The sequence below is a fragment of the Sciurus vulgaris genome (genome assembly GCF_902686455.1).
Source record: "Sciurus vulgaris genome assembly, chromosome: 11".
NCBI classification, from domain to species: Eukaryota; Metazoa; Chordata; class Mammalia; order Rodentia; family Sciuridae; genus Sciurus; species Sciurus vulgaris.
This window is the reverse complement of record NC_136472.1, coordinates 67862118-68006296: the sequence shown is the minus strand read 5'-3', so window position 1 is coordinate 68006296 and position 144179 is coordinate 67862118. Positions and strand designations below refer to the sequence as shown.

Below are 144179 nucleotides of genomic sequence, written 5' to 3'. Positions count from 1 at the left end.
TAGTGAATCATCCCACACATAGTGAATCATCTATCAACATGTATAACTACCTCCTCTGAACACTGAACACCAACCAACAAAATCATGGTTGAAGACCCCTGTTCTCATGTTTCACAAACATGAACTTTGTAAAACATTTCTTCATATTTTCACTTATCAACACACTCAAACCTCTTTTACCATTTTCTTTCTCATCTGTTTTGTAACTCACCAGTATTGTACCCAACTTTTGCCTCTGCACCTAGATGCTTCAATACTATAAAGGAAATCCACAAAGCTGTGGAGTTTAGTGTCATTTAAATTATGTTTCAGTTCTCTCACTCTAAAATGTGCATAATAAAAATAAATGCATTTTTCAGCAACTTAGCAAGACCCTGTCTTAATAAAAAGGTGGGGGATGTGGCTCAGTGGTGAAGTGTCTTTGGGTTCAACACTTGGTAAGAAAAACGACAAGATTCCCTAATTATGCTGTGAATTCACTATAAATTCTCTCTAAATCCTGGATGTGCTACCCAAATGGCATTGGATTTCCACCAACACAATTATTTAACTTCTCTGTGCCTTGGTTTCTTAATAAGGATGGTGAAGATAATAACAATGACCACTCAGTAAAATGATCTCCAAAAGCACATATTTATATAAATAACAATATATATTTAGAATTGTGACAGGAAAATAGTGGGCCCTCAACAAATGCTGGCTCTTGAGATGTAATTATTCTTCACTTACTATTTTGATTCATATGAAATTATGTATTTATTCTTAGAAGGGAAATCTATTAAAAATTACAATTTCCCTGCAAATTCTACTTAGAAAAATTCTTAAAAGAACACTCATCCTTACAACTCTTACCTGAAGACAAAAATGAAGCCCCCATCTCCAGGTTTGAGTGTCCACCAAATAAGGCAGACCTGACCTCCTCAGAGACTTCCTCCCCTGTGGCAGTAGGCTCTGTTCCATTGATAAATCTCCTCCACCCTGTAGGCTTTCTCTTTGCTTTAAAACAAACCAATTCATTTCTTGCTGCTGTATGCTTACTCCAATCCTTTCTCTCTTTGTTTCAGGAAAATTGGGAAATTTTCTATTTTTTAACAACGATCTACTTCCCCTGTGAATATAGGGAAATTCCTTTCTTCAGGGTAGGTCAGTGATTGCCTAAAAATTAATGAGTTATTCCAAGGATAAAATGTGCTTTCACAAACCTTTCAGAGCCCAAGTATTTCAGAGAATTATCTTCCTTCTCAAATTTTGACCATACTCCCCCAAGAAATAGTATTTCTACAATCATTTTCACCCTAGATTCTCTTCTACATTTCTTCGAACATATTCTTTCCGTTTTATGAATACCACAGAAACTTAATACTTTTGCATAATAAGAAAGTGACTAAATAAATGTTAACCCCTAAGAATATGTACTTCCTATTCCCAAGTACCAAATCACACCAAACTATACTATGCCTCTTATAAACATGTATCATGATTTCTCTACCTACAGATCTTCATTTCCTATTTAATAAAACTGCTTTATCTCACATAGTAGACCACAGAATGAATAACAAAAATCATTACTCCCAGAAAATCCTCAAATGATTGTTTTTCCTTTGCAGTCTCCCACCAAAAGCCACTTTCCTGATTAAAATACATGATAGCAGTGGCTTTGGGACATTGAGTCCTCTGTGGAAAAGATAGTAACTATGGTTGCCCTATACTGGGCTACAATGAAGGTCAGTTGTCTCATCAGGCTTTGGAGGGCTCCGAGGTCCCTTGGTTATACACAGGAGAGTCATAAACATGGAGGGAAAAAAAGGATACAAAGATGCATAGACTCTGGGACATGAAAGCAGACTCATAACACTGTAAGCTTCCCACAACTGATATGTGGCTACTGCTCATCCATTTCTATTTTGGAAAATAGAGTCTCTAGAGACAGGTTGCTGGTGCATGACTTTATGGGAGTGCAAATGAGATGTTTATTACATTGAGAATGCTGTTAGAAAATCAGGACATCAGATACAGCCTACAGTTAAGAGAAAGACATAGCAACCTTTGTCAGATTAGCAGCATCGAATTCTAACACAGGCCTAGGAAAGAATAATGAAACCAAGATCTTAAAATTCAGGATGTTTGAAGGTTTCCATTTTAATTCTACTTTGTACTCATACCACCTTATAGGAAGACAATTTTCACATGTCCATTCACTTCATGATTCTTTTTCCTATATCCGGTGTGCTCCTGTGCGCTCAACGCTCACAGTGCAGCTGCAGTTTCTGCAGTTAGTGTGGAACTAGATGCTCTCTGGATTTTTAACTTCTGATATTTTCTGATCTACTACAGTAGTTACATGATACCGTAGCAGTCATATATGTCAGAGATTGCTTTCTTCCTGTTACAAATGCATCTAAATACACTTTTACATGCTGGAGAGACTGTAATTTTCATTCATGGAAAGTTATTGATTTAAATAAGTATGTCTTACGATCATTGATCCCATTTTTCTTATGGATTTACAGATGCTTCTTTGATATTTAACCATACATTTTGTTAGTGCAAATATTACCAATAACTTCTCCTAATTGACCATCACTGAGTTTCTTCTATGATAACTTTTGTTGAAAATAAACCCTCTATTTAGATTTAAAGTCATTCAAAATTTATGCATTCATTTTGCATGGGACTTACATTGTTTGATTTTTAGTTCCTTTCTTTACAGTTTTAACTTTAACACCTTAAGATTATATTCATCTGTGGTACTCTTTTTATATGATAAATATGAAGTTGTACTCATTTGTAATACAATAAGCCCATTTGCAGAATCACCTAAGCCATACTTGTGATATATATACATAGATATATTCACATTCAATATGCAAATTAGTCAGTCTCTACATTCTCCTGCTGATTTTAAAACTCCAATTACTTTATATTGTATTCATACATGTTCCATTTATTATCTTGCCTTTTAATATGAATTAGAATTTGATGTTGAATATTTTTATATTCCTCACATGTACATACATAATCATGGTATATAACTTTTGTAATATGAGTAGTTCTATCAATAAATTTAGTCAGTATCTTCATATTGACATTCTGAAATCTTATACATCTAAGACATTTCCTTTGATAGTCATTCACTAAAATAATACATCCTTTGGTGAGATAAACACCTTTATTTTATTTTAATTTATTAGAATCAATCAGAACAAAATATTTTCCTAGTGTGATTTGCTTTGAATCATCACATTTTATGAGCACTTTATTTGCAAATATTGAGAGATATTCATTTTGTCATTGGTTAATGATCATGTTATAATGCATTGAGTAAATAACCTAATAACTGTAAATTTTTGAACTTTTAATATATTCAAATCATTCCTTGTGTTCCCCAAAAGCAATACGCTTTGTTGAATGCTCATTTGTGGGTAAAATAAATGTTGTGCCATTCCTTATTATTGGATTCTCCAGGTGTTTAACAGATTATTTTAGTTTCTATTGTTTTTCATATCTTTAATATCATTACTTGTTAATTTGTTTAAAGAATTATTGACAGAGAAGTGCTAAAATACAAGCAAGATACTTTGCATTGTATATTCTGCCTTGGAGTTTTATCACTATGAGTTACATGTATATTTTTTTAATTAAAAATCATAAATTTACATAGGGCAATGTTGTTTGATCCATTCTGTTCTTTTTTTTTCCCTACCCCCCACCACTCCCACCGCTCTATTCCCTCTGTACAGTCCTTCCTTCCTCCATTCTTACCACCCTCCTTATCCCTAACCCTAAACCTAACCCTAACTCTAACACTAACCCCTCCGACCCCCCCCTTATATGTCCTCATCCGCTTATCAGCGAGATCATTCGTCCTTTAGTTTTTTGAGATTGGCTTATCTCACTTAGCATGATATTCTCCAATTTCATCCATTTGCCTGAAAATGCCATAATTTTATCATTCTTCATGGCTGAGTAATATTCCATTGTATATATATATGCCACAGTTGCTTTATCCATTCATCAAATGAAGGGCATCTAGGTTGGTTCCACAATCTGGCTATAGTGAATTGAGCAGCTATGAATATTGATGTGGCTGTATCTCTGTAGTATGCTGATTTTAAGTCCTTTGGGTATAGGCCAAGGAGTGGGATAGCTGGGTCAAATGCTGGTTCCATTCCAACCTTTCTGAGGAATCTCCATACTGCTTTCCAGAGTGGCTGCACTAATATGCAACCCCACCAGCAATGTATGACTGTACCTTTTTCCCCACATCCTCTCCAACACCTATTGTTGCTTATGTTCTTGATAATCGCCATTCTAATTGGGGTGAGATGAAATCTTAGGGTAGTTTTGATTTGCATTTCTCTTACTACTAGAGATGTTGAACATTTTTTCATATATCTGTTGATTGCTTGTACATCTTCTGTGAAGTGTCTGTTCATTTCCTTAGCCCATTTGTTGATTGGATTATTTGTATTCTTGGTGTAGAGTTTTTTGAGTACTTTATACATTCGGGATATTAGCGCTCTATCTGAAGTATGAGTGGCAAAGATATTCTCCCACTCTATAGGCTCTGTCTTCACATTACTGATAGTTTCCCTTGCTGAGAGAAAGTTTGAATCTATCCCAGTTGTTGATTCTTGCTTTTATTTCTTGTGCTATGGGAATCCTGTTAAGGAAGTCTGATCCTAAGCCAACAAGTTGAAGGTTTGGACCTACTTTTTCTTCTATAAGATGCAGGGTCTCTGGTCTGATTCCAAGGTCCTTGATCCATTTTGAGTTGAGTTTTGTGCAGAGTGAGAGATAGGGGTTTAATTTCATTCTGTTGCATATGGTTTTCCAGTTTTCCCAGCACCATTTGTTGAAGAGGCTATCTTTTCTCCATTGCATATTTTTGGCACTTTTGTCTAGTATGAGAACATTGTATTTATTTGAGTTTGTGTCCATGTCCTCTACTCTGTACCATTGATCTACCTGTCTATTTTGGTACCAATACCATGCCGTTTTTGTTACTATTGCTTTGTAATAGAGTTGAAGATCTGGTATTGTGATACCCCCTGCTTCGCTCTTTCTACTGAGGATTGCTTTAGCTATTCTGGGTTTCTTATTCTTCCAGATGAATTTCATAATTGCTTGCTGTATTTCTGTAAGGTACATCATTGGGATTTTAATTGGAATTGCATTGAATCTATATAGCACTTTTGGTAGTATGGCCATTTTGACAATATTAATTCTTCCTATCCGTGAACATGGGAGATCTTTCCATCTTCTAAGGTTTTCTTTAATTTCTTTCGTAAGTATTCTGTAGTTCTCATTGTAGAGGTCTTTCACCTCTTTTGTGAGATTGATTCCCAAGTATTTTATTTTTTTTGATGCTATTGTGAATGGGGTAGTTTTCCGAATTTCTCTTTCTGAAGATTCATCACTTACGTATAAAAATGCATTGGATTTATGAGCATTGATCTTGTAACCTGCTACTTTACTGAATTCACTTATGAGTTCTAAGAGTTTTCTGGTGGAATTTCCAGGTTCCTCTAAATATATAATCATGCATCAGCCAACAGGGATAGTTTGAGTTCCTCTTTTCCAATTCGTATTCCTTTAATTTCTTTGGTTTGTCTAATTGCTCTGGCTAGAGTCTCAAGAACAATGTTGAATAGAAGTGGTGAAAGAGGGCATCCCTGCCTTGTTCCAGTTTTTAGGGGGAATGCTTTCAGTTTTTCACCATTTAGAATGATATTGGCCATGGGCTTAGCATAGATGGCCTTCACAATGTTAAGGAATGATCCCACTACCCCAATTTTTTGTAGTGTTTTGAGCATGAAGGGATGCTGTATTTTTTTGAATGCTTTTTCTGCTTCTTTTGAAATAATCATGTGATTCTTAACTTTAAGTCTGTTGATATGGTGAATAACATTTATTGATTTCTGGATGTTGAACCAACCTTGCATCCCTGGGATAAAACCCACTTGATTGTGGTGCACTATCTTTTTAATATATTTTTGTATGCAATTTGCTAAAATTTTGTTGCGAATTTTTGCGTTGATATTCATTAAGGATATTGGTCTGAAATTTTCTTTCCTCAATGTATCTCTGTCTGGGTAGGTATCAGGGTGATATTGGCTTCATAGAATGAGTTTGGGAGGGTTCCCTCCTCTTCTATTTTATGGAATACTTTGGGAAGTATTGGAATGAGCTCTTCTTTAAAGGTTTTGTAGAACTTGGCTGAGAACCCATCTGGTCCCGGACTTTTCTTTCTTGGTAGGCTTTTTATGACCTCTTCTATTTCATTGCTTGAAATTGATTTATTTAAGTTGTGTATGTCCTCCTCGTTCAGTTTAGGTAATTCATAGGTCTCTAGAAACTTGTTGATGTCTTCGAGGTTTTCTGTTATGTTGGAATATAGATTTTCAAAATAGCTTCTAATTATGTTTTGTATTTCAATCGTGTCTGTTGTGGTATTTCCTTGTTCATTCCAAATTTTAGTAATTTGAGTTTTCTCCCTCTTTCTCTTTGTTAGTGTGGCTAAGGGTTTATCAATTTTGTTTATTTTTTCAAAGAACCAACTATTTATTTTGTTAATTTTTCCGATTGTTTCTTTTGTTTCAATTTCATTGATTTGGGCTCTGATTTTAACTATTTCCTGTCTTCTACTACTTTTGGTGTTGGTCTGCTCTTCTTTCTCTAGGGCTTTGAGCTGTGATGTTATGTCGTTTATTTGTTGATTTCTACTTCTTTTGTTAAATGCATCCCATGAAATAAATCTTCCTCTAAGTACTGCTTTCATAGTGTCCCAGAGATTTTGATATGATGTGTCTCTGTTCTCATTTAATTCTAAGAATTTTTTAATTTCCCTCCTGATGTCTTCTGTTATCCATTCATCATATAATAGTGTATTATTTAGTCTCCAAGTATTGGAGAAGTTTCTCTTTTTTATTCTGTCATTTATTTCTAATTTCAATCCATTATGATCTCATAGAGTACAAGGTAGTATCTCTATCTTCTTGTATTTGCTAACAGTAGCTTTGTGGCATAAAACATGGTCTATTTTAGAGAAGGATCCATGTGCTGCTGAGAAGGAAGTGTATTCGTTCTTTGTTGGATGGTATATTCTATATAAGTTGGTTAAGTCTAAATTGTTGATTGTGTTATTGAGATCTATGGTTTCTTTATGCAATTTTTGTTTGGACAATCTATCCAGCGGTGAGAGAGGTGTGTTCAAATCACCTAGTATTATTGTGTTGTGGTCTATTTGATTTCTGGAATTGAGAAGGATTTGTTTGACGTACATGGATGAGCCAATGTTCGGGGCATAGATATTTATGATTGTTATGTCTTGCTGATTTATGCTTCCCTTAAGCAGTATGTAATGTCCTTCTTTATCCTTTATGACTAGTTTTGGCTTGAAGTCCACATTATCTGAAATGGGGATGGATACTCCAGCTTTTTTGCTGTGTCTGTGTGCATGGTATGTTTTTTTCCATCCTTTCACCTTTAGTCTATGGGTATCTCTTTCTATGAGATGAGTCTCTTGCAGGCACCATATTGTTTGATTTTTCTTTTTAATCCAATCTGCCAGTCTATTCCTTTTGATTGACGAGTTCAGGCCATTAACATTCATGGTTATTATTGTGATATGATTTGTATTCCTAGTCATTGGACTCTTTTTTTGTTTTTTGACATGATTTGGTTTCTCCTTTATTTGGCTATTCCTTTAGGCTAGTTCCTCCCGTTGCTGATTTACATCATTGTTTTTCATCTCTTCCTCATGGAATATTTTGCTGAGAATGTTCTGTAATGCTGGCTTTGTTTTTGTAAATTCCTTTAGCTTTTGTTTATCATGGAAGGATCTTATCTCATCGTCAAATCTGAAAGTAAGTTTTGCTGGGTATAAAATTCTTGGTTGGCATCCATTTTCTTTCAGGGCTTGGTAAATGTTGTTTCAGGCCCTTCTACCTTTTAGGGTCTGGATTGAAAAATCTGCTGATATTCTTATTGGTTTCCCCCTGAACGTAATCTGATTCTTTTCTCTTGCGGCCTTTAAAATTTTGTCTTTATTTTGTATGTTAGGTATTTTCATAATAATGTGCCTTGGTGTAGGTCTGTTGTAATTTTGCATATTTGGAGTCCTATAAGTCTCTTGTACCTGGTTTTCCATTTCATTCTTCAGATTTGGAAAATTTTCTGATATTATTTTATTGAATAGATTGTTCATTCCTTTGGTTTGTTTCTCTAAGCCTTCCTCAATCCCAATAATTCTTAAATTTGGCCTCTTCATGATATCCCATAATTCTTGTAGATTCTGTTCATGATTTCTTACCATCTTTCTGTTTGGTCAACCTTGTTTTCAAGATTAAATATTTTTTCTTCAATATCTGAGGTTCTGTCTTCCAGGTGATCTATCCTATTGGTTATGCTTTCTATGGAGTTTTTAATTTGGTTTATTGTTTCCTTCATTTCAAGGATTTCTGTTTGGTTTTTTTTCAGTATCTCTAACTCTTTATTGAAATGTTCTTTTGCTTCCCTTATTTGCTCTTTTAACTGTTGATTGGTGTGTTCATTTAATGCCTGCATTCGTTCTTTCATCTCCTCATTTTCTTCCCTGATTGTTTAAATTATGTACATTCTGAACTCCCTTTCTGACATTTCTTCTTCTGTGCTGTCATTGGGTTTTATTGATATAGTATCTAGGTTTGTTTCAGACATTTTCTTCCCTTGTTTTCTCATATTGGTCAGATGTCAGTGGGACTCTGTGATATTGTAGATTTCCTCTATTGGCTCATAGTTTCCCTGTAGATTTCCATTGTATCACCTACCAGCCTTCAGTTGCCTGAAGTCTTGGATTAACTTGATAATGTAGTGCTTCTGAAGAACACTGCCCCTAGCCCGCTACTGGTGCCAGGGAGAGAGACCTGGAGAGGTCTCTTGCTGCCCAGCCCTGGTCCCAGAGGCTGCTTGCAGGTCGGAGGTCTCCACTGGCTTGGGGACTTGTGGCTGGCTCTGTGTAGACAGGCTCTCACTGGGCGGTCTGCCCCGAGAAGCTAGCCTAGAGAGGCACTTCCCGTCGGAGGGGGCTGGGCTGCTTGGGGAAGTCCCTGGCGCCCTGTGCTGGTCACTGAAGCAACCTGCGGGTGGGCTGGAGCTGGCAGCAGGGCGGGCCGGAGCTGGCCGTGCTGCTTCTTTGCAGAAAGGCTCTCACTGGGGGGCCTGCTCCGCGAGGCTGGAGAATCTGTCCCTGTGGGAGTAGCTTACCGCCAGAGTGCACAGAGCTGCCTGGGGGAGACTCTATCTGCCCTGTCCTACTCTAATAAGCCACTCGAATCTGGGCCTGCCGCCCAGCTGAGCTTCACTGGGCTGGGGGGACTCACCCCATGGTTCTATTTTAGTCCGAGTCTCTCGATGCCTCCCCTTCTTGAATCCTGGGTTCTGGAGCGACTGGAGATGCAGTCACCCTCTAGTCCGCCATCTTGGATCACCCTGTGGAGAAAGCCTGCAGCTGGAGTGGGGCAAGGCTGCCTGGAGAGGTCTCTGGCTGCCCAGCCCTGGTCCCAGAAGCTGCTTGCGGGTCGGAGGTCTCCACTGGCTTGGGGACTTGTGGCTGGCTCTGCGTCGAGAGGCTCTCACTGGGCAGTCTGCCCTGAGAAGCTAGCCTAGAGAGGGCTTCTTGCCAGAGGGGGCTGGGCTGCTTGGGGAAGTCCCTGGCGCCCTGTGTTGGTCTCTGAAGCAACCTGCGGGCAGGCCGGAGCTGGCAGCCGGGAGGGCCGGAGCTGGCAGCCGGGAGGGCCGAAGCTGGCCGTGCTGTTTCTGTGCAGAAAGGCTCTTACTGGGGGGCCTGCTCCAGGAGGCTGGAGAATCTCGAGTTACATGTATTTTGAAAAAGTATTATTAGATACACAGCTTTAGGATTATTTTGTTTGCTTGTCATTAAACATTCTTATCATTGTATAATGTCTCTTTTTATTTCTTAATCATCTCAACGTATCATTTAATACTCATAGTAACTTCATCTCTTATGATTAGTATTTGTTGGTTATTACATTTTCTCTTTATCCTGTCAGTGTGTTTTATATTGTCTTTCTTGCTTTTTTAAAAACTAATTTTGCTTTTTCTTTCAGTCTAACAATCTACAGTGGTCCTACCTTATGCAAGATTTTGCTTTCAGAAATCTTGGTTGTGTGTGGTCAACTGTGGTCCAAAAGTATTTAATGGGAAATTCCAGAAATAAACTCTTCGTAACCATTAAATTTGTGTCTGAGTAGTGTGATGGAATCTCATTTAATCCTGCTCCATACTATCTGGAAGCAGAATTATCCCTTTTTCCAGCATATCCATGCTCTATCACTGTCTGCCCAGTAGTCACTTAGCGGTTTTCTCCATCATCAGATTAACTGTGACAGTATCACAGTACTTGCAGACATGTAACCTTACTATACTTGATATCCCCAATTGAGTATATTGCTATCATTTTATGAGTTGTTCATTTTTCCTGTATCCAATCTGTAAAGTCAACATTATCATAGGTGTGCTGGTATAGGAGAAAGCATAGCATTCATAGGATTCAGTACTACCTGTGCTAGGCATTAGTAGGGGATCTTGGGATGTATTTTGTATAGATAGGAGGACTATTGTATATCTTGGAATTGAAATGCTTAGTCTATTTTTAGTATAATTATTAGCATGGTTTGGTTAAATTCTACTACCTTGAAATTTGTTTTCATTTAGGTTACTATTTATTCTGTTCTTACATTTTTAAATTAACAAAATAGTCTTAATATCTCATTCTGAACCTTCTCTGTTGGATTTCATAATTCTGTATTTCACACCATCTTTATTTTAGAGGTTGCTTTAAAATCACTAAAAACAGATCTTTTATAAGTCCAAAATTACTAAATATTCAATTATGGGAGTCATTTATGAAACATTTCAATATGTTTACAATCTTAGAACAGTAAAAGCCCTTGTCTTATTTCTGTGTGCTGTTTTAAGTTTGATTTTTATTCTAATTAGCTATATATAAGAATATAGTGCATTTTAACACATCATACATAAATGGAGTAGAACTTCTCACTCTTCTAGTTGTATACAATATAGAGTCACACCAGATGTGTAATCATATATGCAGATAGGGTAATAAAGTCTGATTTATTTTACTATCCTTCCTACAACCCTACCCTCTCCCCTCCTTTCTCTACCCTCTGTCTAACCCAAAGTAGACTCCACCCCTTATTGTGAATTAGCATCCCCATATCAGAGAAAACATTTGGCCTGTAGTTTTTCAGGATTGACTTATTTCATTTAGCATGACATTCTCTAGCTCCATCCATTTACCTGCCAAAGCCATAATTCCATTTTTCTTTAAGACTGAGTAATATTCCACTGTGTCTACTGCACCATATTTTCTTTATCCCTTCATCTGTTGAAGGGCATCTAGTTTGGAGTATAGAGGACTATTAGGTCAATGAAACTATTCTGGGTGATATTACAATGGATACATGCCATTATCCATTTGTCAAAGTACACAGAATGTTCAACTCCAGCAGTGTTCCTTATGTAGACCCTGGACTTAGGCTGATAATTTTTCCATTTGGTGCATCTTTCAACCTACCATGTACCACTGTGCCATGGGGTATTGTTAGTGGAGGAAATTTGGTGTGCTTTAATGTAGTGGTTATTAAGAGAATTTTCTGTATTTTCTATAAACCTAATGCTACTCTAAAATACTATCAATATATATAACTAGAAAATAAAAACTTACAAAGCTAAATGTGTTATATATAGGGTCTCATTGGTGGAAGAATAAAAAGTTCTGATCTCTGAAGCAAGGTCACAAAGAAAGCTAAAACCAAGCCTAAGACTTAATGGCAAGAGTAAACAAGCTTCAGAGAAAGCCAAACTCCCAGTATCTGCAGGTCATCTATTGTAAGGTTATGATCTTGTTTGAAAAGAAGAGATCCTTGTATATGTAAGAGGTACATTTGACATTCATGGGAAACAGAAAATAAATCGTATTCACCTTCCCATAAAAAGCTTTGCTATCTTCCTTTCCCTCTGTCACTGAAAAAAACCTAGACTGTCCCAACATCCCACAACCCACTATACTGAACATTGTATTAATCATATTGTGGTAGTCTGAATGGATTTGTAAGAATAGGTGGCATTGGTACCATCAGTAAAATACATGTTTTCCTCCTGAGGAGGGAGAAAACAAACCTATAACAATTCAGGTGTTCATAATGTAGGTAAATTCTGTAGATTACATATTGCCGAGGAGTATTCTGGACAATCACCTAATTAAAAAAATAGAAAAGAAAAGAAAAATGAATGCATATTTCACCCTCTATCAAGAAGAGGAAAACAAAATTTTTGCTATTTGAGTTGATTAGGAAACATTTTTATACTTAAAAATTTATTTAAATGATCTAAGTGATATAAAATGCTGAATGTGATCCAGATAGGAAAGGTTGTTCAAGCAGGTTCAGGGTGTTGTAAGTGCAACATTCCTACCAAATGATATGACCTAGAATATTCTATAGTATTAGATAGACATATTAATGATTGGAAAAAGTTCCATATAACAGAAATGGCATGCCCCAGATGGTGAATCATAATGCAGAAATCAAGAATTCTGGAACATGGACATGTATTTATAGTGGAAATCATACACATTTTAAAAGGAACTGATAGTATGTTACTTGTTGAGGTATTAAAGTATATTGTCAACATGAAACACAAATGAATAATACAGGAAGAATTACTGATGGCTTTTTGACATGTGTCATAAACTGTAAGCCTTAAACACCTGCACAAGATAAAAAACAGTATAATACAAATAGACCCTTAACTATGCCTGGTAGGCATAGATAATCTGCCCAAGTGGTAGCTCTGATTCCTATATCATCCCATTAACTCACATTTATAGTCATATAGAGGATCTGATAAAAGCAGATGATAAAGAAAACTCTGAAGGTTGATTCATGGAGTAGTTAGCTTGATTTGTGCATGAAAACCTAAAATGCATGCTCATTCTTTGATTCAGAATGATCTTGGATATTGAAAGTCTTCCCCATGGCAAAACTTTCAGCAATGAACCAGGTCATCAATTTAGTGTGAAATTAAGGGACCACTGGCTGTAATAGGCAGTGGCTTGTGGAGAGTGACAAATATTGGACCAGCAAGTCAGACTTGGGAGGAAAAAAATGGGAAAGTTAAGAGATATTTGATTAGATGGATACAAAAGATTTATGGGAGTTAAGAGCAAAGTGTAAATACCTTGTTACATTTTGTTGCCAACCAGAAGGCATTCTACGAAAGAGAAGATAATGTAGAAGAATAGACAACCACTGTAGAAAAACAGAATGAAAATGTGATGCCCTCCAGATACTGTTAGTAAATGGACTGGTGTTTGTATAATACACTTATAATGGTATAGCCACAATGACAAAGGTGGAGACTGCAAATTGTTGTTGGAGCTCTACTTCGATACAGTGGTCCAGTTACATCTGTGGGTGAATGCCAGCTTGACCCCGACCTGGTATAATTCCATAGGGAGACAAATGGGCCACTTAGTGGTAATCAGAGGATTATACTGGGCTACTTCCAGCTGAATAAGTCATTGATCCTTCTGACAGTTATAGAGATTTGGGATGTTTGCCTTTTCTGCTACAATGAGGTATTCAGTGACTGATGTAAGATCATAAGACTTTGCCCCCCTTATCACAATTTGGGACTACTGTAAATTGCATCCAAGCTTCGGAACTCTCTGTAAAATCAGCTGAGAACTTGAATTAGACTGCATAATGATTCATCTCCCTAAGTTTTCTTTTTCCACTTCTTAATACTGATATTAATTCAAGCCTTGATTTTTAATTAATCTTCTCCTCCAATCTCCCCATCCAAATTTGTTTTCCAATCAATAAGGAGTACAAGTAACAACAACAAAATACAGAACAATCACAAAAAATGCAAAATTTTAAAATGTAAATAGTAAAACAAACATATAATTAGAGATGAATACAAAATTAAGGGGGGTAGTCAGGAAAACGCAAAGAATAAGAAGAGTACACTCAGATCAAATTTGTCTTTGGATAAATTACAGATCAAAGAGAAGAAAGATAATTAGGCAGCAAAGGAAGCAAACATTTCTTGGCACTCAGCTCTAAATAGGAGGTATAAGAGTGCATTCATAAACATGTTGTATCTCTTAGCAAAATGAATCACTAAAGTAGAATTCATTATAATGTCACTATTATCCTATCAAGAACATAAGGTCCTGATGATAAGTCCTGCTCTTCTATGTAACAAAACACTGTGGGGTAAATAATATTTTCCTGATGTTCTACTTAAAAGAATAAATGATAGGCATTCAACTTATTAATCATTTTTACAATATATTTAAACAAAATTTTCTAATTTAAAAGAAGGAAAGAAAATAGGTTTATTAAATTTTACTCTGCTAAAGACTTAGGACGTCAGATTGGTCTGTGTTTCTGAATGAATGCATACCTGTGTACTTAGGGGAAACAGATTAAGACTAATCCCTTTATAAATGAGCAGAAGATAAATGGAAATATTTATTGAAATATGCACACATTCATCCATGTGTGAAGGCATTTCCAAACTTTACATGTAAACTGGAATTTTTTTTTAACCTACTCTGGAAGTAGTCAGTGACATTTTTTCAAAGAATGTAGTCATGAACTGAAGTTTAGATAAGCCTTCTGACCCTTTTTTATCTGGAAAAGAGGGAGAAAATCGGGCTGGAAATAATGTTATAGAAATTAGCAAAATGGTAATAATTAAATCATTTTGAGAAGATAGAATCGCGAGCAAATTTGTGAAGTATTGAAATGAAAGGACTTAGGATAGAACTTTGGGCTGTACCAACATTTAAATAAAATTAGTAGAACCAAAGAGGAAGGAAGGAAACTACCTAAGTGATTTGTTGATTATTCAAGAACTTGAGGATTATCACAGATACCAATCTGCGTTTAGAATTAATGCCATTCAACCTAAAGCAATAATTCTTTTCACTTTCTTTGCAGAGGAACTTCTGCAAAGAACACAGTAAATGTCTTGTATCTATATTCATCTTTCTTACGCTGCCTGAAATCAACTGTGAATGTCCTTCACCATACCATTCTTGTAATTTGCTAATGTCTCTACATTACATGAAGTACCTCTCAGCTACATAAGGGAAAGAAACTTACTGAAAAATTGTCAAGACCAATGATAAATACCATGTGCATAAATGCCTTAAATTTCTCAGAGACTTCAATGATAAATGGCATACTAATGTATAGACACAGGATGAACAATTTGAAGACTGTGCCATTTGTGTGTTTGTATCCAGAATACACGACATGATTCCTTCACAGATAGGAATGTATCACTACTGATTTTGAAAGAAGAAGGAAGAAAAGTAGCAAGGAAAAAGGGGTGAAAGGGAGGGATGAATAAAAATTTTGTGACATGTACAACAGCTTCTTTAGAGTTCTGCTATGGTAGGACTTAGAAATGTCTATTATAATTAGTCATTCTGATGATGTTACTGAATTTGCAAAGAAAAGGTTTCAATGGAATCTACAGAAGATCAACAGGTAAAGACATGATAAAGGGGTGCTTAAATATGAACACATTTTTCTTTCTATAAAAGCAAAAGAAAAACTTTCCTTTATGAAAAGGAGTACCACAAGGATTTGTAAAAGATAGAGTGGGAATTGGCATAGGAACCTGTCAGCATTTCAGAGGACATTAGTTTTTTTATAAGTAAGGACAGAAGAAAAGGAACTCAGTTTAAAGGAATAAATCTTTTGCATATCAATGTCTTTGCATTTATCCTATGGGGAATGGAATAAAAGTGGAGAGAGTGAGGAGATTTCTGCAACTGTAGAAATAATTGCAGGTATATTACGTGTGCACAAACCCAGAAGGACCACTTGAAAACTCCACTAGCTCCCTCAAGGCTTCAACTAGAGACGAGGAAATCCCCATACCATGTTTATAACTCTGTCCTCTTCTCCACACACTTGCTAGAGAACATTAGAATCAGTGGCCAGGGGCATTCGTGTACAATCAATCTCAGGAAACTTATACTGTGTCTCAAAATGCTACAGAACTTGCTCTATGAGTTTTATTGGAGGATGGACACACAGACATGGTCTCAGATAGATGTAGAGAGAAGAAAATGTGTCCATTTGCAGAGACAAAAGAAAAGTGTGAAAAACCATCTCAGGAATGTCCACAGGTTCATACTGGCAGATAACCCAGGCATCGAAGGGATTAGAGTTCATGACATAACTGTGTTCTGTTACACAGAGCACACAACACAAAAACTCAAGGGAACGAGACTGGAATTCATGGAGGAGAAAAAATGATGAATGATAACTGACAGTAATATGAAGAAGAAGCTGATAATGCTCTGCAGGTACCTGGTAAAGAAAAGAATACAGCCATCTCACAACAAGTAGGGAGTAAACCTCCCTATCCATAAGATAATCTCACAGTTTTTTTTTTTTTTTTGTTTTTTGTTTTTTTTTTTTTTTTTTACCAGTATTTCCTATTACAACAGCTCCATTAAACTAATGAGGTGTCCACACCCCACCTACGTGTATCCGTCAGGTAGTGCTCACACATTGCCTTTTTATTTTTCAATAAGTCAGACACTGTGCTTGCTGTAGGACAATTGCTATACAACTGATTATCTTTGCAGAAGAAGAAAAGTTACTCCTCTTAGAAAAGTAATTTATACAATGTCATAGAATTGAGAAATGCAACTTGTGGAGATCACAGGACGGAGTTAATTGACTAGTGTCTCTGAAATGTATGATGAACTCATTCTTTCACTGGAGGTTCAGCACCATTAACCACATCTGATTCTGAATTCCTGGCTTATTGTTCATATTGAATATAAAAATAAGTGATTCATGAGCCTGTTGTCATAATGCAACTTTTTGGAAAGTCTTGGGGATAAAGAAGAAAGAACCTAGCTTCCTTTTTCATAAAATCATAAATATTTCTCAAATGTATAACTTAAGAAATCCTTGATTCAAGATACATAATTTTAAAGTGCTCTTTTGGAGATTTTTTTTTTTTCTCGAGACAGGGTCTTTTTAAGTTGCCAAGGTTGGTTTTGAACGTGCAATCCTCAGGTTTCAGCTTCCAAAATTGCTGGGATTACAGGCATGTGCCATGATGTTTGGATAAGAAATTTCATAAAAGATATCAGAGCACAAGATTTGAAAAAAATTCAGTCATCAGAGAAGATAAGTCCTTATTTTTTATGATATTCCATAGCCCTCCTCTGAATCATTTCTATTGTCCCAACGACCTTTGTCTGTCTTCCTTGTCTAGTATATTGACTCCTTTTAAGAATCTAATTTTTATCCCTTTATTTTCTATTAATTATACCTGAGAAAATGAAATGATGTAAAACTTCCAGAAGATGTAAACATATATATATATTATATATATATGAATACATTATGCTTCTGAATTTTAACTATTTCCACCACTAGTCTCTTTCACAGAGTACTTTAAAGGTAATATTCAGGTCAGAGTCTAAGAATTTGCTAGATCAAATGACTATTCCTACCTTAAAGGCAATTGGTAATAGAATACTAGAGGAGAAGCTGATGTGGGAAGTTCAGGGACTCACAAAACTCTGATTAAAATGCAAACTTCCAACCAAAATAAATGTCTATATTTTTTTCTTCTTTCTTACTTTCTTATTGGTTTGTGTGTTCACAGTGTATGGCCAGGAAATAACAGACAGGTGAGTAGTTTTAATCCCATACTCAGGTGACTTTGCTGGTTCTAATGCAATGGACTGCTATGCATGTAACATCTTATTTTGGCACAGTGCACATGGATGCCCTTTCTGAAAACAGTGATATGTCTCTATGGAGCTGTTTTTTCTCCTCAATAATAGGTGGATGATATGATCTTAGAGTTCAATCAAAATCAGAGAGACATAATAAAGTGACTGTGGATAAAAACAGAGAGTGCAGTAACACTGAATGAGAAACTTCTGATGTTCACATCTCGAGGATCAAGAGCACGATGTTCTTATCCAATGTGACAGTCTTCATGCCTCCTGTCTTGACACTAATTGGGATCCCAGGCCTAGAGTCTGTGCAGTGCTGGATTGGAATCCCATTCTGTGCCATGTATATCATGGCCATGATTGGAAATTCTTTGCTTCTGTTTATCATCAAAACAGAGCCTAGCCTCCATGAACCTATGTACATTTTTATAGGCATGTTAGGAGTCACAGATATTGTCATTGATACCAGCATTATGCCCAAGATGCTTGGAATCTTCTGGTTTCATGTGTCAGAAATCTATTTTGACTCTTGCTTGTTTCAAATGTGGCTCCTCCATACATTTCAGTGTATAGAGTCAGGCATCCTGCTAGCCATGGCTCTGGACCGGTATGTGGCCATCTGTTATCCACTAAGACATGCCACCATCTTTACCTACAAGCTGGTTGTTCAACTAGGAACTGTTGTAATACTCAGGGCCGCCATTCTTTCAGCCCCATGCATTTTCTGATAAAGTATCGGCTTCAATTTTATCACACCACAATCATCTCCCACACCTACTGTGAACATATGGCCGTTGTGAAACTAGCTGCAGAAAATATTAAGGTCAACAAAATCTATGGTTTGTTTGTGGCCTTCACTGTTATAGGGTTTGACCTCACATTCATCACTTTTTCCTACAGCCAGATATTTGTCACAGTTTTTCAGTTGCCCCAGAAGGAGGCTAGACTTAGGGCCTTCAATACCTGCATAGCTCACATCTTTGTCTTTCTCCAGTTTTACCTCCTGGCTTTTTTTTCTTTCTTCACACATAGGTTTGGTTCTCACATCCCCACATATATCCATATTCTCTTTTCTAGCATGTACCTGCTGGTCCCTCCATTTCTAAACCCACTGGTCTATGGTGTAAAGACCAAGCAGATCCGTACGAATGTGGTAAAACTGTGCTGTTCATCAAATCCCGATTGATTAATACCTGCCTCCTTTACTTTTGGTTCAATAGTAATTAACTATCAAAACAAAACAACAAAAGTACCATATTGTTTGAGATACATGAGTTCCCCAGTTAATTTGTTTATAAACAGATTTCCTTAATTCTAGTCAATGAGGTTGTGAATCCTACTTAAGGAGTGAGATTGAGACTTGGAAAAAGACAACATAGTGAATATTTAAAATATTTAAATATTTTTAAAAAATTTTAGTCCCTTCTTTAGTTTTTATTCTAAGGTTTTCTTTTATAATGATTTATGAATTGTGTATCTGTTATGAAATTTAAATGCATCCAAGGATTCCTGCCCTCATTTTTTTTTATTGTAAACAAATGGGATACATGTTGTTTCTGTTTGTACATGGAGTCAAGGCATACCATTTGTGTAATCATGAATTTACATAGGGTAATGTTGTTTGATTCATTCTGTTATTTTTTCTTTCCCCTCCACCCCTCCCACCCCTCTTTTCCCTCTATACAGTCCTCCCTTCCTCCATCCTTGCCACCCTCCTTAACCCTAACCCTAAACCTAACCCTAACCCTAACGCTAACACCTCCACCCCCCATTATATGTCATCATCCGCATATCAGCGAGATCATTCGTCCTTTAATATTTTGAGATTGGCTTATCTCACTTAGCATGATATTCTAATTTCATCCAATTTCATCCATTTGCTGGCAAATGCCAAATTTTATCATTCTTTATGGCGGAGTAATATTCCGTTATATATATGCCACAGTTTCTTTATCCATTCATCAACTGAAGGGCATCTAGTTTGGTTCTACAAACTGGCTATAGTGAATTGAGCAGCAATGAACATTGATGTGGCTGTATCTCTGTAGTATGCTGATTTTAAGTCCTTTGGGTATAGGCCAAGGAGTGGGATAGCTGGATCAAATGCTGGTTCCATTCAAGATTCTGAGGGCATAGAACAGAAGACACTGAGAGAAATCCACATACTTAGAGCCACCTGAAACTTTACAAAGATGCCAAAAACATATGTCAGAGAAAATAAATTCTTTTAACATATGGTGCTGGAAAAACTGGATATTTATATGCAGAAGAATGAAACACGGACCATTTCTTTCACCCTGAATCAAAGTTATTCAATGACTTGGGAATTAGATCAGAAAGTTTACAACTGCTAGAAGAAACTCCATCACATTGATACAGGCAGGTATCACCTTCCTTAACAAGACTTCTAACATTCAAGAAATAAAACCAACAATCAACAAGTGGGATGCCTTCAAGTTAAAAAAGCCCTGAACAACAAAGGAAATGATAAAGAATGTGAAGAGAGATCATAAAAATGGGAGAAAATTTTTGCCAACTACACTGGCAAAGGGTATTAATATTCAGATTATATAAAGAACTCAAAAAACTTATCAGCAAAACAATAACGGAAACAACACAATTAATGAATGGGCAAAAGAACCAAATAGACATTTCTCAAAAGAATAAACACAAATGACCAACAAACATATTTTTAAGATGTTCAACATCTCTAGCAATAAGAAAAATGAAAAAAAAAAAAAAACCTACAAAAGGATTTCAGATTGCTGAGCCTGCCCGCCCACACACCAAGGTCAGAAGCTGGTGCTGAGCCCCCCCCCACCCCCGCCCGCTGAGGAACCCAGTGCTGAGACCTTCAGCCCATCCCCACACTGAGAACAGAGGCCCATAGCTCAGCCTGCCCACCTGCCCCCCTACTGCTGAGGGACACTGCACCTGCCTCCATGCTGACTCATCACACCCTTGCTGGGGCTCCCCAGCTTCTTTGTAGGCTGGTGCAGACATTTTGAATGTTAATGGCTTGAACTCATCAATAAAAAGACATAGACAGGCAGACTGTATTAAAAAGAAAGACCCAACAATATGCTGCCTTCAAGAGACTCATCCCATAGAAAAAGACATCTACAGACTAAAGGTGAAAGGATGGGAAAAAACATACCATGTATATGGACTCAGTAAAAAAGCAGTCTTTTTATTATACTGGAGGTCTCTGTCCTCATATCAGAAAAAGTGGACTTCAAACCTAAGTTAGTCAGAAGGGATAAAGAAGGACATGTCATACTGCTATAGGGAAGCATAAAACAGCAAGATATAACAATTATAAATATTTATGCCCCAAACAATGGAGCGTCTGTGTATATCAAACAAATCCTTCTCAATTTTAAGAATCAAATAGACCAAAACACATTAATAGTGGGGGACTTTAACACACTACTCTCACCACTTGATATCTCCTCTCAACAAAAACTGAACAAAGAAAGTATAGAACTAAATAATACAATCAATGATATAGACTTAATGGATATTTACAGAGCATTTCATCCATCATCGAGCGAATATACTTTTCTCGGCAGCTCATGGATCCTTCTCCAAAATAGACCATATGCTATGACACAAGGAAGCCATTAGTAAATAAAAAAAAAAAAAAAATAGAGATCCTACCCTGTATCCTATCAGATCATAATGGAATGCAATTAGAAATGAATGGTAAAACAACAAAAACTACTCATACATCTGGACACTAAATAATATGCTATTGAATGATGCAGTGAGAACAGAAGACATCAGGAAAGAAGAAAAAAAATTCTTAGAGGTAAATGAGAACAATGACATAACATATCAAAATCTCCAGGACACTCTGAAAGCAGTACTAAGAGGAAAGTTCATTGCATTGAGCTCGTACATTAAAAAAATAAAAAGTCAACAACTAAATGACCTAACATTGCATCTTAAAGAGTTAGAACAGATAAACACCAAAAATAGTAGAACACAGGAAATAATTAAAATCAGAGTTGAAATCAATGCAATTGAAACTACAGAAGCAATTCAAAAAATTGACAAAACAAAAAGTTGGTTATTTGAAAAAGTAAACAAAATTGATAAACCCTAGTCACACTAATGAAGAGAAGGAGAGAGAAAACTCAAATTACTAGAATTCATGATGAAAAAGGAAAGATCATGACAGACACCATTGAAATACATAACATAATTAGAAGCTATGTTGAAAATCCATACTCCAACAAAATAGAAAATATCGAAGACATTGACAAATTTTTAGAGACATATGATCCTCCCAAACTGAATCAGGAAGATGTGTACAATCTAAACAGATCAATTTCAAGCACTGAAATAGAAGAAGCCATCGAAAGCCTATCAACCAAGAAAAGCCCAGGATCAGATGGATTCTTAGCTGAATTCTATAAGACCTTTAAAGAAGAACTGATACCAATTATCCTCAAAGTATTTCAGGAAATAGAAAAGAGGAAATCCTTCCAAATTCATTCTATGAGGCCAGTATCACTCTGATACCAAAACCAGACAAAGACACATCAAGGAAAGAAAACTTTAGGCCAATATCCCTGATGAACATAGATGCAAAAATCCTTAACAAAATACCGGCAAATCACATACAAAATATATAAAAAGATAATGCACCATGATCAAGTGGGGTTTATCCCAGGAATGCAGGGTTGGTTCAACATCCGGAAGTCAATAAATGTAATTCATCACATCAACAGACTTAAAGTTAAGAATCACATGATTATTTCAATAGATGCTGAGAAAGCACTTGATAAAACACAGTACCGCTTCATGCTTAAAACACTAGAAAAAATAGGTATAATGGGAATATACCTCAACATTGTAAAGGCTATCTATGCTAAGCCCACAGTCAACATCATTATTAATGGACAAAAACTGAAAGCATTCCCTCTAAAAACTGGAACAAGACAGGGATGCCCTCTTTCACCACTTCTATTCAACATCGTCCTTGAAACTCTAGCCAGAGCAATTAGACAGACCGAAGAAATTAAAGGGATACAAATAGGAAAAGAAGAACTAAAGTTGTCACTATTTGCTGGTGACATGATCCTATATTTAGAAGATCCAAAAATTCCACTAGAAAACTTCTAGGACTAATAAATGAATTCAGCAAAGTAGCAGGATATAAAATCAATACACATAAATCTAATGCATTTCTCTTCATAAGTGATGAATCCTCTGAAAGAGAAATTAGGAAAACTCCATTCACAGTAGCCTCAGAAAAAATAAATAAATAAAATACTTGGGAATTAATCTAACAAAAGAGGTGAAAGACCTCTACAATGAAATCTACAGAACATTAAAGAAAGAAATTGAAGAAAACCTTTGAAGATGGAAAGATCTCCCATGTTCTTGGATAGGCAGAATTAACATTGTCAAAATGGCCATTCTACCAAAGGTGCTATACAGAGTCAATGCAATTCCAATTAAAATCCCTATGACTTTCTTCATAGAAATAGAGAAAGCAATCATGAAGTTCATCTAGAAGAACAAGAGATCTTGAATAGCCAAAACAATGCTGAGTAGAAAAAGTGAAACAGGAGGTATCACAATACCAGACAGTAAACTATACTACAGAGCTTTAGTAACAAAAACAGCATGGTCTTGGCACCAAAATAGACAGGCCGACCAATGGTACAGAATAGAAGACACAGAGACAAAACCAAACATACAGTAACCTCATACTAGACAAAGGAGCCAAAAACATACAATGGAGAAAAGATAGCCTGTTCAACAAATGGTGCTGGAAAAACTGGAAATCCATATGCAGTAAAATGAAATTAAACCCCTATCTCTCACCTTGCACAAAACTCAACTCAAAATGGATCAAGGACAAAGGAATTAGACCAGAGACCCTGCACCTAATAAAGACAAAGTAGGCCCAAATCCTCATCATGTTGTCTTAGGATCAGACTTCCTCCAAAAGACTCCCAAAGCATAAGAAAGCAAGCAGGAATCAATAAGTGGGATGGACTCAAACTAAAAAGCTTTCTCTTAGCAAAGGATACAATCAAGAATGTGAAGAGAGAGCCTACAGAGTGGGAGAAAATCTTTTCCACACACTCTTCAAATAGAGCACACATCTCCAAAATTTATAAAGAACTTACAAAACTTCACACCAAAAGTACAAAGAACCCAATCAATAAATGGCCTAGGAACTGGGCAGACATTTTATAGAAGAAGACATATAGGCAATTAATAAATATATGAAAAAGTGCTCAACATCTCTAGTAATTAGAGAAATGCAAATTAAAACAACTCTAAGATTTCATCTTACTCCATTTAGAATGGCTTTATCAAGAACACAAACAATAATAGATGTTGGTGTGGATGTGGGGAAAAAGACACACTTTTACATTGCTGGTGGGAGTTGCAAATTGGTGCAGCCACTCTGGAAAACAGTGTGGAGAATCCTCAGAAAACTTGGAATGGACCCACCTTTTGACCCAGTTATCCCACTCCTTAGTTTATACCCAGAGGATTTAAAATCAGCATACTACAGTACACAGTCACATCAATGTTTATAGCAGCTCAGTTCACAATAGCTAGATTGTGGAACCAACATAGATGCCCTTCAACAGAAGAATGGATAAAGAAACTGTGGTATATATACACAATGGTATATGATTCACCATAGAGAAGAATAATATTATGGCATTTGCAAATAAATGGATGGAATTAGAGACTATCATGCTAAGTGAAATAAGCCAATCCCAAAAAACCAAAGGCCGAATATTTTCCCTGATAAGTTGGGAATGATATATAATGGGGGAGGGGATGTGGGGAAGGAGAGAAGAATTGGGAATCTTTAGATTATGTAGAAGGAAATGAGAGGGAAGGGGTATAAAAATGGTGGAATGAGACAGACATCATTACCCTATGTACATGTATGATTATACAAATCATATGAATCTACATCGTGTACAGCCATAGAAATGAAATTATGTACCAAATTTGTGTACAATGAATCAAAATGCAGTCTGTAAAAAATTAAAAGATAAATTAAAAGAAGAATTAAAAAGAAAGATTTCATCTCACTCTAGTTAGAATGGTAATTATCAAGAACAAAATAATAATGCTGGTGTGGATGTGGATAAAAAGATACACTCATACATTGTTGACAGGACTATAAAATAATGCAACCATTCTTGAAAGCAGTATGGGGATTCCTCACAAAACTAGCAATGGGACCATCATATGACCCAGACCTCCCACATTTGATTTATTCTAAAGAACTAAATCGACATACTATACTATTCCAAAGTGCACAGAAATATAAGTCACAATAGCCAAATTATGGAACCAGCCCAGATGTTCATCAATGGATGAAGAAAATGTGTCATATATACACAATGAAGTTTTACTCAGCCATAAATAAGAACTTAATTATCGCATTTGTGGGTAAATGGATGGAAATTGAGACCATCATGTTAAGTGAAATAAAAATAAACCAGATTCAGAAAAGCAGGGTTGAATGTTTTCTCTCATGTTGATGCAAGAGAAAAATAAGTAAAGAAGAGGGGAGAGGGATATAAAGGTAAAGGTTAGATCAGTGGAGGGGAAGAAGGAGATGGAGAGGGAGGGACAAGGGAAGGAAACAGGAGGAAACGTGGAAGGTTTAAAACATCATGCTGTATTTATATAAATATAAACACAGAGAATTACACCATTATGTATCAGTAGTAGAAAGCACTAATTGGAAATAAATAAACAAATGAGTGAAAGGCAGATCAGTAAGAATAGGGGGAGAAAAGAGAAAAGAAAGGGGGTTTATGGGTACTGAAACAGAGTAATCAAAATTCCATGCAGTTGTAATTCTGTCAAAATGAACCCAATTACTATCATGATTATAATGTGCTCATAAAAATGAAAGATTTCAATAAAATGGTTGGTAACTTTTTAGTTTTGTCCATGTTCCATGACATTTTCTGCTTTTGAGAGAACCAAAATTTCAAGAGGTTGTTTTACAGAGAAGTAAGAACATCTAGAATTAGAACCAAGTACTGGCTAAGTGAATAACCTTTGATAAAAATCAAGGGCAGTTGGCTGTGATACATACATTACTTATTAACCAATCATGTCCTTTAGTCATCAATTATTAAGATAGCGATAGGAAAAATATTAAGGTTAAGTCACTTTGCCTCAACCAGATAACAGACTCCTGGAAGATGCCAGAAACTGTGAAATAGAGAAAAGTGCAGAGAACTATTTCTCCAAAGACTTAATTTCTGGTACAACGCTCCACTCTTCTGGAGAGGTTTCTCAATCTTCTCCTTGGCCTGTTGTGAAGGATATCAGTAAGGTCATTCTAAGTCCTAGTAAACCCTTAGCAGACAGACTGGAAGCAAAGTCAGAAGACCTGCCCACTCACCTGTTACCCTGACATTGTGTCTGTTTCTGAACCCAGGGTTTTGACATCTTACCTGCATCTGGGTTTGTTTGTTGAGTTCCTTGCCTGGATCTCCACTTCAGAGAGCAGGGTGCTGGTGGAAGATGTGACATCTTCTATATTGCCTGTTATCCAACATGTTTATAATGTGTATTAACCTCATTTCAGAATTTCCTGAACAATATGCACTTTTTTCCTTCAAATCACCCCTCTCTCTGATTGAATCTCATTTGCTGGCAACAGCAGACACATAGTCATCTGAACCAGAAATCTCAGTTTTATCATTCATTCCTCTCCTTTGAAAGTTACATTTCCTACCAAGTCATTAAATCTTATTAGAGTCAATTATCTGACATCCACAAAACATAGTTTATCTCATCTCTATACTCAAGCTATGGTATTCATTAACTTCCACACAATCCATTCATGGTAGGGCTTCCTCATTACTTTGTTCTGCTTTTCATAAATTCCTTGTGAAATCCATTTGCTTCACCTTATCAGAGTCATACTTCCAATATTATTTAAATATTACCATTAAAAATAATTTTCTAAAGGACACCTGGCCAGACTGACTGAGCCTCGTCTCCAGGATCCTCAGGCCGATAGATCACTCCCTGCCTCTGGGGCCCTCACATCGACTGACTGCTCCCTGCCAGGACCCCCAGACCAACTGACTGTGCCCTATCACCAGGACCCCAGATCAACGATTGCACCAGCCTCCAGGATCCGGCAACCACACAAACCCGCCGACCTCGAGGAACCCTGCCTGACCAACCGCACCCCACCTCTGGGACCGCCAGCTGACCACGTCCACACCCTGTGCTGCAGCCCCCATTTGCCAACACATTTGGAAGCCAGAGTGACCATCTTGGATAATCCTGGAAGCCGTAGCTCTGATCTTCAGGTGGGGCAAGTTCCATCCTGAGACGCCTGTGGAGACTTGAAGCTCATTGTCAGGTACCTCATGCATCAGGGTACTGAACACTGGGAGGTTTCATTACTATATGACTGTTATACTGTAGATTTTCTTTTTTCTCCTTATTGAAATATTTTAAGATTTTATTTCTTTACTTTTCTTTCTTTTTCCTTTTTGTACCTGTTCCCTGAGAGTGTCTTTCCCTTTTTGCATGCTAACATCCAATTTCTTTTGATTACACTCTACACTTTCTATTATCTAGATCTTCTTTCTTTTCTTGTCCCATCAACTGCTACACTCTGTATCCCTCTGCATCCTCTTTGTCCTCCATTAGAAACTACAGACCTTATTGCAAATTTGTGTGTTTTACTGAAGATAAGATTTGAACTCCTTCTGTTAATTATGACAATATTGTTATTGTCCTCATAGGGGCTATTTGGTCTAGGATTGCATACTGTCTGAATTGGGCACTGCTAATATGATCCCCTTAAAGAAAAGGTTTCAGAAACCTATAGGGCCACTATAAGACTATAGGGGGAAATCTGCAATACCCCAGATCTGCACTGCTAGAGGGGAAGATACATGAACAACATGAAAAAAAAAAGGAGAGAAAATGATCCAAACAATCTAGATCTGTATTAATAGAATCCAATGACAGTATGGTAGAAGAAATGTCAGAAAAGGACTTCAGATTATACATGATTAAGATGATTCGCAAAGCAATGGATGAGATAAGAGAGCAAAGCAGGCAATGAGGATAACACCAATAAGCCGTTGAAAGAGCAACTGCAGGAAGCAGAGATCATTTCAACAAAGCAATAGAGATTCTCAAAAAATAAAAAAAAATCTTGAAGGAAACAATAAACCAAATTAAAAAACTCACATGGAAAGCATCACTAAAGACTAGACCACTTGGAAGACAGAACCTCAGACATGAAGACAAAATACTTTAATCTTGAAAATAAAGTTGCTCAATAGAGAAGATGGTAAGAATCATGAACAGAATCTCCACGAACTATGGGACATCATGAAAAGACCAAATTTTAAGAATTATTGGGATTGAGGAAGGCACAGAGATACAAACCAAAGGAATGAAGAAACCAATTCATGAAATAATCTCAGAAAATTCCCAAACCTGAAGAATGAAATGGAAAATCAAATACAAGAGGCTTACAGAACACCAAATGCACAAAATCACAACAGATCCACACCAAGGCACATTAGAATGAAAATGCCTAACATTCAAAATAAAGATAGGATTTTGAAGGCTGCGAGAGAAAAGTATCAGATTACATATAGGGGGAAACCAATATGGATATCAGCCAACTTCTCAACCCAGGACTCTAAAAGGTAGAAGGGCCTGGAACAACATATTTCAAAGCTCTCAAAGAACATTGGTTTGCCAACGAAGAATCCTATACCCAGCAAACTAACCTTCAGATTTGTAGATGAAATAAAATCCTTCCATGATAAACAAAAGTTTAAAAGAATTTACAAATAGAAAGCCTGCACTACAGAATGTTCTCAACAAAATATTCCATGAGGAGGAAATGAAAACAACAATGGAGGTCAGCAAAGGTAGGAACATACCTTAGAGAAAAACCACTCAAAGGAGCAGAACCAAGCCAAGATAAAACCAAAATAAGCCAAATGATTGGGGATACAATCATATCTCAATAATAACCCTGAATGTTAATGGCCTAAACTCATCAATCAAAAGACATAGACTGGCAGAATGGATTAAAAAGAAGACCCAACAATATGTTGCCTTCAAGAGACTCATCTCATAGAAAAAGACATCCACAGACTAAAGGTGAAGGATGGGAAAACACCTACCATGCACACTGGACTCCAGTAAAAAGTGGGGGTTTCCATCCTATAACAGATAAAGTGGACTTCAAGCCACAGTTAGTCAGAAGGGGATAAAGAAGGACATTTCATACTGCTTAAGAGAACCAGGAATCAGGAAGACATATATAGTAAATATTTATGCCCAAACAATGGTGCATCCCTGTACATCAAACAAATCGCTTCTCAATTTCAGGAATCACATAGACCACAACAACAATAATTCTGGGAGACTTTAACACACCCACTGTCACCACTAGCTAGATCTTCCAACAAAAACCAACCAAAGAAACCATAGAACTCAATAACACAATCAAAACCTAGACTTAATAGACATAATGGAATATTCCATCCATCAATGAGCGAATTCACTTTCTTCTCAGCAGCATGGAAACTTCTCAAAAATAGACCATATGTTATGCCACAAAGCAGCCCTTAGGAAATGCAAAAAATAGAGATACTGTCTTGTGTTCTATCAGATCATAATGGACTGAGAATAGAAATCAATGACAAAATAAAAAACAGAAATTACTCCAACACCTGGAGACTAAATAATAGGCTATTGAATGAAACATTGATAACAGAAAACATCAGGGAGGAGATAAAAAAAAAAAAAAAAAACTCTTAGAGGTCAATGAGAATGACAATACAACAAATCAAAATCTCTGGGACACTATGAAAGCGTACTAAGAGGAAAATTCATTGCATGGAGTGCCTTCAAAGAAGAAAAAGTGAACAACTAAATGACCTAACATTACAGCTCAAAGCCCTAGAAAAAGAAGAACAGAAATAACATCAAAAGTAGTAGAAGACAGGAAATAATTACAATCAGAGCTGAAATCATGAAATTGAAACAATTCAAAAAATTGACAAAACAAAAAGTTGGCTCTTTGAAAAAGTAAACAAATAGACAAAACCCTTAGCCACACTAACAAGAGAAGGAAAGAGAAAACTCAAATTACTAAACTTCATGATGCAAAAGGAAGTATCACAACAGACACCACTGAGATACATAACATGAGAAGCTATTTTGAAAATCTGTATTCCAACAGAGTAGAAACTACTGAAGACATTGACAAATTTCTAGAGACATATGCTCCTCCCAAACTGAACCAGGAAGAGATACACAATTTAAACAGATTAATTCAAGCAATGAAAGAGGAAGAAGCCATTAAAAATCTACCATCCAAGAAAAGCCAAGGATGAGATGGATTCTCAGCCGAGTTCTACAAGACCTTCAAAGAAGAACTCATTCCAATTCTTCACATAGTGTTCCAGGAAATAGAAAAGGAGGGTACCCTACCAAACTCATTCTATGAAGCTAATATCACCCTTATACCCAAACCATGCAAAGACACATCAAGGATAGAAAATTTTAGACCAATATCCTTGATGAATATAGATGCAAAGATCCTTAACAAAATATTGGCAAACCGTTTCCAAAAACATATTAAGAAAATCGTGCACCATGATTAAGTGGGGTTCATCCATCATGTCAATAGACTTAAGGATAAGAATCATTTGGTTATTTCAATTGATGCAGAAAAAGCATTCGACAAAATACAACACCCCTTCATGCTCAAAACACTACAAAAAATAGGGATAGTAGGAACATACCTGAACATTGTAAAGACTATTTCTGCTAAGCACATGGCCAACATCATTCTTTATTTTTTTTTTTTCCCAGAGTTTTTATTTCCAACTTAATACAGTGCATTTATCATATATATATATATATATATATATATATATATATAATTTTAACAAAGGGGATACATGTTGTTTGTCTGTTTGTACATGGGTTAAAGGCATACCATTGTATAATCATAAATTTACATATGGTAATGTTGTTTGATTCATTCTATTATTTTTTCCCTTCCCCCCACCCTCCCACCCTTCTATTCCCTCTAAACAGTCCTTTCTTCCTCCATTCTTGCCCCCCTCCCTAACCCTAACCCTAAACCTAACACTAACTCCTCCCACCCTCCCCCTTATGTGTCATCAACCACTTATCTGCGAGATCATTCGTCCTTTAGTTTTTTGAGATTGGCTTATCTCACTTAGCACGATGGTCTCAAATATCATCCATTTGCCTGCAAATGCCATAATTTAATCATTCTTTATGGCAGAGTGATATTCCATTGTATATATATACCACAGTTTCTTTATCCACTCATCAATTGAAGGACATCTAGGTTGGTTCCACAGTCTGGCTATTGTGAATTGAGCAGCTATGAACATTGATGTGGCTGTATCTCTGTAGTATGCTGATTTTAAGTCCTTTGGGTATAGACCAAGGAGTGGGATAGCTGGGTCAAATGGTGGTTCCATTCCAAGTTTTCTAAGGAATCTCCACACTGCTTTCCAGAGTGGCTGCACTCATTTGCAGCCCCACCAGCAATGTATGAGTGTAGCTTTCTCCCCACATCCTCGCCAACACTTGTTTCTTGTATTTTTGATAATCGCCATTCTAATTGGGGTGAGATGGAATCTTAGGGTGGTTTTGATTTGTATTTCTCTTATTACTAGAGATGTTGAACATTTTTTCATATGTTTGTTGATTGCTTGTAGATCTTCTTCTGTGAAGTGTCTGTTCATTTCCTTAGCCCATTTGTCAATTGGATTATTTGTATTCTTGGTGTAGAGTTTTTTGAGTTCTATATAGATTCTGGAGATTAGTGCTCTATCTGAAGTATGATTGTCAAAGATATTCTCCCACTCTATAGGCTCTTTCTTCACATTGCTGATAGTTTCCTTTGCTGAGAGAAAGCTTTTTAGTTTGAATCTATCCCAGTTATTGATTCTTGCTTTTATTTCTTGTGCTTTGGGAGTCCTGTTAAGGAAATCTGGTCCTAGGCCGACATGTTGAAGATCTGGACCTACTTTTTCTTCTACAATCTGCAGAGTCTCTGGTCTGATTCTAAGGTTTAATCCATTTTGAGTTGAGCTTTGTGCAGGGTGAGAGATATAGGTTTAGTTTCATTCTGTTGCATATGGATTTCCAATTCTCCCAGCACCATTTGTTGAAGAGGCTATCTTTTCTCCATTGCATAATTTTGGCACTTTTGTCTAGTATTAGAAAGTTGTATTTATTTAGGTTTGTGTCCATGTCCTCTATTCTGTACCATTGATCTACCTGTCTATTTTGGTACCAATACCATGCCGTCTTTGTTACTATTGCTTTGTAATAAAGTTCAAGTCGGGTATTGGATACCACCTGCTTCATTTATCCTGCGAAGGATTGCTTTAGCTATTCTGGGTTTCTTCTTCTTCCAGATGAATTACATGATTGCTTTCTCTATTTCTGTAAGGTACATCATTGGTATTTTAATTGGAATCGCATTGAATCTGTATAGAACTTTTGGTAGTATGGCCATTTTGACAATATTAATTTGGCCTATCCAAGAACATGGGAGATCTTTCCATCTTCTAAGGTTTTCTTTAATTTCTTTCTTTAGTGTTCTGTAGTTCTCATTGTAGAGGTCTTTCACCTCTTTTGTGAGATTGATTCCCAAGTATTTTATTTTTTTTTGATGCTATCGTGAATGGGGTCGTTTTCATAATTTCTCTTTCTGAGGATTCATCACTTATGTATAAAAATGTGTTGGATTTATGAGCATTGATCTTGTAACCTGCTACTTTACTGAATTCACTTATGAGTTCTAAAAGTTTTCTCGTGGAATTTCCTGGTTCCTCTAAGTATATAATCATATCATCCGCAAGTAGGGGTAGTTTGAGTTCTTCTTTTCCTATTCGTATTCCTTTAATTTCTTTGGTCTGTCTAATTGTTCTGGCTAGCGTTTCAAGTATGATGTTGAATAGGAGTGGTGAAAGAGGGCATCCCTGCCTTTTTCCAGTTTTTAGGGGGAATGCTTTCAGTTTTACACCATTTAGAATGATATTAGCTATGGGCTTAGCATAGATGGCCTTTATAATGTTAAAGAATATTCCCACTATCCCTATTTTTTCTAGTGTTTTGAGCATGAAGAGGTGCTATATTTTATCAAATGCTTTTTCTGCATCTATTGAAATAATCATGTGATTCTTGACTTTAAGTCTATTGATATGGTGAATTACATTTATTGATTTCCGGATGTTGAACCAACTTTGCATCCCTGGGATAAAACCCACTTGATCATGGTACACTATCTTTTTAATATGTTTTTGTATGCGATTTGCTAAAATTTTGTTGAGAATTTTTGCATCAATGTTCATTATTGATATTGGTCTGAAATTTTCTTCCTCGATCTGTCTCTGTCTGGGTAGGTATCAGGGTAATATGGGCTTCATAGAATGAGTTTGGGAGGATTCCCTCCTCTTCTATTTCATGGAATACTTTGAGAAGTATTGGAATGAGCTCTTCTTTAAAAGTTTTGTAGAACTTGGCTGAGAACCCATCTGGTCCTGGACTTTTCTTTGTTGGAAGGCTTTTTATGATCTCTTCTACTTCATTACTTGAAATTGGTCTATTTAAATTGTGTATGTCCTCCTCTTTCAATTTAGGCAAATCATATGTCTCTAGAAACCTGTTGATGTCTTCGAAATTTTCTATTTTGTTGGAATATAGATTTTCAAAATAGCCTCTAATTATGTTTTGTATTTCAATCGTGACTGTTGTGATATTTCCTTGTTCAATCTGAATTTTAGTGATTTGGGTTTTCTCTCGTCTTCTCTTTGCTAGAGTGGCTAAGGGTTTATCAATTTTGTTTATTTTTTCAAAGAACCAACTATTTTATCAATTTTTTGTATTGTTTCTTTTGTTTCAATTTCGTTGATTTCAGCTCTGAGTTTAACTATTTCCTGTCTTCCACTACTTTTGGTTTTGGTCTGTTCTTCTTTTTCCAGGGCTTTGAGCTGCAGTGTTAGGTCGTTTATTTGTTGATTTTTACTTCTTTTATTGAATGTGCTCCATGAAATAAATTTTCCTCTAAGTACTGCTTTCATAGTGTCCCAAAGATTTTTATATGATGTTTCTTTGTTCTCATTTACCTCTAAGAATTTTTAAATTTCCTTCCTAATATCTTCTGTTATCCATTCATCATGTAATAGCATATTGTTCAATCTCTAGGTGTTGGAGTAGGTTCTGTTTTTTACTCATTCATTTATTTCTAATTTCAATCCATTATGATCTGATAGAATACAAGGTAGTGTCTCTATCTTCTTGTATTTGCTTACATTACCTTTGTGGCATAATATATGGTCTATTTTCGAGAAGGATCCATGTGCTGCTGAGAAGAAAGTGTATTAGCTCTTGGTTGGATGGTATATTCTATAAATGTCCGTTAAGTCTAAATTATTGATTGTGTTATTGAGATCTATGGTTTCTTTGTTCAATTTTTGTTTGGAAGATCTGTCCAGTGGTGAGAGAGGTGTGTTAAAATCACCTTATATTATTGTGTTATGGTCTATTTGGTTTTCTGAAATTGAGAAGCATTTGTTTGACATACATGGATGAGCCACTGTTTGGGGCATAGATGTTTATGATTGTTATGTCTTGCTGATTTATGGTTCCCTTAAGCAATATGTAATGTCCTTCTTTGTCCCTTCTGACTTTGACTTGAAGTCCACATTATCTGAAATGAGGATGGATACTCCAGCTTTTTTGCTGAGTCCATGTGCATGGTATGTTTTTCCCCATCCTTTCACCTTTAGTCTATGGGTATCTCTTTCTATGAGGTGAGTCTCTTGCAGGCAACATACTGTTGGATCTTTCTTTTTGATCCAATCTGCCAGTCTATGTCTTTTGATTGATGAGTTTAGGCCATTAATATTCAGGGTTATTATTGAGATATGATTTGTATTCCCAGTCAATTGGCTCATTTTATTTATTTATTTTGACACGACTTGGTTCCTCCTTTATTTGACAATTCTTTAGGATATTCCTCCCATTGCTGATTTGCTTCTTTGTTTTCATCTCTTCCTCATGGAATATTTTGCTGAGAATGTTGTATAATGCTGGGCTTCTTTTTGTAAGTTCTTTTAGCTTTTGTTTATCATGGAAGGATTTTATTTCATCATCAAATTTGAAGGTAAGTTTTGCTGGGTATAAGATTCTTGGTTGGCATCCATTTTCTTTCAGGGCTTGGTAAATGTTGTTCCAGGCCCTTCTAGCTTTTAGGGTCTGGATTGAAAAATCTGCTGATCTCCGTATTGGTTTCCCCCTGAATGTAATTTGATTCCTCTCTCTTGCAGCCTTTAAAATTCTGTCTTTATTTTGTATGTTAGGTATTTTCATTATAATGTGCCTTGATGTCGGTCTGTTGTATTTTGTATATTTGGAGTCCTATAAGCCTCTTGTACCTGGTTTCATTTCATTCTTCAGATTGGGAAATTTTCTGATGGTATTTCATTGACTAGATTGTTCATTCCTTTGGTCTGTTTCTCTAAGCCTTCCTCAATCCCGATAATTCTTAAATTTGGCCTTTCATGATATCCCATAGTTCTTGGAGATTCTGTTCATGATTTCTTACATCTTCTCTGTTTGGTCCACTTGTTTTCAAGGTTAAATATTTGTCTTCCATATCTGAGGTTCTGTCTTCCAGGTGTTCTATTCTATTGGTTATGCTTTCTATGGAGTTCTTAATTTGGTTTATTGTTTCCTTCATTTCTAGGATTTCTGTTTGGTTTTTTTTCAGTATCTCTAACTCTTTATTGAAATGATCTTTTGCTTCCTGTATTTGCTCTTTTAACTGTTGATTGGTGCGATCATTCAGTGCCGCATTTGCTCTTGCATCTCGTCATTTGCTTCCCTGATCAATTTTAATTATGTACATTCTGAACTCTCTGTCATTTCTTCTGCCATGCTGTCGTTGGGTTTTCATTGATGTAACATCTAGATTTGTTTGCAGCATTTCTTTCCTTGTTTTCTCATATTGTTCAGGTATCCAGTTGACTGTTGTGATATTGTAGATTCCTCTATTGACTTATAATGTCCCTGAAGATTTCTAGTATATCCCCTCTTAGCCTTCAGTAGCCTGAAGTCTTGGAGGAAGTTGATAATGCGGTGCTCCACAAGGAATCTGCCTCTCTAGGAGTGGTGGCCTTCAGGTGGGGTATATTCCCTGCTAGTGGCCAGAGGTACCTTCACTTGCTGATGAATGGTCATCCAAAGGAGAAGTAGGATGTGGGCCTGATGCAAGGCCAGTTTTGGGCCTGTGTCTCTGGTTTTACAGTCCTTTTGGGAGAACCTCACCCGGCAGGGAGGACTCACCCGGTGGGGAGGTCCGCTGGTCAATTCCCTCCTAGAGGTTCTGTTCAATTCACAACTACACCCTGGGCTGGGCAGCCTTCTCTGCAATGTTCCCAGGGACCCCGGACCTACCTCCTGGGCCTAGAAGCCTTGCCCTTCGCAGACGAATCTCCTTAGTCTGCCTCTCCTCAGAGAAGCTGCCTGCAGTCCTAGAGCCTTCACTCCGCCCCTCAGTTTGTCTGTGTGGCTCTTCCACCAAGAAGCCACGTAGGTCCTGGGACTCTGCTCTGCACCTAATCACCTGGCTATGCCGCCCCTCCTCTGAGCAGCCACCCGGAGCCCCTTACATTTGCTCCGAGTCCCAGTGACCCGCCACACACCTCTTCTTCCGGCACCCGCCTGGTGTTTCGTGCAGTCGCTCTAAGTCCAAGTGACCCACCGTGCACCTCCTTCTCCACCAGGCAGTCACCCAGAGATCTGGTGTGTTCATCACGAGTCCCAGGAGCTCACTGTGCACCTCCTCGTCCCGACTGCCACCCATAGCCCTGGTGCAGACACTCTGAGCCCAAGCACCCCGCCGCGCTCCTCCTCCTCCTCCAGACAACCCCCCTGTGTTTAGGAGCAGTTGCTCTGAGTCCAAACCACTCACCACGCTGCTCCTCCGGATAGCTGCCCTGGTGCAGCTGCTCCAAGTCCAAGCGAGTGCCGAGCCCATGCTTCTCCTTCTCCACTGGGCAGCCCCCTGTGTTCAGGGGTGGTTGCTTTCAGTCCAAACAGCTCACTTGCACCCCTCCTTTGGGTAGCCTCCCAGAGCCCGGGTGGGTTGCACCGAGTCCAAGCGCTATGCTGAGCGGCCTCCTCTCTGATGCTCCCAGTTGTCCACGTTCACTGCTCCAGCGGGGGCGGGGGGGGGGTCTTCATCGGGCAAATCTACTTCACAAAGTTCCCTGCATTCGGGGACTACTGCCCCATCCGGGACGCCTCCCCAATGGGAAATACTCACCGGCTGCTTTGAAATGATCCCAAATCTCTTATATCTCCTCTTCTTGAGTCTGAGTCCACGCTGCTCCTCAGATAGCCGCCCGGAGCCCTGGTGCAGCTGCTCCAAGTTCAAGTGACGTGCGAGCCCCGCCAACTCATTCTTATGGAGAAAAACTGAAACCATTCCCTCTAAAAACTGGAACAAGACAGGAATGTCCTCTTTCACCACTTCTATTCAACATTGTCCTTGAAACTCTAGCCAGAGCAATTAGACAGACTAAAGAAATTAAAGGGATATGATAGGAAAGGAGGAACTTACGCTGTCACTATTTGCTGATGACATGATTCTATATTAGAGGATCCAAAAAACTCCTCCAGAAAACTTCTTGACCTCAATGAATTCAGCAAAATAGCAGGCTATAAAATCAACACACATAAATCTAAAGCATTTTTATACACAAGTGATGAAACATCTGAAAGGGAGATGAGGAACACAAATCCGTTTGCAATAGCCCCCCAAAAAGTAAAATATGGGAACAATCTAACCAAAGAGGTACAAAGATCTCTACAATGAAATCTACAAAACATTGAAGAAAGAAATTGAGGAAGAACTTAGAAGATGGAAAGATCTCCCATGTTCTTGGATAGGCAGAATTATTGTCAGAATGGCCATACTACCAAAGTGCTATATAGATTCAATGCAATTCCAATAAAAATCCCAATGACATACCTTACATAAATAGAGCAAGCAATCATGAAATTCATTGGAAGAAGAAGAACCCAGAATAGCTAAACAATCCTTAGCAGGAAGAATGAAACAAGGGGTATCACAATATCAGAACTTCAACTATACTACAAAGCAATAAATAAAAAACAGCATGGTATTGGTACCAAAATAGACAGTAGATCAATGGTACAGAATAGAGGACATGGACACAAACCCAAATAAATACAATTTCTCATACTGTACAAAGGGGCCAAAAATATGCAATGGAGAAAAGATAGCCTCTTCAACAAATGGGTGCTGGGAAAACTGGAAAACCATATGCAACGGAATGAAACTAAACCCCTATCTCTCACTCTGCACAGAACTCAACTCATAATGGATCAAGTACCTCAGAATCAGACCAGAGACCCTTCATCTTATAGAAGAAAAAGTAGGTCCAAATCTTCAACATGTCAGCTTAGGATCAGACTTCCTTAACAGGATTCCCATAGTACAAGAAATAAAAGTAAAGAATCAATAACTGGGATAGATTCAAACTAAAAAGCTTTCTGTCAGCAAAGGAAAACTATCAGCAATGTGAAAGAGAACCTACAAAGTGGGAGAAAATTTTTGCCACTCATACTTCAGATAAAGCACTAATTTCCAGAATATACAAAGAACTCAAAAACTCTACACAAGAATACAAATAACCCAATCAACAAATGGGCTAAGGAAATGAACAGACACTTCACAGAAGAAGATCTACAAGCAATCAACAGATATATGAAAAATGTTCAACATCTCTAGGTAATAAGAGAAATGCAAATCAAAACTACCCTAAGATTCCATCTCACCCCAATTAGAATGGCGATTATCAAGAACACAAGCAACAATAGGTGTTGGAGAGGATGTGGGAAAAAGGTACATTCATATATTCCTGGTGGGGCTGCAAATGAGTGCAGCCACTCTGGAAAGCAATGTGGATATTCCTTAGAAAACTTGGACTCGAACCACCCAGCTATCCCCCTCCTTGGCCTATACCCAAAAGACTTAATATCAGCATAGTACAGTGACCCAGCCACATCAATTTTCATAACTGCTCAATTCCAAAAGACAGATAAGGTACAGTATCTTAAAAGATCTTTTGTCTCCCTGTAGTTACATCAGTTCTTGACAGAGGAGCAGCAATTAACCTGCCACTGATTTTGACTGAGACCTTTTCATGTCTGGTAATATCACATTACAATAGTGGAAAGTGACCTTGAATCTGAGAAGAAACCTTATCTTCTATCAACAAATGAGGAAAAAGCGATCCTAGACTTCCTAGTTCGCCCTTCTTTTAAAAAATCCATCCAGTTCATAATCAAAGATGTCATGTTCTCTTCATTGTCATCAGGGCTGGACTTCCATTCATGGAGCAGCCCAATGTAGGGGAGAAAGGTGATTCTACAAGTTTCCCTGAATGTGGATTCCTAACTGGAAACACAGAGACTTACTTAGAACTATAGAGAATAATATTCCATGAGTACATTTTTCCATTATAGATATGTCCAGAACATATTTATTCTTGTTCATATATGGAATATCCTAATTTTGTGTGTGCATATATATCTACGTATTCATGAATTCCTTTTGGAGGTAATTTCACATTTTGCTTTCAGTCAAGGAATGAGTTGAGTATGTTAAAATAGTAGAATGACAATTTATGTGTGCCAAATATTTTTTTCAGTTCCTTAAATTGTTTCTGTGGCTTGAGGACAAAAAAAAAAAGCTTGTTTATATTTTAAAAGTGATTATACATTTTCTCACAATAAAAAAAGAAAAAAAAAGGAAAGCTTAATTTGTGTCTAGAAATTTCAGCTTATCACATAAAATTCCAGCCTACTTCCCATCTAAAAAATGAAAAGAGGAAGTAAAATAAATCCCCCCATTTTTCTAAATATGCCCTCTTACCATGCTGTAATCAGTAATACTCTTACATCTCATGGCTATTTTTCATTACCTTATACTAGCATACCGACTTAGAATATAATGTGATATCATCTTTGATATTGAATAGTATTCAAATTCCATATGCATTGAACACATTTCCACATGGCTAATATCTTACAATCCTGCTGACATAGGTGTTATATTAATACATGACTTTGAAATACATATGGGTGAACCCTTTCTACCCCACTAGTTACTCAGTATCTCCCTTCCCTCTTACAGTGGTGTCCTCCATTCCTAGTGAATCATCCCACACATAGTGAATCATCTATCAACATGTATAACTACCTCCTCTGAACACTGAACACCAACCAACAAAATCATGGTTGAAGACCCCCTGTTCTCATGTTTCACAAACATGAACTTTGTAAAACATTTCTTCATATTTTCACTTATCAACACACTCAAACCTCTTTTACCATTTTCTTTCTCATCTGTTTTGTAACTCACCAGTATTGTACCCAACTTTTGCCTCTGCACCTAGATGCTTCAATACTATAAAGGAAATCCACCAAAGCTGTGGAGTTTAGTGTCATTTAAATTATGTTTCAGTTCTCTCACTCTAAATGTGCATAATAAAAATAAATGCATTTTTCAGCAACTTAGCAAGACCCTGTCTTAATAAAAAGGTGGGGGATGTGGCTCAGTGGTGAAGTGTCTTTGGGTTCAACACTTGGTAAGAAAAACGACAAGATTCCCTAATTATGCTGTGAATTCACTATAAATTCTCTCTAAATCCTGGATGTGCTACCCAAATGGCATTGGATTTCCACCAACACAATTATTTAACTTCTCTGTGCCTTGGTTTCTTAATAAGGATGGTGAAAATAATAACAATGACCACTCAGTAAAATGATCTCCAAAAGCACATATTTATATAAATAACAATATATATTTAGAATTGTGACAGGAAAATAGTGGGCCCTCAACAAATGCTGGCTCTTGAGATGTAATTATTCTTCACTTACTATTTTGATTCATATGAAATTATGTATTTATTCTTAGAAGGGAAATCTATTAAAATTACAATTTCCCTGCAAATTCTACTTAGAAAAATTCTTAAAAGAACACTCATCCTTACAACTCTTACCTGAAGACAAAAATGAAGCCCCCATCTCCAGGTTTGAGTGTCCACCAAATAAGGCAGACCTGACCTCCTCAGAGACTTCCTCCCCTCTGGCAGTAGGCTCTGTTCCATTGATAAATCTCCTCCACCCTGTAGGCTTTCTCTTTGCTTTAAAAACAAACCAATTCATTTCTTGCTGCTGTATGCTTACTCCAATCCTTTCTCTCTTTGTTTCAGGAAATTGGGAAATTTTCTATTTTTTAACAACGATCTACTTCCCCTGTGAATATAGGGAAATTCCCTTTCTTCAGGGTAGGTCAGTGATTGCCTAAAAATTAATGAGTTATTCAAGGATAAAATGTGCTTTCACAAACCTTTCAGAGCCCAAGTATTTCAGAGAATTATCTTCCTTCTCAAATTTTGACCATACTCCCCCAAGAAATAGTATTTCTACAATCATTTTCACCCTAGATTCTCTTCTACATTTCTTCGAACATATTCTTTCCGTTTTATGAATACCACAGAAACTTAATACTTTTGCATAATAAGAAAGTGACTAAATAAATGTTAACCCCTAAGAATATGTACTTCCTATTCCCAAGTACCAAATCACACCAACTATACTATGCCTCTATAAACATGTATCATGATTTCTCTACCTACAGATCTTCATTTCCTATTTAATAAAACTGCTTTATCTCACATAGTAGACCACAGAATGAATAACAAAAATCATTACTCCCAGAAAATCCTCAAATGATTGTTTTTCCTTTTCAGTCTCCCACCAAAAGCCACTTTCCTGATTAAAATACATGATAGCAGTGGCTTTGGGACATTGAGTCCTCTGTGGAAAAGATAGTAACTATGGTTGCCCTATACTGGGCTACAATGAAGGTCAGTTGTCTCATCAGGCTTTGGAGGGCTCCGAGGTCCCTTGGTTATACACAGGAGAGTCATAAACATGGAGGGAAAAAAAGGATACAAAGATGCATAGACTCTGGGACATGAAAGCAGACTCATAACACTGTAAGCTTCCCACAACTGATATGTGGCTACTGCTCATCCATTTCTATTTTGGAAAATAGAGTCTCTAGAGGACAGGTTGCTGGTGCATGACTTTATGGGAGTGCAAATGAGATGTTTATTACATTGAGAATGCTGTTAGAAAATCAGGACATCAGATACAGCCTACAGTTAAGAGAAAGACATAGCAACCTTTGTCAGATTAGCAGCATCGAATTCTAACACAGGCCTAGGAAAGAATAATGAAACCAAGATCTTAAAATTCAGGATGTTTGAAGGTTTCCATTTTAATTCTACTTTGTACTCATACCACCTTATAGGAAGACAATTTTCACATGTCCATTCACTTCATGATTCTTTTTCCTATATCCGGTGTGCTCCTGTGCACTCAACGCCCACAGTGCAGCTGCAGTTTCTGCAGTTAGTGTGGAACTAGATGCTCTCTGGATTTTTAACTTCTGATATTTTCTGATCTACTACAGTAGTTACATGATACCGTAGCAGTCATATATGTCAGAGATTGCTTTCTTCCTGTTACAAATGCATCTAAATACACTTTTACATGCTGGAGAGACTGTAATTTTCATTCATGGAAAGTTATTGATTTAAATAAGTATGTCTTACGATCATTGATCCCATTTTTCTTATGGATTTACAGATGCTTCTTTGATATTTAACCATACATTTTGTTAGTGCAAATATTACCAATAACTTCTCCTAATGACCATCACTGAGTTTCTTCTATGATAACTTTGTTGAAAATAAACCCTCTATTTAGATTTAAAGTCATTCAAAATTTATGCATTCATTTGCATGGGACTTACATTGTTTTATTTTTAGTTCCTTCTTTACAGTTTTAACTTTAACACCTTAAGATTATATTCATCTGTGGTACTCTTTTTATATGATAAATATGAAGTTGTACTCATTTGTAATACAATAAGCCCATTTGCAGAATCACCTAAGCCATACTTGTGATATATATACATAGATATATTCACATTCAATATGCAAATTAGTCAGTCTCTACATTCTCCTGCTGATTTTAAAACTCCAATTACTTTATATTGTATTCGTACATGTTCCATTTATCATCATGCCTTTTAATATGAATTAGAATTTGATGTTGAATATTTTTATATTCCTCACATGTACATACATAATCATGGTATATAACTTTTGTAATATGAGTAGTTCTATCAATAAATTTAGTCAGTATCTTCATATTGACATTCTGAAATCTTATACATCTAAGACATTTCCTTTGATAGTCATTCACTAAAATAATACATCCTTTGGTGAGATAAACACCTTTATTTTATTTTAATTTATTAGAATCAATCAGAACAAAATATTTTCCTAGTGTGATTTGCTTTGAATCATCACATTTTATGAGCACTTTATTTGCAAATATTGAGAGATATTCATTTGTCATTGGTTAATGATCATGTTATAATGCATTGAGTAAATAACCTAATAACTGTAAATTTTTGAACTTTTAATATATTCAAATCATTCCTTGTGTTCCCCAAAAGCAATACGCTTTGTTGAATGCTCATTTGTGGGTAAAATAAATGTTGTGCCATTCCTTATTATTGGATTTTCCAGGTGTTTAACAGATTATTTTAGTTTCTATTGTTTTTCATATCTTTAATATCATTACTTGTTAATTTGTTTAAAGAATTATTGACAGAGAAGTGCTAAAATACAAGCAAGATACTTTGCATTGTATATTCTGCCTTGGAGTTTTATCACTATGAGTTACATGTATATTTTTTTAATTAAAAATCATAAATTTACATAGGGCAATGTTGTTTGATCCATTCTGTTCTTTTTTTTCCCTACCCCCCACCACTCCCACCGCTCTATTCCCTCTGTACAGTCCTTCCTTCCTCCATTCTTACCACCCTCCTTATCCCTAACCCTAAACCTAACCCTAACTCTAACACTAACCCCTCCGACCCCCCCCTTATATGTCCTCATCCGCTTATCAGCGAGATCATTCGTCCTTTAGTTTTTTGAGATTGGCTTATCTCACTTAGCATGATATTCTCCAATTTCATCCATTTGCCTGAAAATGCCATAATTTTATCATTCTTCATGGCTGAGTAATATTCCATTGTATATATATATGCCACAGTTGCTTTATCCATTCATCAACTGAAGGGCATCTAGGTTGGTTCCACAATCTGGCTATAGTGAATTGAGCAGCTATGAATATTGATGTGGCTGTATCTCTGTAGTATGCTGATTTTAAGTCCTTTGGGTATAGGCCAAGGAGTGGGATAGCTGGGTCAAATGCTGGTTCCATTCCAAGCTTTCTGAGGAATCTCCATACTGCTTTCCAGAGTGGCTGCAGCAATGTATGACTGTACCTTTTTCCCCACATCCTCTCCAACACCTATTGTTGCTTATGTTCTTGATAATCGCCATTCTAATTGGGGTGAGATGAAATCTTAGGGTAGTTTTGATTTGCATTTCTCTTATTACTAGAGATGTTGAACATTTTTTCATATATCTGTTGATTGCTTGTACATCTTCTGTGAAGTGTCTGTTCATTTCCTTAGCCCATTTGTTGATTGGATTATTTGTATTCTTGGTGTAGAGTTTTTTGAGTACTTTATACATTCGGGATATTAGCGCTCTATCTGAAGTATGAGTGGCAAAGATATTCTCCCACTCTATAGGCTCTGTCTTCACATTACTGATAGTTTCCCTTGCTGAGAGAAAGTTTGAATCTATCCCAGTTGTTGATTCTTGCTTTTATTTCTTGTGCTATGGGAATCCTGTTAAGGAAGTCTGCTCCTAAGCCAACAAGTTGAAGGTTTGGACCTACTTTTTCTTCTGTAAGATGCAGGGTCTCTGGTCTGATTCTGAGGTCCTTGATCCATTTTGAGTTGAGTTTTGTGAGAGATAGGGGTTTAATTTCATTCTGTTGCATATGGTTTTCCAGGTTTCCCAGCACCATTTGTTGAAGAGGCTATCTTTTCTCCATTGCATATTTTTGGAACCTTTGTCTAGTATGAGAACATTGTATTTATTTGAGTTTGTGTCCATGTCCTCTACTCTGTACCATTGATCTACCTGTCTATTTTGGTACCAATACCATGCCGTTTTTGTTACTATTGCTTTGTAATAGAGTTGAAGATCTGGTATTGTGATACCCCCTGCTTCGCTCTTTCTACTGAGGATTGCTTTAGCTATTCTGGGTTTCTTATTCTTCCGGATGAATTTCATAATTGCTTGCTGTATTTCTGTAAGGTACATCATTGGGATTTTAATTGGAATTGCATTGAATCTATATAGCACTTTTGGTAGTATGGCCATTTTGACAATATTAATTCTTCCTATCCGTGAACATGGGAGATCTTTCCATCTTCTAAGGTTTTCTTTAATTTCTTTCATAAGTATTCTGTAGTTCTCATTGTAGAGGTCTTTCACCTCTTTTGTGAGATTGATTCCCAAGTATTTTATTTTTTTTTTTTTGATGCTATTGTGAATGGGGTAGTTTTCCTAATTTCTCTTTCTGAAGATTCATCACTTACGTATAAAAATGCATTGGATTTATGAGCATTGATCTTGTAACCTGCTACTTTACTGAATTCACTTATGAGTTCTAAGAGTTTTCTGGTGGAATTTCCAGGTTCCTCTAAATATATAATCATGCATCAGCCAACAGGGATAGTTTGAGTTCCTCTTTTCCAATTCGTATCCCTTTAATTTCTTTGGTTTGTCTAATTGCTCTGGCTAGAGTCTCAAGAACAATGTTGAATAGAAGTGGTGAAAGAGGGCATCCCTGCCTTGTTCCAGTTTTTAGGGGGAATGCTTTCAGTTTTTCACCATTTAGAATGATATTGGCCATGGGCTTAGCATAGATGGCCTTCACAATGTTAAGGAATGATCCCACTACCCCAATTTTTTGTAGTGTTTTGAGCATGAAGGGGTGCTGTATTTTATTGAATGCTTTTTCTGCTTCTTTTGAAGTAATCATGTGATTCTTAACTTTAAGTCTGTCGATATGGTGAATAACATTTATTGATTTCTGGATGTTGAACCAACCTTGCATCCCTGGGATAAAACCCACTTGATTGTGGTGCACTATCTTTTTAATATATTTTTGTATGCAATTTGCTAAAATTTTGTTGAGAATTTTTGCGTCGATATTCATTAAGGATATTGGTCTGAAATTTTCTTTCCTCAATGTATCTCTGTCTGGGTAGGTATCAGGGTGATATTGGCTTCATAGAATGAGTTTGGGAGGGTTCCCTCCTCTTCTATTTTATGGAATACTTTGGGAAGTATTGGAATGAGCTCTTCTTTAAAGGTTTTGTAGAACTTGGCTGAGAACCCATCTGGTCCCGGACTTTTCTTTCTTGGTAGGCTTTTTATGACCTCTTCTATTTCATTGCTTGAAATTGATTTATTTAAGTTGTGTATGTCCTCCTCGTTCAGTTTAGGTAATTCATAGAAACTTGTTGATGTCTTCGAGGTTTTCTGTTATGTTGGAATATAGATTTTCAAAATAGCTTCTAATTATGTTTTGTATTTCACTCGTGTCTGTTGTGATATTTCCTTGTTCATTCCAAATTTTAGTAATTTGAGTTTTCTCCCTCTTTCTCTTTGTTAGTGTGGCTAAGGGTTTATCAATTTTGTTTATTTTTTCAAAGAACCAACTATTTATTTTGTTAATTTTTCCGATTGTTTCTTTTGTTTCAATTTCATTGATTTGGGCTCTGATTTTAACTATTTCCTGTCTTCTTCTACTTTTGGTGTTGGTCTGCTCTTCTTTCTCTAGGGCTTTGAGCTGTGATGTTATGTCGTTTATTTGTTGATTTCTACTTCTTTTGTTGAATGCATCCCATGAAATAAATCTTCCTCTAAGTACTGCTTTCATAGTGTCCCAGAGATTTTGATATGATGTGTCTCTGTTCTCATTTAATTCTAAGAATTTTTTAATTTCCCTCCTGATGTCTTCTGTTATCCATTCATCATATAATAGTGTATTATTTAGTCTCCAAGTATTGGAGAAGTTTCTCTTTTTTATTCTGTCATTTATTTCTAATTTCAATCCATTATGATCTCATAGAGTACAAGGTAGTATCTCTATCTTCTTGTATTTGCTAACAGTAGCTTTGTGGCATAAAACATGGTCTATTTTAGAGAAGGATCCATGTGCTGCTGAGAAGGAAGTGTATTCGTTCTTTGTTGGATGGTATATTCTATATAAGTTGGTTAAGTCTAAATTGTTGATTGTGTTATTGAGATCTATGTTTTCTTTATGCAATTTTTGTTTGGACAATCTATCCAGCGGTGAGAGAGGTGTGTTCAAATCACCTAGTATTATTGTGTTGTGGTCTATTTGATTTCTGGAATTGAGAAGGATTTGTTTGACGTACATGGATGAGCCAATGTTCGGGGCATAGATATTTATGATTGTTATGTCTTGCTGACTTATGCTTCCCTTAAGCAGTATGTAATGTCCTTCTTTATCCTTTATGACTAGTTTTGGCTTGAAGTCCACATTATCTGAAATGGGGATGGATACTCCAGCTTTTTTGCTGTGTCTGTGTGCATGGTATGTTTTTTTCCATCCTTTCACCTTTAGTCTATGGGTATCTCTTTCTATGAGAAGGGTCTCTTGCAGGCACCATATTGTTGGATTTTTCTTTTTAATCCAATCTGCCAGTCTATTCCTTTTGATTGATGAGTTCAGGCCATTAACATTCATGGTTATTATTGTGATATGATTTGTATTCCTAGTCATTGGACTCTTTTTTGTTTTTTGACATGATTTGGTTTCTCCTTTATTTGGCTATTCCTTTAGGCTAGTTCCTCCCGTTGCTGATTTACATCATTGTTTTTCATCTCTTCCTCATGGAATATTTTGCTGAGAATGTTCTGTAATGCTGGCTTTCTTTTTGTAAATTCCTTTAGCTTTTGTTTATCATGGAAGGATCTTATCTCATCGTCAAATCTGAAAGTAAGTTTTGCTGGGTATAAAATTCTTGGTTGGCATCCATTTTCTTTCAGGGCTTGGTAAATGTTGTTTCAGGCCCTTCTACCTTTTAGGGTCTGGATTGAAAAATCTGCTGATATTCTTATTGGTTTCCCCCTGAATGTAATCTGATTCTTTTCTCTCGCGGCCTTTAAAATTTTGTCTTTATTTTGTATGTTAGGTATTTTCATAATAATGTGCCTTGGTGTAGGTCTGTTGTAATTTTGCATATTTGGAGTCCTATAAGTCTCTTGTACCTGGTTTTCCATTTCATTCTTCAGATTTGGAAAATTTTCTGATATTATTTTATTGAATAGATTGTTCATTCCTTTGGTTTGTTTCTCTAAGCCTTCCTCAATCCCAATAATTCTTAAATTTGGCCTCTTCATGATATCCCATAATTCTTGTAGATTCTGTTCATGATTTCTTACCATCTTTTCTGTTTGGTCAACCTTGTTTTCAAGATTAAATATTTTTTCTTCAATATCTGAGGTTCTGTCTTCCAGGTGATCTATCCTATTGGTTATGCTTTCTATGGAGTTTTTAATTTGGTTTATTGTTTCCTTCATTTCAAGGATTTCTGTTTGGTTTTTTTTCAGTATCTCTAACTCTTTATTGAAATGTTCTTTTGCTTCCCTTATTTGCTCTTTTAACTGTTGATTGGTGTGTTCATTTAATGCCTGCATTCGTTCTTTCATCTCCTCATTTTCTTCCCTGATTGTTTAAATTATGTACATTCTGAACTCCCTTTCTGACATTTCTTCTTCTGTGCTGTCATTGGGTTTTATTGATATAGTATCTAGGTTTGTTTCAGACATTTTCTTCCCTTGTTTTCTATATTGGTCAGATGTCAGTGGGACTCTGTGATATTGTAGATTTCCTCTATTGGCTCATAGTTTCCCTGTAGATTTCCATTGTATCACCTACCAGCCTTCAGTTGCCTGAAGTCTTGGATTAACTTGATAATGTAGTGCTTCTGAAGAACACTGCCCCTAGCCCGCTACTGGTGCCAGGGAGAGAGACCTGGAGAGGTCTCTTGCTGCCCAGCCCTGGTCCCAGAGGCTGCTTGCAGGTCGGAGGTCTCCACTGGCTTGGGGACTTGTGGCTGGCTCTGTGTAGACAGGCTCTCACTGGGCGGTCTGCCCCGAGAAGCTAGCCTAGAGAGGCACTTCCCGTCGGAGGGGGCTGGGCTGCTTGGGGAAGTCCCTGGCGCCCTGTGCTGGTCACTGAAGCAACCTGCGGGTGGGCTGGAGCTGGCAGCAGGGCGGGCCGGAGCTGGCCGTGCTGCTTCTTTGCAGAAAGGCTCTCACTGGGGGGCCTGCTCCGCGAGGCTGGAGAATCTGTCTCTGTGGGAGTAGCTTACCGCCAGAGTGCACAGAGCTGCCTGGGGGAGACTCTATCTGCCCTGTCCTACTCTAATAAGCCACTCGAATCTGGGCCTGCCGCCCAGCTGAGCTTCACTGGGCTGGGGGGACTCACCCCATGGTTCTATTTTAGTCCGAGTCTCTCGATGCCTCCCCTTCTTGAATCCGGGTTCTGGAGCAACTGGAGATGCAGTCACCCTCTAGTCCGCCATCTTGGATCACCCTGTGGAGAAAGCCTGCAGCTGGAGTGGGGCAAGGCTGCCTGGAGAGGTCTCTGGCTGCCCAGCCCTGGTCCCAGAAGCTGCTTGCGGGTCGGAGGTCTCCACTGGCTTGGGGACTTGTGGCTGGCTCTGCGTCGAGAGGCTCTCACTGGGCAGTCTGCCCTGAGAAGCTAGCCTAGAGAGGGCTTCCTGCCGGAGGGGGCTGGGCTGCTTGGGGAAGTCCCTGGCGCCCTGTGTTGGTCTCTGAAGCAACCTGCGGGCAGGCCGGAGCTGGCAGCCGGGAGGGCCGGAGCTGGCAGCCGGGAGGGCCGAAGCTGGCCGTGCTGTTTCTGTGCAGAAAGGCTCTTACTGGGGGGCCTGCTCCAGGAGGCTGGAGAATCTCGAGTTACATGTATTTTGAAAAAATATTATTAGATACACAGCTTTAGGATTATTTTGTTTGCTTGTCATTAAACATTCTTATCATTGTATAATGTCTCTTTTTATTTCTTAATCATCTCAACGTATCATTTAATACTCATAGTAACTTCATCTCTTATGATTAGTATTTGTTGGTTATTACATTTTCTCTTTATCCTGTCAGTGTGTTTTATATTGTCTTTCTTGCTTTATTAAAAACTAATTTTGCTTTTTCTTTCAGTCTAACAATCTACAGTGGTCCTACCTTATGCAAGATTTTGCTTTCAGAAATCTTGGTTGTGTGTGGTCAACTGTGGTCCAAAAGTATTTAATGGGAAATTCCAGAAATAAACTCTTCGTAACCATTAAATTTGTGTCTGAGTAGTGTGATGGAATCTCATTTAATCCTACTCCATACTATCTGGAAGCAGAATTATCCCTTTTTCCAGCATATCCATGCTCTATCACTGTCTGCCCAGTAGTCACTTAGCGGTTTTCTCCATCATCAGATTAACTGTGACAGTATCACAGTACTTGCAGACATGTAAACCTTACTATACTTGATATCCCCAATTGAGTATATTGCTATCATTTTATGAGTTGTTCATTTTTCCTGTATCCAATCTGTAAAGTCAACATTATCATAGGTGTGCTGGTATAGGAGAAAGCATAGCATTCATAGGATTCAGTACTACCTGTGCTAGGCATTAGTAGGGGATCTTGGGATGTATTTTGTATAGATAGGAGGACTATTGTATATCTTGGAATTGAAATGCTTAGTCTATTTTTAGTATAATTATTAGCATGGTTTGGTTAAATTCTACTACCTTGAAATTTGTTTTCATTTAGGTTACTATTTATTCTGTTCTTACATTTTTAAATTAACAAAATAGTCTTAATATCTCATTCTGACCTTCTCTGTTGGATTTCATAATTCTGTATTTCACACCATCTTTATTTTAGAGGTTGCTTTAAAATCACTAAAAACAGATCTTTTATAAGTCCAAAATTACTAAATATTCAATTATGGGAGTCATTTATGAAACATTTCAATATGTTTACAATCTTTAGAACAGTAAAATCCCTTGTCTTATTTCTGTGTGCTGTTTTAAGTTTGATTTTTTATTCTAATTAGCTATATATAAGAATATAATGCATTTTAACACATCATACATAAATGGAGTAGAACTTCTCACTCTTCTAGTTGTATACAATATAGAGTCACACCAGATGTGTAATCATATATGCAGATAGGGTAATAAAGTCTGATTTATTTTACTATCCTTCCTACAACCCTACCCTCTCCCCTCCTTTCTCTACCCTCTGTCTAACCCAAAGTAGACTCCACCCCTTATTGTGAATTAGCATCCCCATATCAGAGAAAACATTTGGCCTGTAGTTTTTCAGGATTGACTTATTTCATTTAGCATGACATTCTCTAGCTCCATCCATTTACCTGCCAAAGCCATAATTCCATTTTTCTTTAAGACTGAGTAATATTCCACTGTGTCTATGCACCATATTTTCTTTATCCATTCATCTGTTGAAGGGCATCTAGTTTGGAGTATAGAGGACTATTAGGTCAATGAAACTATTCTGGGTGATATTACAATGGATACATGCCATTATCCATTTGTCAAAGTACACAGAATGTTCAACTCCAGCAGTGTTCCTTATGTAGACCCTGGACTTAGGCTGATAATTTTTCCATTTGGTGCATCTTTCAACCTACCATGTACCACTGTGCCATGGGGTATTGTTAGTGGAGGAAATTTGGTGTGCTTTAATGTAGTGGTTATAAGAGAATTTTCTGTATTTTTCTATAAACCTAATGCTACTCTAAAATACTATCAATATATATAACTAGAAAATAAAAACTTACAAAGCTAAATGTGTTATATATAGGGTCTCATTGGTGGAAGAATAAAAAGTTCTGATCTCTGAAGCAAGGTCACAAAGAAAGCTAAAACCAAGCCTAAGACTTAATGGCAAGAGTAAACAAGCTTCAGAGAAAGCCAAACTCCTAGTATCTGCAGGTCATCTATTGTAAGGTTATGATCTTGTTTGAAAAGAAGAGATCCTTGTATATGTAAGAGGTACATTTGACATTCATGGGAAACAGAAAATAAATCGTATTCACCTTCCCATAAAAAGCTTTGCTATCTTCCTTTCCCTCTATCACTGAAAAAACCTAGACTGTCCCAACATCCCACAACCCACTATACTGAACATTGTATTAATCATATTGTGGTAGTCTGAATGGATTTGTAAGAATAGGTGGCATTTGGTACCATCAGTAAAATACATGTTTTCCTCCTGAGGAGGGAGAAAACAAACCTATAACAATTCAGGTGTTCATAATGTAGGTAAATTCTGTAGATTACATATTGCCGAGGAGTATTCTGGACAATCACCTAATTAAAAAAATAGAAAAGAAAAGAAAAATGAATGCATATTTCACCCTCTATCAAGAAGAGGAAAACAAAATTTTTGCTATTTGAGTTGATTAGGAAACATTTTTATACTTAAAAATTTATTTAAATGATCTAAGTGATATAAAATGCTGAATGTGATCCAGATAGGAAAGGTTGTTCAAGCAGGTTCAGGGTGTTGTAAGTGCAACATTCCTACCAAATGATATGACCTAGAATATTCTATAGTATTAGATAGACATATTAATGATTGGAAAAAGTTCCATATAACAGAAATGGCATGCCCCAGATGGTGAATCATAATGCAGAAATCAAGAATTCTGGAACATAGACATGTATTTATAGTGGAAATCATACACATTTTAAAAGGAACTGATAGTATGTTACTTGTTTGAGGTATTAAAGTATATTGTCAACATGAAACACAAATGAATAATACAGGAAGAATTACTGATGGCTTTTTGACATGTGTCATAAACTGTAAGCCTTAAACACCTGCACAAGATAAAAACAGTATAATACAAATAGACCCTTAACTATGCCTGGTAGGCATAGATAATCTGCCCAAGTGGTAGCTCTGATTCCTATATCATCCCATTAACTCACATTTATAGTCATATAGAGGATCTGATAAAAGCAGATGATAAAGAAAACTCTGAAGGTTGATTCATGGAGTAGTTAGCTTGATTTGTGCATGAAAACCTAAAATGCATGCTCATTCTTTGATTCAGAATGATCTTGGATATTGAAAGTCTTCCCCATGGCAAAACTTTCAGCAATGAACCAGGTCATCAATTTAGTGTGAAATTAAGGGACCACTGGCTGTAATAGGCAGTGGCTTGTGGAGAGTGACAAATATTGGACCAGCAAGTCAGACTTGGGAGGAAAAAAATGGGAAAGTTAAGAGATATTTGATTAGATGGATACAAAAGATTTATGGGAGTTAAGAGCAAAGTGTAAATACCTTGTTACATTTTGTTGCCAACCAGAAGGCATTCTACGAAAGAGAAGATAATGTAGAAGAATAGACAAACCACTGTAGAAAAACAGAATGAAAATGTGATGCCCTCCAGATACTGTTAGTAAATGGACTGGTGTTTGTATAATACACTTATAAATGGTATAGCCACAATGACAAAGGTGGAGACTGCAAATTGTTGTTGGAGCTCTACTTCGATACAGTGGTCCAGTTACATCTGTGGGTGAATGCCAGCTTGACCCCGACCTGGTATAATTCCATAGGGAGACAAATGGGCCACTTAGTGGTAATCAGAGGATTATACTGGGCTACTTCCAGCTGAATAAGTCATTGATCCATTCTGACAGTTATAGAGATTTGGGATGTTTGCCTTTTCTGCTACAATGAGGTATTCAGTGACTGATGTAAGATCATAAGACTTTGCCCCCCTTATCACAATTTGGGACTACTGTAAATTGCATCCAAGCTTCGGAACTCTCTGTAAAATCAGCTGAGAACTTGAATTAGACTGCATAATGATTCATCTCCCTAAGTTTTCTTTTTCCACTTCTTAATACTGATATTAATTCAAGCCTTGATTTTTAATTAATCTTCTCCTCCAATCTCCCCATCCAAATTTGTTTTCCAATCAATAAGGAGTACAAGTAACAACAACAAAATACAGAACAATCACAAAAAAATGCAAAATTTTAAAATGTAAATTAGTAAAACAAACATATAAATTTAGAGATGAATACAAAATTAAGGGGGTAGTCAGGAAAACGCAAAGAATAAGAAGAGTACACTCAGATCAAATTTGTCTTTGGATAAATTACATATCAAAGAGAAGAAAGATAATTAGGCAGCAAAGGAAGCAAACATTTCTTGGCACTCAGCTCTAAATAGGAGGTATAAGAGTGCATTCATAAACATGTTGTATCTCTTAGCAAAATGAATCACTAAAGTAGAATTCATTATAATGTCACTGTTATCCTATCAAGAACATAAGGTCCTGATGATAAGTCCTGCTCTTCTATGTAACAAAACACTGTGGGGTAAATAAATATTTTCCTGATGTTCTACTTAAAAGAATAAATGATAGGCATTCAACTTATTAATCATTTTTACAATATATTTAAACAAAATTTTCTAATTTAAAAGAAGGAAAGAAAATAGGTTTATTAAATTTTACTCTGCTAAAGACTTAGGACGTCAGATTGGTCTGTGCTTCTGAATGAATGCATACCTGTGTACTTAGGGGAAACAGATTAAGACTAATCCCTTTATAAATGAGCAGAAGATAAATGGAAATATTTATTGAAATATGCACACATTCATCCATGTGTGAAGGCATTTCCAAACTTTACATGTAAACTGGAATTTTTTTTTAACCTACTCTGGAAGTAGTCAGTGACATTTTTTCAAAGAATGTAGTCATGAACTGAAGTTTAGATAAGCCTTCTGACCCTTTTTTATCTGGAAAAGAGGGAGAAAATCTGGGCTGGAAATAATGTTATAGAAATTAGCAAAATGGTAATAATTAAATCATTTTGAGAAGATAGAATCGCGAGCAAATTTGTGAAGTATTGAAATGAAAGGACTTAGGATAGAACTTTGGGCTGTACCAACATTTAAATAAAATTAGTAGAACCAAAGAGGAAGGAAGGAAACTACCTAAGTGATTTGTTGATTATTCAAGAACTTGAGGATTATCACAGATACCAATCTGCGTTTAGAATTAATGCCATTCAACCTAAAGCAATAATTCTTTTCACTTTCTTTGCAGAGGAACTTCTGCAAAGAACACAGTAAATGTCTTGTATCTATATTCATCTTTCTTACGCTGCCTGAAATCAACTGTGAATGTCCTTCACCATACCATTCTTGTTAATTTGCTAATGTCTCTACATTACATGAAGTACCTCTCAGCTACATAAGGGAAAGAAACTTACTGAAAAATTGTCAAGAACAATGATAAATACCATGTGCATAAATGCCTTAAATTTCTCAGAGACTTTCATGATAAATGGCATACTAATGTATAGACACAGGATGAACAATTTGAAGACTGTGCCATTTGTGTGTTTGTATCCAGAATACACGACATGATTCCTTCACAGATAGGAATGTATCACTACTGATTTTGAAAGAAGAAGGAAGAAAAGTAGCAAGGAAAAAGGGTGAAAGGGAGGGATGAATAAAAATTTTGTGACATGTACAACAGCTTCCTTAGAGTTCTGCATGGTAGGACTTAGAAATGTCTATTATAATTAGTCATTCTGATGATGTTACTGAATTTGCAAAGAAAAGGTTTCAATGGAATCTACAGAAGATCAACAGGTAAAGACATGATAAAGGGGTGCTTAAATATGAACACATTTTTCTTTCTATAAAGAAAAAGAAAAACTTTCCTTTATGAAAAGGAGTACCACAAGGATTTGTAAAGATAGAGTGGAATTGGCATAGGAACATGTCAGCATTTCAGAGGACATTAGTTTTTTTATAAGTAAGGACAGAAGAAAAGGAACTCAGTTTAAAGGAATAAATCTTTTGCATATCAATGTCTTTGCATTTATCCTATGGGGAATGGAATAAAAGTGGAGAGAGTGAGGAGATTTCTGCAACTGTAGAAATAATTGCAGGTATATTACGTGTGCACAAACCCAGAAGGACCAACTGAAACTCCACTAGCTCCCTCAAGGCTTCAACTAGAGACGAGGAAATCCCCCATACCATGTTTATAACTCTGTCCTCTTCTCCACACACTTGCTAGAGAACATTAGAATCAGTGGCCAGGGGCATTCGTGTACAATTCAATCTCAGGAAACTTATACTGTGTCTCAAAATGCTACAGAACTTGCTATGAGTTTTATTGGAGGATGGACACACAGACATGGTCTCAGATAGATGTAGAGAGAAGAAAATGTGTCCATTTGCAGAGACAAAAGAAAAGTGTGAAAAACCATCTCAGGAATGTCCACAGGTTCATACTGGCAGATAACCCAGGCATCGAATGGATTAGAGTTCATGACATTAACTGTGTTCTGTTACACAGAGCACACAACACAAAACTCAAGGGAACGAGACTGGAATTCATGGAGGAGAAAAAATGATGAATGATAACTGACAGTAATATGAAGAACTGATAATGCTCTGCAGGTACCTGGTAAGAAAAGAATACAGCCATCTCACAACAAGTAGGGAGTAAACCTCCCTATCCATAAGATAATCTCACAGTTTTTTTTTTTTTTTTGTTTTTTTTTTTTTTTTTTTTTTTTTACCAGTATTTCCTATTACAACAGCTCCATTAAACTAATAGGTGTCCAACACCCCACTACGTGTATCCGTCAGGTAGTGCTCACACATTGCCTTTTTATTTTTCAATAAGTCAGACACTGTGCTTGCTGTAGGACAATTGCTATTCCAACTGATTATCTTTGCAGAAGAAAAAGTTACTCCTCTTAGAAAAAGTAATTTATACAATGTCATAGAATTGAGAAATGCAAACTTGTGGAGATCACAGGACGGAGTTAATTGACTAGTGTCTCTGAAATGTATGATGAACTCATTCTTTCACTGGAGGTTCAGCACCATTAACCACATCTGATTCTGAATTCCTGGCTTATTGTTCATATTGAATATAAAAATAAGTGATTCATGAGCCTGTTGTCATAATGCAACTTTTTGGAAAGTCTTGGGGATAAAGAAGAAAGAACCTAGCTTCCTTTTTCATAAAATCATAAATATTTCTCAAATGTATAACTTAAGAAATCCTTGATTCAAGATACATAATTTTAAAGTGCTCTTTTGGAGATTTTTTTTTTTTCTCGAGACAGGGTCTTTTTAAGTTGCCAGGGTTGGTTTTGAACGTGCAATCCTCAGGTTTCAGCTTCCAAAATTGCTGGGATTACAGGCATGTGCCATGATGTTTGGATAAGAAATTTCATAAAAGATATCAGAGCACAAGATTTGAAAAAAATTCAGTCATCAGAGAAGATAAGTCCTTATTTTTTATCTGATATTCCATAGCCCTCCTCTGAATCATTTCTATTGTCCCAACGACCTTTGTCTGTCTTCCTTGTCTAGTATATTGACTCCTTTTAAGAATCTAATTTTTATCCCTTTATTTTCTATTAATTATACCTGAGAAAATGAAATGATGTAAAACTTCCAGAAGATGTAAACATATATATATATATATATATATATATAAATACATTATGCTTCTGAATTTTAACTATTTCCACCACTAGTCTCTTTCACAGAGTACTTTAAAGGTAATATTCAGGTCAGAGTCTAAGAATTTGCTAGATCAAATGACTATTCCTACCTTAAAGGCAATTGGTAATAGAATACTAGAGGAGAAGCTGATGTGGGAAGTTCAGGGACTCACAAAACTCTGATTAAAATGCAAACTTCCAACCAAAATAAATGTCTATATTTTTTCTTCTTCTTTCTTACTTTCTTATTGTGTTTGTGTGTTCACAGGTATGGCCAGGAAATAACAGACAGGTGAGTAGTTTTAATCCCATACTCAGGTGACTTTGCTGGTTCTAATGCAATGGACTGCTATGCATGTAACATCTTATTTTGGCACAGTGCACATGGATGCCCTTTCTGAAAACAGTGATATGTCTCTATGGAGCTGTTTTTTCTCCTCAATAATAGGTGGATGATATGATCTTAGAGTTCAATCAAAATCAGAGAGACATAATAAAGTGACTGTGGATAAAAACAGAGAGTGCAGTAACACTGAATGAGAAACTTCTGATGTTCACATCTCGAGGATCAAGAGCACGATGTTCTTATCCAATGTGACAGTCTTCATGCCTCCTGTCTTGACACTAATTGGGATCCCAGGCCTAGAGTCTGTGCAGTGCTGGATTGGAATCCCATTCTGTGCCATGTATATCATGGCCATGATTGGAAATTCTTTGCTTCTGTTTATCATCAAAACAGAGCCTAGCCTCCATGAACCTATGTACATTTTTATAGGCATGTTAGGAGTCACAGATATTGTCATTGATACCAGCATTATGCCCAAGATGCTTGGAATCTTCTGGTTTCATGTGTCAGAAATCTATTTTGACTCTTGCTTGTTTCAAATGTGGCTCCTCCATACATTTCAGTGTATAGAGTCAGGCATCCTGCTAGCCATGGCTCTGGACCGGTATGTGGCCATCTGTTATCCACTAAGACATGCCACCATCTTTACCTACAAGCTGGTTGTTCAACTAGGAACTGTTGTAATACTCAGGGCCACCATTCTTTCAGCCCCATGCATTTTTCTGATAAAGTATCGGCTTCAATTTTATCACACCACAATCATCTCCCACACCTACTGTGAACATATGGCCGTTGTGAAACTAGCTGCAGAAAATATTAAGGTCAACAAAATCTATGGTTTGTTTGTGGCCTTCACTGTTATAGGGTTTGACCTCACATTCATCACTTTTTCCTACAGCCAGATATTTGTCACAGTTTTTCACTTGTCCCAGAAGGAGGCTAGACTTAAGGCCTTCAATACCTGCATAGCTCACATCTTTGTCTTTCTCCAGTTTTACCTCCTGGCTTTTTTTTCTTTCTTCACACATAGGTTTGGTTCTCACATCCCCACATATATCCATATTCTCTTTTCTAGCATGTACCTGCTGGTCCCTCCATTTCTAAACCCACTGGTCTATGGTGTAAAGACCAAGCAGATCCGTACGAATGTGGTAAAACTGTGCTGTTCATCAAATCCCGATTGATTAATACCTGCCTTCTTTACTTTTGGTTCAATAGTAATTATATATCAAAACAAAACAACAAAAGTACCATATTGTTTGAGATACATGAGTTCCCCAGTTAATTTGTTTATAAACAGATTTCCTTAATTCTAGTCAATGAGGTTGTGAATCCTACTTAAGGAGTGAGATTGAGACTTGGAAAAAGAACAACATAGTGAATATTTAAAATATTTAAAATATTTTTAAAAAATTTTAGTCCCTTCTTTAGTTTTTATTCTAAGGTTTTCTTTTATAATGATTTATGAATTGTGTATCTATTATGAAATTTAAATGCATCCAAGGATTCCTGCCCTCATTTTTTTTTATTGTAAACAAATGGGATACATGTTGTTTCTGTTTGTACATGGAGTCAAGGCATACCATTTGTGTAATCATAAATTTACATAGGGTAATGTTGTTTGATTCATTCTGTTATTTTTTCTTTCCCCTCCACCCCTCCCACCCCTCTTTTCCCTCTATACAGTCCTCCCTTCCTCCATCCTTGCCACCCTCCTTAACCCTAACCCTAAACCTAACCCTAACCCTAACGCTAACACCTCCCACCCCCCATTATATGTCATCATCCGCATATCAGCGAGATCATTCGTCCTTTAATATTTTGAGATTGGCTTATCTCACTTAGCATGATATTCTAATTTCATCCAATTTCATCCATTTGCTGGCAAATGCCATAATTTTATCATTCTTTATGGCGGAGTAATATTCCGTTATATATATATGCCACAGTTTCTTTATCCATTCATCAACTGAAGGGCATCTAGTTTGGTTCTACAAACTGGCTATAGTGAATTGAGCAGCAATGAACATTGATGTGGCTGTATCTCTGTAGTATGCTGATTTTAAGTCCTTTGGGTATAGGCCAAGGAGTGGGATAGCTGGATCAAATGCTGGTTCCATTCCAAGATTTCTGAGGAATCTCCATAATGCTTTCCAGAGTGGCTGCATTAATTTGCAACCCCACCAGCAATGTATGAGTGTACCTTTTCCCCCACATCCTCTCCAACACCAATTGTTGCTTGTGTTTTTGATAATCGCCATTCTAATTGGGGTGAGATGAAATCTTCAGGTAGTTTTGATTTGCATTTCTCTTATTACTAGAGATGTTGAACATTTTTTCATATATCTGTTGATTGCTTATAGATCTTCTGAGAAGTGTCTGTTCATTTCCTTAGCCCATTTGTTGATTGGATTATTTGTATTCTTGGTGTAGAGTTTTTTGAGTTCTTTATATATTCTGGAAATTAGCGCTCTATCTGAAGTATGAGTGACAAAGATATTCTCCCACTCTATAGGCTCTGTCTTCACATTACTGATAGTTTCTCTTGCTGAGAGAAAGCTTTTTAGTTTGAATCTATCCCAGTTGTTGATTCTTGCTTTTATTTCTTGTGCTATGGGAATCCTGTTAAGGAAGTCTGATCCTAAGCCAACAAGTTGAAGGTTTGGACCTACTTTTTCTTCTATAAGATGCAGGGTCTCTGGTCTGATTCTGAGGTCCTTGATCCATTTTGAGTTGAGTTTTGTGAGAGATAGGGGTTTAATTTCATTCTGTTGCATATGGTTTTCCAGTTTTCCCAGCACCATTTGTTGAAGAGGCTATCTTTTCTCCATTGCATATTTTTGGAACCTTTGTCTAGTATGAGAAAATTGTGTTTATTTGGGTTTGTATCTATGTCCTCTATTCTGTACCATTGATCTGCCTGTCTATTTTGGTACCAATACCATGCCATTTTTGTTACTATTGCTTTCTGATAGAGTTGAAGGTCTGGTATTGCGGTACCCCCTGCTTTGCTCTTTCTACTGAGGCTTGCTTTAGCTATTCTGGGTCTTATTCTTCCAGATGAATTTCATAATTGCTTGCTCTATTTCTGTAAGGTACATCATTGGGAAATTAATTAGAATTGCATTGAATCTGTATAGCACTTGTGGTAGTATCCTGCCTTCATTTAAAATAATTTATTTACTCTCTTTTCATTTATTGTCCAAGTAATTTGTAAAAGTGGGGGAAGTAGATATTAAATGTATCTTTTTAGAAAAAATAAACTTTTATAGATCTCACAGGGTAAACTAAAATTTAAATATTTTCTCAGGGTCATTTGGACACAAGCAGACCATGTATTGCATTTTACACCTCTCTCTCTCTTCTCCTCTCTCTTTCTCCAGGTATTTATATATAAATATAATCTTTGAGACTACACACACACACACACACATACATGTACATATATATACATATGCATAATACAGACCTACAGATATATATATATATATATACATACATTTATGTGTTTATATATGTATGCACATATTTTGTATATTATATATGTAAATATATACTTGGGGTGTATGGAGGGACCACCAGATTCAACTCAGGGGAGCTTTACCATAGTGCTGCATTCCCAGTCTTTATTTTTTTTTTATTTTGAGAAAGGATCTCAAAGGAGGGAAAAATAGGAAAGGGAGAAGAGAGAGTTTTGGTTATTACTTAGGTGTTGTGATTCTTAGGAAATGATAAATGAATAACCAAGATAGTGAAGGCATTCCAAATCAGGTAGATAATAGAGGAGATTTCAAATAGAGACTGTAGTTTAAGTTAATTGCACAGATTTTTCAGATATTTAGATTGTAAATTACAATTTGGGGAGACTGGAAAAATACGAACATTAACAAATGGTCATTAATGTTGTGCAACATTGATTATCTGTTGGTCCTTCATCAAATAGAATGTGTCAGTGGAGGGTTTATCATTCATTTATGTATGTGTCTGCTGGAAATATGACAGCATACCCTCTCAGCAGATGTAAAATAGTATGCTTTCAAATGAATCAGGGATATTTTATTAATGAACACGTGAAATAAAATGTGTTCATTTTGTGAGACACATGGTCTGAGAGCTTGGAGCTAGTTGATGTTTCCTGAGAACCTAAGTCATGGATTGTTTTTGAAAAAAAGTAAAATACATGTGTGCTGATATCCATGAATTGATTTACCAGATAAAAATCAGCGCATATGTAAGAAATATTGGATTCTATGTCACAGAGCTGGTGGATACTCTGGTTGGTTTTATGCACCAGACTATTTTATCAAATAACAGTGCCTGCTGAAGATTATATTGCAATAAATGAAAGCTATGTTTGGAGAATCTTTGAGACAAACATCAACGTTTAATAGAGTTTTTTTTAGATTGGATTATCGACAGGGGAAGTTTTTTATAACAAAAAGAAGAAATACAGCATTAGAATTAATGTTGTCATCAGGATTCAGAAAACTTTTAAGTGAAAGGTCAACTGTAAAGTAGCTCAAGCTTAGGCATGGAGTCAAACTTAAGAATAGTATCTAAATATTTATAAAAGAAGAAAACATTTTCAAAATATTTTGTTCATGAAATTCAAAAATAAGTATGGAGTATTACCTCTAACACAGGTATATTAAGTAGAAGAATGCAAATCATTTTTTATGCAGAGCATTTGCTAGCTTAAGTGCAGATGGAAGTTACAATTTCTCTATGAGTGATTCAAATGTTCAGCTGGAAAAGTCATTTTAGCCAGTGAGTGTTACATAAAAATAGGCAGTAGATCAGATACGGGTGGTCCTCTGTGGTTCTAAGCATACTTGGAAAAGTGTTGAAATTGAGCTAGCTCTAACAATCATCCTAAACATATGTGAAAATATAAGAGTGACATAGAAATAGCATGTGAACCTACAAAATATTTGGCATTCCACAAAAATCTAGTCTAGAGCCTGATTGCTGAAAGGATCCTGAATGTCTTAAACTTGTCAGGACCAGTTTCAAACTGAGACTTAAAAATAAAAAAGATAAAAAAAATGGGTTACTGCAAGGATAAGTGGATAACTAGGATGTTAGACCAGTTCATGTGATGGATCAAGACAATTATAGCATATATTATTAAACATAAATCGAGAGAGAAAAACGTATTTTATAAATACCAATTTTCAATAGTAATCTCAAAATTAACTTCCAAAGATATTTGGTCAGTTTCAAAACTGAAATAACTTGTTTTCATTGATTTTCAATAATACTGATCACTATCAACATATTTATCATTTAACAATCTAATAGGTGAAATATGATTCTCCTGTAATTGACATTTAACAAAGAATGAGTTATTCATATTGTGAGGTTTCTTTTTGATTTTTATACCCTTTCCATGAAATATTGTTTTGTCTCCTTCACTTATTTTAAAATTTGTGTCCCTTTTCTTTCTTCATTTCTAAATCTGGTTACTTTATTTTTATTTATTTGTTTCTTTGATTGTTTGTTTATTTATTTTTGCAGTACTAAGGATTGAACCCAGAGCCACATGCTTGGGAGGCAAGCACTCTACCAACTGAGCTAAATCCCCAGCCCTTTCATTTATAAATCTGATGGATAAAAAACTTTTATTTTCAAGGGACGTTCCTCAAGATTGCACAAGAGGCCTTCCAGCAGGCTACTGGTTTTTCCTAGTAAGAGTGATTTCAAAAAGGAGGAAGGATTAACACTGGCAATTATTTAACTAGCAGGGGCAGTAGTTGATTCTTTTCACTGTTATCCTTGACTTTCATGCCAGGGAGCAATAATGCATGGAACGTCCTCGTTTTTCTGATTTTCATCTAACCTATTCAGTTTTGAAAGACTACCTTGAAACTTTGGTGCATGTCCATTGATCTTTTATTTGTATAATGTTCTAAAACATACAAAACTTATCCAAAGTAGAAATTTGAAACAGTGCTTCTTCTGCAGAGGAGGAAAGGGACATTTGGAGAATATTTCTGTTTAAGAAAAAGCTCTCTCTCCTGAAGGAATAGCGAATACAATATGCTAGAGTATAAGCGTAAGATCCAAACATTTTGCTGACATTATATAGTTACAAAAGGTAGTATACATAAAAAGAACTAATGAAAGCATAAAAATATATAATTCTAATTAAACAAATACTGAGCATTTGTTATGTTTGCTTTTCATATTGATAGTGACTAGAAATATACAACTTTCTTGGTGGTTATTTTAGGCTTGAAGAAATGAGAAATGTTGAGGATAACTAAAAATAATTTCCAGGGGGCTGAGGTTCTGGCTCAGTGGTAGAGCTCTTGCCTAGCATGTGTGAGGAACTGGATTCGATTCTCAGCACCACATATAAATAAATGAATAAAATAAAAAGTCCATTAACAACTAAAAAAATAATAATAATTTCCATACTACTGGAGAGTTGCTTTTATAAAAATGTTTGACACTAAAATGAACTTCCAGGATTTGAATTTGTCATTGGAGCTGTATGGATTCTTTATTTTTAATAGATATGCGAACATCAAACTAGTTCTATCATTGCATGCGCGCATCTATTTCTGTGTGTTTCCTACCGCTGTCCATTGATATAAATGACAAGTAGTGACCAAAGAGTGGTGATGAGTAACATTCCTTTCAAAGTCTTGGATTACCAGTAAGTTTGTTTGCTAAAAGAGGTAAGAGCTCTTTTGAAGATCTGCTACTGTGGTTTGGGCAAGAAAAATAGAAAGTAATTTGAAAATAAAATGCCTTCCCAGAGAGTAAGGAGGCACTCAAAGTATTATTGGGACCTGGTGAAAATGTTAGGTGGCAGACAGATAAAGATGGTTGCCAACATGAGGTTAAGAGAGTAATTCTATAAAATGGGCCCACGGTGCTGACCCCCACATGCTTTATTTTGCCAAAAAGCAACTTACTTGCAGTCCTCCCTGGCCTAAATGGATAGGATATGTCATATTCCTCAAAAAACTACCTGTTATCTGCCATCTGCAAGGAAATGCAGGCAGGAAATCATGTTGGTAAGAGGAACCCAAGTTACCTAAGTGAGAGAATTTTATGACCCTTCTCACAGACCAGATTCTGGAAGAGAAGGAAAATTCCTCCTAACTATAAAACCTGTGAAAATATCTAAGAATCAAATTAGAACTGGTCAGTCTGGGCCAAGGTGACATAGAGTTGTCATGGCAGTGGGCCTGGGAAGTCTGATGTCACCTGCTGTCAATCAAAAGTCAAGAGGTAGACCTGTGAGGGACTCTCTGGAAGCTTCCCTGGGATCCCCAATGCAATTGGAGTGTAGGAGAGGCACATTATCTCTCTCCTCTCTGAGAAGACCCACTTTCCTCCCTTAAGAGTGTGTCCTTTCCCTTATCCTATCCCTTCAATAAACTTATTCTTCTTACACTGAGCAACATGTCTGAAATCTTTCTGACTTCATCACTAGAATCAGTTATGTTTTCTGTGTTGACATTTTGTTTATTTGTTATTTGGAAGTCTTTAATATTTTTCAGATTATTTTTTCCTTAAAAAAAAAGTAACCAACAGCAATATTCTGTGCAAGTATAAAAAACTTTAGAAAAACGCACCATTTCAAAATAGTTACAAGAAAATCACAGTTTAGAGTCTACATCAACATTTCCTATTCATATGTTCCCCAAAAGGAGTAAAAGCTACAGCATGTTAAACACACAACTGCTGCACAGTAGTCGGAAAAGTCAGAAACTTGGACTTTTAAGACAAAACAACATCAGTCACCAAGACTTTGTTAAACTCAATAAGCATTTCAAAAAATAAAATAAGGGCTGGTGAGATAGCTCAGTTGGTAAAGTGCTTGCCTTACAAGCACAGGACCTTGAGTTTTATCCCCAGCACCGCAAAATAAATAAATAAATAAATAAAATAAAATAAAATAAAAGCCAGGTATTTGCACCCAAATGAAATACAAATATGAATCAGCTTCATAGTTGACCCAACTCCACCCCCACACCTACGCCCCAGGAGCCTCTGACTTTAAAAAGTACACATCTGGAGGAGTCAATTATGCTGAAGACTGTCTGGCTGGAGGTTAAAATGTGGCCATGGGGAAAAGGCACCAAGGTTACTTCTCACTGGTTCCAGTTGTCACTATTTTCAACCTTGGAGCTAAAACTCCTTTGCTCTTGGAAGAACATATCAGAGTACAAAATGCCCTAAATCCACCAATGTTTAGCACTTCCATGGACAATAAATCCCACATTGGGTGCTTTTTTATGTATAACTGTCAAATACTGAGCAAGAAGCTCACCCCATCTCCACGGTTCCAAGGGACTCTCTAAATTTTAGTTCATTTTTCGTGGGAGGTCCATATTCTTCCTTCAACTAAGCAAATAGAGGCTGCAATATCAGGTATGAACTTAGAGATATAATAATTGACAATAATATTAGAGAAGAGACCTTTCTTTAGGTCAATTGTGAACATAGCAATATCAACAGGGTGAGGGATGGTTGGATGCAGGAAAGAATTATGTCACCCAAATTCAAGTAAAAGAATTCTGGAACCTCAAAGGATTTGGGGGTCACGTGGTGCACTTTCTAATGCCAATCCGTTTCATGGGCCTAATAAGAAAATCACTGTTATTCACACTGGAATTGGATTTGAAAATATTCCTTCCTTTTCTCAGTCAGCAAGGATATACACAGATTAATCTGAGGATCTGAAACTGTTTCTATTTCCCTTTATGGCTCATTAGTTTTGTAATAAGTGCCATTGTTTATTTATTTTTTACTTTTTTAAGTTTTATTTTTATAATTTTTTTTTAATTTTTACAGACTGCATTTTGATTCATGGTACACAGATGGGGTGCATCATTCCATTTCTATGGTTGTACATGATGTAGATTCACACCTTTTGTGTAATCACACGTGGACATAGGGTAATGATGTCTTATTCCACCATTTCTCATACTTCCCCTTCTCATTTCCCTCTATGTAAAGTTCCTCCAGTTATTTCGGTTCCAAGTTTCAAAGAGATATCTGAATTTGAGGAAAAACCAACCAACAAGCAAACAAAAAATGGACACAGAACCCCTATGAGACAAGGAATCTTCTAAGTTCTGAACCGTGGTATGCTTTCACTTTCTCCCTCACAATAGGGAGACCTTAATCATCACAAAGGATTAGAGAAATTGAATTCCACAAGGGCGGAATATAGTTAAAATCCTGATCCTTCACTGCCTGAAACATCCAAAAGATTCTGCTCTATAGGTCCTACTTCTGTTTCAGTGGATAGTCCCTGGTAAGCCTGTGGGCTTGAGATTCTGCAATGTGAGTGGGGAAATGGAGGATTTGTTTCCAAAAGAACACATACCCCATGTGACCCCATATGAAGGCAGGAGATAAAAAAGCAAATGTCTTATATTTGAGAGTTTCAACCTAGAAAAATTTTGTCTCCTAGTAATGCATGGTTTCCCAAATATTTCTCAAACAACTAATAAAAAACAGGGGGAACAAATTATAAAGTCTGACAGGTTGTAGATCTTTTCAGAACTAGATTAGTATATGAATGTAAAGCTTGTTTGGTGAAAGGTCAGGAGACTATGCATGCTTAGACTGGAGGGGATTCATAAATCTCACTCTTCAAATATCTGATTGTTTTTTGAGAAGGAGAGAGTAAGTTTCTGTGGGCTAAGAGCTGGTGTTATACAAGAGAACAATACATTCATAATTCTTTCTAAGAACTTGAAATTATACCATTTGATTTTCACAGTCATCCTCTAATGTATTTCTGTACCCTAGTTGTTACCAATGGTGACATTGAAACTTACTTTCAAAACTGGCTCAAGGACATGAAAGCTATTCACTGGCAGAATCAGGATCTGAACTATCTAGACTAGCCTCAGATTTTGTATAATTCACTGCTATGTTCCATTGAAATTCCTATTGTGGGAATGTAGATTTAGAACTTTTGTGAAAAATTAAGAGGGAGGCAGTTTGGAGTTAATTATGTGAGGTTCTGCAGTGTGACAGTATCTCAGAAAACATAAAGGAATTTTTTGTCACTGAAAAGCTTGAGGCAGAAATCAAATGGTGACATCACACATGAGAGGAAGTGAAGAGCTCCCTGATATAACAGACCTTTCAGAAAGCTGGACGTAGGTCTTTACATTTCTTTAAACTTCTAGATGTTGGTAACTGCCACAAGTCAGAACAGGAATGGTAGGTGACAAGAATGGTTCAGGGTACATTCATAGAGAAAAGATCCAAATTCCAGTATTGTTTTCAATAGCTAAAGTAATCTTTCCTCTTTCTTTTAGAAGTGCATATTTGTGCATACAAAGTGCTTCCCCAGGTTGTCTTTTGCCATCCAGTCCAGTAATTCTCAACCCAAGAACATTTCCAGTCTTTTCTCTCTAAATTTCTCCTGCATCAAGTTAGTGAGTCCCATAGAATTTGTTGTTTTGTTATTCTTTCACTATTTTTATATCATTTCATGATGGGGTATAACAAATAGCTTTTTGCTAAGTCATTCCTACCCAGTATTTTCAAGCTCTTCAGGATATTTACCTGAATATCCTGAACAAGTAGCTAAAATAATGGACTTTTAATGGGCAGGAAAAACACTCCACCTTTGGTTTTTGGGAATTGGCTTATTTCGCCAAGACTGATATTAGCAAGCTCCATTCGTATACCTGATAAAACCATAATTTTATTCTTCTTTAAGGCTGAGTAATATTCCATTGTGTATATATACCACAATTTCTTTATCCATTCCTCTGTTGAAGGTTATTGTGAATTCAGATGTTGGCTATTGTGAATTGAGCTGCTATAAATATTGACGTGGCTGCACCACTGTAATGTGATGATTTTTAAGTCTTTGGGTATAGGCCAAGGAGTGGAATAATTTGGTCAAATGGTGATTCCATTCTAAGTTTACTGAGGAATCTCCATACTGCTTTTCATAATAGGTTCACCAATTTACAGTCCCAACAGCAATGCATGAGTGTACATTTTTCCGCAATTCCTTGTTCTCATTTATTAATGCTTGTATTTTTGATGATTACCATTCTGACTGGTGTGAGATGAAACATTAGAGTTGTTATGATTTGCATTCTCTAATTGCTAGAGATGTTCAATATTTTTCATATATTTGTGATCAATTGTATTTTTTCTTCTGTGAAGTGTCTGTTCATTTCCTTAGCCCATTTGATTTATTTGTTTTTTGGTATGAAGTTTTTTGAGTTTCTTATACATCCTAGTGATCAATGCTCTCTAACTAATATTAAATGTAGAATTTAACATTTCAAAGAAATTCAACAGCAAAACAAATAAAACTTATAATTTCATTGTAATGTTGTTTATCTCCTCATGGAGAGCACAGGCTAACAAATGACAACGTGTAAACTCCTCTTACTTGTCTTATGTGTTGCCAAAGTTTTTTGCATTTATAAAGGATTATTTGCTAAAAAAAAAAAAAAAAAAAAAAAAAAAAAAGCACAAGTGAGATTATATAACTTGGAATATGTAGGGACAGGAAAATAAAAAATATTTACAATTTGACTCTTGGTAAAATATGATTTCCATCCCATGGTTTATATATGTCACTTCAATTTTATGTTAGTAGATTTTCACTTTAAAGTCTCATTTCAAAATTTCTTGTATTATAGATTTGTGGGGGATAATCCAATGACCTTTTTGAAAATTTATTTATTTGTTCTAATTGGTTGTATGTGACAGTAGAATGCATTTATACATTTTGATAGATCATACATAAATGGAGTGTAATCTCATTTTTTCTGATTACACATATTGCAGGATCATATCAGTCATGCAGTCAATGATCTTTTGTTTATTATTTTATTCACTTACTTTTAACTAATATAACAAAATTATGCACATTTATAGGATGCTATGTGATGTTTTGGTATGTATACATATTATCTAATGATTAAAATAGATTAAATATTTTTATCACTCTACCATTTATCATTTGTCTATAAGTTCTAAATACTTTATTCCAGTTTTTTAAAATGTACAATCCACTATCATTATCTGCAGTCCCCCTACTGTGCTTTAGCACATCACAACTTCTTGTTTCTATCAAACTGTAACTTACCACCCATTGATCAGGGTTGCCCCACCCTCCCCACCTCCCACACAGCCCTGCTCTTCTGCTAACCACCAACATTTGCTCACCTTCTACGACATCAACTTCTCTAGCTCCCGCCTGTGAGTGAGATAATGTGGCACCGCTCTTTCTTTGCCTTGCCTATTTCACTTAATGTAAGGATTTCCATTTCCATTCTCCAGGTTTCCAAAAATGACACTACTTCATTCTCTCTTGGCTGAATAATATTCCATTATTTTGTCCTTTCATCAGTTGATGAACAATTAGGTTATTTCCATTTTATGTGTATTGCAGATGAGAACAAATGAAAGTGAAAATGCAGATGTCTGGTCAACATTCTGACTTGCTTTGCTTTGGATATATATGCAGTATTTGGGAATTCTCATTCACATGGCAGTTATATTTTTTAATTATTTGATGGACCGCCATACTGTTTTCCATAATGGTTGTAGTAATTGACTTTACTACCAAGAGTGTGCAAATTCTCTTTTCTCTGCATCAAAATATTTGGGTTTCAAACCACATTTAACTTCAAAGTAGTTGTTTTTCTCTTCTACTATGGTTTAGGCATTCAGTTGTGAAACATATACGCCATTACAATAATTGTATGTGATTATGTGATTATGTATTTGAAAATGTGAGTAACAGTATCTGTATTTCAGAGGCAATGGATCTACAAATAAAGTACCTTCCTTAAGATCTTAGAGCAAGTGTCATACTTAAACAGGAACTGAGGTCTATACATTTTAAATATTAATATTTTGGTACTCAAAACATCACGGAGTCATATCTTTAGAAAATATGGAAAGGAATTTTAATGTTATTTTGTCTGCTTACCCACTAAATCTCCTTCAGCTAGTTAAAAACGACCCCCCTCAAACACACACCAAAAGAAAGAACACCATAAAACTTGGGAAGACTTAAGAAAATGAATAAGCTCTGCTGCATAGAATCAACAAAAGCAAAACCAAAACAGTCTAAGGTTCTGAGATTGATAAAGTGAGAATAATAACTCACATGAGTGAGAAGCTGGATAGTTTTGTTGTCAAGAACTGAGACTCCTAGAGTCAGGAGATATTGTCTACGTGAGAGAATAGCAACTTGTCCCTGGAGGCAGATTCAAGAGACTACATAGCCTAAAGAATAAAACTTACTTCTCTGACTTTGGCTCTGCCCTCCGTGACTTCAAAAATGATAAAACTCTGTGATAAAGAACACAGAGCATCAAGAGAAGAAATCAAATTTTTGCGTGTGATTTCATTGTCATATGAAAAAAATCATTAATCAGACAAATATCTTGGAGTTTTTTTACTGTTTTCATCTTAAAGTTTTAGTTTCAGGTATTATCTAATGCAGAAATCCAGGAATCTGATATAAAATGGGGAAATCATAACTAGCATCAATACAATACACACAATTTGTGGCTATTTTCAAGTGTTCTGAAATACTGTAATGGTAGAAAAGTATGACATGGTACACATTTTAAAAATCTATGGAAACAGTAACTAAAAGACCTGAGTACTTCGGAGTTATTATTAAGCTTCATTGGTACTCCAGAAAAATAATGAAAAGCTGAAGTGATTTATTAATAATTAACAGCTATTTGTCCATGGAGATAGGATGTAGTTGAGGGATTTCCAAATTGTTAGGAGGAAGGGATGAATAGGTGGAGCACAGAGTACTCTGAGGTCAGTGAAACTATTCTGTGTGATGTTGCGGTAGATACATGCCATTATACATTTGTCAGGGTACACAGAATGCTCAACTCCAGGAGTGCACCTAATGCAAATCCTGGACTTAGGCTGATGATGCTTCCATTTGGTGCCTCCTTCAACTACACTATGAGCCACTCTGCCATGGGGCATTGTTAGTGGGGAAAACCTTGTGTGCTTTAATGTGGGGGTTATATGAAAATTTTCTGTGTTTTGCTATGAACCTAATGGTACTCTAAAGAATATTGATTTACAGAGGTATAGAAAAAAAATTAAGAAACTTAATGCGTTATCCCTAAGTTCTCATTGGTAGAGATCAAAAGTCTTATGTCTCCGAAGTGAGGACACAAAGAAAGTTAAATTCCAGCCCAAGACTTAATGGCAAGAGTAAAGAAGAGTCACAGAAAACTAAACTCCCCTCATCTGCAGGTTGCGATCTTGTTTGAGAGAAATAGATACCTGGCATACAGAAGGGGTACAGTTCACATTCATGTGAAACAGAGAAGACAATGTCTTTACCTTAACATAGAAAAGCTTTGTTAGCATTTGTTCCTTCTGTCATTGAACAAACCTGGACTGTCTCAGTATCCCACAGCCCACTACATTGACCATTGTATTAAACATATCATACAAATCTGACTGGATTTAAGAGAATGGGTGGCATTTTTGCACCTTAGTGAAATATACAACTCAGGAGTTCATCAGATAAGCATATCATTTAGGTATAAAATGCCCAGGACTATGGAGAGCAGGGACTTGAACCATGATTTCTGACTGCCTCATGGCTACAATTGTGCTGTAACTTCCTGTGCAAAGGTGCAAATAAAGATGACCCAGTCGCTGTGGACAGGCTGACCTGAGGAGGTTCCTTGCACAAGTGCCAGTCAGGACCTTGAGCTCAGGCACCAACTGCCAGGGATAGAGAATTTTGAGCATAGCAAGGTAACACTAATGTCTTGCCAGTCCTGCATCCTTCAGATTGTCTGTTTGATTGACACATTCCCCTGAATAACCTTTTGACGAAACCTGTATGATAGATGTGCTTTACTAGCTCTGGGTCATCATCTCCATTAGAGGTAGATGTTCCACCTGGCCTCTGTGTGTCTGTTTGACTTCTCTGAAATTCCTGATTACATCTCACTGGTCATTTCTGAATAAACGGCCATGGCTGAGAAATGGGGCCAGGGCACAGGAGTATACTGAACAATCCCCTAATTAAGGAAAAAAAGTGAATGCAACTTTCACCTTCTACCACAAAGAAGAACACACAACTCTTGCCTTTTGAATTCATTATAAAGCATATTTTATACCTAGAAACACTTGTTAAGAGACACAAATACTGAATATGATTCAGATAGGAAATTTTGTTCAAGCCTCTTCAGGGTGTTCTAAAAGCAGCATCTTTGTCAAATATGAGATCTATTTTCCATAGTATTAGACATGTTAGTGAAAAAGCATCATGTGACAGAAATGGCATGCCCCAGTTGGTGAATCATAATTCAGAAATCAAGCTTTCTGGACTATGATATTTATGATGGAAATTATACATTTTTTCAAAAGGATTGGATTATGCACCTTTTTTTGCCATATTAAAATAGATTCTCAACATGGAACACAAATGAAAAATATAGGAAGAATACCCATCTTTTTTTGAACTGTGCCACAAACCATGAGTTATAAACTTCTGCACAAGATGAAAATGGTATATTAAAAATAGATCTCTAAACATGCCTGGTAAGCATAGTCAATCTACAGAAGCAGTACCCCTGATCCCTATGTCATCCATCAATTTTGTAACACCTTTCCATTTACTCACATACATGAATTATATATAGGATTGTATGGTCATATATGGATCTCATATAGCAGAGAATGAAAACCCTTAAGGTTGATTCATGAAGTAGTTAGTTTGATTAGTGCATGGAAACCTAAAAATGCATGACTGTTTTTAATTAGGAATGGTCTAGGATATTAAAAACTTGATCAATGGTAGAATTTTTAGCATTGCACCTGGTCAATTTAATGTGAGATTAAAAAAAGATGGCAGACTAGAGGATGACTGTATTTCATGTCGCTCCAGGACCCAGGATGCAAGAACAGGAGGTATTGAGAGACTCAGGACCAACTCAGAGCTGTCCGGTGAGTCTCTCCCACTGGGTGATGCTCCCCGGACAGGGCGGTAGTCCCAGATGCAGGGAACTTTGTGGATTAGAGTTGCCTAGTGAGTCTCCCTGCTGAAGCGGTAATCCCAGACAACTGGGAGCATTGTAGAGGAGGGCAGCTTATCGAGAGACTCACTCACAGGTCGAGACTCCCTGGCCCAAGAGGTAGGTCCAGACCCCTGGGAATGTTGCACAGGAGGGCTGCCCAGCCCAGGCAGTAGTTCTGGACCGAAAGGAAATTCTCTGAGGAGAACTGCCCAGCGAGTCTTCCGCACCAGACTTCCCTGCCGGGTAAGGCTTTCTCACCCGGGCATCAAAACCAGAGGCACTGGCCCAGACCAGCCACCATGCCCCAGCCTGCAGTCTAGTCCCCCTTTGGCTGACCATCAGTCAACAAGTGGAGGCACCTCTGCCCACTAGCAGGGAATGTACCCCACCTGAAGGCCACCACTCCCAGAGGGGCAGTTTCCTTGTGGAGCACTGCTTTATCAAGTTCCTTCAAGACTTCAGGCTACTGAGGGCTAGGAGGTGAGTTATTAGAAATCTACAGCTACACTTAAGTCAATAGAGGAAATCTGCAATATCTCAGAGTTTCATTACTAGAGGGATGAATACCTGAGCAATATGAGAAAACAAGGGAAGAACATGTCCCAAAAAAACCTAGATGGTACAGCAATAAAATCCAATGACAGCATGGCAGAAGAATTGTCAGAAAGGGAGTTCAGAATGTGCATAATTAAAATGATGAGAGAAGCAAATTATGAGATGAAAGAACAAATGCGGGCTTTGAATGATCGCACCACTCAACAGTTAAAAGAGAAAATGCGGGAAGCAAAAGATCATTTCAATGAAGTGTTAGAGATACTGAAGAAAAAACAAACAAACAAACAGAAATCCTTGAAATGAAGGAAACAATAAACCAAATTAAAAACTCCATAGAAAGCATAACCAATAGGATAGAACACCTGAAGACAGAACCTCAGACATTGAAGGCAAAATATTTAATCTTGAAAAAATCAGTTGACCAACCAGAGAAGATGGTAAGAAATTCTGAACAGAATCTACAAGAATTATGGGATATCATGAAAAGGCAAAATATAAGAATTATTGGGATTGAGGAAAGCACAGAGAAATAAGCCAAAGGAATGAACACCCTATTCAATGAAATAATATCAGAAAATTTCCCAAATCTGAAGAATGAAATGGAAAATCAAGTACAAGAGGCTTATAAGACTCCAAATACACAAAATTACAACAGACCCACACCAAGGCACATTATACTGAAAATACCTAACATACAAAATAAAGACAGAATTTTAAAGGCTGCGAGAGAAAAGAATAACATTACATTCAGGGGGAAACCAATATTGATATCAGCAGATTTTTCAACCTAGACCCTAAAAGCTAGAAGGGCCTGGAACAACATTTTTCAAGCCCTGAAAGAAAATGGATGCCAACCAAGGATCTTATACCCAGCAAAACTTACCTTTGGATTTGACGGCGAAATAAAATCCTTCCATGATAAACAAAAGCTAAAAGAATTTACAAAAAGAAAGCCAGCATTACAGAATATTCTCAGCAAAATATTCCATGAGGAAGAGTTGAAAAACAACAATGTAAATCAGCAAAGGGAGGAACTAGCCTAAAGGAATAGCCAAATAAAAGAGAAACCAAGTCGTGTCAAAAAAAAAAAAAAAAAAATGAAAATGAGCCAAATGACTGGGAATACAAATCATATCTCAATAATAATCCTGACATGGCCTGAACTCATCAATGAAAAGACATAGACTGGAAGATTGAATTAAAAAGAAAGATCCAACAATATGCTGCCTGCAAGAGACTCATCTCATAGAAAGTGATAGCCACAGACTAAAGGTGAAAGGATGGAAAAAACATACCATGCACATGGACTCAGCAAAAATGAAGGAGCATCCATCCTCATATCAGATAATGTGGACTTCAAGGCAAAGTTAGTCCAGAAGGGATAAAGAAGGACATTTCATACTGCTTAACCGAAGCATAAATCAGCAAGATATAGCAATCATAAACATCTATGCCCCAAACAGTGGCTCATTCAGGTACGTCAAACAAATCCTTCTCAATTCCCGGAATCAAATAACCACAACACAATAATACTAGGTGACTTTAACACAACTCTCTCCCCACTGGACAGGTTTTCCAAACAAACTGATCAAATAAACCATAGATCTCAATAACACAATCAATAATTAAGACTTAAAGGACATATATAGAATATACCTTCCAACGAAGAGCAAATACACTTTCTTCTCAGCAGCACATGGATCCTTCTCTAAAATAGACCAGATATGATGCCACAAAGCTACAGTTTGCAAATACAAGAAGCTAGATATACAACCTTGTATTCTATCAGATCATAATGGATAAAAATTAGAAATAAATGACAGAATGAAAAACAGAAACTACTCCAACACCTGGAGATTAAATAATACACTATTGAATGATGAATGGATAACAGAAGACAACAGGGGAGAAATAAAAAAATTTAGAGGTAAATGAGAACAAAGATACATCATATCAAAGTCTCTGGGACACTATGAAAGCAGGACTTCGGAGAAAAATTTATTTCATGGAGTGCATTCAAAAAAAGAAGAAAAAGATCAACAAACAAACAACCTAACACTACAGCTCAAAGCCCTAGAAGAAGAATAGAGCAAGACCAAAAGTAGTAGAAGACAGGAAATAGTTAAAATTAGAACTGAAATCAACAAAATTGAAACAAACGAAACAATACAAAAATTGACAAAATAAGATGTTGGTTCCTTGAAAAAATAAACAAAATTGATAAACCCTTAGCCACAAAAACAAAGAGGAGAGAAAAACTCAAATTACTAAAATTTGGAATGAACAAGGAAATATCACAACAGACATGAGTGAAATACAAAACATAATTAGAAGCAATTTTGAAAACCTATACTCCAACAAAATAGAAAATCTCCAAGACATCAACAGATTTCTAGAGACATATGAATTACCTAAACTGAACCAGGAGGACATAAACAATTTAAATAGATCAATTTAAAGTAATGAAATAGAAGCCTACCAACAAAGAAAAGTATGTGGCCAGATGGGTTCTCAGCTGAGTTCTACAAAACCTTTAAAGAAGAGCTCATTCCAATACTCCTTAAAGTATTCCATGAAATAAAAGAGGAGGTAACCAGTCCAAACTCATTCTATAAAGTCAATATCACCCTGATACCTAAACCAGACAGAGACACATCAAGGAAAGAAAATTTCAGACCAATATCCTTAATGAACATCAATACAAAAATTCTCAACAACACTTTAGAAAACCGCATACAAAAACTATATTAAAAAGATAGTTCACCAGGATGAAGTGGGTTTTATCCCAGGGATGCAAGGTGGGTTCAACATCCAGAAATCAATAAATGTCATTCACCATATCAACAGACTTAATGTTAAGAATCGCATGATTATTTCAATAGATGCAGAACGAGCATTTGATAAAACACAGCATCCCTTCATGCTCAAAACACTAGAGAAAATTGGGGTAGTGGGAACATTCCTTAGCACAGGCTATCTATGCTAAGCCCATGGCCAATATCATTCTAAATGGTGAGAAACTGAGAGCATTCCCGCTAAAAACTGGAACAAGACAGGGATGCCCTCTTTCACCATTTCTATTCAAAATTGTTCTTGAAACTCTAGCCACAGCAATTAGAAACACCAAATATATTAAAGGGATATGAAGAGGAAAAGAAGAATTCGAACTATCCGTATTTGCTGATGACATGATTATATATTTAGAGGAACCAGGAAATTCCACCAGAAAACTTTTAGAACTCATAAGTGAATTCAGTAAAGTAGCAGGATATAAGATCAATGTTCATAAATCTAATGCATTTTTATACATAAGTGATGAATCTTCTGAAAGAGAAGTTAGGAAAACTACCCCATTCACAATATCCCATAAAAAACAAAATACTTGGGAATCAATCTAAAAAAAGAGGTGAAAGACCTCTACAATGAGAACTACAGAACACTAAAGAAAGAAATTAAAGTAAACCTTGGAAGATGGAAAGATCTCCCATGTTCTTGGATAGGCAGAATTAATATTTTCAGAATGACCATACTACCAAAAGTGCTATACAGATTCACTGCAATTCCAGTTAAAGTACCAATGACATACCTCATAGAAATAGAGCATGCAATCATGAAATTCATCTGGAAGAATAAGAAACCCAGAATAGCTAAAACAATCCTTAGCAGGAAGAATGAAACGGGGTATCGCAATACCAGAACTTCAACTATACTACACAGCAATAGTAACAAAAACAGCATGGTATTGGTACCAAAATAGACAGGTAGATCAATGGTACAGAATAGAGGACATGGACACAAACCCAAATAAATACAATTTTCTCATATTAGACAAAGGGGAGAAAAATATGCAATAGAGAAAACATAACCTCTTCAACAAATGGTGCTGGGAAAACTAGAAATCCATATGCAACAGAATGAAATTAAACCCCTATTTCTCACCCTGCACAAAACTCAACTCAAAATGGATCAAGGACCTTGGATCAGACCAGACACCCTTCAGTCTTATACAAGAAAAGTAGGTCCAAATCTTCAACATGTCGGCTTAGGATCAGACTTCCTTAATAGGACTCCCATAGCACAAGAAATAAAAGCAAGAATCAACAACTGGGATAGATTCAAACTAAAAAGCTTTCTCTCAGCAAAGGAAATTATAAGTAATGTGAAATGAGAGCCTACAGAGTGGGAGAAAATCTTTGCCACTCATACTTCAGATAGAGCGCTAATTTCCAGAATACATAAAGAACTCAAAAAACTCTACATGAAGAATACAAATAATCCAATCAACAAATGGGCAAAGGAAATGAACAGACACTTCACAGAAGAAGATCTACAAGCAATCAGCAGATATATGAAAAAATGTTCAACAGCTCTAGTAATAAGAGAAATGCTAATCAAAACTACCCTAAGATTCTATCTCACCCCAATTAGAATGGCGATTATCAAGAACACAAGCAACAATAGGTGTTGCTGAGCATGTGGGGAAAAAGGTACACTCATACATGGCTGGTGGGGTTGCAAATTAATGCAGCCACTCTGGAAAGCAGTGTGGAGATTGCTTAGAAAACTTGGAACCACCATTTGACCCAGCTATCCCACTCCTTGGCCTATACCCAAAGGATTAAAATCAGCATACTACAGTGATGCAGCCACATCAATGTTCATAGCTGCTCAATTCACAATAGCCAGACTGTGCAACCAACCTAGATGTCCTTCAATTGATAAATGGACAAAGAAACTGTGATATATATATATATATATACACACACACACACACACACAATGGAATATTTCTCAGTAAGAAACTGTGATTGATATATATATATATACATATATGAACATAATGGAATATTTCTCAGTCATAAAGAATAATAAAATTATGGTATTTGCAGGCAAATGGATGAAATTGGAGAATATCATGCTAAGTGACATAAGACAATCTCAAAAATCTCAAAAATCAAAAGACCGATGATCTCGCTTATAAGTGGATGATGATACATAATGGGAGGTGGGAGGGAGGCAAGAATGGAGGAAGGAGGGACGGTATAGAGGGAAAAGAGGGGTGGGATGGCTGGGGGGAAGGAAAAAATAACTGAATGAATCAAACACCATTACCCTATGTAAATGTATGATTACACAAATGGTATGCGCCTACTTCATGTACAAACAGAGAAACAAGATGTACCCCGTTTGTTTACAAAAAAAAAATTAGTGTGAGATTAAGGTGTCAATGATTGGAGTATGTCATGTCTTACAGAAGTGGCAAGTATTGGGCCAGCAAGTCAGAGAATTGAGAGGAGAAAAATTGGACAGTTAAGAAGGCATTGGATTAGATGGATTTGAAGGGTTTATGGGAGTAAGAGCCAAGTGTAAATGTTTTCTCATTGCTTATTATTTCCCACAAGAGGGTATTCTCTGAAAGAGAAGACAGTGTAGAAGGATAAACCAGTATAGAAAGACTGAATGAAAATTTGATGGCCTCCAGATACTATTATTAAATAGTTTGGTGTTTGTATAATATACCTATAAATTCCATAGACATGATGGCAAAGACAGAGACTACAAATGGTCCTTGCAGCTCTACTTTGACTGATGGACAAGCTATATCTGTGCATGAATGAAAGTTTGACACTGACATCATATGATTCTACAGGGAGACAAAGGGCCACTTAGTGGTCATCATTGGATTATACTGGGCTGCCTCCAGCTGTATGCTTCATTAATCCATTATGATAGTTAAAGATAGAGATTTGGGATGTTTGCCTTTTCTGCTACAATGATGCAGTCAGTGACTAATGTGAGGTCATAAGACTTAGCACCCTTAGGATCATTTTAAATTTCAACTAAGCTTCAGAACATTCTATAAAAATAACTGAGAACTTGAATAAGACTGCAAATCTACTCATCTTCCTACATTTTTCTCTGTATTTTCATCAAGCCATATTAATTCAAGTCTTGATTTTTAATTAAACTTTTCAATCTCCCCATTAAATTTGCTTCCCAGGCAACCCAATCTGTAAGCTGCACAAGTAACAGCAACAAAAACAGCAACATCACAACAAAATTATAAAATGCAAATTGGTAAAACAAACACATACACTTAGAGATGAGTAGAAACATAAGGTGGGGGACAGTTAGGGAAAAGGAAAGACTAAGGAGAACATATTCAGATCAAATTAGTCTGGATGAATTACAGGTCAAAGAGAAAAAGGAAATAATTGAGAGCAAAGGAAGCAATCATTTCCTGGTATTGAGATCTAAATAGTAGGTACAAGATGGTATTTCATTAACAAGTTCTATCTGTTAGAAAAATGAATCCCTGAAGTAGAATTCACCATGTCATTGTAATCCTGTCAGGAACATAAGGTTCTGATGTTTAATCATGCTGTTCTACCTAATAAAACACTGGAATAAATTAATATGTTTCTGATGTTCTATTTAACATTAGACACTCTATTTACTAATCAGTTTTGCAATATTTTAAAATGTAATTTTCTACCTTAAAAAGGGGAAAAAATAGATTTAACAAGGTTTACTCAGATAAAGATTTAGGAAGTAAGATTGGCTGTTCTTCAGAATGAATACATACCCATGCATTCCAGGGAAACAGATTAAGATTAATGTTCCATTAAAGAATGAGTAGTAATTAATAAAAAATCATTAAAACAGGTACTGATCCATGAATGAAGGTGTTTCCAAACTTTATATGTAAGCTGAAATTAATTAATTAGTTAATTAACTTGTGTCTACTCTGGAGCTAAATGATGTGGTAAGAGACAATTTTTCAAAGAATGTACTCATACACTGAAATTTGGATTGGAGATGCTGAAGTATGCAAAAGAAGGAAAAAAACTGAGCTGGAAATAATGTTATGAGAATGAGGATATGAAATTGATAAAAAAAATTATTTTGAGCAGATGGAATTAATAGCAAATTTATGAAGTTTAGAGTGATAGGGCTCAAAATACAATTTAATTAAATGAAATTTAGAGCACAAGAAGACAAAGAAATGAAAGTAGCCTAAATTATTTATGATTTATGAAGTTGAGGATTAGTACAGATGTCAATGTCTCCTCAAAATCAATTCCAGTCAACCTAAAACAATACCATTCTTTTCCTTTTCTTCACAGAAAGAGGACATTAGCTGCCTTATGTGTTCATTCTCCTCTCTTATGCTCCCTGAAATCCATTGTGAATACTGTCCATTCTTACTAAATTTGCTAATGTCCCCACATTACATCAAGTACCTCTTAGTTAACTACATATAAGAAAGTGTAGATACTTAGAGAAAAATCTTCAAGGAGAAAGGTAGATAGCAACGGTAAAAAAACTCTTAAATTTCTTAGAGACTTTCAAGATGAATGGCATATTAACTTATAGGACTCATAAGTGAAGACTGTGCCATTTGTGTGTTTGCATCCAAAGCTCACGGCATGATTCCCTCACATACAGCTGCCTATCACAACTGATTTTTGAAAGAAAGTGGGAAGAAAAGTAGCAAGGAAAAGGGTGAAAGGGAGGGATGAATAAAAAAAGTGACATAAAATGACACGGTAAGAATTGTAAATGTGTATTATAATTAACCACTGTCTATTAATCATGTCTATTATAATTAATCATGTCTGTAATGTTGTTGAATTTACTGAAAAAAGATTTCAATAAAATGAAACTGGAAATAATGAGACTACAGAAAAACAATAGGTAAATACAAGATGTAGAGGTAAATCAATTTGAACACATTTTTCTTTTAGAAAGAAAAATATTTGCTTTACTGAAAGGAAGCATCACAAAAATTTATAAAGATAGAGTGGAATCGGCATAGTAACATGTCACCATTTAAGAGGACTTCAGATTTTTTTGTTAAGGAAGGACAGCAGAAAAGCCACTTAAAGGAATAAATCTTATGCATATAAATATCTTTGCAATATCCTAATGGGAATAGAATAAAAGAGGAGAAAGTGAGGGGATTTCTACTTATTTCTACCAATGTGGAAACAATTAAAGGTATTTTAAAAGTGCTCAAACCCTAAAGGACTAACTTGAAATCCACTAACTCCCTCAAGGCTCCAACTAGTGATGAGGAAATCCCTCAGGCCATGTTTATAACTCTTCCCTCATCTCCACACGCTTGATAGAGAACATCAGAATCAGTGGCCAAGATGTTTCTTCTATAATTCAATCTCAGGAAAGCTATACTGTTTCTCAGAATGCTACAGAGCTTAATATGAGTTTTGTTGGAGGATGGACACACACAAAAGAAAAGTGTGAGAAACAATCCCAGGAATGTCCACAGGTTCATACTGGCAGATAAGCCTGACAGCAAATGGATTAGAGATCATGACATTAACTGTGTTCTGTGACACAGAGCACACAACACAAAACTCAAGGGACCGAGACTGGAATCCACAGAGGAGAAAAATGATGAGTGAGGACTGACAGTGATATGAAGAGCTGACAGTTCTCTGCAGGTGCCTGGTAAGAGTTCAGCCATCTCACAAAATTACGGTGTAAGCCTCACTATCCCTAAACTCACCCCACAATTTTTTGCTACCAGTGTTTCCAATTACAATAGCTCCATTTAACTACCTAGGTACTTACATGTTCACCTGCCCAACACCCCACTATGTGTACCTGTCAGGTAATGCTCGCACTTTGCCTCTTTGTTTTTCAATAAGTCAGACACTGTACTTGCTCCAAGAGGATTGTTATTCCAACTGATTATATTTGCAGAGAAAAAAAGTTGCTCCTATTAGAAAAAGTAACTTATAAAATGTCACAGAATTGAGAATTGCAAACCTTGGAGATCACAGGACTGAGTTAATTGACTAGTGTCTCTGAAATGCATAATGAACTTAAATCTTTCACTGGAGGTTCAGCAGCATTAATCACATCTGATTTCTGAATTTCTGGCTTATTGTTCATATTGAATATAAGAATAAGTGATTCCTGAACCTGTTGTCATAATACAACTTTTGTAAACTGTTGAGGAAGAAGAAGAAAGAACCTAGTTCCATTTCTCATAAAATCATAAATATTTCTCTAGTATATAACTTCAGAAATCCTGATTCAAAATACTTTATTTTTAAATTGCTATTTTTCAGAATTTTTTGACTGAAGACAGGGTCTTGCTAAGTTGCTAAGGTTGGATTTCAACCTGTAATATTCCTATCTCAGCTTCCTAATGCTGGGATAATAGGCATGTACCTTATGCTTGAATGACAACATTCATATAAGATATGAGTGCACAGCTTTTGAGAAAATTCAGTGATCAGAGAAGATAAGTCCTTCAATTGTCTTCAGTCATTCTATAGTCCTCTTCTGAATCAATTCTATTATCCTGAAGTCTTTGTCCTTCTTCCTTTTCAAGCACATTGACTCTGTTTAAAAAATCTAATTTTTATCCATTATTTTCTATTAATTTTTATATCTGAGATCAAAAATGATGCAAAACTTCCAGATGATGTAAACACATATAGATATATGACTATATTATGCTTTTGTATATTCTTTATATCTCTTGTCTCTTTCAATGAGTACTTTAAAGGTAATTTCTGCCCAGAGTCTAAGATTTTGCTAGACCAAAATGACCATTCCTCACTTACAGGCAATTGGGAAGAGAGTACTAGAGGTGTAGCTGATGTGGGATGTGCAGAGACTCACCAAACTCTGATTAAAATGCAAACTTAAAATCCAATAAATTAGTCTATATTTTTTCTTTTTCTTTCTTACTTTCTTTTTATTGTGTGTATCTCCACAGGTATGGCCTGGACATAGGAGACAGATGAGTAGTTTAATCCGGTACCCAGGTGATTTTCCAATGGACCCACCTTGCATTTAACGTCTTACTCTGACACAGTGCATGTGGATGCCCTTTCTAAAAACAGTGATATGTCTCTATGGAGCTGTTTTTTCTCTTCAATAGTAGGTGTATGGTATGATCTTATAGTTCTATCTATATCAGAGAGACTCAAACGATGATTTGGGATAAAAATAGAGAGTAGAGAGCAATAACACTGAGAAACTTCTTGTGTTCACATCACAAGGCTCAAGAGCACAATGTTCCATTCCAATGTGACAGTCTTCATGCCTCCTGTCTTGACACTAATTGGGATCCCAGGTCTAGAGTTTGTACAATGCTGGATTGGAATCCCATTCTGTGCCATGTATATCATGGCCATGATTGGAAATTCTTTGCTTCTGTTTATCATCAAATCAGAACCCAGCCTCCATGAGCCCATGTATATTTTAATAGGCATGCTAGCAGTCACAGATATTGCACTTGCTAGCAGCATTATGCCCAAGATGCTTGGAATCTTCTGGTTTCATGTGTCAGAAATCTATTTTGACTCTTGCTTGTTTCAAATGTGGCTCCTCCATACATTCCAGGGTATAGAGTCAGGCATCCTGCTAGCCATGGCTCTGGACCGGTATGTGGCCATCTGTTATCCACTAAGGCATGCCACCATCTTTACCCTCAAGCTGGTTGTTCAACTAGGAACTGTTGTAATACTCAGGGCCGCCATTCTTGTGGCCCCATGTCTAGTACTGATAAAATATCGACTTCCATTTTATCACACCACAATCATCTCCCACACCTACTGTGAACATATGGCCATCGTGAAACTAGCTGCAGGAAATATCAGGGTCAACAAAATCTATGGTTTATTTGTGGCCTTCACTGTTACAGGGTTTGACCTCACATTCATCACTTTTTCCTACAGCCAGATATTTGTCACAGTTTTTCAGTTGTCCCAGAAGGAGGCTAGACTTAAGGCCTTCAATACCTGCATAGCTCACATCTTTGTCTTTCTCCAGTTTTACCTCCTGGCCTTGTTCTCTTTCTTCACACATAGGTTTGGTTCTCACATCCCTCCTTATATTCATATTCTCTTTTCTAGCATGTACCTGCTGGTCCCTCCATTTCTAAACCCACTGGTCTATGGTGTAAAGACTAAGCAGATCCGTACGAATGTGGTAAAACTGTGCTGTTCATCAAATCCCGATTGATTAATACCTGCCTCCTTTACTTTTGGTTCTATAGTAATTAACTATCAAAACAAAACAACAAAAATACCATGCTGTTTGGGATACATGAGATCCCCAGTTAATTTGTTTATAAACAGATTTCCTTAATTCTAGTCAATGAGGTTGTGAATCCTACTTAAGGAATGAGATTGCAACTTGTAAAAAGAACAAAATAGTGTATATTTAAAATATTTTAAAAAATTTTATTCCCTTTTTAGTTTTTATTCTAAGGTTTTCTTTTAAATGATTTATCAATTGTGTATCTGTTATGAAATTTAAATGCATCCAAGGCTGCCTGCCCTCATTTAAAACAAATTATTTACTTTCTTTTTATTTATTTTCCAAGTAATTTGTAAAGGTGGAGGATGTAGATATTAAATGTATCCTTTTTGAAAAAATAAACTTTTATAGAACTCATAAGATAAAAGTAAAATTTAAATATTTTCCCAGGGTCATTTGGACACAAGCACAAAGAACAGAACATGAGTACCATGTATTGCATTTTACACCTCTCTCTCTCTCCTTCTCTCTTTCTCCAGGTATTTATATATAAATATAATCTTTGAGACAACATGTATGTGTGTATATATATATATGTATATATATATATACAGACACACACATGCACACACATATACACACACATATATATATACATATGCATAATACAGACCTCCATATATATATATATGTACACATACTTGGGGTATACTGCAGATTCAACCCAGGGGAGCTTTACCATAGTGCTGCATTCCCAGTCTTTATTTTTTTATTTTCAGAAAGAATCTCAAAGGAGGGAAAAATAGGAAAGGGAGAAGAGAGAGTTTTGGTTATTACTTAGGTGCTGTGATTCTTAGGAAATGATAAATGAATAGCCAAGATAGTGAAGGCATTCCAAATCAGGTAGATAATAGAGGATTTCAAATAGAGACTGTAGTTTAAGTTAATTGCACAGATTTTTCAGATATTTAGATTGCAAATTACAATTTGGGGAGACTGGAAAAATACAAACATTAACAAATGGCCATTAATGTTGTGCAACATTGATTATCTGTTGGTCCTTCATCAAATAGAATGTGTCAGTGGAGGGTTTATCATTCATTTATGTATGTGTCTACTGGAAATATGACAGCATATACTCTCAGCAGATGTAAAATAGTATGCTTTCAAATGAATCAGGGATATTTTATTAAAGAACACGTGAAATAAAATGTGTTCATTTCGTGAGACACATGGTCTGAGAACTTGGAGCTAGTTGATGTTTCCTGAGAACCTAAGTCATGGATTATTTTTGAAAAAAAGTGAAATACATGTGTGCTGATATCCATGAATTGATTTACCAGATAAAAATCAGCGCATATGTAAGAAATATTGGATTCTATGTCACAGAGCTGGTGGATACTCTGGTTGGTTTTATGCACCAGACTATTTTATCAAATAACAGTGCCTGCTGAAGATTATATTGCAATAAATGAAAGCTATGTTTGGAGAATCTTTGAGACAAATATCAATGTTTAATAGAGTTTTTTTTTTTAGATTGGATTATCAACAGGGGAAGTTTTTTATAACAAAAAGAAGAAATACAGCATTAGAATTAATGTTGTCATCAGGATTCAGAAAACTTTTAAGTGAAAGGTCAACTGTAAAGTAGCTCAAGCTTAGGCATGGAGTCAAACTTAAGAATAGTATCTTAATATTTATAAAATAAGAAAACATTTTCAAAATGTTTTGTTCATGAAATCCAAAAATAAGTATGGAGTATTACCTCTAACACAGGTATATTAAGTAGAAGAATGCAAATCATTTTTTATGTAGAGCATTTGCTAGCTTAAGTGCAGATGGAAGTTATAATTTCTCCATCAGTGATTTAAATGTTCAGCTGGAAAAGTCATTTTAGCTAGTGAGTGATACATAAAAATATGCAGTAGACCAGATAAGGGTGGTCCACTGTGGTTCTAAGCATAGTTGGAAAAGAGCTGAAATTGAACTAGCTCTAACAATCATCCTGAAAATATGTGGAAATATGAGAGTGACATAAAAATAGCATGTGAAACTACAAAACACTTGGCATTCCACAAAAATCTAGTCTAGAGCCTGATTGCTGAAAGGGTCCTGATTGTCTTAAACTTGTCAGGACCAGTTTCAAACTGAGACTTACAAATAAAAAAAGATAAAAAAAATGGGTTACTGCATGGATAAGTGGATAACTAGGATGTTAGACCAGTTCATGTGATGGATCAAGACAATTGTAGCATATATTATTAAACATAAATTGAGAGAGAAAAACGTATTTTATAAATACTTACTTTCAATAGTAATCTCAAAATTAACTTGCAAAGATAGTTGGTCAGTTTCAAAACTGAAATAACTTGTTTGCATTGATTTTCAATAATTCTGATCACTATCAACATTTTTAGCCTTTAACAATCTATAAGGTGAAATATGATTCTCCTATAATTGACATTTAACAAAGAATGACCTATTCATATTGTGAGGTTTCTTTTTGATTTTTATACCCTTTCCATGAAGTATTGTTTTGTCTCCTTCACTTATTTTAAAATTTGTGTCCCTTTTCTTTCTTCATTTCTAAATCTGGGTATTTTTATTTATTTATTTATTTATTTATTTATTTATTTATTTATTTATTTATTTATTTATTTATGCGGTACTAGGGATTGAATCTAGGGCCGTTTACTTGTGAGGTAAGCAGTCTACCAACTGAGCTACCTCCCCAGGCCTTTCATTTATTAATCCGATAGATAAAAAACTTTTATTTTCAAGAGCCTTTCCTCAAGATTACACAAGAGGCCTTCCAGCATGCTCCTGATTTTTCCTAGTAAGAATGATTTCAAAAAAGGAGGACGCATTAACACTGGCAATTTTTTTAATTAACAGGGGCAGAAGTTGATTCTTTTCACTGTTATCCTTGACTTTCATGCCAGGGAGCAATAACGCATGGAAGCTCCTGGTGTTTCTGCTGACTTTCATCTAACCTGGTCAGTTTTGAAAGACTACCTTGAAACTTTGGTGCATGTCCATTGATCTTTTATTTTTATAATGTTCTAAAACATACAAAACTTATCCAAAGTAAAAATTTGAAACAGGGCTTCTTCTGCAGAGGAGGAAAGGGACATTTGGAGGATATTTCTGTTTATGGAAAAGCTCTCTCTCCTGAAGGAATAGCGAATGCAATATGCTAGAGTATAAGCTTCAGATCCACATATTTTGCTGACATTATACAGTTACAAAGAGGTAGTATACATAAAAAGAACTAATGAAAGCATAAAAATATATAATTCTAAGTAAACAAATACTGAGCATATGTTATGTTTGATTTTCACATTGATAGGGACTAGAAATATGCAAATTTCTTGGTGGTTATTTTAGGCCTGAAGAAATGAGAAATGTTGAGAATTACTAAAAATAATTTCCGTACTACTGGAGAGTTGCTTTTATAAAAATGTTTGACACTAAAATGAACTTCCAGGATTTGAATTTGTCATTGGAGCTGTATGGATTCTTTATTTTTAATAGATATGCGAACATCAAACTAGTTCTATCATTGCATGCGCGCATCTATTTCTGTGTGTTTCCTACCGCTGTCCATTGATATAAATGACAAGTAGTGACCAAAGAGTGGTGATGAGTAACATTCCTTTCAAAGTCTTGGATTACCAGTAAGTTTGTTTGCTAAAAGAGGTAAGAGCTCTTTTGAAGATCTGCTACTGTGGTTTGGGCAAGAAAAATAGAAAGTAATTTGAAAATAAAATGCCTTCCCAGAGAGTAAGGAGGCACTCAAAGTATTATTGGGACCTGGTGAAAATGTTAGGTGGCAGACAGATAAAGATGGTTGCCAACATGAGGTTAAGAGAGTAATTCTATAAAATGGGCCCACGGTGCTGACCCCCACATGCTTTATTTTGCCAAAAAGCAACTTACTTGCAGTCCTCCCTGGCCTAAATGGATAGGATATGTCATATTCCTCAAAAAACTACCTGTTATCTGCCATCTGCAAGGAAATGCAGGCAGGAAATCATGTTGGTAAGAGGAACCCAAGTTACCTAAGTGAGAGAATTTTATGACCCTTCTCACAGACCAGATTCTGGAAGAGAAGGAAAATTCCTCCTAACTATAAAACCTGTGAAAATATCTAAGAATCAAATTAGAACTGGTCAGTCTGGGCCAAGGTGACATAGAGTTGTCATGGCAGTGGGCCTGGGAAGTCTGATGTCACCTGCTGTCAATCAAAAGTCAAGAGGTAGACCTGTGAGGGACTCTCTGGAAGCTTCCCTGGGATCCCCAATGCAATTGGAGTGTAGGAGAGGCACATTATCTCTCTCCTCTCTGAGAAGACCCACTTTCCTCCCTTAAGAGTGTGTCCTTTCCCTTATCCTATCCCTTCAATAAACTTATTCTTCTTACACTGAGCAACATGTCTGAAATCTTTCTGACTTCATCACTAGAATCAGTTATGTTTTCTGTGTTGACATTTTGTTTATTTGTTATTTGGAAGTCTTTAATATTTTTCAGATTATTTTTTCCTTAAAAAAAAGTAACCAACAGCAATATTCTGTGCAAGTATAAAAAACTTTAGAAAAACGCACCATTTCAAAATAGTTACAAGAAAATCACAGTTTAGAGTCTACATCAACATTTCCTATTCATATGTTCCCCAAAAGGAGTAAAAGCTACAGCATGTTAAACACACAACTGCTGCACAGTAGTCGGAAAAGTCAGAAACTTGGACTTTTAAGACAAAACAACATCAGTCACCAAGACTTTGTTAAACTCAATAAGCATTTCAAAAATAAAATAAGGGCTGGTGAGATAGCTCAGTTGGTAAAGTGCTTGCCTTACAAGCACAGGACCTTGAGTTTTATCCCCAGCACCGCAAAATAAATAAATAAATAAATAAAATAAAATAAAATAAAAGCCAGGTATTTGCACCCAAATGAAATACAAATATGAATCAGCTTCATAGTTGACCCAACTCCACCCCCACACCTACGCCCCAGGAGCCTCTGACTTTAAAAAGTACACATCTGGAGGAGTCAATTATGCTGAAGACTGTCTGGCTGGAGGTTAAAATGTGGCCATGGGGAAAAGGCACCAAGGTTACTTCTCACTGGTTCCAGTTGTCACTATTTTCAACCTTGGAGCTAAAACTCCTTTGCTCTTGGAAGAACATATCAGAGTACAAAATGCCCTAAATCCACCAATGTTTAGCACTTCCATGGACAATAAATCCCACATTGGGTGCTTTTTTATGTATAACTGTCAAATACTGAGCAAGAAGCTCACCCCATCTCCACGGTTCCAAGGGACTCTCTAAATTTTAGTTCATTTTTCGTGGGAGGTCCATATTCTTCCTTCAACTAAGCAAATAGAGGCTGCAATATCAGGTATGAACTTAGAGATATAATAATTGACAATAATATTAGAGAAGAGACCTTTCTTTAGGTCAATTGTGAACATAGCAATATCAACAGGGTGAGGGATGGTTGGATGCAGGAAAGAATTATGTCACCCAAATTCAAGTAAAAGAATTCTGGAACCTCAAAGGATTTGGGGGTCACGTGGTGCACTTTCTAATGCCAATCCGTTTCATGGGCCTAATAAGAAAATCACTGTTATTCACACTGGAATTGGATTTGAAAATATTCCTTCCTTTTCTCAGTCAGCAAGGATATACACAGATTAATCTGAGGATCTGAAACTGTTTCTATTTCCCTTTATGGCTCATTAGTTTTGTAATAAGTGCCATTGTTTATTTATTTTTTACTTTTTTAAGTTTTATTTTTATAATTTTTTTTTTAATTTTCACAGACTGCATTTTGATTCATGGTACACAGATGGGGTGCATCATTCCATTTCTATGGTTGTACATGATGTAGATTCACACCTTTTGTGTAATCACACGTGGACATAGGGTAATGATGTCTTATTCCACCATTTCTCATACTTCCCCTTCTCATTTCCCTCTATGTAAAGTTCCTCCAGTTATTTCGGTTCCAAGTTTCAAAGAGATATCTGAATTTGAGGAAAAACCAACCAACAAACAAACAAAAAATGGACACAGAACCCCTATGAGACAAGGAATCTTCTAAGTTCTGAACCGTGGTATGCTTTCACTTTCTCCCTCACAATAGGGAGACCTTAATCATCACAAAGGATTAGAAAAAACGAATTCCACAAGGGCGGAATATAGTTAAAATCCTGATCCTTCACTGCCTGAAACATCCAAAAGATTCTGCTCTATAGGTCCTACTTCTGTTTCAGTGGATAGTCCCTGGTAAGCCTGTGGGCTTGAGATTCTGCAATGTGAGTGGGGAAATGGAGGATTTGTTTCCAAAAGAACACATACCCCATGTGACCCCATATGAAGGCAGGAGATAAAAAAGCAAATGTCTTATATTTGAGAGTTTCAACCTAGAAAAATTTTGTCTCCTAGTAATGCATGGTTTCCCAAATATTTCTCAAACAACTAATAAAAAACAGGGGGAACAAATTATAAGTCTGACAGGTTGTAGGATCTTTTCAGAACTAGATTAGTATATGAATGTAAAGCTTGTTTGGTGAAAGGTCAGGAGACTATGCATGCTTAGACTGGAGGGGATTCATAAATCTCACTCTTCAAATATCTGATTGTTTCTTGAGAAGGAGAGAGTAAGTTTCTGTGGGCTAAGAGCTGGTGTTATACAAGAGAACAATACATTCATAATTCTTTCTAAGTACTTGAAATCATACCATTTGATTTTCACAGTCATCCTCTAATGTATTTCTGTACCCTAGTTGTTACCAATGGTGACATTGAAACTTACTTTCAAAACTGGCTCAAGGACATGAAAGCTATTCACTGGCAGAATCAGGATCTGAACTATCTAGACTAGCCTCAGATTTTGTATAATTCACTGCTATGTTCCATTGAAATTCCTATTGTGGGAATGTAGATTTAGAACTTTTGTGAAAAATTAAGAGGGAGGCAGTTTGGAGTTAATTATGTGAGGTTCTGCAGTGTGACAGTATCTCAGAAAACATAAAGGAATTTTTTGTCACTGAAAAGCTTGAGGCAGAAATCAAATGGTGACATCACACATGAGAGGAAGTGAAGAGCTCCCTGATATAACAGACCTTTCAGAAAGCTGGACGTAGGTCTTTACTTTTCTTTAAACTTCTAGATGTTGGTAACTGCCACAAGTCAGAACAGGAATGGTAGGTGACAAGAATGGTTCAGGGTACATTCATAGAGAAAAGATCCAAATTCCAGTATTGTTTTCAATAGCTAAAGTAATCTTTCCTCTTTCTTTTAGATGTGCATATTTGTGCATACAAAGTGCTTCCCCAGGTTGTCTTTTGCCATCCAGTCCAGTAATTCTCAACCCAAGAACATTTCCAGTCTTTTCTCTCTAAATTTCTCCTGCATCAAGTTAGTGAGTCCCATAGAATTTGTTGTTTTGTTATTCTTTCACTATTTTTATATCATTCATGATGGGGTATAACAAATAGCTTTTTGCTAAGTCATTCCTACCCAGTATTTTCAAGCTCTTCAGGATATTTACCTGAATATCCTGAACAAGTAGCTAAAATAATGGACTTTTAATGGGCAGGAAAAACACTCCACCTTTGGTTTTTGGGAATTGGCTTATTTCGCCAAGACTGATATTAGCAAGCTCCATTCGTATACCTGATAAAACCATAATTTATTCTTCTTTAAGGCTGAGTAATATTCCATTGTGTATATATACCACAATTTCTTTATCCATTCCTCTGTTGAAGGTTATTGTGAATTCAGATGTTGGCTATTGTGAATTGAGCTGCTATAAATATTGACGTGGCTGCACCACTGTAATGTGATGATTTTTAAGTCTTTGGGTATAGGCCAAGGAGTGGAATAATTTGGTCAAATGGTGATTCCATTCTAAGTTTACTGAGGAATCTCCATACTGCTTTTCATAATAGGTTCACCAATTTACAGTCCCAACAGCAATGCATGAGTGTACATTTTTCCGCAATTCCTTGTTCTCATTTATTAATGCTTGTATTTTTGATGATTACCATTCTGACTGGTGTGAGATGAAACATTAGAGTTGTTATGATTTGCATTCTCTAATTGCTAGAGATGTTCAATATTTTTCATATATTTGTGATCAATTGTATTTTTTCTTCTGTGAAGTGTCTGTTCATTTCCTTAGCCCATTTGATTTATTTGTTTTTTGGTATGAAGTTTTTTGAGTTTCTTATACATCCTAGTGATCAATGCTCTCTAACTAATATTAAATGTAGAATTTAACATTTCAAAGAAATTCAACAGCAAAACAAATAAAACTTATAATTTCATTGTAATGTTGTTTATCTCCTCATGGAGAGCACAGGCTAACAAATGACAACGTGTAAACTCCTCTTACTTGTCTTATGTGTTGCCAAAGTTTTTTGCATTTATAAAGGATTATTTGCTAAAAAAAAAAAAAAAAAAAAAAAAAAAAAAAAAGCACAAGTGAGATTATATAACTTGGAATATGTAGGGACAGGAAATAAAAATATTTACAATTTGACTCTTGGTAAAATATGATTTCCATCCCATGGTTTATATATGTCACTTCAATTTTATGTTAGTAGATTTTCACTTTAAAGTCTCATTTCAAAATTTCTTGTATTATAGATTTGTGGGGGATAATCCAATGACCTTTTTGAAAATTTATTTATTTGTTCTAATTGGTTGTATGTGACAGTAGAATGCATTTATACATTTTGATAGATCATACATAAATGGAGTGTAATCTCATTTTTTCTGATTACACATATTGCAGGATCATATCAGTCATGCAGTCAATGATCTTTTGTTTATTATTTTATTCACTTACTTTTAACTAATATAACAAAATTATGCACATTTATAGGATGCTATGTGATGTTTTGGTATGTATACATATTATCTAATGATTAAAATAGATTAAATATTTTTATCACTCTACCATTTATCATTTGTCTATAAGTTCTAAATACTTTATTCCAGTTTTTTAAAATGTACAATCCACTATCATTATCTGCAGTCCCCCTACTGTGCTTTAGCACATCACAACTTCTTGTTTCTATCAAACTGTAACTTACCACCCATTGATCAGGGTTGCCCCACCCTCCCCACTTCCCACACAGCCCTGCTCTTCTGCTAACCACCAACATTTGCTCACCTTCTACGACATCAACTTCTCTAGCTCCCGCCTGTGAGTGAGATAATGTGGCACCGCTCTTTCTTTGCCTTGCCTATTTCACTTAATGTAAGGATTTCCATTTCCATTCTCCAGGTTTCCAAAATGACACTACTTCATTCTCTCTTGGCTGAATAATATTCCATTATTTTGTCCTTTCATCAGTTGATGAACAATTAGGTTATTTCCATTTTATGTGTATTGCAGATGAGAACAAATGAAAGTGAAAATGCAGATGTCTGGTCAACATTCTGACTTGCTTTGCTTTGGATATATATGCAGTATTTGGGAATTCTCATTCACATGGCAGTTATATTTTTAATTATTTGATGGACCGCCATACTGTTTTCCATAATGGTTGTGGTAATTTACTGCCAAGAGGGTGCAAGTTCTCTTTCCTCACCATCAAGATGTTTGGTTTTCATACTACATTTAACTTCAAAGTAGTTGTTTTTATCTTCTACTATGTTTTAAGCAATCTGCTCTGATACCTATACTCCGTCACAGTAATTGTATAAGGTTATTCATATTTAAATGTGAGTAGCAGTATCTGTATTTCATAGACAATGGTTCTACAGGTAAAGTAAACTTCTTAAGTTCTTGCAGCAAGTGTCATGCTTGAATAGAAACTGAGTTCTGTGCATTTTAAATATTAATATTTTGGTACTCAAAGCATCACCGAGTCATATCTTTAGAAAATATGAAGAAAATTTTTATTTTATTTTGTCTGCTTGCCCACTAAACCTCCTTCAGTCAGTTAAAAAAGGGGCCCCCTCACACACACACCAAAAGAGAGCACACTATAATACTTGGGGAGACTTAAGAAAATAAATAAGCTCTCCAATATAGAATCAACAAAAGCAAAACCAAAATCGTCTAAAGTGTGAGATTGATAAAGTGAGAATAGTAAATCACATGAGTGAGAAGTTGGATAGTTTTGTTGTCAAAAACTGAGAATCCTAGAGTCAGGATATAATGTCTAGGTGAGAGAATAGCAACTTGTCCCTGGAGGCAGCCTCGAGAGAGACTACATAGCCTGAAGAATAAAGCTTACTTCTCTGACTCTTGCTCTGCCCTCAGTACTTCAAAAATGATAAAACTCAGTGACAAAGAACAAAGAGCTTCAAGAGAAGAAATCAAATATTTCCGTGTGATTTCATTGTCAGAAAAAAAAAATCATTGTTCAGACCAATATCTTGGAGTTTTTCTACTATGTTTTCATCTAAGAGTTTTAGTTTCAGGTATTATCTAATGAAGAAATCCAGTAATCTAATCCAATATCTGATATAAAATGGGGAAATCATAACTAGTGTCAATACAACACACGCAATTTCTGGCTATTCCCAAGTGTTCTGAAATACTGTAAAGGTAGAAAAGTTTGTCATGGTATACATTTTAAAAATCTATGGAAACAGTAACTAAAAGTCCTGAGTACTTTAGAATTATTTTTAAGCTTAGTTGCTAGACTAAAAAAGAAAAAAAGAAAGAAAGAAAGAAAGAAAGAAAGAAAGAAAGAAAGAAAGAAAGAAAGAAAGAAAGAAAGAAAGAAAGAAAAGCCAAAGTGATTTACTGACAATTAACAGCTAGGTTTCAATAGAGATAGGATGTAATTGAGGGGTTTCCAAGTATTGGTAGGAGGGAGGGATGAATAGGTGGAGCACAGAGGACTCTGAGGTCAGTGAGACTATTCTGTGTGATGTTGCGGTAGATACATGCTATTATACATTTTTCAGGGTACACAGAATGCTCAACTCCAGGAGTGCACCTAATGCAAATCCTGGACTTAGGCTGATGCTTCCATTTGGTGCCTCTTTCAACTACACCATGAACCACTCTGCCATGGGACATTAGTGGGGAAAACCTTTTGTGCTTTAATGTAGGGGTTATATGAGAATTTTCTGTATTTTGCTATGAACCTAATGGTATATAATATATATTTATAGAGGTATTTCTTAAAACTAGAAAATAAAAACCTAAGAACTTGAATGTGTTATCATAGGATCTCATTGGTAGAAACAGAAGACTTCTGTCACCTGAAGTGAGGACACAAAGAAAGTTAAAATCAAGCCCAAGACTTAATGGCAAGGGGAAAGAAGCTTAACGAAAGCTAACTTCCAGCATCTGCAGGTGATGATCTTGCTTGAAAGGAACAGATACCTGGCATACAGAAAGGGTACAGTTCACATTCATGTGAAACACAGAAGACAATGTATTTACCTTCCCATAAAAAAAAGCTTTGTTACATTTAGTTCCCTCTGTCATTGAACAAACATGGACTGTATCAGTATCTCATAGCCCACTCTACTGACCACTGTATTAATCATATCATGCAAATCTGAGTGGATTTAAAAGAATGGGTGGCATTTGTGGGCCTTAGTAAAATATATTTTCCTCTTGGGAAGGGAGGTAAAACCTATAACAACTCAGGTGTTCATAAAGTAAGCATATCTTTTAGGAATAAACTGCCCAGGACTGTGGAGAGCAGGGGACTTGAACCATGATTTCTGACTGCCTCATGGCTGCAGTTGTGCTGGGAACAGATAAAGATGACCCAGTTGCTATGGATAGGCTGACCTGAGGAGGCTTCTTGCAAAAGTGCCAGTCAGGACCTTGAGCTCAGGCACCAACTGCCAAGGATAGAGTATTTTGAGCATAGCAAGGTAACCCTAATGTCTTGCCAGTCCTGCATCCTTCAGATTGTCTGTTTGGCTGAGAGATTCCCATGAATAACCTTTTGATGAATCCTGTATAATAATGGTGCTTTATTAGTTCTGAGTCATAGTCCTCCATCAGAGGGAGATGTTCCACCTGGCCTCAGATTTTCTCTCTCTGTGTGTCTGTTTGACTTCTCTGAAATTCCTGACTACCCCTCACTGGTCATTTCTGAATTAATGGCCATGGCTGAGAAATGAAGCCGGGGCACAGGAGTGTATTGGACAATCCCCTAATTAAAGAAAAAAAGTGAATGCAACTTCACCTTCTACCACAAAGAAGAACACACAACTCTTGCCTTTTGAATTCATTATAAAGCATATTTTATACCTGGAAACACTTGTTAAGAGACATAAAACACTGAATATGATTCAGATAGGAAAGTTCGTTCATGCCTGTTCAGGGTGTTCTAAAAGAAGCATCTTTTGTCAAATAATGTGATCTATATTCTATGTATTAGACACGTTAGTGATTGGAAAAAGCATCATGTGACAGAAATGGCATGGCCCCAGTTGGTGAATCATAATTCAGAAATCAAGCTTGCGGGAACATGACATTTACAATGGAAAATTATACATGTTTTAGAAAGATCTGCTAGTATTTTACTTTTTGGCTGCATTAAAATAGATTCTCACATGAACACAAATGAAAAAATATAGGAAGAATTACCCATCATTTTTTGAAATGTGCCATAACCATGATTTATACACTTCTGCACAAGATGAAAATAGTATATTAAAATAGATCTCTAAACTGCTGCTGGTAAGCATAGTCAATCTGCAGAAGCAGTACCCCTGTTCCTATGTCATCCCTCAATATTTTAACACTTTCCATTTACTCACATACATGAGTTATATATAGGATTGTATGGTCATATTATGGATCTCATATAACAGAGAATGAACCCTTAAGGTTTGATTCATGGAGTAGTTTAGCTTGATTAGTGCATGGAAACCTAAAAATGTATGCTTGCTTTTAATTAGGAATGGTCTAGGATATTGAAATCTTGATCAATGGCAGAATTTTTAGGCATTGCCACCTGGTCATCAATTTATTGTGAGATTAAGACGTCACTGGTTGGAGTATGTCATGTCTTATGGAAGTGGCAATATTGGAAATGCAAGTCAGAGAATTGGGAGGAGAAAAATTGTAAAGTTAAGAAGGCATTTGATTAGATGGATTTGAAAGGTTTATGGGAGTAAAAGAAAAGTGTAAATGCTTTCTCATTGCATATTATTTCCCACCAGAGAGTATTCTCTGAAAAAGAAGACAGTGTAGAAGGATAAACCACTATAAAAAGACAGAATGAAAATTTGATATCCTCTAGATACTGTTATTAAATTGACTGGTGTTTGTATAATATACTTACAAATGTTATAGACATGATGACAAAGACAGAGATCACAAAGGTCCTTGCAGCTCTCCTTGACTGCTGGCCCAGCTACAACTGGGAAATAAATGTCAGCTTGACCTGGACATGGTATAATTTCCACAGGGAGACAAATGACCACTTAGGTGGTCATCAGTGGATTATACTGGGTTACCTCCAACAGAATGGCCATTGATCCATTCTGACAGTTATAGACAAAGATTTGGGACGTTTGCCTTTTCTGCTATAATGATGCATTTCAATGACTGATGTGAGGTCATAAGACTTAGCACCCTTATCCTAACTTAGGGACCACTCTAAAATTGCATCCAAGCTTCAGAACACCTCTCTAAAAACAGCTGAGAACTTGAATAACACCGAAAACAACTCATCTCTCTACCTTTTCTCCCATATTTTCATCAAGACATTAGTAATTCAAGCCTTGATTTTTAATTAAACTTCTCCACAAAATGTCCTAATCAAAGTTGCTTCCCAGGATACGCAATCTGTAAGCCACACAAATAACAACCACCAATACAGCACAATCACAACAAAATGCAAAATTGTAAAATGCAAATTGGTAAAACAAACATATACATTTAGAGATGAGTAAGAAACGTGGTGGGGGACAGTTGGGAAAAGGAAACAATAGGAGAGCACATTCAGTTCAAATTAGTCTTTGGATAAGTTACAAGTCAAAGAGAAAAAGGAGATAATTCAAGAGCAAAGGAAGCAAACATTTCCTGGTGTTAGTTGTAAATAGTAGGTTATAAGATGGTATTTCATTAATATGTTCTATTTCTTAGAAAATGAATCACTATAGAATTCACCATGTCATTGTATCCCATCAGGACATAAGGTCCTGATGTTGTCATCTCTATTACATCTTCTATGTAATAAAACACTGTAGAATGAATGGATATGTTTCTGATGTTCTGCTAACGTTAAACACTCAATTTATTAATCATTTTTACAATATTTTACAAAAAAATTTCTCCTTTAATAAAGGAAAATATATAGGTTTAACAAGTTTTATTTCTGCTAAAGATTTAGGAAGTTAGATTGTCTGTTCTTCAGAATCAATAAACACCTATGTATTCCAGAGAAACAGATTTAAGATTAATGTTCCATTAAAGAATTAGCAGTAGATTAATGACAAATTATTAAAAGAAATAGACCCTGATCCATGTTTGAAGGTCTTTCAGTTTACATGTAACTGAATCTGATTAATTAATTAATTAATTGATTTGTGTCTACTCTGGGAGCTAAATGAAGTGGTGAGTGACAGGCTTTTCAAAGAATGTCCATATTAACTTAAATTTGGGTAAGACATGCTGACCTACCAAAAAGAAGGAAAATATATGAATTCGAAATAATGTTACAAGAATTAAGATGGGGAGTATAAAAAATGGTGGAATGAGACAGACATCATTGCCCCATGTACATGTATGATTACATGAATGGTATGAATCTACATCTTGTACAACCATAGAAACGAAATGATGTACCACATTCGTGTACAATGAATCAAAATGCAGTCTGTAAAAAAATAAAAGATAAAAAAAGAATTAGGATAGTGAAAGTAATAACTAAATTATTTTGAGCAGAGAGAATCAATAGCAAATTTATGAAGTTTAGAGTGATAGGACTCAGGATAGAACTTTGAGGCATTCCAAAATTTAAATAAAATTAATAGAACAGAAGAAGAGGAAGGAGTCAAAGTAGTGGTAATTATTTGATGATGATTATGAAATTGAAGATTAGTACAGAGGTCTTGACTTCTTAGATAAATTCCATTCAATCTAAAACAATACCATTCTTTCCTTTTCTTCACAGAAACAGGACATTAGATGCCTTATGTCCTCATCTTCACTCTTTAGCTCCCTGAAATCCACTGTGAATATTTTTCATTCTTACTAAATTTGCAAGTGTCCCCACATTACATCAAGTACCTCTTAGCTACATACAGGAAAGTGTAGAAACTTAGTGAAAAAATCTTCAGTGAGAAAGAGAGATACCAAGTGCATCAAACTCTTAAATTTCTCAGAGGCTTTCACAATGAATGGCATATTAACTAATAGGACTCATAACTGAAGTCTGTGGTATTGTGTGTTTGCATCCAAAGCACACGGCATGATTCCCTCACATACAGGTGCCTATTACAACTGAGTTTTGAAAGAAGAAAGAAGAAAAGTGGCAAAGAAAAAGGGTGAAAGGGAGGGATGAATAAAAAATTAGTGACAAGTAATGACATGCTTAGATTTATATATGGTAGAATGTAGAATGCGTACTATAATTAATCATTTTGGTAATGTTACTCAATTTACTGAAAAAAGGTTTCAATAAAATTAACCTGGAAAGAATGAGACTGCAGAACAGCAACAGGTAAACACATGATGAAGAGGTAAATCATATGAACACATTTTTCTTTTAGAAAAAAAGAGAAAAACTTTGCTCTAATGAAAAAATATTCACAAATGTAAAAGGAAGAGTGGAATTGACATAAAAACATGTCACCTTTTACAAGGAGTTCAGATTTTTTTTGTTAAGTAAGGACAGCACAAAAGCAAATTAAAGGCATAAATCTTATAGATATAAATGTCTTTGCAATATCCTAATGTGAATGGAATAAAAGAGAAGAAAGTGAGGGGATTGCTAGAAGTGTAGAAAAAATTACAGGTATATTAAGCATGCACAAACCCTAAAGGACTAACTTAAAATCCCCTAATCCCTTAAGGCTTCAACTAGGTATGAGGAAATCCCTCATGCCATGTTTGTAACTCTGCCCTCTTCTCCACACACTTTATAGAGAATATTAGAATCAGTGGCCAGGAGCTTTCTTATATAATTCAACCTCAGGAAACTTATACTGTGTCTCAAAATGCTACAGAACTTACTATGAGTTTTGTTGGAGGATGGACACACGACATGGTCTCAGATAGATGTAGAGAGAAGGAAATGTGTCCATTTGCAGAGACAAAAGAAAAGTGTGAGAAAACCATCCCAGGGATGTCCACAGGTTCATACTGGTAGATAACCCTGGCATCAAATGAATTAGAGTTCATGAGATTAACTGTGTTCTGTTACACAGAGCACACAACACAAAACTCAAGGGAATGAGACTGGAATCCATGGAGGAGAAAAAATGATGAGCGAGGACTGACAGTGATATGAAGAACTGACAATGCTCTGCAGGTACCTGGTAAGAGTTCAGCCAGCTCACAACAATTAGGGAGTAAGCCTCACTATACCTAAACTCACCCCACAATTTTTTGCTACCAGTGTTTCCTATTACAATAGCTCCATTTAACTACCTAGGTACTTACACGTGCTCGCCTGCCCAACACCGCACTATCTGTATGTGTCACGTAATGCTCGCACATTGCCTCTTTGTTTTTCAATAAGTCAGACACTGTGCTTGCTCCAAGAGGATTGCTATTCCAACTGATTATCTTTGCAGAAGAAAAAATTTGCTCCTATTGGACAAAGTAACTTATAGAATGTCACAGAATTGAGAATTGCAAACCTGTGGAGATCACAGGACTGAGTTAACTCACTAGTGTCCCTGAAATGCATGAACTAATTCTTTCACTGGAGGTTCAGTAGCATTAATCACACCTGATTTCTGAATTTCTCCCTTATTGTTCATATTGAATATAAGAATAAATGATTCATGAGCCTGTTGTCATAATGCAACTTTTTGGAAAGTGTTGGGTAATTGGAAAAAAAACCTAATTCCATTTTTCATGAAATCATAAATATTTCCCCAATATGAACTTTAGTTTTTCTTGATTCAAGATGCATAATTTTTAATGTACTATTTCTGAGAAATATTTTCTCAAGACAAGCTTTTGCTATGTTGCCAAGTTTGGCTTTGAACCTGCAATCCTTCTGTCTCAGCTTCCAAACATACTGGGATCACAGGCATGTGCCCGATATCTATGTGATAAATTTTATTTAAGATATCAGAACACAAGTTTTGAGAAAATTTCATCCTTAGAGAAGATAAGTACTTAAATTTTGTTCAGTTACTCTGTAGCCCTCTTCTGAATCATTTTTATTATCCTGAAGTCCTTTGTCTTTCTACCTTTTCAAGTACATTGATTCCTTTTAAGAAATCTAATTTTTAGCCCTTTATTTTCTATTAATTTTTTATACCTGATATCATGAAATGATATAAACCTTCCAGATGATGTGAACACATATAAATATATGAATATATTATGCTTTTGAATTTTACTATTTCTATCTCTAGTTCCTTTCAAAGAGTACCTTTAAAAGTATTCTGGTGACATTCTAAGAATTTGCTATACCAGAAAGACTATTTCTCACTGAAAGGCAATTGGGAATAGAGTACTAGAGGACTAGCTGACTAGTCCCTCTAGACTAGTACTAGAGGTACTCACCAAACTCTGATTAAAATGCAAATTTACAATTAAATAAATGTATATATTTTCTTCCTTTTTGTGTGTGTGTGTGTGTGTCCACAGGTATGGCAGGGAAATAACAGATGGATGAGTAGATTAATCGCATACCCAGGTGATTTTGCAATGGACCTACATTCATGCAGCATCTTATTCTGGCAGAGTACATGTGAATGCCCTTTCTAAAAACAGTGATACGTCTCTATGGAGCTGTCTTTTCTCTTCAATAGTAGGTGGATGATATGATCTTAGAGTTCTATCAAAATCAGAGAGACTCACTATGATGATTTTGGATAAAAACAAAGTAGAGAACAATAACACTGAATGAGAACCTTCTCTTGTTCACATCTCAAGGCTCAAGAGCACAATGTTCCATTCCAATGTGACAGTCTTCATGCCTCCTGTCTTGACACTAATTGGGATCCCAGGCCTAGAGTCTGTGCAGTGCTGGATTGGCATCCCATTCTGTGCCATGTATTTCATGGCCATGATTGGAAATTCTTTGCTTCTGTTTATCATCAAATCAGAACCCAGCCTCCATGAGCCCATGTATATTTTAATAGGCATGCTAGCAGTCACAGATATTGCACTTGCTAGCAGCATTATGCCCAAGATGCTTGGAATCTTCTGGTTTCATGTGTCAGAAATCTATTTTGACTCTTGCTTGCTTCAAATGTGGCTCATCCATACTTTCCAGTGTACAGAGTCAGGCATCCTGCTAGCCATGGCTCTGGACCGGTATGTGGCCATCTGTTATCCACTAAGACATGCCACCATCTTTACCCACAAACTGGTTGTTCAACTAGGAACTGTTGTAATACTCAGGGCCGCCATTCTTGTGGCCCCATGCCTAGTACTGATAAAATATCGACTTCAATTTTATCACACCACAATCATCTCCCACACCTACTGTGAACATATGGCCATTGTGAAACTAGCTGCAGGAAATACCAGGGTCAACAAAATCTATGGTTTATTTGTGGCCTTCACTGTTACAGGGTTTGACCTCACATTCATCACTTTTTCCTACAGCCAGATATTTGTCACAGTTTTTCACTTGCCCCAGAAGGAGGCTAGACTTAAGGCTTTCAATACCTGCATAGCTCACATCTTTGTCTTTCTCCAGTTGTACCTCCTGGCTTTTTTTCTTTCTTCACACATAGGTTTGGTTCCATCCCCACATATATTCATATTCTCTTTTCTAGCATGTACCTGCTGGTCCCTCCATTTCTAAACCCACTGGTCTATGGTGTAAAGACCAAGCAGATCCGTACTAATGTGTTAAAACTGTGCTGTTCATCAAATCCCGATTGATTAATACCTGCCTCCTTTACTTTTGGTTCAATAGTAATTAACTATCAAAACAAAAACAAAAAAATACCATATTGTTTGAGATACATGAGTTCCCCAGTTAATTTGTTTATAAACAGATTTCCTTGATTCTAGTCAATGAGGTTATGGATCCTACTTAAGGAATGAGATTGAGACTTGTAAAAAAACCAAAATCCTAAGACATGGATCATTTTGAAAAGATGTAAAATATCCACATGTGTGCTAATGTCCATAAATTGATTGACCAGATTAAAATCACTGCATATGTAAGAAATATTGGACTTTATGTCACAAAGCTGTTGAATACTCTGGCTGGCTTTATAAACCAGACAATTTATTGGATATCTGTGGAAACTGAAGATTATATTGCAAAATATGGAAGCTATCTTTGGAGAATGTTTAAGAGTCAATATCAAAGTGTATTCGAGTTTATTGGATTGGATTATCAACAGGGGTAGTTTTTTTTCTTTTTTAGATAAGTTAATTTCCTTAAAAATGGAACTAATACAACATTAGGATCAAAGTTGTCATCAGGATTCAGAAAAATTTTAAGTAAAAGGTCAAGTATAAAGTAGCTCAAGCTTAGGCATAGATTCAGATTTAAGAATAGCATGTCTTTATTTTCAAACCAAGAAAAATAATATTTTCATAAAATTTTGTTCATGAAATTCAACAATAATTATAGAGTATTACCACTAACATAGGTGGACTAAGTAGAAGAATGCAAATCACTTTTTATGTGGGACATTTTCTAGCTTAAGTGCAGATGAAAGTTATAATTTCCCTATCAATGATTCAAACATTCAGCTGAAAAGTCATTTTTCTAGTAGCCCATGTATAAAAATAGATAGTAGACCCAATATAGATGGTCCACTATGGTTCTAAGCATATTTGGAGAAGTTTTGAAATCAAACTAGCTTGAAAAGTCATCCTGAATATATGTGGAAATATAACAGTGACATAAAAATAGAATGTAAAACCACAAAACAATTGGTATTCCACAAAAATCTAGTAGAATCTGATTGTTGAAAGACTCCAGATTGTCTTAATGTTGTTAAGACAAGTTTTAAATTGAAAAGACTTATAAATAAAAAAGAGGGAGAAAATGGTTTTCTGCAAGGATAAGAGGATAACCAGGATGTTAGACCAGCTCGTGTGATGGATCAAGACAATTAAGGATAAATTACTAAACATAAATTGAGAGAGAAAAAAATGTACTTTATAAATACCCATTTTCAATAGCATTCCTAAAATTAACATCCAAAAAATGTCAGTTTCAAAATTAAAAAAATTTCTTGCTTTGATTTTCAATACTAAATACTATCAACATTTTAACCAATAATCTAATAGGTGAAATATGTTTCTCCTGTAATTGGCATTTAACAAAGAATGAGCTATTCATATAGTGGGTTATTTTTTTTTTATTTTTATGCCCTTTTCATGAACTACTGTCTTGTGTCCTTCACTCATTTTAAAATTTGTGTCTCTTTTTACTTCTTCATTTCTAAATTTGATGGATAAAAAACTATTTATTAATTTCAAGGGTCATTCCTCAAGATTGCACAAGAGGCCTTCCAGCGGGCTATTGGTTTTTCCTAGTAAGAGTGATTACAAGAAAGGAAGAAGGATTAACAATGACAATTTTTTAACTAATAGGGGAAGAAGTTGATTCTTTTCACCATTATTGTTAGCTTTCATGAAAGGGAGTGATAATGCTCAGACACTCCTGATGTTTCTGCAGATTTTCATCTATCCTGTACAGTTTTGAAAGACTACCTTGAACCTTTGGTGCATCTACATTGCCCTTTTATTTATATAATGTTCTAAAACATACAAAACTTATCCAAAGTAGAAATTTGAAACCTTAGTGCTTCTTCTGCACAGGAGGAAAGGGACATTTGGAGGATATTTCACTTAATGTAAGGATTTCCATTTCTGTTTTCCAGGTTTCCAAAAATGAAACTACTTCATTCTCTTTTGGCTGAATAATATTCCATTATTCACATAGACCACACTTTTTGTCCATTCATCAGTTGATGGACAATTAGGCTATTTCCTTTTCTTGTGTATTGCAGATGGGAACAATGAACATGAAAATGCAGATGTCTTGTCAACATTCTGACTTTATTTCCTTTGGATATATATCCAGTATTTGGGAATGCTCTATCACATGGCAGTTATATATTTAGTTATTTTTTTTGTATTTCCATATTCCTAATCCATTTCTTTTAGGGAATATACTCTAGTTTTGACTTTTATTGCCTAATATACCAAGTGTAAAGGGTTTCAGCGATGTAAATTTGAAGAAAAAAACATTCCCATCAACTCCCCAAAGGCAACTTAGAAGTGTAATTTCCTGTCTTAATTTCTTTTTTTTTATTTTACATACTGCAATTTGATTCATTGTGCACAAATGGGGTACAAATTTTTGTTTCTGTGGTTGTGCATGACATAGATTCATGTAATCATACATGTAATCATACATGTACATAAATAAGGTAATGACGTCTGTCTCATTTCACTATCTTTCATAGCCCCGCCCCCTATTTTTAATTATTTGATGAACCTCCATACTGTTTTCCATAATGGTTGTAGTAATTTACTTTACCACCAAGAGTGTGCAAGTTCTCTTTTCTGTACTTTTTTGCTAATACTTATTATCTTTAGTCTTTTTATTTTATTTTCCCCCAGTGCTCCCTCTCCCTTACCACCTACTTATAATACCCTTTCTTATTTGAAGAGATGATATCTCACTGTGCCTTTGATTTACACTTCCCTGACAATCAGTGATATTGAGTCATTCTGGGGGAAGCAGGGACAGGCAGGATGGTAAACATGCTAACCATTTATACATCTTATTTTGAGAAATGTCTGTTTAGATTGATTGCCCATTTTTAATGGAATTATTTGCTTAATATTGAGTTTTGGGAGTTCCACATGTATTCCGGATATCAATGCTTTATCAGCTGTATATTTTACAAATAATTTTTCCTGTTGTCTAGATGGTCTTTCATTCTGTTACTTGCTTTCTTTGCAGACAGAAGCCTTGTAATTTGATGTGATCACATCTTTTCAAGGTGTACATTATTTATTGGTTTCCTGCTCCTTTGGGGACTTGCACCCCACAATAATTGATCATTCCAATGTACTAAAGTGTTTTCTTCTAGCACTTTCATAGTTTTAGACTTTACATTTAAATCGTTAATCCATTTGGAGTTGTATTTTATAATTGGCAAAAGGTAAGTCTGATTTCCTTCTTCTGCGTGTGGATATCCAATTTTTCCAGGACCATTTATTAAGAAGTCCGTTTACAGTTTCCAATGCCTGTTCTTCACATCTTTGTCTAAAATCAGTTGTCTGTAGATGTGTGAATTTAATTCTAGGCTGTCTAGTTTGTTCCATTACTGTATGAGTCTGTTTTTATTACCAGGATCATGGGTTTTGGTTGCTATAACTTGGTAGCATATATTGAATTAACTGTGTTTAATGCTTCAATATTTTTTGCTCAGAATGCTCTGGATCTGGGTATTTTTGTGTTTCCATATATTTCAGAATTATTTTTTCTTGTCTGTGGAGAATGCTATTGGGGTTTTGATAGGGATTGAATTGAATCTATATATTGCTTTGAGTAGTATAGACATTTCAATGATATCAGTTCTTCCAAACATGGGGTGCCGTTCCACATTTTTGTCTCCTTTTCCAATTCTTTCATCAGTGTTTAATAATTTTCATTGTAGAAATCGTTCACCTTTTTGTTTAAATTTATTACTAGACATTGCATTTTTGTAGCTATCATAAATGGGATTGCTTTTTCTATTTCTATTTCAGAAAATTAATATATTGGCATATATTAATGCTATTGATTTTTATGTTGATTTTTTTATGCTGCAACTATCCTGGACTCACTAGTTCTAACAATTTTTCTGATGGAGTCTTTGCAGTTTTCTATACTTAAGATCATCTGCAAATAGTTATAATTAGATTTTGCCTTTTTAACTTGGATACCTTTTGTCTGTGTCTCTTCCCTGAAAACTCTGACGGGGCCTTCCACTGCTTCATTTGAATAGAAGTGAGAAAGTGGGCACTCTTGTCTTGTTTCAGATCTTAGAAAACTTTCAGTTATTCCTCCTTCTGTGTAATGTTGACTGTTGGCTTATTATAAATTGCCTTTATTGTGCTGAGGTACTTTATTCTGTGCTTAATTTATTCAGGTGTTTATTATGAAGAGATTTTGAATTTTTATGAAATACCCTTCTGCACATATTGAAATGATTTTTTATCTTTCCTTCTGTTTATGTACTTCATGTTTATTGATTTGCTATATTGGAGCATCTTTGCATTTCTGGGTTAAATTCCACCTGATCACGTTGGAAGATCATTTGAATGTGCTGTTGCATTTGGTCTGCTAGAATTTTGTTGAGGGTGTTTTCATCTATCTCTTCAAGGTATTGGCATGTAGTTTTCATTTTTTATTGTATCCTTATCTGGTTTAACCATCAGAGGAATTGTGGTGTAGTAGAATGTATTTAGATGAATTATTTCCTCTTCTATTTTTTTGAAATAAAAGAAGGAAAATTAATATTAATAATTCTTTAAATGTTTAGGAGAATTTAGCAATGAAGACATCTGATACTAGACTTTTCTTTAGTGGGAGACATTTTATTACTGATTCAATCTTATTACTTATTACAGATTTGTTTAGGTGTTTTATTTTTCCATTATTCAGTTTTGGGAAGTGGTATGTCTAGGAGTTTTTCTACTTATTCTACATTTTCACATTCCTTGGAAGATAGTTGGTTATACTATCTAATAATTTTATTTATTTATGTCAGTTGTAATGTTTCCTCTTTCAAACTCTGATTTTATAAGAGTCTCTCGTTTTTTTTTTTTTTTTGTCATAGTAAATCTAGGTAAGGGTTTATATATTTCTTTATCTCTTCAGTGATCCATCTCTATCTCATTGATGTTTTATATTTATTTGTGTCTATTTTGTTTATGTTGATCTGCTTTTTCTACTAACTTTAAATGTGACTTGTTCTTATTTTTCTAATTCCTTGAAATATAGTGATAGGTTGTGTGTATTGGAGATTTTTCTGTTTTTTTTTTTTTTTTTTGATGTATTCTACCATTGCCCTCGTAAGTCCACTTTTGCTGTATTTCATAGGTTTGGGTACAAATTTGTTTGAGTAGCTGGAGTTTTGCCTTAGTGGTAGAGCACTTGCCTGGCATGTGTGAGGCCTTGGGTTCAATACTCAGCACCACATATAAATATATAAAAATAAAAGATCCATTGACGACTAAAAAATTTTTAAAAATTGTGTTTGAATTTTCTTCCTTTTTACTTGATCTACTGGTTATTCAAAAGTAGGTTATTTTATTTCCATATATTTGTATAGTTTCCACAGTTTTGTTGTTGTTGTTGTTGTTATTGATTTCTGGTTTTATTTCATTAAGGTCTGAAAAGATATTCAATACAATTCTAGTTTTTAAAAATTTGTTGAGGCTTGTTTTGTAAACTATAATATAATCTATCTGAAGAACATTCATGTGCTGATGAAAATAAATGTGTATCCTGAAGCTGTTGGATGAAATGTTCTAAACATATATGTTGGGTTCTTTTGGATGAATTTAACTCTGTGTTTTAGTCAGCTTTGTCACTGTGACTAAAAGAAATGATAAGAACAATTTTAAGGAGGAAAAATTTTGGGGGGAGGGATCACAGTTTCTGAGGTCTCAGTCCATAGACAGTTGACGCCATTCCTCTGTACTGAAGGTAAGACAGAACAATATAGCAGAAGAATGTAGTAGAAGAAAGCAACTCAGGACCTGGCCACCAAGAAGCAGAGATAGACTCCACTCACCAGATACAAAATATATACCCCAAAAGCACATCCCCAATGCCCACATTTTCCAGTCACACCGTCCCTGCCTTCTGGTACCCTCAGATAATTGTCATCAGGGAATTAATGCACTGATTAGGTTAAAGATCTTATAACCCAACAATCTACCTTTAAGTTTTTTACATTGTCTCACACATGAGCTTTTGGGGGATACCACATATTTAAACCATAACACTCTGCATTTTCATTCCTGATTTTCTATCTGAATGGTTTGTTCACTCCTGAAAAGTGGTATGTTATAGCCTCCTAATGTTATAGTATTTAAGTTTCTCTCATTCCATTAGGTTTATTAATATTTGGCTTATCTATTTGTTTGCTTCAAAATTGGGAGCACATAGATGTAGAATTATTACATTATCTTCCTGAATTGACCTTCTTATTATTATACATTGACCTCTCTTGTCTCCTTTTTGAACTGCTTTTTAATGGAAATCTATTTTATGAGATGAACATATAGCTACTCCTACTTTCTTTTTGATTCCATTTGCATTGAATATTTTATTACATGCCTTCACTTTCAATCTGTACATGACCCTAGAAGTAACATGAGTTACTTGTAGGCAGCTTGCAATTTGGTCTTATTATTTTGTTTGTCTGTACAGTCATTTGGTCATTCTTTGTCTTTTAATTGGAAAAATGAATTCATTTACATTTAAGATAATTATCAATAGGTAATACAACTCATACAACTGCCATTTCAATAATTGTTTACTCTTTTTGTTTCATTTGCTTTCTTTCTTTTTTTTTCTCACTCTGTTAGTCTTTGTTATTGAATGATTTTATCAAGAATATTTTGATTCCTTGCTTATTATTTTCAGTTTCTCTTAAAGACTTTTGTTTTGTGGCTACCATGGGGCTTACAAAATATATTTTCATTATAATAAGTTATTTTGAAATGCTAGCCACTTAACATGATCAGAAAGACAAGAACAGAAACAAAAAGGAATGAGAGAAAATATACTAATAAGAAAACTACACTTGCACTTCATTCTTCCCAATGTTTTGAATTTTTGATACCCCATTTTACATAATACAAACACACACACACACACGGTCTGGTAGTTGAATTAATTAGACTGAATTCATTTAGAAATATTGGCTTTCTTCTCTTCAAAAATAGATATAGCTATTTCACAAATAGATATAGATTTAGTGTATAATTGGGTGATCATACACAATTTTTCCCGTGTACACAGGAATTGAATCAGGGGTGCTTAACCATTGAGAAATACCCAAATCCATTTTTGTTATTGTTTTAATTTTGAGACAGACTCTCAATAAGTTGCTTAAGGGCTCACAAAGTTGTTGATACTGGCTTTGAACTTGCAATTCTCCTGCTTCAGCCTTTCAAGTTGCTGGGATATTAGGTATGTGTCACCATGCCTCACTATACAATGTTTTAAAAATAATATTTTATTGTTTAAGTTATTAAGTTGAATGACTGTCTAAATGAAATAAAAGTGTTCTTAACAATGTTTCTACAAAAGTAAATACCAAACATTTAATTGGTTCTCTGTTGACACTACTACTGCATTTAGTGGTCTTCTTTGCTATTATTATTATTATTATTATTAATATTTTTATCATTATTATATCACCATCATGTTGTGTCACAAAGGGCCTTCTCCATCATAAAGATGATGAATGCATTAAACAAGGATAATATTTATACTGTGAAAACTGCAAGATTGCATTACATTTCTGCTTAAAGATAGATGATTGAAATATAAAACTGAAGAATTTTGAGGGGTTACTAAATACCTTACAGATTATACAAGAATTCAAAGAATAGATTCAGAAGCCAAGAATGTATTCATGACATAATCTAGCAAGGTAGTATGAATAAGGCTGTCTTCTAATTCATAAAATCATATTTAAATGAGATAGAAGATTCAGTCATACCATTAGAAGTTCTAGGTAGGCACAAGGAATAGGAAGACTTCTTGTATTAAAATCATTAACTGTTTACCAGATAACTGGACCCACATCTTGAGGATTTAAAAAGTGTATGTACAAATTAGTTATGATTTACATATTTCATATTAATTTATACATGCAGTAATTTTTGAGTCCCTCTTATACAATAAGTATAGTGCTAATTCATTTAGTTTCTTCTTGATATAAAAATAATATAAAAACTTATTAGTAAATCCTATACATAGATTAGGACCAATAAAGCATACTTAAAGTTTTTTTTTCCCTGTTTATTTTTTTCATTGAGTCACAGATACATGAACTTGTCATGTATACAATGTCATTAACATTCCAATTATTATTATACAACTCTATACAAAACCACATGGTAGATGATTTCAGAAATACAAGAAAGATAGTTTTATATTAAAAATTAATTGCAGATAAAAACCAGAAGAGATGCATTTTCTGTTTCCTGCTACCAAGTGAGCTACATTTTTGATATCTAAATAAGTAGCTTACCCTATTATTAACATATATTTTATTTTTTGTTTGTTTTTGTTTGTTTGCTCAAGGGGACCCTGAGCCACATCCACAGCCCTTATTTATTTATTTTAGACAAGGTGTTGTTAAGTTGCTTACAGTCTTGCTAAATTGTTGAGGTTGTCCTTGAATTTGTAGTCCTCCTGCCTCAGAATCTTGAGACCCTGGGATTATGGGGGTGCTCCACCATGCCCAGCTTTAAGATACATTTTAAAGGATGTATGTTACTGATTTCACTACATGCTACTTGTGAGCTTTCAACAATTACTAAGTATGGGCTTTCTATAAGGTTAAAATTATTTCCACAGATGAAGTAAAAATAAAAACATATGGAGCATCTCTTTTACCTTCCTAAAAATCTAAACCTCATTGAGGAGAAACATGTATTATAACATCTGAAAGGTGATCCTGATGCACCACAAGGGTTGATAACTTCTGCACATATTATTATATCAAAGAAAGATTCTACCCTCTTTAAGAAAGATAAAAGAAGCACATTCACAAACACAATAACAATATAACAAAAAGGTAGCATGAAATTCCATGGCAAATATTATAGAATATCAAAAACTTTTGGGCTTGATATCATCAAGGAAAACATCATGGATAAGTGAATAAAGGTTGAAGACAGAGGTGGGACAAAAGACATGGAAAAATCCTTTAACCTATTTCTCTGCACTGTATTCATATATAATGGGGAATGATGAAGCATGTGTTAAGTCAGGCTGTCTAGTCCAACGGACACTGTCTTCTTCAGAGCCTCTTCATGATGCTTTGTTGGCTCTATTTCTAATTTTCTTCAGTAGAATTTGTTGACAACTCTGTTGACAACATACTTAGAGCAGACCATTCACCACGGCAGATAGTACTGAAGCTATAACTGCCTTGAGGACATGCCTACATCACAGTAGAACTGATTTTGTGTGGGAGAATCAGGTGGAGGACTCCTTGGCGGATCTGTTTGGTCTTCACACTATAGATGATTGGGTTGAGCACTGGTGGAACCATTAAGTAGATATGAGCCATGAAGATGTGGACAAGGGGAGAGGAATGTTTGGCAAAACGATGAACAATAGATAAGCCTATCATAGGCACATAGAGAATGAGCACAGCACAGATGTGGGACGCACACGTGTTAAGTGCCTTAAGCCTCCCCTGGCGGGATGCGATTCTCAACACTGAACGAAGGATAAAAAATAAGACTAAGATACCCAGAGAGTCCATGCCCCACAGCATGGTAATCACAACCAACCCATATACATTAAACCTGGTGTCAGCACAAGCAAGGCGGATGATGTCCTGGTGAAGACAGTAGGAATGAGAAAGGACATGGGAGTGGCAGAAGGGAAAGAAGGCCAGACGGGCCAGAAGCGGAATTATTAGAATAGCACTTCTGAGCAGAGCTGCAATTCCAATCTTGGCAATAAGTTTTGGGGTGAGAATAGTAGCATATCGCAGGGGTGACAGATGGCTACATACCGGTCAAGGGCCATGGCCAAGAGCACAGATGATTCAGTGAAGGAGAAAGTGTGAATCAAGAACATTTGGACAACACAGATATTGAACTGGATCTCCTTGGAAATGGACCACAACACCCTAAGGAGTGATATCATTGTGGGCAGGGACATGCCCATGTCACTGAGGGAGAGCATGGCCAGGAAGTAGTACATGGGCTCATGGAGCCTGGGATCTGTCCGGACAATATGCAGGATGATGCAGTTGCCTGTTATCCCAAGAAGGTAGAAGAGGCAGAAAGGGATGGAAATCCAGTGGTGTAGCTCTTCATAGCCAGGGATCCCTGTGAGATAGAATGTGGAGGACAGGGTGCTGCTGGAGTTTGAGGCTCCCATAGGGCTGACTTTTAAACCACAATCCAGTTCCACAGACACACTGCGAAGGGGAAGGCATTGGTAAGACCAGGATCTGCATCAAGGAAAATTAAGGAAATAAAAAGAAAGAAAACAACACTTCAGTGCTTGCCTCTACTCACTCTTAATCCATCCCCACATTTCTGCTTCGTTTCCTCCATTTCATTTCCAATATTCTCAGTTAAGTAAAATAATCACTTTATAACCACCAGGACCTTTTACTTCTGCATCCCAGATGCAAACCTATTAAATGTTCACTTTAAACATAAGTGATCTCTGGGGGCTGGGGATATAGCTTAGTTGGTAGAGTGCTTGCCTAGCATGCACAAGGCTCTGGGTTCAATCCCCAGCACCACCAAAAAGAAAAAAAAAGGGATCTTCTTCCAAAGACACTTCAAAGACAGAGCAGCACACACACAAAATTCTACACACATTTTAGATTTTATAATTTAATTAGCAATTTCTTGGTCAGGAGCTGATCACTCATTAGCTGTATTTTTAAATGACCATTGCACTCATTTGTATTAAATTGCTCTATTTTCCTAAACTTGCTATTTTCTTCCATTATGTTAGAAAAAACAGGCAAGGTACATTTATAGAATTCAAGCAGTATTGAAACAGCATGATTCCTATACTTACCTACCCACAATTATGAACCGATGACAGTCCAGGTCTCTCCAGACAAATGACTTTAATATCAGTTGGTTTTGCTGTGCCATTCCCAAGAGCTAACTAGGGCAGTAAAGACTTAATGTAAATAATATATGAATTTCAAAGAAAAATTTATAGTAAAATGTATAATATGTAGTTTAAAGAAAGACTTGACTATTACCATGATTTTAAACATTCAAAATTTCCTATTGTTTCAGAACTGTAACATGTTTAGAAACTCAATTAAAAGAACATTCAAGAGAAAACAAAACAACAAAAATATTTACATATATGAAAAACAAATGTGACAATCAGCCTATCAACATCTCACTTTGATACTAAATCTTTTGTGCACAGCCAAAGGAGAAAATACTTTCCATACTTCTATGTAAGGAAAAAAAAAGATTAAAAAAATAAAAAAGAGTTGTATCTTAAGATTCCACTTATGCATCATTCACACACATCTACATTCACCAAATGCTAACCCTGAGAATTTACCTTCCCTGGGACAAATTACTTCCAGTTATAATGAATAAAACAGCATCTTATGTGCCCATCTCTCTTTCTATGATCACATTCCTGATCACCAATCAGTGCTCTTATTTCTAAATCTGATCGCTTATTTTTGATTCCTTTCCAGTCTCTCAGCCAAAATCAGATCTAAGAAATCTGTCTTTTCCCCCTCACAGCTCAGTCAGTTCAGACCATGTCTTGGAGCTTAAAACCTCTGTCTTTCACTGCCAAGAAGAAGGAAATATGAAGTTGAATTGAGGTCTGGAAGATATCTGAGCTGAAGACCAGTTTCACTCCTCTTTAGTTATCTCAGTGACTTTTGTGAGGCTTTAAGGACACAGATGCTTGATGTCTCCCTCATTAACACTTGGCTTCTCTGACTCTGCAGTCACCACCTACCTAGGTTATATTCTGGTTTCAATGCTTGCTCATTTTTTAATAGGAGACAAATACATTTTTTATCTGCACAAAGTTGACTCCTGCTGTGCACAGTGATGCATGCTTGTAATCCCAGGGTCTCAAGAGGCTGACACAAGGGGATTATGAGTTCAGAGTCAGCCTCAGCAACTTAGCAAGGCTCTAAGCAACTTATTGAGACCCTGTCTCAAAATAAAAATATAAAAAGGGCTGGATATATGGCTCAGTGGCTAAGTGCCCCTGGATAAACAAAAAAGAAAAAAACTCACTTGTCAATCCAAGATAATAGCAACCTGACTGGATCATACTGGGAATGAAAGGAAATATTTTATAGTGATCAAATCAGGGCAACCAGCATATCTGTCACTTCCAACATTTATCATTTCTATTTGGTGAAACATTAAAACATATCAATTAAAAAGAAAATATAATGGAAAAAGGAAATATTTTTGGTAAAATACTTAAAATATATCCTCTACATGGTGACCACAAAGTGCTGCTGCTGCTGACAACACTGGGGATGAGCAGCAGCAATAGCAGCAGTCCTGTGGTACCTAAAGGGAGGGTGGAAGAGACGGGCACATCTGCAGTGTCCTCTCAGAGATAAGCAGGCTGCATGTGCATTTCACAAAGTGATCTAGGTAGCCACTTGGTGAGAATGTCAGTTTGATTTAGTGAAGATCCAAAATAACCAGAGATGTCAATCACTTCTCAATCTTTTACTCTATCCCAAATTCCTGTAACAATTATCAGGGGCCTAACTATGTGCTTTTCACTCTAGTCAATTTTGAGGGGGGAAAAAAAAAAAGCAAAACAAAACAGGGTCCAGGGTAGAATGGGATCTCCACCTAAACAAAGAATGAGTTTGTAGGATGTTAGTGGGCTATGAACCCCATCAGTCACATGCATATTCTGAAGTTCCCACAATTTATGCATTTACTATACAATGTCTATACTCAGTAATACTGGTTCTCCTGCTATTCCACAAACCCTTACACTGTAGCACTGCTTGATTTCCACCATTCAACTCCTACTGCTCCTGCAGTTATATTTTCAAACTCATCCTCATAGCCTTATGGTGTCTAATGGATATGGAGAATATGAAATTCCCAAAATAACGAGGTCTGAGAAAAAGAAAAGGGAGTGAAAATGAAGGCCAGGCACTGACAGCTCTCATCTCCCAAGGTGAATGTTCTCCAGATGCTGGCTGCAGGCAGAGGATGATTTATCCTCCTCGGAAGAAACAGTCTCTAGGGGGTGTTATCTCCTCCAAAGCAAAATCCTTTTTAGGCACTGTCCACAGACCTTGACCGAAAGGCTCACTCACATTCCTGACTAAGCAAAATTGACATATGTTCACTAAACCACCCCTCAAAATAACCTATATAAATCCAGTCCTTTTCTTTGTTCAGTTGCTCATTTTCCACCAGGAGAATGGGTCCTCTTTATTCATCCCCCCTGAATAAGAGCTGAGATGATGTATGAGGTTTGCATCCTGCCCAGTCTTTTTGTGCTAACAGCTTTTTCCTCCCTTCCTCAGAAAAGGAGGGTCAAGTTTGTGGAGTTAACTAGAAAATCTAAAGGACTTATAATTGGGGATAAGGCCTCTGAGTTGTATTTAAAGTATTGTTAGAAAACATTGATACTTGAGACTGAAAAGGGCCTTGAAAGTTATCTGGTGAAATTCTAACTTCATTCTGAAATACCTTTTCTGTTATGTTTGAAAACAGACTTTCGCCTTGGGTAAACCACACTTCTGTGGACTCTAACATGTAGGATATTTTAAATAAGCCCTTCTGAAAAGTTGGAGTCAGAGTTGGATATTCCAGGCACGCATATGAGCGGTAAAGATATTCTGATGACGTGTCCTTCACCAACCTGAGGACTGCTCCTTTCCTGACTCAGTTTCTGTGCCCTCATACTTTTGATGCCCTTCTCTTTTGCTTTTCAAATTACCCCAGCTTTCCTATTTCCTCCCACTTTCGTTTCCCCCGGGTCTCAAGTACTTGCTGTAATAGTTCCTCTTGCTGTGAATGACCCTTCTATTTCTCAGAGCAAGCAGGATGAGTTAATAAAGCTTCCTTCCTCCAGTCCTCAGAGACATGAGGCCCCAGGATAAACACAGGATGGGGGCTGTAACTTTGCCAGTACCAACAGTTCAGGGCTTTCCCAAGGTCCTCTCTCTACCACTTTCAGATTGCATGGAGACACTGCAATTTAGGAGTGGAGAGGAAAGATTGTTTCGAAGATGATCAAATATTTGTAGCATCATTGTCTGAAGCACATGGTGTGATTTTCAGGAGAGGAAATACTAGTTTACATACACAGTTTGAGAGGACAACAAAGAATTTTCAATAAGATACAGTGAATAGTAGGGACTAATTAAAGATTTATACTGCCAAGAGCATAGAGCAAGAAATGACTTATGTACAGTTCTATATAATAATAACTCTGGGTAAAAGTAAAACTGAAGTATTTGACTTGTCTTTCTCAAAATCATAAAATAAGCAACAGAATCAATGTTATTACTCAATCTCCTGATTCTCTAGTGTGGTACATTTCTCACTGTGCTATAGAGTTCTTCTCAAGAAAACAGATTAGTAACTTTGAGCTGACTATAAATAGCAGCTTTTACTCAATGAATAAAATCCTCAGTTAATAATATTGACTTCCAAATGCCTGTTGGCAAATTAAGTTGTGCAATAGAATTGGCAGGTACATTACTAACTAATAATAATATTTAATCAAGAGTGGGAATTTAAATCATAATATCAGTTTCACATGGTATAGGAACTAGCATAGTGTCTACGCTTATTCTTCAGGTGCTACTGTACTGTTTTAGTCAGGGTTCTCTAGAGGAACAGAAGCAACATAAGTTGATATGAAAAGGAGATTTATTAGATTGACTTACACGACTAGAAGATGGATAGTCCAGAATGACCATCAGCAGCAGGAAAGCTGGAAGTAACAGCAACTAAACAGTCCAAGATGCAGAAGCCCCAGAACAAGAAAGATTAATGGTGCTACCCTCGTCTGAGACCAGGGCTTCTGGAAACCATGTGGAGAATCACTGGCAGAGTCCGCTTTGGAAGAATGAAGAAGTGAGAGTCTGAAATCCTCAGACAATCAAAGCAGCAATAAAGAACCCCTTCAAGAAAAGTCAAGTTTGCATCTGTAACTGCTTCCTTGTTCTTCCAGCTTTTGTTCCACCCTATTGGGTGGTGCTGCCCATGCCTAGGGAGTGGCTCCAATTCAGTTTCTATCCCACATTCCAATCATTCCTAGACAAGCCCTCATTGACACACCTAGAAACCTCTTAATCATCCACATCTCTTAATCAAATCAAGTTGTCAATTCAAATTGACCGTTACATGTACTTAATGCATTCAATCAATAGTTGACTTTTTCATGAACTTATGACCTCAATAGAAGTTACAGTTCTCATGAATAAAGTTTTGTTAATTACCAAAGAAATTTAACATACACTGATAATCTACGAAAATGAGATGTTATAACTTATCATGTGTAAAACCTTCCCAACTCCATGTTTACACCTCTTCTTGTGAAATTACCAGGTAAACGATTTGCACTTACTGAATTTGCTGACATTGGATATCCTAAGAATTTTTGGTACTTTATTTTAATATTAATTTAAATAACATTGAAACTACCTAAATCTGATATAATCAAGGATTCCTAATTTTCAGGATTATCATTAGTTAATACAAATATGCACCTTTACCATATGGTTTATAAATTTCTCAGGATACAATGGGAGGGTAACAGCAGGTGCACTGGCAACTTCTCTGGCAACCTAGGTTGTGAACTTTAACCTGTATGTCTCACTAGATGAGAAGAGGCTGATGGGAAAATATCCACCTTTAGAACTATAAGTAGAGCACTACCTAGACTACCAAGAGTGAGAAAGGGTAAAAATGTGACAGCCAGGGTGGTGACTAGAGAAACAGCAGTCTTCGTTTATATTCCAGGTCGACCCTGCTCTGTGTCTGACCATAAAGGACTGCATCAACAGGTCCTCTGACTTCTAGCTTGACTTGATCAATGATGGCTACTGAAAGGACACAGGAATACCCAGGCATATGGTTGGTGTTTCCCCCTTGGTTACCCACCTAACCCCTCACTTCAACTCTCTATAGAAATGGGAAGCTCATGCTGGGTGCCCTTCACCACATGCTACCCTCTTTGAACTCTTGTGAACTCTTTCCTTCACCACTTCAAGACCAGGGATTATGAGCTCCCGTTTGGAACACTGTGTGTACATAGTGGCTTGATTTTCCGAAATCTTACTCATCTGTTTATGATAACCTTTTCTTAAATTCTTCAAACCTCTGAATTTGAGCCTTCTGTGATCTTTTTCATTGTTTTTAAAGTCTCCATTTCATTTATTCCTGCAGTATTATTTTTTATATCTTGCTGTTATGGTTTAGATGTGGTGTCCCCCAAAATTTCACTTTTGAGACATGCAAAAAGGTTCAGAGGAAAAATAATAATTGGATTATATCCTTAACCTAATCAGTGAATTAATCCCTTTTGTGATTAACTGGTGGTAACTGGAGGAAGGTGGGATGTGGCCGCAGGAAGTGGTTCCTTGGGGGTGTAGCTATGAAGTGTATATGTTATATCTGAAGCGTGGAATCTCTCTCTACTTTCTGATCATCATGTGGGCTGCTTTCCTCCACCACATTCTTCCATCATGATGTCCTGTCTTATCTAAAGCCCTGAGGAATGGAGTCTGCTGTCTATGGATTGAGACCACTGAAACTATGAACCTAAATAAACTCTTCCTCCTTTACGAATGTTCTGGCAGGGTCCTTTTTCAGCAGTGAAAAAGCTGACTTAAACACTTGCCTCTTGATAATTTGTTTTCTTCCTAATTCCTTGAGATGGAGTGATAGTGACAAGATTCCAAGGCTTCCAAGATAGCTCAGCCTACCTATCGGTCCCTATGGAGAAGTGGCAGCAGAGTGGTGGAGTGGCAGAGTGGCATCCTGGGTGGGTTGAGGTACAGGCTGCAAGCCCTGCCTTGGGCTCTGTGGAGCCAGCCATGAAAGCATGGAGATCTAGAGGGGCTGTTGGCCAAGGTACACCCATCTCTCACCCTTTGGCTGCCAGGACTGGACATGGTAGAGATGTCTGCTGCAGAAGCCCACTCTACCCAGCATTGCAGTCCCCAACCTGCAAGCACAGACCATCCGAAGATCTCAACCTCCAGCTTCCTGACCTGTCCAGAAAAAAATGGAAGTGGGGCAGACCTGAATGGAAGTCAGAACTTGAGAGTTGACCAATAGTGTTGGTTCCCAAACTCTAGTTGGCATTAGTTTGAACCAATAACATTGATACTTCTTCTAAACCTTAATTAGCATAAGTTTGGACCAAAAGTAGTGACCCTATATGAACCTCTAGACTAACATAGTGGGAGGAGAACATCTGCTATCATCCCCTCTTGCAGTGCAATAGTTCTGTTCCTGTTCCTATTTTCCAATAAATTCTACTCTTACACACATTCATCCTGGTCAGTGAAGTTCATTCTTTGAATTCACAAGAAAGAACCCTGAAGAAGAAATTGACAATGATCTGCTGGGGTCCACTGAGATACTGGAGGGCTTGGCCCACCAATAAGAGCTACGGCATTTGCCAACTGCAAAGGCCTGCGATTTTACACAGACTGAACCTGCCAGCAGAAGCAGGTAATCAAGTTTCATCTCAAAACTTCGGTTTCAGTAGTCTATTTGATATGGTTTTGTTTTATTACTTCCTTGAGATACAGTGATACAAAATTTATATATGTTCATATGGTATGAAACATCATATATATGGAACATATATATGACTATATACATACATATACATACAGTCATCAACTTCCTTCTTGATACTACTTCTGCTTTGTCCCCATGCCCTTTAGTATGTTGTGCCTCCATTCTCATTTGTTTCAAGAATGTTTGTAATTCCTGTCTCAATTTCTTCTGATCCCCTGGTTGTTCATGAGTAAGTTACTTCATTTTTATGTATTTGTATCATGTCCATTGTTTTTACATAGTTTCCATAGTTTTTTTTCTTTTAATTGATTTTTATGACATTATAGTCAGAAAACATATGGGATATGATTTTAATTATTTGAAAATGTGTTGTGATTTGTTTTGTGACCTCCTGAATGTTCTATCCTGAGTCTGTTTCTTGTGCTATTGAGAATAATGCATACTTTGCTGCTGAAAAATGGAATGGTTTTTAGATGTCACAATAGGCCCAACTAGGTTAAGGTGGAGTTTGACTCTGCTGTTTCATTTTCCATTTTCTGTCTGGATAATCTGTTTATTGCTGAAAGTGGGATGATAGTGTCCCCTCTTATTGTTCCAAAGTGTATTTCTCGCTTTAGATGTATTAATATTCACTGTGTACATTTTGGTGCTCTGATATTGATGCATATCTACTTAGAGTCAGTACTTTCTCCTGCTTAATTGATCACTTTATTATTACATATTGACCTCTTTGTCTCTTTTAAATTGCTATTGATTTGAAGTCTAATTTATCTACTAAAAGTATGACTACTTCTGGATCACATTTGTGTGGAATATCTCATTCCATCTATTCACTTTTAGTCTATACATGAGAAGTGTTCTTATAAGCAACATATAGTTGATTCTTGACTTTTTAATCCATTCTGTCACTGTCTTTTTATACTAGGGTGTTGTGCATGCTAGGCAAACACTCTACCCCTGAGCTATATCCTCAGGCCAATCTATATATTTTAACTGAAGAACGTAATGCATTTATATTCAAGATAATTACTGACAGGTCAGGTCTTAGTGCAATCATTTCAATAACTAGATTCTAGTTATATTTTAAGTTTTTCTTTACTTCTCACTCTCATGTAGTCTTTCTCTGAAGTATAATTAAGGATTTCACTCTAGTAGTGTGTTTTGATTCTGGCTTATTATTTTTGGTTTGTCTATTACTGATGTCTGCTCTGAGGGTGCTATGAGACTTTAAAAATCTTTTGGCTACAGCCAGCTATTTTGAATTGCTAGCAAATTAATATTAATCATAAAGAAGTGAAAATGCAAAACAAAAAAATACTAATAAAAATTTTGCACTTGAAATCCATCTGTCCCTGTGTTAGTCATGCTTCATTGCTGTGACCAAAAAAACAAAAACAACTTAGAGAAGGAATAATTTATCTGGGGCTCATGGTTTCCATTGCCCTGGGCCTGAAGCGAGGCAAAATATCTTGGTGGAAGGATGTGGCAGAGAAAAGTTGGTCAGCTTCCTTCCTCTCTCAGGAAGCAGAGAGAGAGGGAAGGAGAGAGAGCAAGAGGAAGAGAGAGAGGTGGTGCATGAGTGCATGCCAGTGTGAGCTTGAGGAAACAGGGGAAAAATAGACTCCCTAATGATACTACCCTAGTAACCTACTTCCTCCAGCCACACACCCACCTGCCTAAAGCAACCACCTAGACCTCCAGCCAAATTATTAATCCATCAAACGGATTAATCCATTGATTAGGTTAGAGCTCTGAAAATCTAATTATTTCAACTGAACATTCCTGCATTCTCTGCCACATGGGTTTTGGGGTGCACCTAATATCCAAACCATAATTATCTCCCTACCTTTCAAATTTTTTATGCCCATATTTACATCTGTCTATATTGCCTATCTTGTAATATATTAATGCAGTTTTTAAACTTTTTGTTTTTTAGTCTTCATATTAAAGATATGAATGTTTAAACATCTGTTTACTTTAGAGTATTCTAAATCTGTGTAGTTATTCTTCCAGTGTCCAGTGAGTTTCCTATCATGTGATAAAGTCTTCTTACTCATTAACATCTTTTTCTTCCAGTGTAAAGAACTATCATTTTTTAGAATATATCTGATGTTGTTAAATTTGCGCAGCTTTGTTCGACACAGTATTTTTCCTTGGCAGGTACTGTGGAAATCTTGCCTGGCCTGTAAGGTTTCTGCTAAGTCTGTTGTCAGGCCAATTGTGACACCTTTCTGTCTTATTTCTTTTCTTTTTCTGCCTTGAGAATCCATCTTAATTCCTAACCACAGAGAGATGAATTTAATAACAAGTCTTAGAATAGACTTGATTTACTTGAATTTGATGGTCCTTTGGCTTCCTGTGCCTGGATATATGTATCTTTCTCTAGTTTTGTGAATTCCTCTGGTATTATCTTTATGAATAAGCTTTGGTATTCTCCATATCCTCTTGAACCCCCATTAACTTGAATATTTTCCTTTTCAATGCAGTTCCAAAATTCCTATATGTATTCTTCATTCTTCTCTTTTACTTTTTCTGCTCCAACTGTATATTTTGAAATTGTCCATCTTTAAGTTCACTGATTCTGTTATCTGCTTGGTTTGTTCTGCTGTTTGAAGACTTTTTTCACAATTTTAATTTCACTGAATACACTTTTCAGCTAAGATTTTTTCTGTTTTATTTATAAAATTCTTTTTCTAAGTATCTCAGAGTATTGAACTGTGTCTGTGTTTCTTGAAGCCTGTTAAGTTCCTTATTAAAACTGTGGCTTTTAACTCAACATCTGAGAGTTTCGGTTCTCTCTGAGTGTTGCTATGGGGTCAGATTCTGTCCCCATATTTTGTTCTTTGAGGAGATCATGGTTCCTTGAAAGTTCTTGGTACTAGTTGGTGTACAATTTTGTCTCTTTATTAAGGATTGGGCCTTTATTCAAATCTTTAAGATCTGGCATTTCTAGTGTCCATCCTTCCAGAAGTTGTAAGCAGTCTCACTTGTTTCCTCTCTGCACACTTCCACTATTTGGAACTATATGGTCCTCTAAGTTCAGGTTTGCTGTCTAAGTGTTGTTTTTAGTTCAGCCCTAGAGGGCGTTCCAAGCCCAGGTCTGTCCCAAATCCTAGGTGTGTTGTTCCAAAAGATCTGGGGGAGTGTCTAGAAAGCATGCTTCATCCCCACATCCCCTACCTGCTTGAGGATGTGGCTGACTCCTCATCCATGGTCACAGGCCTTGGTCAAGTGCCACAGGATTCTGCTGGGTTCTGCTCCCCACTCTGCGGAGAACAGCGCACAGCTCCTAGGCAGTAACTTCACAGGACCTCTTTTACTTGCCCTAAGAAAGGGGGCATTTTGTGGGGAGGAAGGAATAGGGAGTCTCATGGGCCCTCATACAATGACAGATCACACCCTGAGCCCAGAAACCCAACCAAGAGTAGTACAGCACTGAGTGGACCAGCTGTGTCCTGACTGACGCTGCAGGGGACTCATGTCTCAAGACTGCTGCAACCAGCTGTGGCTGGTGCTGGCTGGGATATTATCTGAGTACCTGGTTCTGTGAGTCACCAATAGGCAGGCAGGTGGCACCATCCACAGGCACTGGCCTGGGGATAGGTACTATTTAGATTCACCCGATTGCTGTTTTTACCAGCCCCATATTGAGTTCTAAGATAAGGTCTTATGCTCACTTTCCTGTCCTAATCAACAGTGGCTGGAAGTTTGCTCCTTATTGTCTGTCCTAGGTTTTAGGAAGGGTGATGGGCATAGTACATTGGCCACCTAAAAGGGACAAGAGGCTCAGTTTATGGTACTGGCCTGGGGAATAGAGTCCATGAACTCTGTCCAGCACTGAGTTTTCCGCATGTTGGGGATGACACTGGGTTTCAAGTCTAAGATCTGTACTTAATTTCTGCTCCCTACAACTTTCGGCAACACTGGTTCCTTAGAGTTGGAGGAGGGTTGATACTAACAGCTCTTTTCTTCCTACCTTCTGCAGTGTGTGTTTCCGGCACTGTAGTGTTCCACCTGAATTCCTGAGGTGATAAGGAGGTGGTGTGGTGCATGAAGAGCTGTCTACACTGGGTGGATAATCACTGGAGCATCTTACTCAGCCTCCATATTACTCTATCTCCTAACTTTTTAAACATACACCTATGTAATGACCTGGCCCTTTTACACCTAGTTATGCACCCCAAATGAAACAACAGACCAAAAAATATTTATAAATGAATGTGAACAGTAGCTTTATTTATCACACCCCAACATGGAAAGAACCCCAGTGCCCACAGACAGATAGATAAGTAAATTGTAATGTCTCCATATAGTGGAATATTATTTAGTAAGAGGAAAATAAACAACTGATGAAATAATTTAAAAATAATTATTATAAATGAAAGTAACTAAATGACAAAATGCAATTAAATATTTCATCATTACCTTTGCATCAAAATCTACAATGTGCAAAATTCATCTTTACTGAGAGTAAGCAAGTGGTTTCTTGGAGATGATGGTAAATGGAAGGATGGAATCACAACTGCACTTGAAATCTGGGTGATTGTTGGGATGATTGAAGTAATGGTTTTATAGACCTAAGTATCTGTCAAAACTGATCAATTTTATACTTTATGTACAGTTAATCATATGCTTTTTATGATGAAGTTGAAAAATATACAATATCTACTACTTCTATAATTAAAATATAATTTTGAATGTTTTTATCTTAAAATGAAAGATAATGGAATGAATATGTTCATAAGCACATCTGAGGCAGATTTTTTAAATACAGCATGGATAGTACTGGACTTCAGTTGTTTGATAATTTTGGGCTGCATTCAAACCACACATATATCTGTTCTTCAAAACTGCATCAACAGTATATTTCAGAAAAGATGACAATATTTTCGTTATGTATATACACAAAATTGTTTGCACAGATCATATATAGGGTACTCTTATATGTTAGTAAGACGTAATGCAGATAATTTGATAATTCAGGTAGAAAATTGATAAAATTATTGAATTCATACAAAAGAATACACAGACAATATATGTGAAAATATTGTCTAATTTTATTATTTTTAAACAATGTCAATTAAAAATCACAGAGTCTCTACTATTTATATAAAACATGACTAAAATCACAAAGTCCAGTCTCAAGCTTTAGGAAAGATGTTAAGCAACACAAAATCCTTATTCCTTGCAGATGGTTTTAATTGGGAGAAGCATTTCAGAAAAGTTTAAAAATATCTACTAATGTTGATATCTGTGAATTGGTCATTTGATTATTAGATGCATCAATCAGCATTGAAAGTGCATGAAATGAAGACTCTTATATACAAATTTATTGTCTATAATCAACCTTTATAAATGCACACCAACATAGGAAAAGTCAACAAATTACAGTATACTTTACCATGGCATATTCAGGAAGAAAGATGAGCAGAATAGAAGTACAACAAACAACCTGGACAAAATTTATAAGAAGATACACAAATTATATATTGTGTGGATCCATTTGTACAAAATTGTAAAACAAGCAAAACTAATATTTAAGACTAGGAATGCCTGAATCTGCTGTGAGGTATATGGAATAAAAGAAAAAGGAAATAATTACATTAGATGTGAGAATGAAGTTTACACCTATTAGGGGAAGGGAGAGATGGTGATAATAAAGGGACAAACTACAGGACATGTTGACAGTGACTAATGATTTAGTCCTTTACTAGAATAATATCATAGTCATTTTCTTTACAATAAGTTTTTCATGTTTATTCTTGTGAATTATAAGCTAAAATAAAAAACAAAGAAAAATGCACTGCCACCAGTGGTTTCATTTACCTAATTTTTTTTTTCTAATCACTTAAATTTAAGATATGGTAACTACTTACTCATAGGTAAAGTAGGGCTATGACCACAGTTGTATTTCTTCTATACTATCTATTCTTGCTAATTTATCTAAATCTAATCTATTTTATGTATAGAAAAGTTGTTAAGTTATTACAACATAAAAGACTTTCACTTACTTAATTCTGATGTCATAAGTTTCAGTTAAAAATTATTTTCCATATTCCATTTTTCCATTTTATATTTTAAGATTTTTGTTGTCTTATTTCACATTCTAGACAAAAAATTAAACCATGAATTCCTAAGGATATGTAATGGGTTTCTTTTTATTCTGAGTGGCAACAAGATTGGAATGTTACATTTTCTGTTGATTTGTTCAAAAAGGCATTTTCTCTAATTTCATTTATTTACATTGGAGTATTTTTATGTTTGAACCTTGACTTTCAATTTTTAATTTTCTTTATTTGTTTCATTAGTTATACATAACAGCAGAATGCATTTCATTGTACACAAATGAAGCATAACTTCATTTTCCGGTTGTATGTGATGCTGTCATAGGGTAATAATGCCCATCTCATTCCACCATCATTCCATCCTCCCCACTTCTCCTCACTCCCCCTCTGCCCCATCTAAAGTTCCTCCATTCTTCCCTTGTGCCACCCTCACTCCATAATGGATAAGTATCCACATATCAGAGAAACATTTGGCCTTTGGTTTCTGGGATTGACATTTTGCTTAGCATGATAGTCTCCAACTCCATCCATTTACCTTCAAATACCATAATTTCATTCTTCTTTAAAACTGAGTAATATTTTGTTGTGTGTATGTGTGTGTATATATATATATATATATACACACACACACAAAATGTGATATATATATATATATCACATTTTTCTTTATCCATTCGTCTATCAAAGAGCATCTAGGTTGGTTTCACAGTTTGGCAATTGTGAATTGAGCTGCTATAAACATTGATGTGACTGCTTCACTGTAATATATGCTGATTTAAGTCCTTTGGGTTAGGTCACAGAATGGGATAACTGGGTCAAATGTTGGTTCCATTTCAAGTTTTCTAAGGAATCTATAATGCTTTCTATAGTGTTTTTTACCAATTTGTATTCCCCCAGTAATGCATAAGTATACCTTTTTCCTCCACATCCTCACCAACATTTATTTTTGTTAGTATTCTTGATAATTGCCATTCTGACTGAAGTGAGATGAAATCTTTGGGTAGTTTTGATTTGGCATTTCTGTAATTGCTAGAGATGCTGAACATTTTTTCATATTGTTTTATCAATTGTATATATTCTCTGTGAAGGGTCTGTTCAGTTCCTTAGCCCATTTATTTATTGGTTATTTGTTCTTTTGGTGTTAATTTTTTTTGAGTTCTTTGTACATCCTGGAGATTAGTGCTCTATGTGAAGTGCATGTGTTAAAGATTTTCTCCCATTCTGTAGGCTCTTTCATCATGTTCTTAATTATTTCCTATTTTTTATTTTATCATTGATTTCTAATTTCATTTCATTGTGATGAACACAGAGTAATATCTCTATCTTTTTGCATTTACTAAGACTTACTTTATGGCATAACATATTGTCTGCATTAGAGAAATATCCATTTGTGATGAGAAAAACGTGTCTTCCCTCATTGATGGATAAAATATTTTACGTATTTCGTTAGTCTAAATTATTGATTGTATTATTGAGCTCTATAGTTTCTTTGTTCAATCCTTGTTTGTAAGAACTGTTCAGTGGTAAGAGAGTGTGTTAAAGGTCACCCAGTTTTACTGTGTTGTGGTCTATTTGATTCTTGAAATTGAGAAGGATTTATTTGATGTACATTGATGCTCCATTGTTCGGATTGTAAATATGATTCTTATGTCTTGTTGGTGTGTGATTCCCTCAAGTAGTCTGAAATGTCCTTCTTTTTCCTTTCTGACTAACTTTGGTTTGAAGTTAACTTTGTCTGATAAGATGATGGAAACCCCACTTGTTAATGAAGTTCATGTGAATGGTAAGTTTTGCCAACCCTTCACCTTCAGTCTGTGGATGTCTTTCCTATTAGATGAGTCTCTTGAAGGCAGAATCTTGTTGGTTCTATTTTTTTTAATATAATCTGCCAGTCTATGTCTTTGGTTCATGAGCTTAGGTCATTAACATTCAGGGTTATTATTGAAATATAATTTGTATTCCTGGTCACTTTCGTTTATGTTTTATTTCAACTTGACTAGGTTTCTCCTTTGATTCATGTTTCCTTTAATGTAGTTCCTCCCCTTGCTAATTTTCATTGTTGTCTTTCATTCTTCTCCTCATTGTAAGATTTTGCTGAGAATGTTCTGTAGTGTAGGCTTTCTAATTGTAAATTCTTTTAACTTTTGTCATGGAAGGTTTTTATTTTATCATCAATATGAAGCTTAATTTTGTTGGATATAAGATTCTTGGTTGGGCTGGGGAGATAGCTCAGTCGGTAGAGTGCTTGCCTTGCATGCACAAGGCCCTGGGTTCAATCCCCAGCACTGCAAAAAAAGAAAAAGAAAAAAAAAAAAGATTCTTGGTTGGCATCCATTTTTCTTTTTCTTTTTTCTTTCTTTTTAGAGCTTTGATGTGTATTGTTCCAGGACCTCCTGCCTTTGAGTGTCTATGCTGAAAAATCTGCTGAGATCTGAATTGTTTCCCCCCATATGTAATTTGATATTTTTTTCTCATGGCCTTTAAAATTCTATCCTTATTCTACGATACTCATTTTCATTATAAAGTGACTTGGTATGGGTCTGCTGTAATTGTGTACATTTGGAGTCCATTAAATCTCTTGTATTTGATGTTCCATTTCATTCTTTAGTTTTGGGAATTTTCTTATATTATTTCATGACAAGATTGTTCATTCCTTTGGTTTGTAGCTCTGTGTCTTCCTCTATCCTGATAAATTTTAATTGTGTTCTTTTCATGTTATCCCATAATACTTGGAGTTTCTGTTCATAGATTCTTACCATCTGCACTGTGTGGTCAACTTTATTTTCAAGATTATATATTTTGTCTTCCTTGCCTGAGGTTCTATCTCTGAAGTGAGCTATTCTGTTGATGATGCTTTCTATTGAATTTTTAATGTGGTTTTTTGTTTCCTTCATTTCAAGGATTTCTGTTTGTTTGTTTTTTCAGATCTATCTCTTTTTTAAATCTTTTGCTTCCTGTATTTGCTCTTATCTCTTTAACAAAGTGATCTTTTTGTTGCCTGTATTTGCTCTCTTATATCATCCATTTCTTCACAGATCATATCAACTATGTACATTCTGAACATCCTCTGACATTTCTTATATTGTGCTATCAATGGATCCTATTATTTACTATCTTGGATTGTTTGGGGCACTTTCCTTGTTTTTTTCAAGCACTTTATGTCTTTCCCTCTAGCAGTGCAGATCCAAGATATTACAATTTCTATCCTATAAACTTATAGTGTCCCTGCAGTTTTCTGATACCTCACCTTTAAGGGGGAGATCGATATTAATAGCACCCAATACAATAAATATGCAGCCTAAATCAAATAGCTCCTATTTAGATGACTGGCAGTTTCATCACAAGTAGAAATGATATGTTCAATTATTATTTACAGTTTACCATATAAACAGTAGACTTTCAAAAAGAGTGCATAGTTTCTAATGGTGGACAAGAGAGACCCAAGGAGTGTGGGATGTGATGTTTATGAGGTAGGAATTGAGAATATGGAGGTGTTAGATCACAAGAAGAGTGAAGGAGAGATCAAAAGAAGTTGGCCTGTAGCAGAAGGAAAGAGAGAAAGAGACTCTGAAGACACAGACAAGTGAGAGGAAAATATATAGAGAAAGGAATAAAATTTAAAAATAATAAAAATGAAAGAGAAAAGAAATAATGTAAGAATAAAGAATATACAACAGAACGGTAATATTCTATTCAGACATCTCAGTCCTCAATAGCTGCATACATGAAAAGCACTTGTTTTTCAAAATATTGGGGATGTGAGATCGGGAAAAGAAAAGAAGAAAACATCTCAAGGAAAATTGAACAATTGCTTTTGTTGGGGATCGATATCTTCTCTGCTTCCCTTCCCTTCTGATTGGTGGGGGATTTCTGGAGTTGCTGCTATCTCCACCCTCAAGATGGTAAGGGATATTAGGGTAGGGGGGCTAGTCTTGGAAGTGGAACACCTAGAGGAGGAGTATAGCAATTTCTGGTCCCGTTGGAGGACTGCACTCCAGAAATCTCCTCTGGTGTATGCCCATATTATGTAGGAGCCTGGTCTTAGCCCCTTACAATGTCTGTGGACCTCACAATTCCTGGTCCCTAATTTAGTGTCTAAACTATATCTTTCCTACCCCTGCCCTTTTGACTTTCCTATCAGGAACCTCTCTCTCTGGAGGTCCTGATGGCTGAGTGCTGGAACCTGTGGGCTTTCTGTGGAGAGCTGCTCTGTGTCATGCAGATCAGGACCAGGCATTGAAAGCCATGGGCCGGCCATGTAGCTGCAAGTGTTGGCCATGTTGGTGGTTAAAAGTTGTTTGGGAGACTGGGTTTTGGGGGGAGCTGGAAGGGCCTGCTGATTGCCAAAACTAGTGGGACCAGTTGATCAGTAGATGCCAGACTGGGGAGTGAGTCAGAGACTGGGCTGGTCTTGGGTCCCAGCAAGTGTCACCCAAGTTGACTCTGGGAACCCAGTGGGTATTGGGCTGGCTGGTGAGCTGGGGTCAAAATACCCTTACACCCTCTTCCAACCTACCTACTCCATGCAAGGCTCTCTCATGTCTCTGCAATAAGATGGTGGTTATTAGAACACCTAGTAGGGTGACCTCAAGTGTAACTAAGCCTGCAGAAGAACCTTGGTGATGGTCTTCCAGGCTCTGGCTGTTGCTCCAAATTGGCTGTGTTCCAAATTGGTGGTAGTGGTAGAGATAAACCTGTAGGTACCTTCATGTTGTGCTTTTGGACCCCAGCCTGTGTCCCAAGATGGAAGCTATTCCAACTAAAGATGGTGATGGCAGCAGTGGATGTAACCCAAGATGGCAGCAGAGGTGTTCCAAGATGGAGGAGACCATTTCAGAGATGAGACAGTGAGGGCAGGCAATATGGTGGCATTGGGTGGCATGGTCAGAGATGCAGCACTGTGGCAGGAGGTGCTGCTGCTTGTGTCTACCTCCAGGCCCTGTCTGGTTGTCCCAAGGTGGACACTACCACATGGAGGGGGCTATAGCGGGTGCTGCCGTTGGTAGATTGGGAGCAGCTGGCACCATGGGGACTGCATGGAGCAGCAAATCCACATGGTGGCAGGTGGGGTTGAATTTCATTTTCTAATTCATTCATGATCAACTGGTAGTTATCATTATATTCTATTTATTTTGTGTTTCTTATTTGGAAATACCGTATGTATACTCTCTCTACTCTTTATTTTTCATGTATAATAACTTTATGAAAGAGTTTTACATTTGGCACTTATTTTTGTAAGAGAATGATTCCTTATCAATTATTTGTGTTATTGGACCCACAAATAATGGAACATGTAATTCTCCAATGCAGAATTAAATGAATTATTTAGTTGTTAGCATTTATTATCTCATTTAACATTTTTCATCTTGCCTGCCTATCAACTAACATGATTCTTTTTATTTTTTAAAATGTGTCTCTTAATGCATTATAGTTATGCATACTATTTCAATTCATTTGACATGACCATACATGTATAGAATATAATTTGCTCCACTTCAGTCCCCAGTATTTCCTCTTTCCCTCTCATCTTCCCTCCCTCCTTCCTCTTTAGTCTTCCTTTATTTATGTTTATTTCAATTACTGCTGGATATACACACACACACACACATACATAATGGTAAGTTTACTGTGGTAATTCATATATGTACATAGTATAATTGGTCAGTTTATTCCACCATTCCTCCTTTCTCTTTTCCCTCCTGCCTTCCCCTTAACCCTCTTCCTCTGTTCCACTGATACTTTCCAGTGATTCCCACCCTACTTCTTTAATGTAGTGTTCACATATAGGTGAAAACATTCAGCCCTTGACATCCGGAGTCTGGATTATTTCACTTAGCATGACGTTCACCAGTTCTACCCATTTACCATCAAATGCCATAATTTCATTTTTTTTATGACTGTATAAGACATGTTGTGTATACATACCACATTTTCTTTATCCATTCATCTATTGATGGGTACCTGGGCTGGTTCTACAACTTGGATACTGTGAATTGTGATACCATGAATATAATTGATTCCAAATTTGTTAAAACATAGATTCAAAAATACAAAAGACAGTGGAATTAATGTGACATAACTTTCCTATGTACATATATGAATACGCCACAGTGAATCTCCACAACATTTACATCACAAGACTGGGATCCTAATTAGAATAACATATACTCCATGATTCTATAAATATGTCAAAATATACTCTACTGTCATGTAAAACTAAAAATAACACATTTTACATATGTTAAAAAAGCAAATACTAGGAAATAGAATATAGTGAGAATTACAGTTGTGTTTTGGGTTAGCAGTTTAAGAAAGTGCGTGTGTCCTTCAAAATTATTTAGAATCAAGCACAGCTTTCTGAAATCTTATTTTCTACATAGGTCTAAGTGGTGCCAGCTAGGAAGTTTAGAATTTAAATGGACAGGATAAAAACAGAAGAATAACTTGAATAAACTAAAATCTCAATACAGAGAGATCATATTCCTTATGTATTAGATAATCGATTAAATATCTCCTTAAATTATGAGCATCTGAGCTATAAAGGTTTTTTTTTTTTTTGATGTACCTATTTGAGGAAGACATAAATTTTTACTTCAATGAATTTGTTATTTAAAACCTTCTTAAAATTTCTATACAGGGAGTAAGTAGGTAACAATCAAGAATTTTGAGAGGAGAAAAATATGTTCCAGATATGCCTGCGGAGTTCTTTAGTTTTAACTCCATACACAATAGGGTTGAGAAAAGGTGGGACTAACAGGTAAAGATTTGACAGGAGGATATGAACATATGGTGGGATGTGAGAACCAAACCTGTGAGTAAAGAAGGAGAAGAAGGCCAGGAGGTAGAATGGTAGGAAGACACAGATGTGAGCTGTGCAGGTATTGAAGGCCTTGACTCGGGCCTCCTTCTGGGGCAGCTGGAAGACAGTGACAAAGATTCGAACATAGGACATGGTAATAAAGATGATGTCAAATCCTAGGATGGCAAAGGCAACAAATAGGCCGTAGATCTTGTTGACTCTGATGTCTTCAGCTGCCAGCTTCACAATGGCCATGTGCTCACAATAAGCATGGGAAATAACTGTAGTTCTGTAGAGTTTAAGGCGGCATTTGATAAGCAGCAGGGATGGTAATACAAGAATGGCAGCCCTTAGTATTGCCCCAACACCAAGATGAGTCAAGAGTTGTCGGGAGAAGACAGTAGCATGTCTCAAGGGGTTACAGATGGCCACATAGCGATCCAAGGCCATTGCCAGCAGGATGCCTGATTCAGTTGCCTGGAATGAATGGATAAGCCACATTTGCAGCAGGCAGGCATCAAAAGAGATCTCAGGCCAATGAAACCAGAAGATGCCTAACATTTTGGGAAGAATACAGGTGCTAAGTGCCATGTCTGTGACTGCCAACATGGCCAAAAAAATGTACATGGGGTATGTGGAGGGCTGTTTTCATTTTTGATAATAAACAAAATGAGGGAATTTCCAGCCACAGCAACAATGTACATGGCACAGAATGGAATTCCGATCCAGCACTGCACGGACTCCAGGCCAGGAATCCCAATTAGTGTAAAAACGGAAGGCATGAAGAATGAGCCGTTGAAAGTGGCATGGTGACTTGGTCAGAAGAGCCACGTGGTGGTGCTGCTGTTTCATCTTCTAATCCATGTCAGGACTGAGGAATGAAAATAAGGAGAACTTAATTTACTTTAAAAAATATACTATAGTTAGCTTAGGAATATGCTCTTAACTCTTCCATCACAACACGCCTCTTTAATTTTTTTCTAAAAAAAAATTTTAAAAAAGTCATTGAGAAAACAACCATCAGGTTCCATGTTTCTGCATACAATGATCACACTGAATGAAAAAAATTAAATTTACTAGATGGCTACTTTCTGTTCCATGACTACTGAACCAAGAGGATTCCCTTTCTCTGTATTTGCTACTAATCATGTATTTTTGTGTGTGTGACATGCAAATTGTAATGGGTACAAAAATTATTTACTTATAAAGTTTTTTCAAGAAACAGGTTCTACCTGCACCTGACAAAAAAAATCCGGAGATGACTGAGCAGTTATCTCAAACTCAGAAGACATGTTATGCAGGCACATTTGCAGCTCTTCAGCTGGATTTCTCAGGTTAGTTGATTTATGGTCTCTTTTGTCATAAATTCCTCAGAATACATTCAAACTCATTTCTCAAGTTTCCAGTGTTTCCAAACCCAAGCATTTATTTTACAACTTCCTCTATTTGTCCTCTGATAAAATATGTTTTAGTCCAAGCTTTCTCTCAGAGCTTCTTCTCACCTTCTATGTCCTGCCATGGACATGTATTTAACAGCAATGCCCACCCATGTTCTCTGCTTCTCCCTCTTCCTTGGCAATAGGTTTGCCTTTCTAAGAACAAACAGTTATTTCTCCTTACCCATTTGAAATAGCATGGAATAATTTAAAAAGTCTTTGTTTTCTTTACAGCCTAATAAATTTTTTATCCACAGTTTCCATAGAAGTGAAAATTTTCTTCTCCACATTGTTTTCCATAGACTCTCTCTCCATCCTGTTATGTCTCTGCCAGTCACTGGACGCTCCCACCCCATGACACTGCAGACATCCAGAGCCTCCATTCTTGTTACTAAGGGATTTGCTTCAGTGTAGGGGACTTGGTTTGACATCTTCCAAAGTTTAAGGACATTTTTCTGCCTGATGTTTGTTTGCAAATCTGTATTTCTCTCTCTTTCAAAAAGCATATCTCCTCAGAATACATAAAAATGTTAAATGTCACACAATGCATTTGTTTTCTTTAGTAATGGCAAAAGTCATTTTCTGAAACCATTTAAGTAAAGTATAAAAGTGATAGAGATTGTGAGGGTGGCTTGAAAACACACCATGTCCATCGTTTGGCACGGGTGTTTGTTATTGCTTTTTTCCATTTGCTCCTGATAAACTTAGAATGTCTCTCCAAAACCAAAGGGCAACTGTAAAGCACAGCTGGTCAACAGCGGAGCATTTGCTGCTTCCCTTTCTTTAACCTTATCAAACTATTATCAAAGTTTCCTTTCTGAGTCTTTTCATTGAGGAATTCTGATATGTTCAACCAGGTCTTCCTACATCACAAGGTAACATCATCACACACAAATTAGAATTTTATTTCCTAATGATTTTATTCAGATACATTTATTAAGTATTCCTTATATTCTTAGTATTGTTTAAAGCATTTGAGGAAGAAACATAAATTTATTTATACTATATTTAGGAAGCAACTACATTGTACTATATATCTAGAATTTAAAAAGTATCATCTATTTATAAAACATGTATTAATCGTCATTTACTCTCTTAAGATCATTGAAGGTTTTAGATTACTTTTCTTAGCTTATGATATTGGCATCATTATTCTATATTATTAATGAAAAGAACTAAGAATCATTAAAGGTAATTTTCCTTATATCTATATCCAATAGCATGTTTACTGAGCAAGAACAAAATGACCAATTTATATCCTCTGAGAGTTTATAGTTACAATTCAGTTAAAAGGATTAGGAAATATTCAACAGAGTATAACTGAATCAATTTGGGTTGTATAAAATACACTATAGGTTTTAGGTGGTGTGTTGCCTGTCGGAAAACTGTTCCTGTATTACTTCCTTAATATACAAGGTACTACAATACAAGTGGTGTTAATCATGACCATTAGTACTTCCTATCTGATATATGACCATATAACCCACAGAGGATCCTCAGATAGTAACCAAAAAAAAAGTTTCATCTAAAAATTAGACTTTTGGCTTTTTATCAGAATGTTAATTTGAAAAATTTAACATTGCCACATGACTTATAATTGACCTGGAGTATACCTTCTTTTGGAAAACAAATCTTCCATTTCCCCACTCACATTGCAGAATTTCAAGCCATAGGACTTACCAGGAACTATCCACTGAAATATAAGCAGAACTCACAGAGCAGACACTGTACAAGTTTTCTTATACCATAGTCTGTCCCTGTGGGATTGGGTTTCTCTAATCCCTTATGATCCTTAAGTTCTCCCTATGGCAAGGGAGAAAGGGAAAGTAGAACATAAGTATAACATGGTTCAGAACTTAGAAGATTCCTTGTCTCATAGGGGTTCTATGTCCCTTTGTTTTTGTCTTTGTTTTTTCCACCAAACTCATATATCTATTTGAAACTTGGAACCAAAATAAGCGTCCTTTTAAAACTTTATAAGAAGAGACAGCATTCAATGATGACACAAAATAAAACATGACACTTACTACAAAAATAATGAGCTGTAAAGGGAAATAGAAACAGCTTCAGATCCTCAGATTAATCTGTGTAGACAGTCGTTGACTGAGAAACAAAAGGAATATTTATAAATCTAATTCCAGTGTGATTAACAGTGATTTTCTTCATAGGTTCATGAAAGGGGCTGACTTTAGAAAGTGCACCACATGACCCCCAAATCCTTCGAGGTTCCAAAATTCTTTTACTTGAATTTGGGTGACATAATTCTTTCCTGTATCCATCCTGGTCTCACCAAGTTGATCTTGCTATGTTTATAATTTTGACCTAAAGAAATGTATCTTCAATAATTTATTGTCAGTTATTTAATTTCAGACATAATACCTGCAGTCTCTTATTTGCTTAGTTGAAAGAAGAATCTTTCAACTAGAAAAGGGAGTTTAAGAGTTGAACTCAGATCTCCAGTCGCTCCAGAACCTGGAATTCAAGAAGGGGAGGCATTGAGAGACTTGAACTAAAATAGAGCCACAGGGTGAGTCTCCCACACCTGGTGAAGTGCTGCTGGGGCAGCAGGCCCGGATTCTGGTGGCTTATTAGAGTAGGGTAGGGCAGCTGGAGTCTTCCCCAGGCAACCTTGCGCACTCCGGCGGTGGACTCCTGACACAGGGCCAGATTCTCCAGCATGTCAGAGCAGGCCCCCCAGTGAGAGCCTTTCTGCACAGAACCAAGCTTCAAGTCCCTGAACCAGGGCAGCAAGTTCCAGCCCACAGGTTGCTTCAGGGACCAGGACAGGGCAGCCAGAGACTTCTCCAAGCAGCCCGAAACCCGGCCCCCTCCTGCAGGAAGCACCTTTCCAGGCTAGCTTCTCGGAGCAGGCCCCCCAGTGAGAGCCTTTCCACACAGAGCCAGCTCCAAATGCTGGACCAGTAGATCTAGGGGCAGCTTTCCTTGGAAGCACTGCATTATCAAGTTACTCCAAGACTTCAGGCTACTGAAGGCAGGGAGGTGATACACTGGAAATCTACAGGGACACTATAAGCCAATAGAAGAATTCTGCAATATCACAAAGTCCCACTGACATCTGACCAATATGAGGAAACAAGGGAAGAAAATGTCCCAAACAAACCTAGATACTATATCAATAAAACCCAATGACAGCACAGCAGAAGAAATGTCAAAAGGGAGTTCAGAATGTACATAATTAAAATAATCAGAGAAGCAAATGAGGAGATGAAAGAGCAAATGTAAGCATTGAAGGAGGAGATGAAAGAGCAAATGCAGGCATTAAATGATTGCACCAATCAACAGTTAAAGGAACAAATATGGGAAGCAAGAGATCATTTCAATAAAGAGTTAGAGATATTGAAAAAAAACCAAACAAATCCTTGAAATGAAGGAAACAATAAACCAAGTTAAAAATTCCATAGAAAGCATAAACAATAGAACACCTGGAAGACAGAACCTCAGACATTGAAGACAAAATATTTAATCTTGAAAACAAGGTTGACCAAACAGAGAAGGTGGTAAAAAATCATGAACAGAATCTCCAAGAATTATGGGATATCATGAAAAGGCCAAATTTAAGAGTTATTGGGATTAAGGAAGGCTTGGAGAAACAAACCAAAAGAATGAACAATCTATTCAATGAAATAATGTCAGAAAATTTCCCAAATCTGAAGAATGAAATGGAAAACCAAGTACAAGAGGCTTATAGGACTCCAAATACACAAAATTACAACAGACCCACACCAAGGCACATTATTATGAAAATACCTAACATACAAAATAAAGACAGAATTTTAAAGGCCACGAGAGAAAAGGATCAAATTACATTCAGGGGAAAACCAATAAGAATATCAGCAGATTTATCAATCCAGACCCGAAAAGCTAGAAGGGCCTGAAACAACATTTACCAAGCCCTGAAAGAAAATGGATGCCAACCAAGAATCTTATACCCAGCAAAACTTACGTTCAGATTTGACGATGAAATAAGATCCTTCCATGATAAACAAAAGCTAAAGGAATTTACAAAAACAAAGCCAGCATTACAGAACATTCTCAGCAAAATATTCCATGAGGAAGAGATGAAAAACAATGATGCAAATCAGCAACGGGAGGAACGAGCCTAAAGGAATAGCAAAATACAGGGGAAACCAAATCATGTCAAAAAACAAAAATGAGTCAAATGACTGGGAATACAAATCATATCACAATAATAACCCTGAATGTTAATGGCCTGAACTCATCAATCAAAAGACATAGACTGGCAGAATGGATTAAAAAGAAAATCCAACAATTGCTGCCTGCAATTGACTCACCTCATAAAAAGAGATACCCATAAACTAAAGGTGAAAGGATGGGAAAAAAACATACCATGCACACAGACACAGCAAAAAAGCTGGAGTATCCATCCTCATTTCAGATAATGTGGATTTCAAGCCAAAACTAGTCAGAAGGGATAAAGAAGGACATTACATACTGCTTAAGGGAAGCATAAATCAGCAAGACATAACAACCATAAATATCTATGCCCCGAACATTGGCTCATCCATGTACGTCAAACAAATCCTTCTCAAGTCCAGAAATCAAATAGACCACAACACCATAATACTAGGCAATTTTAACACACCTCTCTCACTGCTGGATAGATCATCCAAACAAAAATTGAATAAAGAAACCATAGATCTCAATAACACAATCAACAACTTAGACTTAACCGACTTATATAGAATATACCATCCAACAAAGAACGAATACACTTTCTTCTCAGCAGCTCATGGATCCTTCTCTAAAATAGACCATGTCTTATGCCACAAAGCTACTGTTAGAAAATACAAGAAGATAGAGATACTACCTTGTACTCTATCAGATCATAATAGATTGAAATTAGAAATAAATGAAAGAATAAAAAACAGAAACTTGTCCAATACCTGGAGATTAAATAATACACTATTATATGATGAATGGATAACAGAAGACATCAGGAGGGAAATAAAAAATTTTTTAGAAGTAAATGAGAACAAAGACACATCATATCAAAATCTCTGGGACACTATGAAAGCAGTACTTAGAGGAAGATTTATTTCATGGGGCGCATTCAACAAAGGAAGTAGAAATCAACAAATAAACGACTTAACACTACAGCTCAAAGCCCTCGAAAAAGAAGAGCAGACCAACACCAAAAGTAGCAGAAGACAGGAAATAGTTAAAATCAGAGCCCAAATCAATGAAATTGAAACAAAAGAAACAATCGGAAAAATTAACAAAATTAATAGTTGGTTCTTTGAAAAAATAAACAAAATTGATAAACCCTTAGCCACACTAACAAAGAGAAAGAGGGAGAAAACTCAAATTACTAAAATTCAGAATGAACAAGGAAATATCACAACAGACACAAGTGAAATAAAAAACATAATTAGAAGCTGTTTTGAAAATCTATACTCCAACAAAACAGAAAACCTCGAAGACATCAACAAGTTTCTAGAGACATATGAATTACCTAAACTGAATGAGGAGGACATACACACTTAAATAAATCAATTTCAAACAATGAAATAGAAGAGGTCATCAAAAGCCTACCAACAAAGAAAAGTCCGGGACCAGATGGATTCTCAGCTGAGTTCTACAAAACCTTTAAAGAAGAGCTCATTCCAATACTCCTCAAAGTATTCCATAAAATAGAAGAGGAGGGAACCCTCCCAAACTCATTCTATGAAGCCAATCTCACCCTGATACCTAAACCAGACAGAGACACATCGAGGAAAGAAAATTTCGGACCAATATCCTTAATGAACGTTGATGCAAAAATTCTCAACAAAATTTTAGCAAATCGCATACAAAAATATATTAAAAAGATAGTGCACCATGATCAAGTGGGTTTTATCCCAGGGATGCAAGGTTGGTTCAACATGCGGAAATCAATAAATGTCATTCACCATATCAACAGACTTAAAGTTAAGAATCACATGATTATTTCAATAGATGCAGAAAAAGCATTCAATAAAATACAGCACCCCTTCATGCTCAAAACACTAGAGAAAATTGGGGTAGTGGGAACATTCCTCAACATTGTAAAGGCCATCTACGCTAAGCCCACGGACAATATCATTCTAAATGGTGAAAAACTGAAAGCATTCCCCCTAAAAACTGGAACAAGGCAGGGATACCCTCTTTCACCACTTCTATTCAATATCGTTCTTGAGACTCTAGCCAGAGCAATTAGACAAACCAAAGAAATTAAAAGGATACGAATTGGAAAAGAGGAACTCAAACTATCCCTGTTTGCTGAAGACATGATTATATATTTAGAGGAACCTGGAAATTCCACCAGAAAACTCTTAGAACTCATAAGTGAATTCAGTAAAGTAGCAGTTTACAAGATCAATGCTCATAAATCCAATGCATTTTTATGGTTTTTTTTTTTTTGTTTTTTTTTTTTCTTGTGGTACTGGGGATCGAACCCAGGGCCTGGTGCTTGCAAGGCCTACCAACTGAGCTATCTCCCCAGCACTTCCAATGCATTTTTATACATAAGTGATGAATCTTCTGAAAGAGAAATTAGGACAACTACCCCATTCACAATAGCATCTAAAAAAATAAAATACTTGGGAATCAATCTCACAAAAGAGGAGAAAGACCTCTACAATGAGAACTACGGAACACTAAAGAAAGAAATTAAAGAAAACCTTAGAAGATGGAAAAATCTCCCATGTTCTTGGATAGGCAGAATTAATATTGTCAAAATGGCCATACTACCAAAAGTGCTATACAGATTCCAATTAAAATTTGAATGACATATCTCACAGAAATAGAGCAAGCAATCACATAATTCATTTGTAAGAATAAGAAACCTAGAATAGCTAAAGTAATCCTTAGCAGGAAGAGTGAATCAGTGGGTATTGCAATACCAGATCTTCAACTATACTACAAAGCAATAGAAACAAAAACGACATGGTATTGGTACCAAAATAGACAGATAGATCAATGGTACAGAATAGAGGACACGGACACAAACCCAAATAAATACAATATTCTCATACTAGACAAAGGGGCCAAAAATATGCAATGAACAAAAGATAGCCTCTTCAACAAATGGTGCTGGGAAAACTGGAAATCCATATGCAACAGAATGAAACTAAATCCCTATCTCTCACCCTGCACAAAACTCAACTCAAAATGGTTCAAGGACCTCAGAATCAGACCAGAGACCCTGCATCTTATTGAAGAAAAAGTTCAACTTGTTGGCTTAGGATCAGACATCCTTAACAGGACTCCCATAGCACAAGAAATAAAAGCTAGAATCAGTAACTGGGATAGATTCAAACTAAAAAGCTTTCTCTCAGTAAAGGAAACTATCAGTAATGTGAAGACAGAGCCTACAGAGTGGGAGAATATCTTTCCACTCATACTTCAGATAGAGCACTAATTTCCAAGAATCAAGAACTCAAATAACTCTACACCAAGAATACAAATAATCCAATCAACAAATGGGCTAAGGAAATGAACAGACACTTCACAGAAGATGTACAAGCAATCAACAGATATATGAAAAAATGTTCAACATCTCTAGTAATAAGAGAAATGCAAATCAAAAGTACCCGCAGATTTCTTCTCACCCCAATTAGAATGGCGATTATCAAGAACACAAGCAACAATAGGTGTTGGCGAGGATGTGGGGAAAAAGGTACACTCATATATTGCTGGTGGGGTTGCAAATTAGTGCAGCCACTCTGGGAAGCAGTATGGAGATTC

General features: G+C 36.2%; 2 protein-coding genes and 3 pseudogenes across 5 annotated transcripts; 3 read left to right on the top strand and 2 right to left on the bottom strand.

Annotated features, from left to right (window-relative positions):
* The first annotated feature begins 18051 nt into the window (after positions 1-18051).
* LOC306639862 (olfactory receptor 52A1-like) lies at positions 18052-19001 on the top strand (annotated as a pseudogene). The gene has a single exon. The product of its transcript is annotated as an olfactory receptor 52A1-like (transcript).
* A 39131-nt stretch (positions 19002-58132) lies between these two features.
* On the top strand, positions 58133-85486 carry LOC306639861 (olfactory receptor 52A1-like; the record flags this gene model as incomplete). The annotated part of the gene is made up of 2 exons (XM_079103555.1): positions 58133-58328; positions 84732-85486. 2 exons carry the CDS (start codon positions 58133-58135, stop codon positions 85484-85486), a joined length of 951 nt encoding a protein of 316 aa, XP_078959681.1.
* Positions 85487-103582: 18096 nt separating this feature from the next.
* Positions 103583-104529, top strand: LOC306639860 (olfactory receptor 52A1-like; annotated as a pseudogene). The gene has a single exon. The product of its transcript is annotated as an olfactory receptor 52A1-like (transcript).
* Positions 104530-112763: 8234 nt separating this feature from the next.
* LOC306640470 (olfactory receptor 51L1-like) lies at positions 112764-119511 on the bottom strand. Its single transcript, XM_079104754.1, is given in 3 exon segments — positions 112764-114361; positions 114364-114827; positions 119265-119511. Coding segments are annotated over 2 exon segments (951 nt in total). The 5' UTR covers positions 114755-114827; positions 119265-119511; the 3' UTR covers positions 112764-113801.
* A 15342-nt stretch (positions 119512-134853) lies between these two features.
* Positions 134854-135779, bottom strand: LOC306639859 (olfactory receptor 52A5-like; annotated as a pseudogene). Its single transcript has one exon. The product of its transcript is annotated as an olfactory receptor 52A5-like (transcript).
* Between the last annotated feature and the right edge of the window lie 8400 nt (positions 135780-144179).